The following is a 144179-nucleotide window of genomic DNA, read 5'->3' as shown; positions in this document are numbered from 1 at the left end:
TAATGCACAGTCCATCATCTATTATTTCCAGCATTTGCTTCCTGGAAACTGTATTCTTCTAATGGATGTAGAAATAGAGTAGACGCTGGTGTAATAAGGAAAGAAAGAAAAGTGGAGAGATAGATGTTGGTGTGGCAAAAGAGGACAAGGTGAGGGAAGGACACTGATGTTTATGCGTAGAATGACTTCTGCAGATGTTCCAGATGTTAGATGCTATCTCCAGAGGTCATTCAGAATTTGATCTATCTTCTTTTGGCCAAAAAATCCTTTCTGGCTCAGAATGAAGGGCATACATACTACTAGTTTATAGTTAGAAAAAAAAAAATCCTCAATGAAAATACTGCTAGTAAAAAAATTTACAAGGAGGGTTTATTTTTACTCTTTCTTTTCAAGTGCACATGCAGTGTGTGTGTGTGTGTGTGTGTGTGTGCACGTGTGTGTGTCTTTAAGGACATTCTTACGGAAAGTTGAGGAAAGTGCTACCGTCTCCAAGTCAGCTGTTTAAATTATCTCTGTTCTGTACCCAGGTAGCTAAAGACTGATTGTATATGAATATGAGTCTAGTTTCTGGGTCTAGATCTAAGAGGGTGAAGTATGTCACTGAATCAGCAGAATATAAGGGGCTGTAAGAATATTGCATCTATCTTGCCTGACAACAAATGTAAGACCTGCATAAATCTCTTCTATTTGAAAATGAGTAATAAAGCAATAGAACAGGAATAAACAGTATGGAGCTTTTGCTCCATTGGAAAACAGTTTGCTGCCAAGGGAAAAGAATCACTGAGGAGAAAACACTAACTTTGAAAATGTTTTAACATAAGAAACAGAAGAAGATTTTATAAATATGCTTTGTGTCTTCTGAAACTCAAATAGGTTTCTTCACAATGTACTGTCATCAAGGAACAGTTGAAAGTAAAGGCAGAAATGAAAAGGCATATGCCTGAAGGAGAAGTAATGCAAGGAAATGAGAATGGGTTAACAGAACTAGGCTTGCACTTTAAAAAGTAAAATCATAGACATAAGAAAAATAAATTACTGACATCAGGAGAGGTGAGAGAGACTGATAAAATTGAACAAATGCAAGGAAGCACATTATACATCAAAAAAAAAAGCTAGCAGAATGGGAGAGTGGAGGTGAAATTATGTTTGGCAAGATGGTTCTTGATGCCTACTCTCCCCTTCTTCACAGACACAAATGCTGAAGACCAGATAGCTTCGCCCATAAACAGCTATACCAGATTGACCTGTGTGGTATTGCTCTGTTCACAGCAGCCAACACAGAGGGAAAATGTTTCCTTTTGTTATTGTCCAAACCAGCCTGACACAGTAAGTTTAAGGACTGATAGTACCAAGAGATATCAATTCCCCCCAAAAAAATTCTAAATAAAATATTAGCAAATAAAATTAAAAGAATATGTTTGCCATGATTAAATAGACTCTTGGTGGGAGTGAAAGACGATTTGATATAAAGCAACCTACTAGGATCCACCATTTAGTATGTCCAGATGGGAGGAAAATTATTATCTTCATAGACTAAAAATTATTAGATAAAGTTGAAAACATAAAATTTCCCATTAAAATAAGGATACAGAAAGAGCTACTTATTATGATGAATAAATATACATAGGTATATGTATATAAAATGTAAAACACTAGTGTGTGTATATGCGTGTGTGTGTGTTTGTATATACATCAGTCCAAAAGCTAACATCAAATTGAATGTTTCAACAATAGAAACATTCATATTAAAACCAAAAAGAAGAAACATGCCCATTATTGCTACTGTCTTTAATTTTTTTGGCAAATTTAGACAAAGTAAATAGCAAGAGAAGGAAATATGAAGTATAACATTTAAAAGGAGAATGCAATATTTTTATTCATGCAGATCATTATTATTGTCTACTAAAAACAATATAATAATTTGTCAAGTTATTAGACACAAAGAAATCAGTAAGTATGCCAGATATATAAGGATGTATGATATGTCTATATATAAACAGCAGCCTATTGAAAATATAACAGAAATAAAAGTCAAATTTAAAAGAAACATTCCATGCGAGACACTAAAGAAAAACTTAAAGAGAAAGGTAGTATATTTATACAACAAAAAATTTTAAATGCTACTAAGGGACATTGAAAAAGATCTAAATAAATGCCAAGATTTATTACATTCTTGGATAAGAGGAGACAATATTGTAAATATGGCAGTTCTCTAAATTTTGAAACCAGGCAAGCTAATTCTAAAGGTTATTTAGAAAAACCAAGTTACTGAGAATAGACAGAAACTTTGATAAAAGGAAATAAAGAAACACTAATCCTACCAGACGTTATAAAATTCCACTAATATAAAATATATGCAATAAAGCTGGAAAAAAGGATGGATTAAAATAAACATTGCCACATTCCTTTTATCAGATAATGTTTGAGATATCAGTGATTTAGTAAAACCATAAAATATCTAAAATGAAATATCGGAATATTTTCCCCAATAATCGTAGAATTAGGAATGCTTTATGAGGTATAAACCCCAGACATCATAGGGGAAGGTAGATTAGCTTGATCATATTAAAATTAAAATCTGCATAAAAACATAAACCCTAAAGAAGAAAAGTAAGAAGAAGTGCAATACATTGTGGCTAATTTCTTTTATCTTTGTAGAGATATTTCAAATCAGTATGATAAAAACAGCAATAAAAAAATATGGGCAGAGAACAATTCTCAGAAAATGAAAAATAGTAGGTGTTTAAATACTTTTTAAAAGTTGTTTTATCTTATAAAGATATGCTAAATAAAAGTGATGATATCACTTCTTAATCTATTATTTTAAGAAATGGAAGAGATATTTGAAAACTCATAGTGTTGGAGAGCAGATGGGAGAAAAGGCATTCTCAGACACTACCAGTAGGAGTGTAAATTGCATAAAGTTTTTGGAGATCAATTTTGTAAGGTCTATCAAAATTAGAAATATACACCCTTTTACCTAGTAGTTCAACTTTGAGTAATAGCTGCAATTATACTGGCACAATTGCCAAATGACACACGGACAAGTTTACTGAAGCATTGTGTTTAATAGCAAAAGACCAGATTATATAAATGTCCAGCAGTGGTTTCTTAGTCAAATCAGGCTGCTATAAGCAGAATACCATAGACGAGATGGCTTACATAACAAACATTGATTTTTCACTGTTCTGGAGGCCAGGGGGTCTGAGATCAGGGTTCCAGTGTGGTCAGGTTCTGGTGAGGGCCTCCTGGGTTTACTCATATGTCAAAGAGCAAGAATTTGGGTCTCTTCATCCCTTTAAAAGGGCACCAATGCCATCATAATGGCTATACCTTCATCTCCATGACTTATCCACATTTAATTACTTCCCAAAGTTTCTACCTCCAAATAACATCACTTTGGAGGACAAGGCTCCAACATATGAATGAGGGGGAGGGGCATAAAAATTCAGGTCATAGAAATGGTCAAATAGGTTGTGGTTCACCCATGTAATGATATAATTTGTAGTAATGAAAAAATTTTTTCAACATCTTTATGCAGCATATTCCTTGACTTACAGAATGTAGTATCACTTTTGTGTGAATCTATGAGGAAAGGATTCTTTCAGTTTTTGTTTGTTCAAAAATCTTAAATTAACCTTCATTTTTGAAAAATAATTTCATTGTTTAGCAGCAGGTTTCTTTCAACATTTTAATACTCTGCTTCTGGTTTTGGCTTGTTTGTCTAGAAGCTCTTATTTTCCTATTTCAAAGTATTGAGTCCATTTATTTTTGACAATTTATAATATTTTCTTTGTCTTATATGACTTGATGCCATTTCCCTTGTATTTTCTTGCTTGGTGTTTGTAACAATTCTTAAGTCTATCAGTGATGACTCCAGTCATCAATATGTAAAATTCGTAGCCATTACCTATTTCAAATATTTCTCATTCTCACTAATGATCTCCTTTGCTGTCTTAATCTGCTATTAGGTTTATTAATTTCTTAATTTGAATTATTTTAATTGTGCATTCTAGGATATCTATTTTGCTCGTTTATGGATTTCAGCTATCTACTGAAAGTATATGTTTTACAATATATTTTAAAAGTATGTTAAAATTGTTTTGTGGCTCAGTCAGTTAAGCTTCCTTCTTCGGCTCAGGTAATGATCTCACAGTTCATGGGTTCAAGCCCCACGTTGGGCCCTGTGCTGACAGCTCAGCTCCTAGAGCCTGCTTTGGATTCTGTGTTTCCCCCTCTTTCTTCCCCTCTCCTGCTCTCACTCTGTCTCTCCCTTTCTCAAAACTAAATAAACATTTAAAAAAATAAAAATAAAGTTATTTTAAAGTCTAAATCTAGTTACTCCAACACGTGTGTCACCTATGGGTCTGTTTATACTGCCTATTTCTCTCTTTCTTTCAATTATTTAATACTGTATCCTATCTTACAGCAGTTTCGTTTTATTTTGCTTCTAAAGCCAGACAATTGAGACTCTGGATGATGTCCTCTTTCCTCATAGAAGATTTACATTTCATTTATGACTGTCAACCTGATATAAGAGTAGATAACCTTAATCCAGTGTGGATTGAGCTGTTGAAAAACCAGGTTTCAATCTTTGGGAGAGATCATCTGTTTTCTGTTTATCCTGATTTGCAGGATGTAACCATTCAAGAATCCCAACTGAATATCTAGGGTAACTTCCAGGGACTTCATCTTGGGCAGGTCCTGAGTTGAGTTTTGTCTTCCTCATACCATGAGTCCTGAAAATTCTGCTAGGTTTCTCAGCTTTTTAGTTGCTGCTTCCTGCTTGATTTCTCACTCGTAGCTACAATTTGAAAACAACAAACACTTCAAGGGGAATAGTGACACCAAATGTTAGGCTGAGCTCAATGCATTTTCCTTCTCAGGGATCCTAGTCTGCCAGGATCAGTTCTGAATGCTGTGCATGGCTGTTTCCTAAAGGCTATGAACAGGTTTTCTTTTCTATCTAGAAAGCTTTTACAGTTGTCCATTGTGGGAATATTGGTCTAATGAGAGTTAACTCTTAGCAGGAAGGCTGAATTAGGTACTTCTGAGGTGTGGGCATTTTGAATAACTTTTTATTTACTATTGTCATCACAAAAAAGGTATTAAATTCAGTTTCTTTCACATATGTCCATTACAGAAAATACATTTAATTGTTATACATAGGAATTCATTTGCAGATGAATAAAAATGAATACATAGAAGGACAAAAGTAAAACCAAGCAAACATGAAATAACCAAAGTCGAAGTAGATTATTCAAGACTATATAAGAGAATAATTTGTTGACTGATCTGGGAGGTTGAATAAAAAAGAAAAGGGGACATGTGTAAGGATATCAATGTTGATTCCAGATACTGATACCAAGGCACAAATATTAAAGTGTGGTATGGTGTCAGATATATTAGTTGAATAAAACAAAAAGTCCATAAACAGACAGAAAAATCTACACCACTATAAATGTCATTATTTTATTATAAAAGTGGTGTTTCAAGTCAGTGCAGAAAATTACTAATTAAGTAAATAGCATTGCAACCCCTCGGTACACTTAGTAGAAAAAAAAGTTAGATCCTTTATTCATACCTTATGTCAAAAGAAATTGTAGAGATCAAACACAGAAACCATATAAAATACCATACAGAAATAGATATATATAAGCTTCAATTCTTTTCTCTTTTTCTTTTCTAACAAAGAAAAACAAGTATGTATAAATATTCAGGAAGACACATTATTCTTAAAATGTAAAAAGGCTTTAAGGAAAATATTTTTTAAAAAATAAATTAAGATTTGGACATATATGTAAAAACTAGAAATCATGAAAACATTGGAATTGCCAACTGTGAAACAAGAATATTTGAAAAAACTCAAAAAGAAAATTCTAATTATGAAAAAGGAGAAATTTAAAAGTAATATGAAGGGGTACCTGGTTGGCTCAGTCAGTTAAGCCTCTAACTTCGGCTCAGGTCATGATCTCACAGTCTGTGAGTAGTAGCCCCACGTAGGGCTCATGCTGACAGCTCAGAGCCTGGAGGCTGCTTTGTGTCTCCCTCTCTGCCCCTCCCCCGCTCAAACTCTGTCTCGCTCTCAAAAATAAATAAAGATTTGGGGTGTCTTGGTGGCTCATTCGCCTGGGTGTCTGACTTTGGCTCAGGTAATGATCTTGTGGTCTGTGGATTTGAGCCCTGCATCAGGTTCTGTGCTGACAGCTCAGAGCCTGGAGCCTACTTCAGATTCTGTGTCTCCCTCTCTCTCTGCCCATATCCCACTCATACTCTGTCTCTCTGTCTCAAAAATAAAGAAACCAAAAATAAATAAATAAATAACCATTAATAAATAAATAAAGTAAAAATAATATGAAAAAGCCTGTAAGTTAACAATGGTTGGTTGCTGTTTTAATTTAAAAGAATGTTACATACAAATCCAAGCTAGTGCATCTCAATGAAATAGATATTTTTCTAGAAATTTAAAGATGATCATAATTAACAAAGAAAGATAGCTACTAATTGAACAGACTAAGGAAAATTTGAGGGAAAAGTATTATATACTTATAATTATCACTGTCCAAAGGTTTTGGGCCACATGGCTTTATGGATGTGAGTTTTTAATAGTAAAACTTTGGATTGCAAGTAACTTGTTCTGTGAGCATTCCACAAGACAAGCAAACATTTTTAATAAATTTTAATTTGATAACTAGTGATCCCTTGCAATACGAGTTGTACATAACACCAAATGTCACATGATCACAGCATGTTTCTGGAGCGAATTAAACTCGAAAGCAAGGTTTTATTGTATTTTAAAGATTAGGTTTTTCTGATCCTAGCATAATTTATTCCAGGCTAAGGAAAATGACAAAGAGCTACCCAGTTAATTTGATAGATCTAGGATAATTCTAAACCCAAATCAATAAAGAATGTGGAAAAGAATAATATACACAAATTTATTTACATAAATATTTATACATCTTAAATAAATTATTTAAAAAATATATTCAGTAGTTTGTTTTTAAAATGTTCTATGACCAATAGGTTATGCTTAAACAAGTATTAAATACCACTCAACAGCCACTGCTTATTTTTAAAATGTTTTTGAAATGTATTAAAGAATATATCCTTAACATAAGGAAACTCTTACCCCAATGGTAAAATGGTAATTTGAGTAGTTTCTAGCATTTTTTGAGCATTTATTTCAATTAGTCATTTCAGCACTAGAAATAAAGAAGCTTACTTTTACAGAGAGTATATAGAAAAACTAGGCAAGGAAGCTTCTTAACCATTATAGTGGAGCAATAGAGGCCTTACCATTCATTTTGAATATAAAATAGATTTGCTTTATAAACAATAAAAATGTCACACCAGAGGCCACCAAAGGCAAAAGTTAAAAGTCCCCTGCATTCTGGGAAAAGTACGTCAACTCATCCAATAGAAAATGTGTTTAATGCCATTAATTTAAAATCAGAAAATGTGTTTTTTTAATATAATATATTTTTTGAAGAGCTGTCAACTAAACTCTTCTTTACTTTGAATGTTGTAACTGTGTTCTTCCTGATAACAATTATAGATTTATCTCCTTCTTACCTAAGCTTATTGTCTTTTCTGGAAATGGAGAAAGAATAAGCATTAGTGAAATTCTTCATAAAAATTACTCTGTATTTAACTTCTATTAAAATGCACTATCTTGGATGATTCAATCCACTTTGACTTTAAATATATTCCTGGGCTTCATAGTAAGATACTATCATCTTTGTATTTTTTTGGACTCTTCAAAACAAGTAATTAAATTTTCTCACTTTCTTCTATTGATTTTTATTTTTAGCCTGAATATGTCCTAACTATATATTTCAGGAGATTTCTGTCTTTAGTCATTGAAGAAATTTAATTCCCTTTGATCAGCTAACTAGGTTAAACAACTTCATCAGGAGATAAAATTTTAATTAACAAGGAAATACATTGGAAATAAAAGAAAAGAGTTATTAAAACAAGTATTATAAAACAAATACTTGTTTTAGTATTATATTATCCATTTTTATTCATTCATGACAAAAATATAAGCCAAGCCTTTATGAGGGGTAAGGTAATGACCATATTCTCTCTCTCTCCCTCTTTACTTTTGTCCATGTCTTTTATTTAAGTGTTACAAATGGTTGGCCAGAAAATTAAAATGTATTTAATTTTCAAAAGAGACATTCCTAAAATAATTTTCATTCTAGTTTTCATGGGAATTACCTGTGACACAGCCAAATACAGGCAGATCTATGTATCTATCAGGGTTTTATGGAGCAGTAGATCAATTTAATTTCTCTGTTCTTTCATCTGCTTAAATGGACATCAATGGACATCGGTCTGAGGGATTGTCCCCAGGCTTTACCTGCAGCCCCAACCAAAGTTGGAACCAGTGTCAGAAGAACATTTTCTCATATTCCCTTCCAGTTTTCTCTCTTGTATATTCTTTCTTTTCTGGGCAACAGTGGGTTTCATGTTAACTCACCATCCAGATGTCTGGAAATTGGTCATAGCTATCTTTTAAGCACTTTTGTGTAGAGAAGAATACCTGTTTGTGATTCCACTATGCTTCTTGAGCTGTCACTTCACTAGATATTTAATGGTGAGCTGTAATTCTGTAAATGGTCCTTCATTATTCATTGTTCATCAAGTACTTATTGAGTGTTCACTCTGTGCCTCACATCACACTAATTATTGGGGTTACAGGTGGGAATAAGGCACAATCCATTGCCTATCTCTCCATTCTTATCTCTTCTCATTTCTTAGGTCACGTCTTGTGCTTTGTAATAGTCACATTGCTCCAGCTTTTTACATTTGCATCTCTCCTCATCTTTTAAGATTAAGCTCAATTCCCACTCAAGCATCCCTTTCTTTTTTTTTTTTAAATGTTTTATTTATTTCTGAGAGAGAGAAAGAGAGACAGTGTGAGCAGGGGAAGGTCAGAGAGAGAAGGAGACACAGAATCTGAAGCAGGCTCCAGATTCTGAGCTGTCAGCACAGAGCCCGATGTGGGGCTCGAGCCCACAAACCGTGAGATCATGACCTGAGCCGAAGCCAGACGCTTAACCGACTGAGCCACCAGGCGCCCCTCAAACATCCCTTTTTCCTATCTTTTCATTCCTGTTGGAGGCTTGACTAATTGATCCTCTTTTGGATCTCTTGGTGTATAGGTGATCATTGTGTTTCCTTCATTGTATTGAAAATATCAGTTTATAAGCCAAGATTATAAGAATAGAATTGCATTATATTTATATCACCCTCATTTGTCTGGGTAGAACATAATAGCCACTCTATAAGTGTTCATTTAACTTGTATAAATTGTACTGAACTTAGTATAGTAGGTGAGTAACATACCTAGAGATATAATATGGCAAAACAGAGGTGTTAACAAGAAAGGAACAAAGTGTTGTAGAACTAGAATGTAAAGAAGGAAGAAGGAACCAATTCTGTGTGCAAGTTTCTTAGTTATTACCTCTCAGCTCCACATTCACCCTTTTATACTTTTTCTGTGACTCTGGGACTGCAACTGTGTTTTGCCAAAAGGAAAACAAAAACAAAAAGATTGGAAGGCAAGACGAAGTAGATAAGGGGCTTCTTCCTTTGTGTCCTGTGTGCTGATCACCATGGAGTGATGCCACAGCCAGAAGTAGTTGGTTTTAGATTCCAGCTTCTTTCAACACCCTCTGAACCATCCGTAACTCGGTCCTTCATAGGAACCATCATTAGCAGCCATGACTCCCTCCTTAGAAGGACTTGCTCCCCAGGAGTTCCTCTCTGAGCTTCTACTTCTGATAAACCCCAACCACTTCCCTTTATTACCCAGCCTTTGTGTGCTCGCTGTTTCCTATTTCTTCCTTACTCATGTCCTGTATTTTGATTCGCCAGTCTCCTAACATCTATGTAACTAGTTCTTTTTGCGAAGTCTTTTTTTTATGAAATAGCTTAGTTGGCTGATTTAGAAAGGATTTATTTTTGTTGACTGGCCCCGTGACTAATCTGTACTGCCTGGAGACAGTATGGAAAGACCTTACAGAAAAAGTGCTATTGGAGCTAATTTTTAAAGGATATGTAGGAAAACTAGAGAAAACTTTAGGGACCTTAAAAAGCAAAAATGAGCTAAAACAACCCATTTTAATTAAGTGACTGATGACTTACAGTGATCTACTTCTAACTGTAGTTTTTTAAAAATTCACTTGAACTGGAAACTCTTCAGCCTAAAAGAAGATAAGTTTGAGAAGTAATGCCCTAATCCAAAGATATGAACGAACCTGATGGGGAACATATCTATGACCATTATATCCAACCTTATTAATAATAAAATCCTTTGTGGTTCACATATATGACCCACTTTGATCTTTTCAATGACACTGTAAATTAACCTGTGTAGATATTTTAAATAGTTTGTAAGAGACAAAGTCATCTAGTCATATAGTTTGTAAGAGACGGATTCCATTAACATCTGCATTTCCTGACCTAAAGTCAGTGTATTGTTCATACACCACATGGCCTTTAATAGCAGACAAAAGCTATTTGGAGGCAGAAAGGGTTTGTATCCTTGTCGAATCATAGCATGCTCCCAGAGGACCCTCTACACATAGGCATGACATCCTTTTTCATAGTGAGAACTAATATTCCTTTGGTACCTACTATTTGCAAGGCATTTTACAAAGTGTTTCTTAAGGGCTATTTCATTCAGTTCTCACAACTATTATTCTACTTTAGAGATGAAAAAACTAGGGCTTGAAGGTGTTAAATAATTATCACATAGTTGGTAAGGGACAAAGTCAGAATTTTATAGCAGGCATTCTGAATCCAGAGCCCACATGCTTAATCACTATACTCCAATATCTCCTATAAAGAGGTAGTCTTAAATAATCCTGTGGGGAAGGGCATTTTCAATTTGAATGTATGAATGAATAAACATTTTTATATTATGAGTTGAAATGAATGGAAGTTTCATGGAATGAAACTTGCATGTCACTGTAAGTTTGAAACAAAATGAACTGTTATAATAGAACATCTTAAAGTTGGAAGAAACGATTGCATTATAACACTAAACTGAACCTATTTTTACTGAAGTATTATCAAACTTACTAACAATAGAAAATTGAAATTGCCTACATATTAATTACTGAAGTGGATACATAAACTTTCATAATTTTTTGAATGATATTTTTCTTTTGTAAATTTAAAATATGATCCCATGTTCAAAAGTTACCTTTGTTGAAAAGACTGCTAATATTATTCAAAGACTATGATATTATTATATATTTATCTATGAGAGTCTGTACCACCCTTGTATGCTCCTTCCCCCCCCCATTTATAGGCACTAATGAAAGGCCAAAGCCACTTCACTTTCTCTCACATGATCTGTCCACAATATTTCAATTCCTAAAGAACTAACATTAATTACTTTTTAAAACATGTTCAATTGTCAAAGGCAAATAAAATCAAGGTAGAATATGTCACTGCTTTTGCAGTCTAAATTGATGTTTTGAAACTAATAAAACATTTATAGAAAAGTTCTTTTTGAAATATAAACGTTTGCCTAATAATTGCATTAAGTAACCATGTAAGTCATGAAAATGTTTTTGATAAAGGATTAATAGTCATAATGGAAACTGTCATATTTGGAATATGTTGATGGGAAAAACTTTAAAAATTGGTTTTAAAGGGCATGAGAATAAAATTAGTTCACTTTATCTGTCCAGTATGTTGACCTTTAAATCAAACCCTATCAAGTGATTCTCAGCTACCTTTTCTTCTTCTAAGGTCAATCACAAAGCAGCTGCTCAGCCTAATAATGCTGCCCCACAAACCAGCAGAGATTGGAAATTGCCATCCCTCTTTCTAATCCACAATCTAAATAAAGCTTAAACAACATAATCAAGGCAGTTTCCCACCCAGACTCCTTCAGGACAACTGGGCTATCTCGCAGGCTTCTTTTGCCTGGATCCCTGAGATGTCTCATTTGCCGTCTCTCTCAGGGACTGTAGGAGCTTCCTCAGTCTTCAGGTGTCTGACTTCATTTCCTGCACATGAAGTCTTGTTTTTTTCTTTCCTTAGTATTCTATCTTGACAGAATATTTGGAATGATGACAGCCTAGCCCAGTATCTGACACACTTATAATTTCTATTCACATTTGCAAAGCTGTTTCCATCAACTTCCAATCATTTCTCTGCAAATCACTTTGTCCTTTTAGTTCCTTAAATTCAGTTTCAAACATTTTATGATCATATCCAAATGTTAAGATTAAATGTAAATACATATGCATATAGAAATACAGGTTTTAAAAATCATTCCTTTATAAAATAAATCATATTTTTGTCTGTAGTCATATGTTTACTTAAAGACATAATAATACTTTGGAAAACCCTGCTAAGTCAACATTTATGGCTAGAATTCCTTACTTATATTGGCTGCATGATATTTCAGAATAAATTTCATAATTTATTTACCTAATCATTTATGGATAGATATTCAAATCCTTTCCAGTTTCAGCCACTGTATAACTGCTATAACGAAAAATTGTTATCGACTGATTCTTACTTTTCAGGACTAAGAAGTCAGTTTTTAAAATTTAATATATATTTCTGGGGCACCTGGGTCGCTCAGTTGGTTAAGCAGTCGACTCTTGATTTTGGCTCAGGTCAGGATCTCATAGTTTGTGAGTTCAAGCTTCGCATCAGGCCCTGCGCTGACAGTGCAGAGCCTGTTTGGGATTCTCTGTCTCCCTCTCCCTTTGCCTCTTCTGATCTCTCTCCCTCAAAAATAAATAAATAAACATTAAAAACAAAATAAAATTTAATAGCTATTTAAATAGATATGTTTTATATTTCAGTATATATCATGAGAATGCTTTCAAAAGAGGTGCAATAGTTTATCTATCCTCTGGTATTTAGGAGAGTAGTTTCTACCTGTACCCACAACAGCAGCAAGTCTGATTAATTTCCAGTCTTTTGGGAGGAGTCATCTGGCTCCAGGGCCTGAGAAAAGGATCTGCATATCTTACTGTTCCTTAGCCCACACATTTGCAGTCAAACATACTTGGGGCCTTCAATTCAATAGAAATTAGGTTACATTTCCTACTTTTCCCTCAACTCCCAAAAACTTGTTTTCTTTGGTATGTTAAGTCCAGTCCTGCTCATTTGTTTTCATTTCAGCATCACCTGGCTTCCTGTCTAATCTCTTGTTGTCTGTTGTCTGTTTAAAATTATTCACAAATATAATAAATTTAAAGATTACATACATATGAAGAATGTATTGTGGTTTTAAGTCAAACTTTGTGAACCCAAGTTTTATGTATGACAAATGGCTACCAACAAACCATTTTAACCGATGAAAGCACTCTATATCATGATTTGGTTGTGATTACACTATTATACATAATTGTCAAAATTTGTCAAGTTGTACATTTATATTTGGTGAAATTTGCTGACTACAAATTATACCTCAGTAAAGCTGATTCAAATTTTAAAAAGCTATGGTATCATCTATATCCAGTAATAGTAGATTAGTGTTTCAGATCACTTTTGAATCAGAAAAAATACTGAATTAAATATTCAAAACATGAAATGTGCTTTTTTTCCCCCTTTTTTTACGCTTATTTATTTCTTTTGGAAGAAAGAGAGCACTAGAGGAGAAGGGGCAGGAGAGACAGAATCCCTAGCAGACTCCACGCTGCCAGTACAGAACCCATTGTAGGGCTCAAACTCATGAACCATGAGATCATGATTTGAGCCAAAATCAAGAATCAAATGCCTAACCAACTGAGCCTCCCAAGTGCCCCAAAATGTGCTGTTGTCTCGGATGCATTTGGCAACCCAGAAAAACATAATTTTAGTCTTTCCAGTCTCATAGGAGTAGATAAGAAATCTCATGTCCTATATAATATGGAGTGTTTAACAGGAGCACCCATCTCGTGTAGCTCACATTCCATAATAATTGTGTGGGTAAGAGTAGACTGCACGTAGCCATTTTCAAGTCAACTTGAACTTGGTATTTTTTCAGAATATAGAGAGCTTTGGAATCTAAATCACAAGAGAAAAAGAATGAGTCAAATAACTGAAGCAGTTTGACATCTATTATTACAATCTGAATGTACAACCATGGAATCTTTGATAAGGAACTTCCAAATTTGCTTGATAAAAACTTAATACTGTCATTATGGGTCCAAATATTTTCCCATATCTGTCTTTTAGCTTTATAATGTTGGTATTGTTTTCAGGGTATATCCTCCTTTAGTCCCAAAGTGGGCTCAACATTTCCAGATGTCAAATCCAGACCTGTTAACTTCCAAGGCTTCAATAGTAGGACAAGTATTCCAATGGAAAGGGAAGGCGGATTGCATGTAGGCACAAGTGAGTGAGTCTGTATGTTTGACACTCTATTTTCTTTATAAAGTAAGAGATAAAGTTGCCTGCTGAGAAGGAGGGAGGTTGTGCAAGCAAGATTCAGAGTCTTCTCTGAACTTTTGAGTTCTATCCAATTTTTGAAATAGTTGTCATAGGGAGTAAGAATGGGAGTTGAACAAAGAAACAGTAGAATAACTGGGCCTCGGTGAGGACCCAGATGAGATAGGTCATTATGAAGTTACACTGAGAACAATGTGTCATGTTCAGTAATTCTCACTCAGCTACTCCTGTGTAAATATTGGGAAAATGAATAGCTGTAATTATCCAGGTTGAGGGCATTAGAGGCCCATGCAAAAGAAGAAAACAAGGGTGAGAGGTATAAATACTAGGATGACTGAAATGAAAGAGCCCGAAATCTCAACTGAACGGTGATGTATTAGAGAGGTAGTGAGAACAATGACCTGAGGGCCCAGTGAGACACAAGAATGATCACAGAGGGAACAGTTGAAAGAATAAGGTAGAATAATAGAAGACCGTACTCAGGAAACACAATGCTTGAGCTAGTGTTTTGGCGGCAGAGGAGCTTTTTAAAAATTAAGTCTTCATAAAGCATGGAAACAGGAAGGCATTCATTCCCCTTTAAATTTTAGAGAAAAACCAAAGTTCCTCAACATATTTGGGTAAAAGCTAAAGCCATTTTTGGCTACCCACATCCTCTCTCCCTTTCTGCAAAGGTAAACCACAGTAACAGTTTGATGTGTGTTTCGTGTACAAACATACATATCCACAGAATATATATTATTGGTTTGTGGGTATATATGTCACTATAAGGCTACGTATTTGTTGTATATACACTTCATTCTGCTACTTGTTTTTCATTTAATAATGTTCAACAATCATATCTGAGTTTATTGATACATGGAGCTGTTCATTCCTTCAACTGACATCGATCGCTTCATTATTTGGATATATTATTCTTAATTTTGTCATTTCCTTATTGGAGGTACATCACTCAGTGTTGGGCTTGAGAAGCAAGTAGAGATAACGTATAGGGAATTAAGGCTTACAAAATCACTAGAAAGTCTACAAAGAGAGGGTTCTCAGCAGGCCCTTCAAGAGTATCTTCCAAAACAACATGGAATTGACCAACTAAAGTAGCTATTACCTTCAAGACCACTTCTGAAGCTGTACCCAAATCAAGTTGCCAACACGGCTTCTGTTACTTCCATAACAACCTCCTTTTAACATCCAGGAAGCTGGGAAATGGATCCTGAAATGCTACTGCTCTGGAAACAGTCAATAAACCAACCACAGCAAGAGCAAAATGATTGTACATCTACCTCCTTGCTGAACTTTGGAAATCACCACGTAAAAGCAAGAAGACAGTATCCATCTCACTTCCAAATGCCACATGAATGCATCTAAGCAATTGACCTGATTTGTACACAGAATCTTAGCTGCTGTCATCTCTGGAAAATAAAGTTCTTAGTGTTCCAAATTTGAAGAATAGGTGGTAAAATGAAATTTGAATGAGCAGATTCACAATATTTAACACAGAAAGGTGGCACTGGAATTATTTCCAATTCTTTGCAATTAGAAAAATGTTGTAATGAGCATCCTCCTTTGTGTCTCCAGGTCTTTACCTTGAGAAAAGACCTGTACCTGGAATTTCTGAGTCAAAAGGTATTGTGTTGGTTAGCTCAGGCTACCACAAAAAGACCACAGAGAGAGTCTTAACGGAAATTTATTTTCTCAGCATTCCAGAGGTCAGAAGTCCAAGGTGAAGGTGCTGTAAGGCTTGTGGTTTCTTGTGAGATCTCTCTTCCTGGCTTGTAGATAGATGGCCTGTTTCTCATTATATCCTAAAGAGTCTTTCTTCTGTTCACATGTGGAGATAGAGAATGCTCTAGGGTCTTTTCATACTATTGTAAGGACATCAGTCTTATCAGGGTAGGGCCCCACCCTTCTGACCTCATTTAATCTTTGTTACATCTTGATAGGCCCTATATTCGAATACAGTCACATAGGGGTTAGAGAAAGGACACAATTTAGTGATGAAATCTATGTACAATTTTCACTTAATAAATATCACCAAATTTCTTTGTAAAGAAGCCTTATCAAATTCATCAAATTCTCCAAGCAATAAAATTCGAAAAAGCAAACTTTGAGATCTTGCACAATCATATAGATAAAAAACTGGAACTTACTGTGAATTTTATCTATATCTTCTAGCTTTGGGTTTGGGTGTCTTTTTTTTTTTTTTTAATCCCTAAAATCAAGTTATATAGGGCATCTGGGTGGCTCAGTCAGTTGAGCATCTGACCTTGGCTCAGGTCATGATCTCACAGCTTGTGGGTTCGAACCCCGCATAGGGCTCTGGGCTGACAGCTCAGAGCCTTGAAGCCTGCTTCAGATTCTGTGTCTCCCATTCTCTCTCTGCCCCTTCCACACTCACACTCTGTCTCTCTCTCCTTCAAAAAAATAAACATTAAAAAATTAAGTTAAAAAATCAAGTTATATATATTATATATATAATAAAAATGTAACATATTTTTTTTTCTGACAGTAGATAAGCATAATTGATTCAAAATGGTCAAGAAAACCTTTAGAGTTGAAGAGAAGGAATAGATTTACTCAGGATGAGTGTAGGATTTTGAGTATAAAGAAAGGCAGTGGACCTGATGCCAAAAAGTGTTATATTAAAAGGAGAAATGGAGAAGTAAATAGATGGCATTACCAAGAATAGGGAGAGTATGCTATATCCAAATGGCAAAGGCTTCGATGGAGTTTGATATGCAAGATCACGTGGCTAACAAATACTCTTTAGATTTTTATGAAAGACTATATGCTAGGGTGTCTACCTCAAAATTGTATGGTCAGCTGGTTCTCCCATATTGTCCCAAAGAAATCATGCTTTGGATGTAACCATTTGAAAGAGAGAGAAAGACTTTTGCTTTAGATTTCTAAATATAAAATTATCATTTTTTTTTTTAAAACAAAACAAGACAGCTTTACTTTATAAGATCAGACTTTTATATAACATGTTTGGAGCAATATTCCACCTTATAATAATGACTGCAGCCTTTTCAAAAGGAGATGGTGGAGGTTAAAACTCATGTTTCATACTTGAGAACATTAAACACTGTCGCCTCTGTTCTCAAAGTACATTAAATATTCACTGCACATGTTCTTTTTCCTGAAGATATTAAATGTGGGAGTTTTAATGGCCTTATTTATGTCTTTTTTATATGTTTATTTTGCTGATGCAAAATAAACCCAGTAGGAATTTTAAAGAGTTGATTTTTTTAAACAAGAACACTTTAATTTTCTTAAACTGTATCTAATGTAGATCTTTTAAAATATTTCTCCAGGCCAAAGTGTTGATACTAAGTTCTGATATTAAGGAAATTGCTTACCAAGTTCCTTTTTGAAATGGAAATGCAAGTTTAATTAAGAAAAATCAAAGAAATAGAAGTTTTCCCTGGTATCAGGCCACATTACAAAACTTGTCTTCCAAATAATGAATTCCATCAAAATGAAGAAGAGTGAAAACTGCTCTTGCTCTGAGTGATTTTTTTGACTTTGTGTCATTCAGAGAAAGTAAGCATTAGAGACAACTTGCAGAATAGCTGAGTGAGGAGCTCTACAGGCCTGCTCTCTTAGCTCCCGAGAGAACCATAAATGGTACCTGACCTAAGGGCATGTAGGAAATGCAGAAACATTTATTCAAGACAATCTCCTAAATCTCTGTTGGAACAGGAGAGTCTGTTGTTGAACTTGAGACACAACGTGTTCTCTTTTCTCCCTCCCAGCTCATGGTGATGATGGAAGCTCTACTCTGGGTGAATGTAGCTGAGAAGACAAGGATCCTTCTTTCCCCAGCTACAGTTAAGAGCTCCAGTAACTCCCTGTAAGGTACACGCCACTGGCATTTCCATTCCTCCCCTCCCCTTTCTCATGTTCCAGAGGTTAAATTTGAGGCAAGTGCAACCAATGTACAGGGGTCCTTTCTCAGGAATGAGAACACAAAAGGAATACAGAATGGGTGAAAGAAGAGGGTAGTTATAAATATCAGCTATGACCACATGACCTGCTACAAAAATGAGGACTCTAATTGTCATGAGTATTCTATACTTATCCCTTGTTTTGTGATGATTATATTTGTGTATGTGTGCACATATATATGCATATATAAAAGACACAAAGATGTTTGCCATTTCTTTCCTCTCTTATTCCCTTATCATGTACTATAAGGTGTATTTACTTTATATCACAGTATTTAAGCATTGTTAATTTTAACATTATAGTATTTAGGTTATAGAACATCAAGGAAAAGAGTAAACATCACTCAAGGACTTTACTTCCTCTTCGGGAGGAGAGGCATTTTGATTGTATTGAAGATAGTTTTACCATGCTGGGTGGAATTATGAGCTTGGTATTTCTTCACGTGGATATGAGATATCACTTAAAGAGATATGAATGGATGCTGCATTCATAAGGGGTGAAGTTGTGATGGTTAATTTTACGTGTCAACCTGACTGTGCTATGGGATGTCCAGATATTGGATTAAACATTATTCTGGGTGTTTCTGTGAGGGTGTTTCTAGATTAGATTAACATTTGCATTGGTATACTGGGTAAAGCAGATTGCTTTCCCTAATGGGAGTCTGTCTCATCCAATCAATTGAAGGACCGGGTGGGGGGAGGGGGAATGCTGAGTAAGATGGAACTCCTGCCTGACTGCCTTCAAGTTGGGATATTGGCATTTTCCTGCTTTTGGACTTGAACTGGACTGCTGGCGCTCTCTGGGTCTTGAGTCTGCTGCTCTTCAGGCTGGAGCTACACCATGGTCTCTTACAACTCCGCCTTATTGATTGCAGATCTTAAGACTTGTCAATTTCCATAATTTTGTGAGCCAGTTACTCATTATATAATTGGTTCTGTTTCTCTGGAGAACCCTGACTAATACAGCAAGCAAATGAAATAAAAGGCAACCATATTGGAAAGGAAGATGTGAAACTATCTCTATTTGAGGATTACTTGATTGTGCATATTGAAAATCTTGAAGAATTCACTAAAAAATATTAAACTGAATAATCAAGTTAAGCAAGGTTATAAGGTACAATATCAAAATTAAAAACTCAATCAATTCTACATAATAGTGATAAAATATCTGTAAATAAAATTAAGACTACAATTCCATTTATAGTAGTATAATAAACAATAAAATATCTAGGAGTAAATTTGATGAAAGAAATTCAAAATGTACATGCTAAAAACTATTAAACATTGTTTAAAAAAATTAAAGAAGACTTAAGTAAATGGAGAGAGACTCCATGTTCATGGAAAGAAGATTTAATACTATTATAGGATTCCACTTAGAAAAAATGAGCAGAACTAGGCAAATCTATAGAGATAAAAAATAGATTAGTTGTTGCCATGGGCTAGGGGCTGGGCTAAATGGGAGTGGCTGCTAATGGGGGTAGGGGCTTTTATCCGGGGGTGATGGAAATGTCCTATATGTAAATATATAATGCCCATTGACTTTTTAAATTTATTTTTTTAACATCTGTTTATTTTTGAGAGAGAGAGAGAGACGGAGTGAGATCAGGGGAGGGACAGAGAGAGAGGGAGACACAGAATGTGAAGCAGGCTCCAGATTCTGAGCCGTCAGCACAGTCCAAGACGGGGATCGAACACTCAAACCTCCAGATCATGACCTGAGCTGAAGTCAGATGCTTAACCAACTGAGCCACCCAGGGTCCCCATGGCTTTTTTAATTTAAATGGGTGCATTGTATGGTATGTGAATTATATCTCACTAAAAGTATTAATTTAAAAAAAGAGAAAGAAAATGTCTGAGTCTCACTTTTAATATACGGCTTCTCTATGTTCCATAACGCTTTCATTTAAAAGCATACCAAGTCCATATGACTTATTGGAACATTTTTTTTTCTGAAGTTTCTTTAAAGCAAATATCTTCAAATGAACTTTTTCTTCTAGGATTGAAATGAGCTGGAGATAACTTCCCATGATATTGGGTACCACTTAAATTAAATTCTATGGTAACAGTGATCTGTCTAATGTGTTTGTCCATAGAAAAGGAGTATGGCAGATCTGAGAAACTGAACATTTATTAAAGCATCAACATTTTAAAAACAAATTTGGCAACAATCTGTTTTTAAATCAGTTTATCCATCCAACTAATTAGGTAACAATTATTGAACAATTATCTTACTATGCCTGCCTTACTATGCCTCTTACTTCTGTATTCCTAGTTATGTTAGATAGTAAATTTGCTTTTTGTTTTCAATGAAATCCCACCTTTAATAGTGGGATCATAGCTTTACATTCAAGAGAAAAGCAGCCCATTATTGGTCATGGAATTACATACATATTCCATATCCTTTGGGTTTTCATAAAGATGTTTAAAATCATGTTGTCTTATTATTCCAAAACATGTATTTGTTCCTTTGTCATAATAAATGACAGAGGACTTGAAACTGCCAGTGCTCCTAAATAGTAAGAGAAACCTTAAAAACAAAAACCAAACCCACATATTCTAATCAAACTGCAACACATTACGTTACACTATAGGAGCTAACCCAAAAATTACTACTTGAGTGTCTAAATGAAATTATGGGGAAAATATGGCAATCATATGCTACTGCTTACATTAATAATATTAATAGTAATGAAACAATTAAGATTTGTATATGTTTTTGTTTCACATATATTAGTTTCTTTGATCCTCATAGCCTTTGAAGTATATACTAATTACCCCACTTTGTAGATGAGAAAATTGAAACTAATAATTTAAAATACTTGCTTGAGTTTTTAAGCCACTAAAGAATTCTTTTTAAAGAGCTGTACACTTTCAGAATAAATGGGTTTAATCACAGACTTGGGTTATTGCTTTCCATCATCTTGTCTTTGCCTCATGTTAATTACCTAGAATTAACCACATATAGGCTGTGACTGTCATTTGTGCCATTCATCAAATATCTTTGACCCTCTGCCTATTGAACATATGATTGTACTTCATGACCCCTTGGGGTTAGACGGAGCCATGTGACCAGTTTTGGCTAATTAGTTGTGAGCAAAAGAGACATGAATCACTTTGGGGCCAGAAGAGATGGGATGAAAAACATACAAGTTATGGGGTACATGGTAAGAACAGTTGATTCCAAGTGAATGAGCTTATGATTTCCTTTGCTGTGAAATGTTTTTAAATTTTTATCAGATGGAATGCTATATGGACTGCTATGATGGTGAATGATACTCTATGAATTCATCAATGGTGGTGTTGGCAAAAACATGGCAGGAAAGGAAAACTAATCCAGAATTTTTGTTTCAATGAGGACAAATCTCTACCTACTCCATGATGGCATATATCCAGTATAATCAGCCTGCCACCAGATAGCTGGCTTGCCTTCACATATCCCAAGAATGGTGCCATAGTAAGGATTCAGTATTGGTTTGCACTGTTGGCAAATTTAATATCCAACAGCAAGACTAGTCAGGTCAGCTTTGGTAAAGGAATGTCCATGTTATCAAGTGCATGCATAGATTCCATTCCTGCCACCATAGCCACTAAGTTCACAGGCTCCTTAAGTAAGGAATGTGATGGCTATGGAGAAAGGATAGTTGACATTTCTAGAGTCTATAGTTTTTCCATCTGATCGTTAAGAATCTCCTCTGTAGTAGAGGTCCTTTGGTGGACATTTCACTTTCACTAGTATCATCACAATCTGTGTCCATTATGAAAAATACATTGACTATATACTTCTTCTTAAGCTCCCTTTCATCAGTTTCCCACTTTTGTTCTTTCCAAGTCCTTACCCAGCCAACCAAACCATTTACAAACTACCCATGAATTAATATAGACTTATATTTCTGGACGTTTCTCACTCCAGACATAGTAGATGACCAAATTTCATACCCGAGGTAGGGTATATACCAAGGTAGGTATATTCTCACTAGGAGAATTTTCCTTCAACACTGTCCTTCAGGTTTACCCTTGAGTGGGGATATAGTTCTTTTTTTTTTTTAAGTTTTTTTTAATGTTTTATTTATTTTTGAGAGAGAGAGAGAGAGAGACAGTGTGAAGAGGGGAGGGTCAGAGAGAGAGGGAGACACAGAATGTGAAGCAGGCTCCAGGCTCTGAGCTAGCTGTCAGCACAGAGCCCGACGCGGGGCTCGAACCCACGAACCGTGAGATCATGACCTGAGCCGAAGTCGGACGCTTAACCAACTGAGCCACTCAGGCGCCCCGAGTGGGGATATAGTTCTAACAGCTGCTACGTTGAGGTAGTACTAGCATATCATAAAGACCCATCTGTAGACCAGGCTCAAGGTTTTTTGTGGTTTCTCCCCCCTCATTCAGCTGGTTGTAAGGAGATTCTCAGAAGGCCATTTTTGTAGGTCTATCTCTTAGGAACATTCCCAGTACCAGGTCTATATTGTTCATGGTCCAGGCAGGAGATAGGACTACATGGTCATTTGAAAGGGGAAATTTAACATAAAGCTTTATTTTTTAACTGGGATTGGAGCAAGAAGTGAGTGTTTAAACGAATTCTAAAGAAGTAACTATGGCAGATATAAGTACTCAAGAACAAGTCTTACACTATTGGGGTTAAGATCCATATATCACTGGAAAGAATACTATGTTCGCTTCCTGAATGGGGAAGTCAGCCACATGCTACCTTAGTGGAACCTGCTGGAAATCCATACTCTGGGAAGCTGCTAAGCCTTGGAACTAGTTAGGCCCCAAGAGAAGCTGCTGGACACTGTTGTAGTCTGGAGTTTGAGAGGTCCCTCTCTTGAGGAGTCTAGTGCACTTCCACGCTCAGCTCAGACCGGGGCAGCTCGGGGCTGGCTGTGCAAGATGAAGGTTAGGGGATGGCAGACCTCCAGGTCCCCTGGGCTGTCCATGCCTAGGACTGAGGAGAAGGTATGGGGCTTAGCAACCTGGGCCAGGGGCAGGCTCACGAAATCTGGGTCTCTAGATGATGCCACCACAGCTGTATGAGTTTGATAGTGGGCAAAACGCCATGAAAACTGTGCCCTGCAGGAAACTTAACACTAGAGAAACTTTGTAGGGGGTAAACAAAGGAGGAAAAAGGGCTGTCCACAGGACATTGGTAAGATAGCACACCAGAAAAAGAAAGAGGAAAATCCTTCCTTTTCTGGTGCCCTTCCAAGCCCTCTACTGATAAGGCTTACCATCATGCCAAGTGGCAAAGCAGAAATATTGATAAACCCCATTGCCATTATTCCAGAGCAGGCAATAAGAGATGATTTGAAGTGAAGAGGCAAAAATTTAACCATCAGCACAACGACTATATTTTTCATTTCTCAATTTTTAGTTATTTTTATAGCATCTTATAGTTATTTTTATTCTTTTTATTTATTAAATAATTTCTATTTTTGTGTTCTTTAGGCTCTAATCCTTTTAATAGTTTTATAGAGTGATTCTGGAACAAGGTAGATTGTTTTTTTTAAAGAATGTTTTTAACTTGAATTGTGATCTCATCTGCAGTAACAGCTTTATCTGTAGAAACACTGTCCGAAGCAGTTTGAAAGGAGAGATTTTGTGTTTGTTTACACCATAGGTCCCAGGTATATATCGTCAACCCAGGGACACTTGTAATTTTTTGAATTGTGACTTGCTGAACTATGGTTAGGATTTTGGGGGAGATATCTTTCCCACCTGGAGTTCAGGCCAATGAAGAAAAGTTTTGTTATTGAGTGCATATTTCACAAATTTTCACTTCCATTATTCTTTCATGATGATTCAAATTTTTAGATTATAGAGCTCAGCCCTACCACCCCCCTGGGGGCAGGCAGAGTGTCAGTTCAAATATTTAGTCTCATTCTCTCAAGAACTAAGAATCCCAAAATACCCTTATAATTCCTCTTTTCTTTTTTTTTTTAATTTTTTTTTTAATGTTTTTATTTCTAGGAGAGAGAGAGAGAGAGACAGCGTGAGCAGGGGAGGGTCAGAGAGAGAGGGAATCACAGACTCTGAAACAGGCTCCAGGCTCTGAGCTGGGCAGTCAGCACAGAGCCCGACGCCCGGCTCGAACCCACGAACGCGAGATCATGACCCAAGCGAAAGTCGGAAGCTTAACCGACTAAGCCACCCAGGCGCCCCATAATTCCTCTTTTCTATATTTTTTAAGGCAACATACATAATGCTGTCTTTCAGTGAGAGTAAATTACCACTTACTACTTACCTTGGGTAAGTTACTAAACCTCTCTGGTCATCAATTTCCTTGTCTATAAAATGGGGATGTTAATAATAGCACCTCTTATAAGATGTTTTTGAGAATTAAGTGAACATACATAATGTACTAATAACAGTATCCGACTCAAAAGAGGTACCAATTAACTACTATTAATAGTTTTATTGATGACCCTGTGGAAACAAGGATGCTCTCTGGCACCTGTGATAAGTTCTGAAGGAGAATCAAAAACACTATAAAGTTTTAGGGCAAAATATGCCCTCCTTTTTTTCATGTAGGAAACCAGCCTTTGGCTTGTTGTGGGGTTTTGGGACATTGTGTGACTGTGACCTGAGCAGCTTATCATGAAATAGGTGCTATATTAAACCAAAATATCATAAAATTAGATAAGCCTTCAGCAAACCATACTTTTGCAGAAATGGCATGCATAAAACTAGTCCTAAAAGTATACATTGCATGAGCACTTGGCTCTTGCTCCCAACAGGGATACTGTTAGGATCTCAGAGGGAGTTCCATTTGAACAGTTAACTAGGGGGTAAAAATTACAAATCTGGGTTACAGATGGTTCTTTATCATATTCTGGAATCTGTACTCCTGTGAAAAAGGGCAATGCAATAGAGAAATCCTCTCCATGGTACATAGCAATGGCCAGTGATCTTCAAAGGAGAGAAGCTGGGATAAAGATTCTTTATTGTCTCAAGGACATGGGCTAAAGGGTTGTTGGGTGGGTCTTAAAAAGAACAAGGTAGGAACCAGAAGTCAAGGAGGTTTGAGAAAATGTATATGGATGGACCTCTTAGAATGGTCCCAGAATAAAAGCATGTATATACAGCCCATGGCAATGTCTTTCAAAACTCCCATTTGATGAATTTATATGACCAAACAGTATGTTTGGTAAGAATTCTTGTTCTGTGGATGCTAATGCTATTGCTTTTCCAGGTACTACCATGCTCGTTTCATGGCCTCACATACCAAGTAGCCATGGTGGTAGGGATGTATGCTATGCACCAGCTTACTAGCATGGATTTCCCACCCACTAAAGGAGAGCCTGGCTGCCTGCATGGCTAAGTGTTCACCTCGCCACAGCAGCAACTGCTTCTGGTCTACTCCTCTGCTACCTTTCTAAAACGTACCATGATTCGTCCATAGTGGCAAGGTTACATTGGGTCTGCTTTTCCTGCTCAGTTTCTCCCAACATGATCATCTATGAATTCACTGACTGGTTGCTTTCCCATCAGATTTTGCACAAAGCATTTTTCTTCAAATCAATTAAATCATCTCCCAGCAAAGGAAGCAAAACCACTGGGCAATGCCCTAGGGGTGACTTGTCTTATCATGAATTCCATTATCAGAACCAGCTGACTTTATGGATGGTTGAATGTAATATTAAAGACTCAGGTATGGTGTCAGGAGATTCCACCTGAAGGAGGTGAGAGAGAGAGAGAGAGAGGCAAAGGTTTCTCACAAGATGTACATTCTCAGAACCAAAATTTAATATATGATACGATTTCTCCTATAATCCGAATAAGAGTCCAGGAACCAAGGGACAGAACTGGATAGGCCTCCTCTTAGTATTGTACCTGTACTTAAAGTTTTGAATTATGTTGGTTCAGAGACTTTATTACCCAAATAAGAATTCTTCCATTATAGAGCCCAGTGATGATCCCATTTAATGGGAAGCTTAGACTGTTATGTATCAGTTTAGGATTTATCATGTCATTGAATAAGCAGGCATGGCATGTTGGTAATTAAATTCAAAAGTTTAGTCCATAAGTTGCAAAATATCAACAGGATTGCAGAAGTGCAGGAGGAATAGACATATGAGACTTGGAGCTGCACCAGTAATGAATAGGTTTGGGGAGCTAAGGACTATATTCCTGAGTGCTTGAGACATAGCTGAACTATATTAGAAATCTCTGCGGGACTTGGGCAGGTGAGCCAAGAGGATCCGTCCTCCAGGGTTTTGAAACTAGAACTATTCACACAAGAAAGAGGACTGTGGGGGCATTTTTGTGGCAGGAACAGCGGAGGTACTTCTCAGAGGCAGTTCTGGTACTCGTATTGATGACAGTTCCCAAAGTCTAGGGGTATCAGTGTTCATGGCAGTGTGTGCAGCTGCTGTAGCATCCAGTGATCAGCAATGGTGGCAGCAGTATCTTCACATTAGTTCTGTGGCATGGTTTTGGTTGTAATCCAGGCTGTGTGGTCTTGGTTTGTTCTGCCCATTTTCTGAGCCTGTCACTATGCTTTCTGGCAATTGTGTGAGTCACAGTATCCTTAAGAATTTTCTAATTCAGATTGCAATTAGAAAAACTTGAATCTCTCACTAGCTGGAATGAGCGTAGAGAGGAAAACACAGTCTTTTAATAACTGTATTCCTTTTAGACCTTGGGATAGAGCCTTTTTGAGCATATCTGATACTGTGGTTTATTAATAAACAATGTGATCCCTACCCTTAAAATGTTATCATTTACTAAGGAATATAAGTGAAATAAATACATGAAATAAAGACAGTCTATAAGATGGCATAAACTTAAATGCTAATTCGGGAACAGGCTGTGTTATTTGGAAAGTCTTCCTGAAAGAGATGGGGCTCTAGTTAGTTCCTGAAAGATGAGCAGGAGATGGTATTATGGACATAGGCACCATAAAGTGTAGGAAGAAGACTGTACATTCACAGGGCAGCTGACCAGCCTAACTGAGGAAGTGCAAAGGGAGGTACATTTGAATGGCTGAGGGCACATGTTAAAGCCCTGTCCCCTAATAAGAAGTAGAAAACAATCTCTATTCCCCCCAAATATCTTATATATCTTTCAATTTTATTAAGTTAAAAATTCTAAACATTGGGATAAATATTTTGCCAGGAGTCAAGTCTGACTTAGCCTCCTCCCTGCCTATCTGCAAACTCATTAGACATTCTTTCCAGGGCCATGGAGAAAAGAGCTGGCTGGGACTGAGGGGAGTAAATAATAAAACGTGGAGATAGTCCCAAGATACATCAATTGTTGTTCAATTTTCCGTTATTTTTGAAACTTAGATTTAAAAAATAATCAGCAGTGAACAACTAAATAATCATAGCGTCGCCTTCGCAGTACAAAGATTGAAGATTATTTCTTGGTGGCAAGGTCCAGTCCTGCTCGCTGTCCTCAGCTCTTAGAAACATTCCTGCTCATTAACTTCAGGAAGACTTGCAGAAGTAAAGGCACATTTGAAAGTGACTGAAAATAGTTTTTAAATCCAACTTCCCTGGCTTGACAACGAGATGACCACACAGTCCGGTCACTGGGTCAAAAATCAATTACAAAAATAGAGGTGCTCTTCAGGTCTTTTATTTTTGCATTAGCCTTAGTAGGAAAAACAAAAACAAAAACAAAAACAAAAACAAAAACAAAAAAACCCCCACCAGAATCCAAAAACCACAACCGAGAAGAAGACAACCATTTAAAATACAGGAAATACAGTATGGGCTTTTTCTCTGGGCCGGATGGGTCGGCTGCCTTCCAGCCTCCGTGCGGATTCCCTNCTGGACGAGGACGAGGACGACCTGGAGGTGTTCAGTAAGGTGAGGGCGGCGGCGGCGGCGCGTCCCGGGAAAGTTCCAAGTCAACTCCAGGAGTTGGCACCGTGGTGCGGCGGCCGCCCCGCGAGCTCGCCGGGTCCGGGCGGAGGCTCGGGGCTACGGATGGGTGGGGTCTCCCCCGGCCGCCCAGCCCAGCCGGCAGCTGGCCTCCCCCGGGCTGCCTCCCGGCCGGGCCCCGAACCGCAGCCGCTCCCTCCTCTGCACTTTGACCTTCCCGTCCCCACGGCCTTGGCTTTGTGGAGTCTGCAAAGTTGTGATTTTTTTCCCCCCTTTTCTCTTTTCTTCTCTGATGCGGACAGCTCATCCGGACAGTGTCCGAACCCGGGAAGCAGTGGCCCGAAAAGTACCCCTCCCTAGAAGCTTCTTTTCGGGCGCAACCAGCCCCGAACTCTGAGAGATCACCCTAGTCTAGAGAAATGATTCCTGATTTAGGGCTACTGATTGTGGGTCTCAGGCCGGGGTGATTGACACCCGAGGTCAGTCTCGAGCCCAGGGAGAAGAGGTGGCCTGGGAATCCCGTCTTCAGGAGAAAACGGTTCGTGTGTCCCACAGGAAGCTCCTCTGTTGCGGAGTTGAGCATTTTTAAGCCAGATACAGGCACCCAACCCACCGCCAGCCGCTTTCGTTTTTCCTTTCCCCCGGGGAAATCTAGGACCAAAGGGCCGTCTTAACTTGCAGTGTAGTTGCAGGGAAATTGACTCTGGTTAGTGGTAGGCTTGTGGCTTTTGTAGACCGGTGGTTATAATTTCTTTTAGGAAAAGAAAAATACCTTTCTTGCAGGGCTGTTAGAATGCCAACCCAGTTTCCTAACGTTGCTGCTGGTAGAAGACGTGCGATGACAACAGTGTATTAATTCATAGAAAGTCTGTGCAGTAGTTAAATGTTACCTTGAGGTAGGAGGTAAAGCAGCATTCCTAACCACTGCTATATTCTGGGAGAGTGAACTCAAGTTACCAAATTGAACAAGCAGACTCTGGCCCCAGAGAGGAATATGCAAAACTCCTTTCTCCCCTAAGGATTAAATGCAATGGTAGGCACGATTGTATTCTAGACGTTCAGACAGTATCAGCTTTGTGCTCTTGAGAAAGTTATTTGACCTTTCAATGTGTTTCAATCGTAAAGCAGTGGAATTATTTTATGGTCACTTGTAAAAAAAATATTAACACTGCCTTTTTATATTCCACACATACTTTATGTTCAGATCGAGGACAATTGGCCAGTGCTTTGCATTGCCTTCTAAGAAACTATTAGTCTAGGCGTATTGGTGTAGGGCAGCTGTGTATCAGAATCATCTAGGATTGTTTTTTCCTGTGCTTTCTCTTTCCCCAGATTCTAGGTCTCCCAGCCCCCTCTTAAGAATGCCCCGTTTGTCAGAAGCACATCTAAGGCGAAGCTATTTGGAATTTAAACTTCAGATGTTCCTTTGCTTAGGCCTCTGGAACTGTTGAGAGTTACTGAAAACTGTAGATGTTCTTGGTGGGAAGGGCATGACAGGTTGCAACCAGAAACATTTCTAAGTTAGTATGCCTGGTAAATTGCCTAAAGCTATCTCAGAAGAAAGGAATCTAGATCCCCAAGGCTTCCAAAGAGCTGTTGAGATTTCTTTTCTCTTTCTAGATAAACATTTATGTTTCTATCTAATTTTGTTTTGTAAGTTTGTATTTTTTTAAAAAGGATGTAAGCTTCAGCTCCATACACCTGGACCCACCCTACCTCTTGGTATTGTATAACTACCCGTGTTGAACTCTTAGAAAAAGTTAAGAACCACTTTTGTAGAAACTGACTGGCCACGTAGATCAAGGTAAAGAAAGATACAATGTTTGTTACTGAAAACAATACTTGAAAAAATTTTAAGTTAGCTACCTACTTGTATTTCAGTAAGTTGAATTTTACAACCGTTAACCCCAGTTAGTTAGACAGCAGATTTGGGAAAGTCCTCTCCATTTGGCCTGTTGTCTGTACCACTCCCTTCTTAGAGCCTGCGCCTCCATAGAACTCTTCCACTGACCAGTTTACCCTAGGGTGCTTTCAGCAATTACTTCTGAAGTATACTGTTGTTACCCTTCTGTACTTTGAGATCCACTACTTTCATATTTAGCGTTCATTTCCCTTAGATTATTTGTGAATATATATCACATTCCCCTCCAGAAGCTTTTTAAAGAATAGCGTCTTTGGCTTATTATTAATTCTTTTCTTCCCGCAATGGAAGTATATGACAAATACATGTTAAATATTTGTGTGTGTGTGTGTGTAAGATACTGTGCTAAGTATTTGGAAAAAAGAAATACATGATTCAGTTCTTGCTGTCAATCTTGGAGTCCAGGTGGAAGATATGACAGAAGTTCTAAATGGCAATATAAATCAAGAGAGATGGAAAACAAAACACAGTATTGTTCTGAGTTTTAAAGTAATCCAACAAGGAGAAAATGATACCAAATCTCAAGAGACCATAGGGAATGTGAAGGATGTTGGAAGGCAGGGGAACATGATGAATGATTCAAAAACAGAAAAAGGACAAAAATTATAATAATAGTGTAAGAATAGTGTTAGAGCTGGGCCAAAATGAGTTGCAGCTTGCAAAAAATTTAGAGAAAAGAGTCCAGTTCTATATTTTTTAACAGTTATTTTTTTCAGAAATAACACAATAATAAAATATATAGCCTTTATTTTTATTATATATATTATGTATAGAAGGAGTAACTGAAGCATAGCAAAGGTAACTAGGTCACAGTGAAGCATCAGGTGCTTATCTGGTACTCCGTAAATGATAGATCTTGTTTATTGGTCTTTCTAAAAGTTATTCAGGACTAGAATATGAGATCTATATCATCTAAGATAAATAGGGAATTTACAGATGTAATTATTGTCATCACCACTAGTCATCTTTGAGGGGACACGGATTGTAGGCTGGTGCACCAAAACTAAAAAAAAAAAAAAATTCTTTTTGTAATATAATGGGCAAAAAGGAAGCTCTGGAATGTATAGGTAGGCTTAATCAGTCTTTAGCAAAGCTATGAGAGTGATAGAACTATTTAGTATTTCGTTCATAAACACTTTGAAAAGAGAGAGGTGGTCTGGTTTTAAAAGAAGGATGGAAAATTGTTTTTATGGTAAATCAGAAATACAACAATGAGCATGTTTATTTGAACAATGCATTTGAAAGAATCACTCATTTTTGTGAAAAAGGTTCTTTTTGAAAGAATAATAGAATGTAGTTTTTGAGACAACCAGTTCCTCTGTATATTGGATCTCTGTCAATCCCAACGTAATGATAGAGGGACATAATTATGCTATTCAACAATTCTGTCAGACACATAGAAGAAGATATTGGAAGTTTGGTTATTAATTCTTCATATTTGTTCCCTGAACTGTCTCTGTTTAGTTCCTATTGTGTGTCTGTCTCAGTCACGGCCCTGATAAGAATCGAAATTCTCTCCAGCAACTTAAATGAAGAATGTTTGACACAAGAACGACTTACAGAATTTGGGGCAGGGTTAGGAACAAACTAGGGATACTGAGGTAGATCGAAACTTGTCAAGGCAAAAAACACAAAACAAACAAACAAACAAACAAAAAAACAACCCACAAAACGTTAGCACCTAGTGTTTAATGGGAAGAGGATAGATACAGTGTTGCTGAAATCCAGGGAGAACTGGGCCTGTAGAAAATGGGCCACTTCCACAGGAGCTTATTTACGGAGAGATGTAGCCAGAAGCGCGGCCCTACAGAAACGTGGTGCTAAAGCAAGGAAGAAATAGGCAGTGTACTCCCTGAGCTCCTCCCTCCTGCTCTTGGATCTCCTGCTCCTGACCGTCCCTGGGCAAGCAGCTCAGGCTGTGTTATCCATTGGGGCTGCCTCCCAGGCACAGAGTAGATGCTGGGAGCTGGCAGATTGGGGGTGAAAATAAAGAATAACCAGCATAAGACATAGTACAAAGATGTGGCAAGTAGCTATGGAAAAGGATAGTCACATCTCTGTCTCCTGTCCTATATGCTCTTCTGTAACGTGAGCTGCCGCCTCCTCGCAAGAGGTGGGATCTCTGCCCCTCTCCCTGAATCTGGGTGGGATTGTGACTGCCTGGTCACTAAGCTGTGCTGGAAGTGATCCTGTGCAGCCTCCAAGGCCACATTCAAAAAGGCGGTGCAGGCTGTGCTTTGTCCACTGGGATACTGTGCTTTTTGGATGTGATAGGCAAGAAATGTCTGTAGTCGAAATCCTGCTTCCATTGCTTAATAACTTTGTTTCCTTGGGCAAATTACCTAGCTTCCCAATGCCACAGATTTGTCATCTGTAAAGTGAGGGCTGATAATAAACATGAGAATTAAATGAGTTACTATGTGTAAAGAATTTGTGAATAGTTTCTGCCTTTGGTCAGCACTCTTGACTCTTCATCAGCTATGCACAGGCACCATAGGATTCTGTTGTCCAAAAAGAACTGCAATAATGGGCATATTCTATATCTGCCTGTCTAATGTGGCAGCCGCTAGCCACATGTGGCTTTTAAGCACTTGAAATGTGCCTAGTACATCTAAGGAACCGACCTTTTAATTGTAATTGTAAGTAAAAGTAAATTAAAAGTCATTAAAAATAGAAGGGCACCTAGGGGTGGCTCAGTCGGTTGTCTGACTTCGGCTCAGGTCGCGATCTCACAGTCTGTGAGTTAGAGCCCTGCAATGGGCTCTGTGCTGACAGCTCAGAGCCTGGAGCCTGCTTTGGATTCTGTGTCACCCTCTCTCTCTCTACCCCTCCCCCACTCATGCTCTGTCTCTCTCTCTCTTTCAAAAATAAGTAAACATTTAAAAAAATTTTAAAAATAAAAATAGAAGTTGCTGACTATGGCTAGTGACTATCAGTTTGAGCAGAAGCCTAAACAAATCTTATTTCATTACTGGCTTGACTTATGGTTACTCCAGAAATATGAAGGAGTGAATGAGTAGTTCCTTTGGTGCATACGTATGTGTGTAATGTGTGCATGTAGGAATGTATTTGTATGTATAGGTTATGTGTATGCTTATAACGTCCAAGCATCTATGAATGTATGTGAATATTTGTGTGTATGTGTGTGTACATTCTCAACTGTCCAAAAATCTAGAATGTAGGATTACAGGAGTCATGATGGTCATGTATTCTCCTTTCCTGGCCTACATCCTAGTCCTGCCTTAGTGGGTCTTAGCCATTTTGATGGTTGAAAAAAAGAGGATCCTGTAAACCAAAAGAAAGTAGGACTGATCTGGGACATTTATATCCCGACCACTCCAGGTTCCACCATTTACCGTCATCGCGTTCTTATAAGTTAAGTACTCTTACGTTCTTCCCAGAGGAGGAAGAAAGGTGAGTGAAGCAGAAAGGAGTTTAAAAAAAAAAACAACCTTTAAGTTATGGGGAGCCTGGGCGCTTCAGTCAGTTAAATGCCCAACTGCAGCTCAGGTCATGATCTCATTGCTCATGAGTTTGAGCCCCACATTGGGCTCTGTGCTGACAGCTCAGAGCCTAGAGCCTGCTTCAGATTCTGTGTCTCCCTCTCTCTCTGCCCCTTCCCCCCCTCAAAAATAAATAAACATTAAAAAAAATCCTCAAGTTCTCCTTATGTGTGAGCATAGATGGTCAGCAATAGAATGTAAATAAATAAAGAAATGCCAGAGTAAGTTTAGGGAGACCTTGTATGGGATCATTTTAGGTACAAACCTTCCTAGTGGTTTTCCGTGACTGAAAGAAAGATCATTTTACATAACTGACATGATATTGAATCTAGACACCATGTTTTCAAGGTCATATGGAGTATTAGATGTAATATGTAGTATGAATTGTCTATGCCACTTCTGAAGTCTCATCCCATTCTCTGTATTTTAAAGGGAAATCAATGTGTATATCAGAAATTGGCAGAGGGAGATTATCTAGATGCCAGCGCCCTATTATTGATTCTTTGGAATGCTGTATTGAAACTGAGCCTGAGATCTATCTGGGCTTAGCAGAAAGAGGGCTTGGGTCCATCTACACTGTCTTCTAGTAGCATGAGCAGTGGGGAAGGCTGCCCCAGCAAGAGTCTTGCCACACCCGTGCTATTGTGAAGGAGAATAAACAAAGGGGATTCACTGATGATGTGTTTTGGCATATGAAGAAAGGCTGAGGAAGAACAAAAAGTAGCTTAGATTAGAAAGACTTGGGTTAATTCTTTATGAAGGGTTGTTGTGTTCTACATTGGTTAGATGTTTGTAGTTTTGAAGGATGAAACCAGAACTGCTAGGTCAAAAATATGAGGAGACAATTCATTTATGGGAGAATTTTATTTTTTTAATGTTTCTTTATTATTTTGAGAGAGAGAGCACACAAGTGGGAGAGGGCAAAGTGGGGGGAGAAAGAATTCCAAGCAGGCTATGCACTGACAGCACAGAGCCCAACACAGGGCTCAAACTCAGGAACCATGGGATCATGACCTGAGCCCAAGCTGGATGCTTATCTGTCTGAGCCACTGAGGCACGCCAATGGAAGGATTTTCTAATTGAAGCTTCCAAAATGGGAAAGGATTTCTCAACATGGTCATGAATTCTGTCCTTAAAAAAGTTTCAGCACAAGCTGAATGACTGTCCCAATGGAGAGGAGGGTGTGACAATCAAACTGTCCTTTCCACTATTAAGAGGCTATTACAAGTGGAATTTTAACTTACTAAATTTAACTACAAGAGCAGTGGAAAAGTCTTAATTAGATGAGCCTACTCCTCTCTTCAACCTAATTCCCAAATCAAACTATGTTCTGCCATTACCCAGATTTATATTTCTCTTCCAACATTGGTTATTTTTCCCATTTAATTATCTGCTAATAATGTGACAGTTCTGAAATAGCCCAGATAAAATACTTATGCTTACTTTCTACTTATCCCTTTCATTCATTCTCCATGTTCCTGACACATCTAAAAAGTCCCCATCAGTTTTATCTTTTTGTATCTCTGGAATCTTCTTTCTGTTCACACTGCTACAAGCAGAGGAACTGTTCATATAGTTTTATAAAGTCTGAATCTTCTCATCTTCTGCCTCTAGTCTATCCCACATGCTCACAAACATGCTGATGTTTCCAGAGCACACATTTTGCCATTCGAGGTGCTTGATCAGGCTGCACGCTGGCTCTCCTGCCTGCAGACTCTGTCCTCTCCTGCATAAGGACTCAAGAGTCCACGAATCTATCACATCACCAGGGGGCTCCTTAGAAATGCAGTCTCAGACTCCACTTTCCAGGCCAAATGAATCAATCTATAGATTACCAGGATTCCCTAGTGATTTGTTTGCACCTTACAATTTAAATAGTACTGATCTAGACACGCTAATCGAGGTTGGTTCACTTGCTACTCCATGAGCTTGCTCCGTAGTTTTCTACCTCTGTGTAATTATTGTTGGGTCAACAAAGCAAGTTCCTTTCTGTTTTTTATGGCTTATTGTAAAGTTACCTCTTACCTAAGAGTTTCTTCATTCTCCAGCTAGAATTAATTTTATCACTCTGTGCTTCCCATAATACTGTTTTGAATCTCATCATACTACATTGTCTTATGAATAGGTATTTATTTCTCATCTGTAAAATCTTGATTGCTTGTCTGTCTCCAATAAATTAAACTTCTTGATGGTCGGGGAATAAGAACTTTAAATATTTAAGGGATAAATATGTTAATGAATGATACAGCCTGTGACTTTTTTTCCCCCTGTGTATAGACCAGTTATTACAGTAATTTGTCAATGATCTGTTTTCAGTAAATTCAGTTTGTATTATGTTGGTCTTTCCTATTAGGATACTAAACCAAATAAAATTAAAACAAATTGGCCTTAATAAATGGTGAGTAAATATTATTGCTGGATGATACAGAGCTATGTTAAGTGTCACTACTGGACAAAATATCCTGTTTGGATTGTATTAGAAGAAATAAACACAAAGTAAACAAAACAAAATGAAAAACCCAAGGGAATTATATAGGAACCTTGTTTTACTTGGAAAAATAAATTTTTTAAAGCCAATAGCACCTATCTCAATCAGGAAGCTCACTTGCAAGCAGTGGAAACTAAGTATGGCAGAAAAGGAATGAAATGGTGAATATTAGCTAGCTTACAATCTAGACATTTGAAGGCTGGAAAAGCAGATGCAGAAAGGGATAGTCACTAGCAGAAACTGTAGTCAATGATATATTAGGAAAGGTGATTGGATGTTATATAGCCAAAAGATAAAAGTCCATGGGAACCTTTAGGAAAGGTTTTTATGCAGTCAACTGTATTTATTTATTGATGCATGACAATGGGAATATTCTTAAAAATATTTTGGAAAATGATGTCAAAAGACTCCAGATTTGAATGTAATATACTCTAAAAAGTATACTTTATTGAGTTCTTTTTTTAAAGTTTTTATTTGTACATTTTTAATAAATCTCTACACCCAACATGGGGCTCAATCATGATCCTGAGATCAAGAGTCTCTTGCTATGCCAGCTGAGCCAGCCAGGTTTCCCTGTGTCATTGAGTTTTAAAGGTAGAGTTTTATTTCTGCATCCTTGAGGTTCTGAAAGGGTATTCTAGGGTAACTCTTCACTGATAACCTATTACAGTTTTACAAATGGCAAGTGTGATAAAAAAAAAAGAACCAGATTCAATAGCTTTTGGCTGCAGTGTTCAAAATTTATTTTATTCTTGTATTTATTTGTATCCCACACTTTCCAAAGAGGACATAAGAGGCTGTAAGACTAATTGTGAAGTTAAAATAAACTTTTACAGTTACCCACTTTAGGAATGTATGTTAAAGTTTTCTCGATAACCAAGTGAAAACTTATATGCTTAAGGGATTTTCTGTTTTAAATGGGATATTTTATTAACTCTGGCACTGCATATACCAATCATGCTGGATAACACAATGTTGTTACTTACAGTGTTAATAAAAAAGGATAGAGCCAGGAAATCTAATTTATTAGCAAATACGGACATAATAAAATCAGTAAAATGCACTTATGATAAAATAATAGGTTAAACAAGTAGTTTTAAAAATCAAAACAATTATATAATACACATACATATATAATTATTTGCATACATATATACTATATGTATATATATATGTGTATGTGTGTGTATATGTTTGTTTGACTTTGAGAAATACTTTGGTATAACATACTCTTTGTGATTGTTTTCAAATTAACTTCAGTGAGATATAATTGATATACTTTAAACTTCAGAGGTGAATGATTTTTTTTAAATTAAATTTAATGAATTGTACAACTATCACTATAAACCAGTTTTAGACCATTTTTATATGCCCTCTCCCCCCCCGCCAATCCATCATATCATTTACAGTTAATCTCTATTTTTACTCCTGGTCATGGACAACCACTAATCTACTGTTTTCTAAAGGCAAGTCTCTACAGATTTGCCTTTTCAGGAAATTTCATATAAATTAAATCAGGCAATATGTGGTCTTTTGTCTCTGTTCTCTTTCATTTAGCATAATACTTTTAGGCTCATTTTTCTTGTAATTATTTTTTAGTCATGGCTTTAATTTTTTGGTACAAGAAATACAGTTTCTATTTTAAAATGAAAAAGGTTAATCATTTACATTAAAACCTTAGGAATGGAAATTCTATTTAATATTGATATGAATACCTTATTACATGTGATCAGAAGCAAATGGCAAACTCTTGGTATAAGAACCTTCAGAATTGGGGGGGGGATCCCTAATTTGTTCTTTGGTACTAACTCTGAAAAAGTTAAGTGTGTGTGTATGTACGTACATACATATTATGCATGCGTACATAAATACATTTTTATATATTTAATCAAATTGAACATTGAATGCTTACTTTCATCAGCTTTCACTAGTTACACTGTAGTACAAGCCACAAGATCTTAGTGGCTTGCCTATAATAAAGGCTTATTTCTTTTTCATAAACTTGTCAACTGTAACTGAGCTATGAGACTGTTCCAAATTTTGAGTCTGTTACACATGTCTTCTTCATTCTGGGATGAAGACTGAAGGAGAGACTCCTAACTGGGACATGTCATTCCTCTGGCAGAGGGAACAGAATATGAGCACTGGTAGAAAAAGGCAATGGTTTTCAAACATGCCATTATCCACATAAGTCCCTGATCAAATCCATTGTGGTGGGAAACTGTTTTCCTTCCATAAGGAGGCACTGAAAGGTACCTGGCAGTTGACTAAGATATAATCCTCTCAGAGGAAGACAGAGAGTCACTGGGAACTATCATACCATCTCTCACAGTGGTCTTGCAAGAAAGTTATAGACAGACGACATGTTGGACCTCTCTGAATAAGGAAAACCATTTTTTTCTATAGGGTATTAAAAAAGAAAATTTTCCTCTAGGTAAGAAATTATCTGACTATAATTAGTCCAATCAGCTAATGCTGATAGTTTCAAGACCGTACAGATCCTTAAAATCCTCTAATTGTGCAACAAATTTCTCACTTTTGGATAATGAATGTGGAAAATTCATTTATTGTGGAGTTCTCCTCTCCCATTTTTGAAGACCTATAGAATGAGAATGTTAATACTTAATAATTCTGAGGCAGTACATGTTAAAATGAGTTTTGTTGTTTATACCTTCACCAAAGCCTGTGTTCTAGCCATTTGCCACCTTCCTGGACCTCCCACATTCTGAATTCTTTCTTGTTATAGGTTTCATTGGTTCTCCAAACCGGAATCCTTTTCCCTCAGTGTTTTTCATCATTGGCTCCTTTTCAGCATTACCTCCTTAAAGACACCTTCCCTTGTAGCTCTCTCAAGAGCTACATCCCTCTTGCTCCCTGCCTTCACCCTTTAACCCCAGCAACTCACGCTACTTTTTTGTTCGAATTACTCCCTTATATATAAATACTTATTCATATTTGGAATTTTCTTGTTTTTTTTTCTCTCTTTATGTACTTATTATCTCCAACCCTCCCACTTAATTAAACTGTAAGCTTCATAATAGCCCCAGAAGCATGCCAGGCTTGGCTACTGTTAGAGCCCCAACCCAGTGCCTGACACATGCTTGCCACTCAGTGAACATTTGTAGAATGAAATTAAACTGCTATACTGGGTATTTTTTTTGTGTGTGCATATGGCTGGTGGCAATGGTAGTGATGGTTGAGTCTTGGCTCTGCTAGTTGAGATCAGTGATTTGAGGAGAATTATTATCATCCCTGTACCACAAGTTTATCTGTAAAATGCAGATGATGATAATTGCACTTGCTTTCATCATGTTATTGAGAGGATGAAGCGAAATAGAATAAGTATATGGTACAAAGGCACAGTCCCTGTCCTGTATTTTCTATTTAGAAAATTTCAGTATTTGCTATTATGGTGTATAAGATTAATATTTCTAAGTTTGGTAAGCAACTATTTTGCATTTGTAATGAGATCTTCTTCAGAGACTCACAAACATATTTGTTCTTGTACGTTTTTTAGTTACTATTGAGAGTGCTACCAGAATTCTGATATTGTCTCTTAGATGCTATATTACAGGCTTCCTCATCTTACTGCTCTTTCCTTTCTTGCAGGCTTTGCAAATAGAGCTTTTTTTTTTTTTTTTTTAAACAAATTGAAGGTGTGTAGTAACCCTGTGTCAAGCAAGTCTGTTGGCACCATTTCCCAACACTATTTGCTCACTTTGTGCCTCTGTGTCACATTTTGGAAATTCTTGCAACATTTCAAACTTTTTAGCTATTATTTTATTTGTTATAGTGACTGTGATCAGTGATCTTTGATGTTATTATTGCAGTTTGTTTTGGGGTGCCACAAACTGCAGCCATATGAGATGGCAGACAATATATAAATGCTGTGTGTGTTGTGGCTGCTCCACTGACTAGTCATTACCCTGTTGCTCTCCCCTCTCCTTGAGTCTCCATATTTCCTGAGATACAACAATATTGAAATTAGGCCAACTAATAACCCTATAATAGCCTCTAAGTGTTCAAGTGAAAGGAAGAGGCACATGCCTCTCACTTTAAATGAAAAGCTACAAATGATTAAGCTTAGTGGGGAAGGCATGTTGAAAGTTGAGATATTTGAAAGCTGTGCCTTTGCACAAAATAGCCAAGTAATGAATGCAAAGGAAAAGTTCTTGAAGGAAGTTAAAAGTGCTACTCCAGTGATCACACCAATGATAAGAAAATGAAACAGCTTTATTACCCATATGGAGAAAGTTCTAGTGGTCTGGACAGAAAAGCAAACCAGCTGCAATATTCCCTTATGCCAAATCCGAATCCAGAGCAAAGCTTTAATTCTCTTCAGTTCTGTGAAGGCTGAGAGAGACGAGGAAGCTATAGAAGAAAAGTTTGAAGCTAACAGAGATAAGTTCATGAGGTTTAAGGAAAGAACCGATCTCCCGAACACCAAAGTGCAAGGTGAAGCAACAACTGCTGATGATGAAGCTGCAGCAAAGTATCCAGAAAACCTAGCAAAGATAACGAAGGTGGTGATAGCTTCAATGTATGACAGACAACTTTCTGTTAGAAGATGCCATCTACAACTCTATAGCTAGAGAGGAGAACCCAATGCCTGGCTATAAAGCTTCAAAAGACAAGTTGACTCTCTTGTTAGGGGTTAGTGCTGCTGGTTGAAGTTGAAGCCAGTGCTCATTGACCATTCTGAAAATCCTAGAGCCGTTAAGAATTAGAAATCTACTCTGCCTGTGCTCTATAAACGGAACAACAAAGCCTGGATGATAGCATGTCTGTTTACAACACGGTTTACAGAATATTTTAAGTCCACTGTTGAGACCTCCCACTTAGAAAAAAAAGTCTTTTCAAAACATTGCTGCTCAGTGACAATGCACCTGGTCACTGAAGAGCTCTGATGGAGATAGACAATGAGATTAATATTCTCATGTCTGTTAACACAGCATCCATTATGCAGCCCATGGATCAAGGAATAATTTCAACTCCTTGAGTCTTATCATTTAAGAAATACAATTGCTAAGGCCATAGCTGCCATAGTGATTTTTCTGATGGACCTGGTAGCAAAGTAAATTAAAAACCTTCTGGGAAGGATTCACTGTTCTAGATGCCATTAAGAACACTTGTATTCATGGGAAGAGGTCATGATATCAACATGGGCAGGAGTTTGGGAGAAGCTGATTCCCACCCTCATGGATGACTTGGAGGGTCTCCGGACTTCAATGGAGGAAGGAACTGCAGGTGTGCAGAAAAACAGCAAGAGCACTAGAATGGGAAGTGGAGCCTGAACATGTGACTGAATGGCTGCAATCTCATGATCAAACTTTCAGGGATGAGGAGTTGTTTCTTATGGATGAACAAAGAAAGTGGTTACTTGAGATGGAACCTACTCATGGGGAAGATGCTATGAAGATTGTTGAAATGACAGTAAAGGACTTAGGATGTGACATCAACTTAGTTAATAAAGCAGCAGCAGGGTTTGAGAGGACTGACACCCATTTTGAAAGAAGTTCTACTGTGGGTAAAATGCTATCAAACAGCATCCCGTGCTACAGAGAAATTGTTCATGAAAGGAAGAATCAATTGATGCAGCAAACTTCACTGTTGTCTTATCTTATGAAATTGCCTCAGCCACCCTGGCCTTCAGCAGCCATTAACATCAAGGCAAGACTCTCCACCAGTAAACAGATTATAATTCACTAAAAGCTCTGATGATGGTTAACATGTTTTAGTAAGAAAGGGTTTTGTAATTAAAGTATATACTGCACATTTTCTAGACATAATGCTATTGCACACTTAATAGACTACAGTCTCGTGTAAACGTAACTTTGATATGCTCTGGGAATTCATTTGACTCACTATATTGTGATACTCCCTTTATTGTGGTTGCCTGGAACCAAACCCTCAGTATCTCTGAAGTGTGCCTGTGCGTATATCTCTGCCTTTGAGTAATTCATGATAAGTAGTATTAGTCATGTTATTCTAGGGGATAAGAATATTCTTGGTACAGCTATTTTAACTGTTTGCTAGTTTTCTTGATACATTATAAGAATAGATTAAGTCTCTTCAGGAATGTCCTTGAGGTTGTTGGTGTGGCTAGATATCAAGGCCACTCAGCCTTTTCCCTGGAAACTATAAAGATGGAAACTTGGTTTAGGGGAGTAGTTTTAGTTTAGTGTATTCCAGAATCCTTTTTAGTCATGCCTAGTAAGTGCACAGTCAGTTGGTGGTGCCTTTTAACCACTTTTTTAATTACATTCCTGAGTTGAATCTTCAGTGTTGTCTACCCATACAACACATTTTCAACTTCTTCTGGAGTTCTGGTTAGAATAATTCTTTTTCCTGGCTTGCTCCATTTTTTCTTAGTCATCAATGAATCTATAATAGGTATTTGCCCGATACTGTGTTTAATATGTGTATCCAGTACACCAAACTTATTTTAAGACAAGTTTAGTAGACTCTTGTCATTTGTGGATTTAGCATTAATGGCTTTAAATGGCTTCAGCATGCAGTAATATGACATGTTGGTGGGGCACACATATAGGCTCACCAGTGGTTTGGAGGACACACTTAGTGAGGGAGTCTTGCCTGTCTCTTAGCCTTAACATCTTACATGTTATTTATTTGCCCTTGCCTACATATGCAGTAATCTTTATGAGGTGAATAAAAACAGTAAGTTGTGTGTGTGTCTGAGTATATTAAAAAAAAGGCCCTTAAAAGAATACAGATGCTAAAACTCTGGAACTTACTTACCTTTTACCTACCTATGAATTGTCAAGAGGAGTTTATTTCTACATTTTATGAGAAAACTTTAAAAGAAAATTACTAGACAGGTTTTACTAATCAAGAACACATCCTTATTCTATTTAGACAAACCTTTTATAACTTTTTAAATGAATTTCACTATAGAGTATTTTCATGCATGCAAAAACCTATACAGATCTTCCTTCACTATGATGGTGTTAAATGGAAAACCTATCGTCAACTGAAAATATTCTAAGTCAAAAATGCACTGAGTGAATACATCTAACTACCAAACTAGCCTCACCTACTTTAAACGGCTGAGAATATCTACTTTAGTCTACAGTTGGGCAAAATCATCTAACACAAAGCCTATTTTATAATAAAGTGGTGAGTATCTCATTGCCCTGAGATGATGAATTTGTTGAATACTGTCTTGAAAGTGAAAAACAGATTGATTGTATGGGTACAGCATGGGTATAAGTGTATTGGCTCTTCACCTTTGTGATGCTGTGGCTGACTGGGATGCTGCTGTCCACCACTATGACAGTATCATACTGCACACATATCTCAAGCCCAAGAAAAGAGCAAAATTCAAAACCGAAGTATGGTTTTTACTGAATATGTATCACTTTCTCACCATTGTAAAATTAAAAATCATAAGTATTGCTATCTGGTTAAAAATAGGTGGGGGGTGGTAAGAAATGGAACATACTCTGAAGGATTGTGGTAAGGTTTGCATAAGATAATTCATATACAGCTTTCAAGCAGATGATGTGTACAACACATTTATTCATCTTTTTTTAATCTTCTCCTTAATCCTCTGTGATCCAAGGCGAAATATGACCTTTCTGCCTTACTAGAAACTCTTTCTTTTAATACACATTTTAGGGGAGGTGGACTGATAACAAATAACATCATTTGTTATGTCAAATAAAATGATGTAAAAATTTTCTGTGGTTAGAATATTGCTTTGTAGTGCACAAAACCCGAGGAAGTACAAGTACAAATACATTCAAGGCAACACTGTTAGAAAATAGAAATGCTAGAAACAGAAAAATGGATAAATAAGTTATGATATATGCATACAAGGGTATATATACTACATGGTCCTGGAAATTATGTCAAACAAGATTAGAGTGTTGTATGCCCCTTTATAGAACATGACACAGGCTGGCTTTTCCCCCAGTCTCATTTTCAACAGTGTTCCACAGAAGGCCTTTCTGATTTTTTATTATTATTATAAGCAGGCAGATTGGAAGGAGCTGTAAACCAAAACACAGCTGGTAAGTCTAAATTTAGGCCCATCAGAATGAGTGTCCCTTATAACACAGTTTCTCAAACTCCTTCCACTTTAGGTTGCTTTTTTACCAGATGTCTCTTGGTGTGCGTGTTTCTTGCGCATCAGCAAATTTTATTTGCATGGCCTTTTCATGCCATGATTCTGATTTATCACACTTCTCACATTGATTTTTTTTCCCTCTACTTGTAAAAAGAAAATAGCTGTTTGTGCACAGATGGTGGATACGATTTAGTATTATCAGGGTAATTCATGTTATATTTATGAGACGTTCCCAAGTAGCCTTTTACTGAGAGGTACTCAGAAAGGAGTCCTCTCAGAAAGGTCATATCTCCCATTTTAACCTGTTTCTTTTGGTATTCATCTCCTGAGTACTCAAATATTGACAGGCCATTGTTTATTTTAAATTTCAGTTATGTATTTTATTTATTTCAGTAGTGGAGCTTTGAAACCATCTAAGAGCACTAAAGGAGGGAGGCAAAAACATTTCTCAGTAATTACTGGAGTTGCTTGTTAACTTGTAAGAAAATGAAATACTGTAATCATCACTCCTTTTTTTCTTTTCTACACTTGCTTCCTTCCTTAAATCTTTATTGTGTACAACTCTACACATAGAAATGCCGTCAGTTTGCCAGGGCTACCATAGGTATCTGAAATAAGAGGCGTTTATTTTTTTCACAGTTCTCGAAGCTAGAAGTCTGGAATCAAGATGTCAGGGGGGTTGGTTCCTTCTGAAGGCAGTGAGGAAAGGATCTGATCCAGGCCTCTCAACCTGGCTTGTAGATGGCTGTCTTCTCCTTGTGTTCCTTAGCATTGTCTTCCCTCTGTACACATCTCTGTGTCCAGATTTGTCCTTCTTATAAAGACACTGGTTATATTGCATTAATACCCACCCCAGTGACCATATTTTGACTTGATAACCCTTATAAAGACCCTGTCTCCAAATAAGGTCACATTCTGAGGTATGGGATGCTGGGTCTTTTCAACATATCCATTTTGGAAGGACACAATTTAACCCATGACAAATGCTCATAATAAACCAAAAGTAAGAGGCACCTGGGTGGCTTAGTCAGTTAAGCATCCAGCTCTTGGTTTCAGCTTAAGATCTCACAGTTCATGGGTTGGAAACCCCGTCAGGCTCTTTGCTGACAAGTGCAGAGCCTGCTTGGGATTCTCTCTTTCCTCTCTCTGCCCATCCCCCCACTCACTCCTGGGCATGCACTTCTCTCTCTCCCTGAAAAATAAATAAACTTAAAAATAAATCAGAAGTAACAACAAGGAAAACTTACACTTAATTGGTAAGTGATTGTGTCAATACATTTCAATATCATGTTGACATAACTCTAACTAATGTCCATTTGTTTCAGTAAAGTCATTTAAGTGGTTCCTCTTTGGATGGATGTGTTGGTTTGGAATAAGGTAAAAGATAATGACTTCTTCGCAATGATTTGGCTTCACTATTATACATGTTCACATCTCAGCCTGAAATAATGGCAAGATGTTTGGGGTGTATGTGCATGCACATGTGTGTGTTCTCACTATGCTAGCTATAAGAAAGATACTGAATATTATTTAAGAAGTAGAGAATTCCCACACAGATAACTTTCTTTCTGCTTTTATCTCTTGAGGAAAGAAAGTGAAATGGTGTACTTTCATTGTCCAAAAGATCCTAAGGTAATGGACATCTCTCTAAATGCTAAGAATGGATGAATGTGTAAATAAAGTTCAGGGGTGGGGGTGGGGAGGAAGAAAGAGATAGCTATGAGAAAGGAGCCCACATTATTGTGGGGGTGAGATCTTTGTTTATAAAGAACAAGTTTTAATGATCCATTTCTCTTGAAAAGCATCTGCTACAAAAGGTTAAATAGAGGGCTTTTTTGGTTAATTGCTTCTTTGGATCTTCTCAAACACTTATTTTCTTCTCTTATTCATGTCCAAATGTAAATCTTTTAAGTATTGTCATTATATTTTCTTTCCTTTTTTTTTTTTTGAAGTGAATATAAAACTCTTTGGATAGTCAGTTTTATTGAGGTTTTAAGAATGTTCTTGAGTGATTCATAGTAATTTAAATCCTTCTACTGAAATCTTGGATGTTGCTAAATTTCAGCCTGTAATTTTCTTCCTTTGCTCGATATTGAAGCATATTTTTGACACCACACTATGCTCACTGGAATTGTGAGCCTTTGTAAATTCATGCAGAACTTTCCCACTCTACAAAAGGATGCATTTTAAGCAGAAAGAAATAGAATGCTAAATTATGTAGTAGGTAGAAGAAGTGGGTTGTGGTGAGTTAAGAGGGTGACTGCAAAGAATACCAAAGCACATGGTTGTGTGCAGTGTCAGGGAAATTTAAAGTACGATTGCCCATCACATGAAAATTTGTCAGCTTTAAAAGCTACTACAGCTTCCACCCCCACCCCAACACCCCACTATCTCAAAGTAGAGCATTTCTGTGAAACCTTTTGTTAGCGAAAATGGTATAAAGCAAAGGAGCAATTTCCATTAATCTATTATGGGAAAAATTTTTGAGCATTCCAAGACTCAAAAAACAACCTCTCTTAGTCTTTTCCGACACCTTAGGCTACATTTTGCTAAAGAGGGCACGAAATAAATTGGGATATGGCACAAATGTGCACAGACACGTTCAAGTTATGGAGTTTGATGCCAGGAGGCTGAGTGTAGTTCCTGGGGAAGGAGGTAGGTCATGCCACTCTCACTGCTTGGGGTGCACGCTGCCTCTAAAAGGGCTTGCTGAAGAACAGTTAGCGAACACTATGCTTTCGCCATTTTCCATATGAGCGAAATCCTCTTTGGATTGCAAAAACCTGTACTTAAGTAATGAAGTGGCTATACTGTATACAATATATACTGTATAGAGAGATATTTTTGTGCATGCTGATTGCACATTTATTTGAAACCTCTGAATTATGTTTTTAATGGCTGCTTAGTGTTCCATTGTGTTAGCATTCCATAATTTATTTTGACAAACCCATTTCCATGTGAATCCAGACATTTTTAAATTTCCTATTTAAGTATGCAGCATTGACGAGTTAAGAAAAGAAGTCAAAAGTAATCCAAGGTTTTTTTGCCCAGTGGCCATACACAACTGTTTTAACTTATTCCAGTAGTTCCTACTGCCTTTGAACAGATTATGCACAGTGTTGACACTAGCAATTTTAATATCTTTCTCGATATGTTTATTTTAGAATATTTGGAAATATAGAAACTCATAGAAAAATATTAAGCTCAACAGCTGGAATAACATCTGTTAATTTTTTTGGTATAGCTTGTAAGTTTGTTCTCTCTCTCTCACTTTCTCCTACCCTCTCTGTCACACACATATAAACACACATATACACATAAGAATCTAACCGTACACAAATTTTATAATCTGTTATTTTCTTTAGTAACATTCTATGAATCTTTCTCCAGCATACTATATTCTAAGTTACTTCTAAAACATTACTCTTAATCACTTTATTGTAGTCTTTCACATGGATAGACTTTATTGTAGCCTATCATAGGGATATACCATAATTAATTTTGCTAAACTTTTGTTGCAAAACATTTATTGTCTCTATGTTTTTCTGTCTGATTAATCCAATTATTGTCTTATTTGTCTTCTATTCCTTGGTCTAAGTCATGCCTAAATGTTTTTCCTTTCACAAATCATTTTGTAATCACAATAACCTGAACCTTCAAAAAAAATTTTTAATGCTTATTTATTTTTGAGAGGGAGAGAGAGACAGTGCGAACTGAGGAGGGGCAGAGAGAGAGATACACAGAATCCCAAGCAGGCTCTGGGTTCCAGGCTGTCGGCACAGAGCCCAGTGTGAGGCTGGAAGCCTTGAACCGCGAGATCATGGCCTGAGCTGAAGTCCAAAGCTTAACCAACTGAGCCACCCAAGGGCCCCGAATCTGAACTTCTTAATTTGAACAATCATTGTTCTTATCTCTTCAGCTGGTGTGTCTTACCCTAATATCTCTTGTATTATTGCATTGAGGGGTTAACCAAATGCTGTATTATAGTTCACACAACTAACTTTTTTGCATAGGAAGAGCCTTGAGAAAGTGCTCTGGATGTTACAGATGCTTCCAAAGGATTTCAGTTGGTTTGTTTTGAGGGGAAAAATAAATCCATATTATGATTTCAATCTTTTTTCATCCCTACTACTACAAAAAAGTTCCTTTTCTTAAAATGTCTGGATTTCCTACATTTTCCTATATTAATGCATTTAGAAGTTTTATTATTTTAGGCTTTGAGGTGGGAGAGATTTTGCAGATTTTTAACTCCATCTCCTCAATTTAACCTTGAAAGGCTGAATTAATTGTTCAGAGTTACCTGCTTTCAGTCAGTGGCAGAGAAAGGACTTGAATCCAGTCTTTGACCTCCTTTGTACTATAATGATTTTTTTTTCCAGTTAGGACTGGCCAACTCTGCTGCTAAATTATGATGGGCTTCATTCGTCTCTAAGAGTGTTGGTTAACTTTAGTCTGTTCATAACATAACAACAGACAAAAATTTTGATTCTAACATCTGGATTCTTAATTTGGGGGACAAAGAGTGGTATCTAAAAGAGAAAGTATAGAGTTGGAAACATCATTATTACTGCTGAAGAAATAACTCAAATGTCATATTGATACTGTTAGTTTTATCTTTGCATATGAAAAGATGTATTTAAAATTTACTGTGTGTTACCCTTTGGTTTCACTTAAAAATTTTTATTAAAAAAATAACATGCAGCCTTCCCTTCCCTTTCTTTAAAAATGGTGCCTGAGGAGACAAACAGCATGTCCAAGGAAATAGCCAGTAAGATTAGGGATGAGGAGGGGTCCTGTGTGGTTGTGAGTGATATAGGATGCCCTGGCTTATGTGGTCAGGGCTGAGGAGACAGTTAACTTGGATAGATTAGCTATAAGTAGGAAGATTGAGCATATAAGTAAATATCTTCAGGATAATGGGAGCCAGGCTTCTCTCTGCTGGAGAAGAGTTACAAATATGGAAAGAGGGAAAGCTGGAAAAGTCGAATGGTGTTATATTGTAATTGGAGGTATCAGTGTGAACTGATGGCATTTATATCTATTTGTATTTCTATTGATTTCTATATATCTACATCCAGATGTGTATCTGCGTGCGTGCATGTGTGTGTGTGTGTGTTATATACATTTCCTATCATTCATATCTTGATTTCCAAATTCCAGTTTCCTCTCAAAGAAACCAGAGCTCCTTGGAGAAATGTCTGGGAACAGGGTCAGGGAAAATAGAACGTAAACCTGAAGTATCTAATTTTGCCAAGTTATGTTATTTAAAGTGCTCAAGGAATAATGAAGACATATCAAACACACAGAGGTGCCAGAATTAAAGAGCTCCCAGTAGGCAAGTTTTGAACATTTACAACATCAAAATAAATTATGGGGTTAATGGATTACAACCCATTGAGTAACAGAGGAATCTGTGAGTCTATACTCACATAATTAATTAGTACTAATACTAATACTAATAAATACTTCTTAGTCTCCTTAGTAGGAAACCTACTGATAATGTCAAAATTGAAAAAAAAAAAAGCAGTATGTATGTTATTTTGAAATAAGGAATGTAACAAGGAACAAAAACAGCTAATAGAGTTCTGCATTTGCTTCTGAAAAGAGCAATTCTGGAGCAGAGGAAGCTGCTTTTAATTTTTAGTTTGTCTTGTTTTGTTTTAAGCTTTATAGAATTATTTGACTTTTAAAAACTATAAATATACTTTTTTTATTTTGAAATAATCCCAGCCTGGGAGAAAAGTTGTAAAAAGACCACAAAGAATCTAGATTTCCCAATTATTGCCATTTCACAACTTTTGCTTTATCTGTGTGTAAGTTGAATAAATTGGAGACTTGATGTTTTATTACTCCTAAATAGATCTGTGTGTATTTTTAAAACAAAGCACTCTCCTACCTAATCATAGTATACATACACAAATCAGGAAACCAATTAACACAATACTGCATTCCTATCCACAGACCCTTTCATATTTTTTCAGTTGTCCCAATAAGTTTAGAAAACAAAACAAAACAAAAAAAAACAAAGCTTCTCCTCTTTTGGTACGGAATCCATTTCAAGATCACATGTTGTATTTAGCTATTATGTCTTTGGTCTTCAGTCTGGAACAGTTGCTCATCTTCCTTTTTTCCATCATAGTAATTGCATTTTTGAAGCTATTTTATAGGCAATATCTCTTCCCCTCACATATATACAGTATATATACTTTTTCTTCTGACCATACTTTTTTTTTCTTCTATCACCATTTTTAGTTAAATTCAAGATTAGGAACAATTTATTTTTATTCAAAGTCAAGCCATATAGTGAACTATGATTACATTTTAATTCTTTTTTTTAATGTTTTATTTATTTTTGGGAGAGAGAGAGAGAGAGAGAGAGCACAAGTTGGGGAGGGGCAGAGAGAGAAGAAGACAGAATCTGAAGCAGGCTCCAGGCTCTGAGTTGTCAGCATGGAACCCAATGCAAGGCTCGAACCCACAAACTGTGAGATCATGACCTGACCCGAAGTTGGTCACTCAACTGACTGAGCCACCAAGCACCCCATTTACATTTTAATTCTTACACACCTTTTGTTTTCTTGAGAGTTCACCATTCATTATTCCTTCCTTCCTTCATTTCTTTATTTCTTTATCCATCCCTTTCTTTTGCTTTCCACTTGGCTTTTCCTACACCCATCACAATTCATCTTCCTTCCTTCCTTCCTTCCTTCCTTCCTTCCTTCCTTCCTTCCTTCCTCTCCTCTTCCTTCTTTTCCTCTCTTTTTTTTTTCTTTTCCTTCTTCATTTGCTCACTCCCCTGTCTCTTTCCCTCTTTCCTGCCTCCCTTCCTCCGTCTCTCCCCTTATTCTTTTTCCCTATTCATCTCCCTGCCTCCTTGGTGACTCTGTCTTACTGACCCAGTCTGTATAGGTTGTTCTTTAGTTCTGCTGCAAAGCTGTTAACCTGTAACATTGTTTCATGATCATCCAAAGAATTTCCTGTAGTTCTCTTTTCTGTTGAATCTCCTGTTTTCAGATCCTATTTCCTCTTGTTATATGTCCTCATTTTGGAAAATTAAAGAAACTTCCAAAGAATGGATGCATGGGAGGTCAGTTTTTGAAATCTTTTATATCTGAAATGACTTTACTTGTATACTTGAATGATAATTTATCTGGCTATATGGAGTTCTAGGTAGAAGATATTCTCTCAGAATTTGGAAGATATTTTATTGTGACTTAGTTTCCCATATTACCATTGAGAAATCTGGAGCCATTCAGATTCCTGGGATTTCTGTTGTATTTTACCTGTTTACATTCTCTCTGGAAGCTAACCTCTATTATGCAATGTCATGGTAATTGCAGGAGCACTTTCAATCCCACCACTGCCTCCATTCGTTTTGAGGAGGCAGGAAAGGCGTTACCAACCTGGAAACACTTCAGTTCAAAGCACATTTTCCTCTTCATTTTATGGAATTTGCTTTATTCAGGCACTACCTGCCTGGATCCTTTAATTTTTAAAAACACTTCCTTCTCCTTTTCAATCTTTTGTCCTTTTTAATTCAACTTAGTTCTTGAGTTCTATCTTTCAAACTTCCTGTTGAGTTGTTATCCTATAATCATATTTCAGTTTTCATGAGCCTCCTTTTTTATTGTCTTGCTGCTGTTCTCTGAATTTTTCAAACAATATAATTCCTGTTTTTATTCATGAATTTGATATCATACTTATCTCTGATGATTTCATCCATTTTTTTTTAAGCATTCTGTTCTCTAACTGCTTCCTGTCTTCCGTCTGTGATTCTTTCATATCAGAGGCTTTTCACATATTTAGGTATTTTGTAGTTTCTACATCAGGTAATAAAAAGCAGAGTAGATATTCAACATATACGGTAAGGGCTTCAGAGCAGGGTGATTATGCAGAGACCTGGCTCACTCATCAGGGACTCTACCTGTTAGTTTTTTTCTTGGAATAGTGAGCTAAGAGAGGAAGCCTCTGATCACGGCATGGAATTTTGAGCATTGCTGATGGAATCCTTAGGGCCAGGTGAGGGGAGAGAGCTGGCTATCTTCCCATCTCAAATGTAGGACTTTCCTTTGCCATTTCTTCCTCCATTCTGCCTGGCACGCTTGAGTTCAGAGACATTCCAGAAAGTAAACTTCCACTTTTTTCCAAAACTGGGGAAGAAATGTCACCTGATGGGTTGGGGTAGGTGAGGGAATCTGAGGTACTAACTTTTTTGTTTTATTAGCTTTCTACCAGTCCTCTGGTTTTAGCTCTACCAGCACTCGTGTCCACAGGTTTCTGGTGCCTGAAATTCTTAAGTCTCTCTGGGATTCTGTCTTATAAACGTGCCTTCTAGGCTTACCATTATCTCCTAGGGTTAACTATTCAGCTTTCTCTGCACTGCTATTTCAGTTACCTCTCAACAATCAAAGATTTCCAGTTTCCAAAAAGTAGTTGCTTTTGTTTGCTTCATCTCTCTCTCTCTCTATTTTTACCTCAAGGGCTTATGCCTTTTATGCCTTGTTTTGTTTTAATTTGTTTATTTCTTTGCTGTCATCTTTAAAGTGGAATTTTAAGAGGAAGCAGAGATAAAAATACATGTTCAACATACCATATTTAACCAGGAGCCCAATCATCCTTTTTGTTCTTGACATATTTCATTAGTATTTATTGTGTCTAAGAAAAACAGAATTTTAAACTGTTTCTTCCATAGATGTTAATTTTTGAATGTGTTTTATTTCTTAGGATGCCTCATTGATGGACATGAATTCATTCAGCCCTATGATGCCAACGTCCCCTCTATCAATGATAAACCAAGTTAAGTTTGAAGATGAGCCAGATTTGAAAGATCTTTTCATTACAGTTGATGAACCTGAAAGCCATGTTACTACAATTGAAACTTTCATTACTTATAGGATTATTACTAAGGTAAATCTTTAATGAACACCTTCTTGAATTAGTTGCTCTCTGAACGTTTGGAAGTGTTTTTTGTTCTCTATGACTCTCAACATTAGAGAATCTTAACCGAATTGACTTATGTTTTGTTTTTCAACCATTTTGGTAAGATGTTGCATCTAATCTGTCCTTCACTTGTTCTAGATGAAATCAGTNTTTTTTTTTTTTTTTTTTTAATTTAAATTCAAGTTAGTTAACATATCGTATAGTCTTGGCTTTAGGAGTAGAACCCAGTGATTCATCTCTTAACATATGACAGTGCTCATCCCAAAAAGTGCCTTCCTTAAAGCCTATCACCCATTTAATCCATCCCCCCCCCACCTCCCTTCCAGTAGCTTTCAGTTTGTTCTCTATTTAAGAGTCTCTAATGGTTTGCCTCCGTCTCTGTTTTTATCTCATTTTTTCTTCCCTTCCCCTATGTTCATCTGTTGAGTTTCTCAAATTCCACATATGGTCACTCATTTTTTTTAATGTTTATTCATTTTTAAGAGAGAGTGAGCATGAGTGCACATGAGATCAAGTGGAGTAAGGTAAGGGAGAGGAGGACAGAGGATCAGAAGTGGCCTCTGGGCTGGCAGCTGAGAGCCTGAATTCACAAGCCATGAGATCATGACTTGAGCTAAAGTCGGATGCTCAACCGACTGAGCCACCCAGGTGCCCCAGTCACTCATTGTTTTTAGCAGTGGTGCATCTTGAAACAGGAACATTAGGGGCACCTGGGTGGCTCAGTCGGTTGAACATCCGACTTCAGCTCAGGTCATAATCTCACAGCTCGTGAGTTTGAGCCCCGTGTTGGGCTCTGTGCTGACAACTTGGAGCTTGGAGTCTGCTTCAGATTCTGTGTCTCCCTCTCTCCCCTTGTCCTTCCCGGCTTTGTCTCTGTCTCTGTCTCTCAAAAGTAAATAAGCATTAATTTTTTTTTTTAAACACAGGAACAGTTTGTTTTTAGTTTAAAAAAATATAAAGAAATGTCTTTGGAAGAGCCTCTGTTTGCTAATAAAATAAAACTAGTTAACAGCATGATATAATATCTTATTGTAGCATTTCTTCTGAAAATCACGAAATATAATTTCATTTCCTTTCCAAATAAGAGCCAGTGGCCACTTTATGATACTGTTAGTTGTCCTATAATTCAAATGCAGAGTAAATCTAGAACCCAAATCTCCTTAATCCTAGGACAAGGTTCTGCAAAAAGAGAGTTTATTTCTGCCAGAAAAAAACAATCAAGTCATGTAACTGTTGTTTTTTTTTTAAATCCTTTATGTAATAGCAGCCTTTAGGAATTATATTCTTAAGTTATACTATTCTCTTTTTGAGGTCACACCCTCCATCTCTTTTGTAGTACATCTCTTTTGCAGATGAAAAGGTTTTGGACCATCTTCCTATAATCACTTCTTCCAGTGCAAATTCCACACTGCTTCTAGTTATGTCTCATAAAAATGTATATATCTGATCTCCTCACTCAGAGTCTTAAAGCTCTTCCAGGTTCCTCACTTCATACAGAACAAAGTACAAATTCCTTTGTATGACATGTAAAGAACTTCTCAGTCTGATGCCAACCTACTCTGTAAGACTACTGTCTTTAACTCCCCATTTTTAATACCCCTGCCCCCCACTCATCTAAAACTATTTTTGTTATCTGAATACCATAGAGTATTTCTTTCTGTCATGACTTTGTATATACTTTTCCTTCTCTCTGTTTTGTCCTTCCTCTTCTAAAAAGAAGAACTAATGTTTATTTTTCAAGACACAACTCAAGATGATGCCTGCCCTGGCCCTACTCCTGCATCTGCAGGCTGGAAGCTTCTTTCTTTCTTCTATTTTCTCATGCTATTCTAATTGAATTCTTAAAGGATGTAAAACACTGGAGTCAGTATAGCAAAGAAATTTTAAGCCTATATTTAATCCTTCTAAGCCTCAAGGTTTTTTTTAATCTATAAAATGGAAATGACACGCAAACCTGGTTCTGTTGAGTTGCTGTAAGAATTGATTTAGGATTGCTCATCGACATAAAACACTTAGCAAAACACCTGACACATAATAAATGTTCAGTAATTGCCACCAACCTGTTTGTGAGTAGATAACTATGTGTTTACTTGTATTTATTCCCAAGAAGTCTGTGAGCTTCTCAAGGAAGGTAATTATATCTTAAGTTATCCACATTTCCAAACACAATCCTTAGGATATAGTGAGTAAGCAATTTAACTTTTTGGTCAATGAATGAGTGAAAAAATTTATAGTATCATACTTCTGTCAAGAGGCTATAGAGCAAGATAGCATGGAATTCGATCTTGATTATTCCCCTTCCTTGCTATGTCTTTTGGGCAACTTAATTAACCTCTCTATGCTTAGTTTCCTCGGTTGTAAATAAGATAACAGTACTAAGCTTGAAGGGTTGTTGTGAATATTTAATGTGTTTATACAGACATATTGCTAAAAATAGGACCAGATTTCTCCTGGTATTACTATTTTAATTATAACTATTCATTGTCATCATCCCTCCTAACAAAGAATTTGTGCAACTGAATTATTTCCCCATCATTATTTGTTTCTCTTAGAAAGACACTGTCTTATAAGCTACGGTGTGAATTTTACTCTAATCACAGACATATAATATCCATATTTACATCATATTTTAAATGATGCATGGCTCTTATAGCAGCAACAGCATTAGTAGTAAATATCGATAATATTACAGTGTGTTTAACTAACATTTATTGTGTGATTACTTTGGGCCAGGCAGTGTTCTAACCACTTTATACAGATTGTTTAAAGTTCAACAATGATCCTAGGACCTAGATGTTACAATTTACCCCTATTTTGTGCATGAGGACACTGAAGCTCAGTAACTTGCCAAAGTTTACACACCATAGTGATTACCTGAGCTGGGATTTAAATCCAGACCATTTACTTTCACACTATATGTGTTTTCTGTTATATTTTTGTGTGTCTCTATATGGTTATGGAACACTATCTTTCAGTTTCACTATTGTGAAAAAGTCTCTTTGTTCTAGTTTTGATTATTTTTACTGCATCCGATATATAGAGTATGCCTACATATACTAAAATATGCATTGCAGATAAAAATATGTAAATATTTGGTAGATGTATGTTTTCAAATAGTCTTTTCTTTGTTAATCACTTAAAAATGTTTTTAAAAATATTTATTCATTCTTGAGAGAGACAGGCAGACAGAGCACAAGTGGGAGAGGGGCAGAGAGAGAGGAGGACACAGAATCGAAAGCAGGCTCCAGGCTCTGAGCTCTCAGCACAGAGCCCAGTGTGGGGCTTGAACTCACAGACTGTGAGAACATGACCTGAGCAGGAGTCAGCTGCTTAACCAGCTGAGCCACCCAGGCACCCTGATTTGTTAATCACTTTTTATCATTTATTCACTTTCTCATATATTCAGTGAAGTTTTGTTGAGTGCTAATTATATCCCAGGTCTTGTGCATGTATACTGAGACTACAACAGCAATCAAGACAGATATACTCTCTGCCTTCTTGGAGCTCTCAATCTAGGGGAGTGATGGATATTAAATAATTATGTGCTAAATTATTTAATTATAGTTATAAATGCTGTGAAAGAAAAATAAAGGATTTTATGAGTATGGGCACCCCATCTAATGTGGAGGTTCAGAGGTGGCTTCCCTGAGAAAGTTTTAGTTTTATTAACATTTATAGACATTAATATTATAAGGATAAATGCACATATATGTGTGCACATATGTACACTGACACTCTCCTATTTAGGAATATTCAGAATGACCTGACTGTAAATAATTATGAGTATCAGGAAGCCCACATCCCTAGCATCTGTCCTCTTTATGGGAAATTGCCCTTTATTCTCTAGTTTAGAATATTCAAAGTGACTGTTCTAAAGAAGTACTTTTGCTTTTGGAATCAGAGATGTGCTTTCCTTTACTACATATAGAAACAAGAGCTTTGAGATTTAACGAGGCTCTTCCCTCTCACATCCTCATCATGAAGACAAACTCATAAATGCCTGTCAGTGTGGAGTAGGATTTAAAGTATATTCTTGATTCTAAAATTCATTTTCCCTCAAAAACAGTTTTCTAAAGCCTCAGAGCCTAGAGTAACTGCCCTTGACCAAAGGTCAGTGTTTGTTGAATGAGTGCATTTTGGGTTGTAGATCGCATGAGGCCATTAGTCCAAAACTTCAAGTACCAAGATTTTATGGTCAGACATGAAAAATTAAAGACAATTTGTGATATAGTTTCCATGGAATACTGTATTCTGTATTAGGAGCATTATTTATGCATCTTCTGTTTTATTCCTGTGTTACTGCAGCATGAAAGAGTAGAAAACTTTTAAGTCAATGACAGAGTGATGGGGACAGAATCAACCAATTATTTGACTTGATTTTACATCTTCCTCTTGCTGGAAATGTGATCAGATTGTTCTACTTAAAGTGTTGAAATTTCTTGAGGACATAAATATCTCTGAACTGCCCAATATTTGAGTATTTTAGTATTGGTTATACCAGTTCTTACTTTTGGAAATTGGTACTATACATATGTGGCTGGTACAAGGAGGTGTTGTTCAATAAGTGATTTTTAGTGAGTGACTGTAAACCATGTTTTGTGTACTTATATATGTATGCATGTGTGTGTATTTGCATATATGTGTACACATACCAACTCGTATATATGCTGTTAAACTGTGTTTCTGCTAGATATAGTTTTCCTATTTTTACCATTTCCATAACTTGTACCCATAGTTAACATTTCATAGTGTTTTATGAACATTTAGTTCCTTAGACATCTGCATCTCATTTACCTCAACTTTTTCCCACTAAAAAGGAAATGTTTTGATAAAATACATTGTATGATATTATAAGCATTGATTTTAAAAGAATAAACCTTGGAAAGAATAACTTTTATGAACCTTATTTCATGACAGTTAAGATTACATCTATGACTTGAACTACTTAACTTTACAGTTGCATTCATCTGTGTGGATGATTGATATTTTGGGTGAGAGCAAAATATGCATGTAATGTGTTATTCCATCGTTACTCCTCCAGGAAAATTTCAACCTAAATTCACTCTGTATAATTTTTAATATCCAAAAATTTACTTAATAAGATATTGGTAGGAGTGAGTGTGCATCAGATAATGTGTGTTTTTGTTTTTGTTTTTTTTAAATTTGGCTTGAGATTCAGGCAGTGGAAATGAGGTTGATATTGTACCCATGTTCTTCTTGTCATATGTGTTGGCATAGATTTTTGGTTTGTTGAGAACAGATATTTTAATTTATTTGCTTAATTTTTAGGAGTTAGGCATATAACTCAGAATCCCTTGAGAAATGATTTTCTTTTCACATCAAATCTTCATTAATAACATTTTTTAAACAGTGGTAAAATCACTCTGTAAAATGTTAGAATTTTCATATACTAAAAGCAAATTTTAGCAAAGCAATTCATTTGAGCAGATTCCAGGAAAACATTTTTTCTCAGTTATGTTCAGGTTATTTTCCAAATTACAAAAATAGGACTTTCCTCAAATTCTGAATTCTAATCATCTTGAGAAAAAATATATTTGAAACCTAAATTCAGAACACACTTTCTTGTTAGCAAGAAACTCATGCCAAATATAATAGTAGTTAAAATCTTGTGGAAGGCAGATGGCTGCTCTAAGACAGATTTTTCAGTTTGGATTTTAAATTTGAGCATGATGTTTGCTTTCTTTCTGGAAATACTGGAAAGTTTGCTTTGTTTCATCTGCTGTATGAATTGATGACTGCAAAAAAAGTACAGGCTGACAAACACTGAATAATTAGAATTTGTTAATTTTTCTTAGAGACCCATTTATTTCAGCATGTCTAAAATAACATTAGGCAAATGTCTTCTGTCTTATACTGCATGTGCTGTTATTTTTTCCTACTTTCTTCAGACATCTCGTGGGGAATTTGACTCCAGCGAATTTGAAGTTAGGAGACGTTATCAAGATTTCCTTTGGTTGAAAGGAAAACTTGAAGAAGCACACCCCACTCTGATTATTCCAGTAAGTCTACATTTTTCCCCATAGAGTAGCTACCATTTTGTCTTATGAATCATTAAGATGTCTATAACTAATATCAGACTTTTAAATCAGTGTAATTCATTTATCCAGAAATCTTTGCTTTTAAACTTTCAATCTATGTACAGATTTATTTTTCTTTCTTTTTTCTTTTTTTAATGTTTATTTATTTTGAGAAAGAGTGAGCCGGGGAGGGGCAGAAGAAGAGAGAGGCTCACTCAGCACAGAGCCAGCCGGACATGGGGATCCATCTCATGAACCATAGGTTTATGACCTGAGCCAAAATCAAGAGTGGGATGCTTAACCGACTGAGTCACCTAGGCACCCCCCAGATTTGTTTTTCTAAACTATTCTAATATGTTAAGATTTTGCAGGTTTTTAGTCCTAGCGTTGTGAATTTTGAAACATTATTTTTATAAGAAATGATTGCAAGCTCATATAGTCTCCTAAAAAGGAAAAGTGTAGAATTCATTATAATTCCATGCCACGTAATGCTCAGATCCTTCTTAACACTTTTTTTTGTCTCAGCCATTGCCTGAGAAGTTTATCGTGAAAGGTATGGTAGAACGCTTTAATGATGACTTCATTGAGACACGAAGGAAAGCACTACATAAGTTCCTGAACCGAATTGCTGATCACCCAACTCTAACATTTAATGAAGACTTCAAAGTGTTTCTTACTGCACAAGCTTGGGTAAAGAATTTTGATTTATACTCATATAATTCTTTAGCATCTTTATTTATAGTAGATTGTATGCTTCCTCTTGTTTTCGTTTATGAATCAGGCAGCAATGTCCTTGAATTAAGATGGGGTATCAAACACTGGAGAGATAGTCTTCAGATTTAAAATTTACTCTGTGTCAAATCTACATATAAACATTACAGACATCTATATCTTCCTCACATATACATACTCGTATTTCTCTTGGTAGCTGAATTTTTTTAATGTCAGGGTACTCCTTGCGTATTTAGCCAATACTGAACATATACAATATACTTCTATAATGGGTTAGGGCTATTCAAGATAGGATAAATGGATAGATGGTTGGAAGTTAGGATAAAAATCTTTATTAAATGGATAGATGGTTGGATGGATAGCCAGTAGATAATACAATTTTCGTATTTTTCTTTCAGTTACCTACTGTGTATCTGTTTCTAATGCAGAAACTTTATATGTTCTTCTTCTCTTTTCTTTTCACCTATGAAAATATAACTCACCAAGAAAGAAAATGGATAGGAAACCTGGTCAATATTAAACGATTACTGACCCATATTGAGTTTTGTATCTCTCAGTTGTTGCCAAAGTGATAGAATCTAGAAAGTGGTTCATCTCAATCTTGACAGATAGTACTGCTATTTGGAAGTCCTTTGAGACTTACATGAAATGAATTTGTGGCCTGACTCCAGAACCTTAGAAGCTGCTAGAAACATTCTCTGTAGTCAATTCTCAGTAATAGCTTGCCAGTTGTGACTTATGCTCTCTCTGATAATGTTTACTCTATCAAGTAATGCTGCAGCACCTCCAGATACATGCGTTACTTGGTCAAGGGCAGCATCTGTTACTATACACATAAAATCATGCTGCCTTGGAAATAAACAAGTTTACTTTATATGTATTATTTTGTCTAAGACCTGCAAGAAAGAAAATCTGGAGGAAGATAATATATTATTTAATATTTAGATAAATAATATATCATTTTTTTGTCTGAGGATTTGGAAGTCATCATTATTATTTATAGATCTTTTTTTGGTTTCCTGTGGTAATCTTTTATTTGATTGACTTATTTGATGCCAAATCTATATTTCAATGAGTACTAGAACCATCTCCAGAATCCCGTGGTCTTCTTCTTGNGGTAGTCAGCATTATTATTTATAGATCTTTTTTTGGTTTCCTGTGGTAATCTTTTATTTGATTGACTTATTTGATGCCAAATCTATATTTCAATGAGTACTAGAACCATCTCCAGAATCCCGTGGTCTTCTTCTTGCTGTTCTTTTTTTAACACGCTGTACTTCTAAAGGGTTGCTTTTGTGTGGTGTATCCTTTTATAACCTTTCTTCTTGTTTTGCATGTCTTTACTCCTCCCTCCCAGATTAACTATGAAAGAACTACTTACATATATTGTTAAAAATCTTTCTCTACAGCCAGCTAGACAGGGGAGGTAGTGTCACAGTTTAGCTTCTTCACTTGGTTGGAGAGTTATGGTCAGGGAGTATCATTTACAAACTTTTATAGTGACATCAAGAAGACAAAGGTGGTTAGTGCTTAGCCTCTGGAGTCAGATCAATCCTTGTCCACCACTTTATCTCCCTTGGACTTGGAGCAAGCTTCTTAACCTTAGTGTGCTTGTATTTTCTGCTGTAAAATGAGGATGATAGTAGAACCTACCTCATAGTGCTATGGTGAGTTTATATATATACTCACCATATATATATGGTATATATATATGGTATATATATATGTTTATTTTATATATAAACATCTTCCTCAATATCTCCTTAAGCACAGTTCCCTCTGTTAAACCTTATTCTTTTAAAGATCCATGCTGAGAGGAAACCTGTATACATGTTTTACATGAGTACTTTGTAAAGGAATATTATCAAGGACACAGACTTAGAGGAAGAACTAGACCCCAATAAAACTCATGAAAAATGTCTATGAAACATTTTTATCATCTTTTCCTTCCAATTACATTTCCTATTGTTGGGAATATTGAAATATTTGCTTCACGACAAACATTTCATTGTTTGTTTTTTTGTTTCTAGGAGCTCTCTTCTCACAAGAAGCAAGGGCCTGGATTACTCAGCAGGATGGGACAGACAGTCAGGGCTGTCGCACTGTCAATGAGAGGAGTAAAAAGCCGCCCAGAGGAGTTCATGGAAATGAATAACTTTATTGAAGTGTTTAGCCAGAAAATAAATTTGATAGACAAAATATCTCAGAGAATTTACAAGGAAGAGAGGGGTATGTAGAATCACTGGAATGTGATTACCAAGTTGTTCAATTTCTGACTGATCTTCACATTTGCTGGTGTAGTAAAGCAGTGTTGTCAGCATTTCTTTTTGGCTCTTTCTTAAGGTTTCCATCTCCCTGCTCACAGTCCCTATCTTGTTTTGTGTGATGTTTCCTTTATCCATTAGAGCCCTCAGCATATCAATCATCACTGCTTTAAATTCCTGGTCTGATCATTTCAGTGCCCCTGTCACGTCTGATTCTGATGCTGGCTCTGTCTCTTTAAATGGTCTTTTTTGCCTTTTATTATGCTTTTCTTCTTAATAGCCAGACATGATACTGGGTAAAAGGAACTGCTATAAACAAGCCTGTAGTAATGTGGTAAGGGAAAGGAGAAGGGTTCTATAGTTTCAAATATAGAAAACTTAAGTAGATCTAAATATAGAAAAGAAAAAAAAAGAAACTTTTGTACCTGAAGCACTCTATGGTTTTGTGATCTGGTCTCAGTTTTAGTGAGCTTGTGCCTCTGGACTGTGAACTTCACAAGAGTTTCTCAGTTTTTCTCTCCCTGCTTAGTTGGGACAGAATGACCAGAGTGGACTGGAGTTGAGTATTTCCCTTTCTCTAAGTTAGTTAGGCTCTGATAATACCTGAGCAGGTTAGGCTCTGGTTAACTAGTGTCCTCTGAGGGCAGGCCATTGTTAAGAAGAGCAGAGTGCTCTGGCTATTTCAAAATTTTCCTCTGCAAGAAGCATGAGTAGTTTTTATTCAATATTTACAGTGAACCTAGTTGAGCTCCTGAGGTAAGTCTCACAATATTGACCCCATGACTGGGTCCCCTGGAGCTTTTAACTCTTCACGTTGTCTACACTGCGCCTCCAGCAGTTTCCCAATTGCAGGTCCAGGCTCCCTATCCCAGCAGTGGGTGGTTAGAGGTGGTTTCAGCTTTTTAGTGTGTGCACAGTACCCTGCGATTCCTTCTATTCTCTGCCCTTACAATCTTGAGGACAGTGGTTGGTCCTGTGTTCTCCCCTGTGTTGCAGAGCCAAGAAAAGCTATTCATTTTTCAGTCTATTCAGCATTTTCCTTGTTAAGACAGAGTAGTGATTTGCAAGCTCCTTACATGAGGTATCACATAACATTAAGTTAGAATTTCACCTTCATGTGTGGCTTATGCCCAGACATACTGACAAAATATTTTTGATTTCTCTATGATTTTGAGGTTGGCATGGCCAGCCCCATTTGTTTTAATCAATCACTAGCTGTTCTTGTTCCCATTTATAAGTAATAATGGTAAAGTAAGCCCTGAGCTTAAGATTTTGAATGTAGTTGTATGAAGTTGGTCTCAAATGTACAACATGGATCATAGCTTAAAATCAAAGAAGCAGTGTATCAGAAAATAGGGTTTCCACATTTTCTGTGATTTTTTCGGAACAAGTACTCTATATTAGGCCTGTTCAAGCATGGCACCATTTCCTTTTTCAATTTTTTATTTTTATTTTAGTTTAGAAGTTAGACTGTATTCCATAATGATTTTTTTTCTAATTCCATGATGACTTTCTGCTGATATTCTAATTGCATTTAGCTACATTAAAACTAAGTGGCCAAAGAATATACTTCCTAATATAAATTGGTTTCAGAGATGAACTACTTTGTCTCTGTATTGAGACTTATTTCTTTATTTAGTATGTCTCCCATTAAATAGTAAATTCTATCAGTACAAAAAGGGAGAAGATTTGTTTAATTTCTAGTTTCCAGATAGTGCTTAACACACAGTAAGTGCTCAATGAAAACCTGTTCAATGATTGAAAAAAATGAATGAACATATGAGTTGGTGGTAGGAAAATTTGCTTTATCATTAGTTGATTGGTTATTAAAAGAAATATAGATAAAGCTGTCATCACTGAATTTACTTTTATCTTTTTTTTTTTTCATGCACTGATGCTTGGTGATGTCATTGTGGTGACTGAATATAGTTTAATAATTTCTTTTAGAACTTACTGGTCTGCCCTTGTTATTTATCATTTGTCTTTTTTTTTTTTTTTTTTAAATATCAAGAGACTAATTGTTTTAACTGGGTTCTGTGATTCCAGTTCTGTTAAGAATATTCTTGATGCATGGTTAAGTGGAATAGCAATTCAGAGAAACCCCTAGAAACTTTTAAGACCTATGAGTTTTGTAGAGCATCAGTATTCTGCTTTACATTTTGTGAAATGCTCAGAAGGAAAACTGTATTTTATGATAGACTTTATAAATTTGAGTTCTGATTTTCAGGGAATGATTGCCACTGGCCCAAACTTGAGGGATTTCTTATTCTTTTGAGTGTGAATCCCACTTGTCAGACACCATTCAAGACAATGGAATGTTTCCTTTGGTAGGCTGGGAAGCCTTAAGCTTTATAGGGCATTTCATTCATATTCAAATCATGAAAATTTGGTGATCATAACTAGTGGCTTCTATTTTTTTAAGTTTTTTGTTCAAGGTTTTCCTTTGATCTGGTTTTGTTTTGTGTTTCCCAGTTTATTTGCCACATTTGCACTGACCACAGGCGGTACCTCTTCTCTGTGCTAGAGGTTAAAGGAGGAGTAAGTTGGTATCTGTCCTTGAGCTCAGAGTCTAGCTGGGGAGACAGATATATGAATAGACAAATTACAGTAAAACTCAGTAACTGTTTGTATACAAATATGTTCTGAGTGCTGTGTAAGCACAGTTTAGAATTTTTGAAAAGCTCACTATGGAAGAATAAATATTACAGGGGCACCTAGGTAGCTCAGTTGGTTAAGCATCCAACTCTTGATCTCAGCTCAGGTGAAGATTTCATGATTTCATGATTTCATGAATCAAGCTCCGCATCAAGTTCTGTGCTGACAACATAAAGCCTGCTTGGGATTCTCTGTCTCCCTCTCTCTGTGCCCCTCTCCTGCTTTAACTCTGTCTTAATAAATACATACATACATACATACATACATACATACATACATAAATAAATAAAAACAGAGGATCAGTGGTACACACTGATGTATACACAAATTGAGAAAATGAGATAAAGGAGAACATTTTTCTTTTCTAGAAATGCTAGTGTAGTGTGGCCATTATTTAAAACAAAGGATAGGCCTAGATTAGGAGGGTCCAATTGGAAAGGCTCTAGTGGTCATTAAACCTAATACTTTATTTGGTGACAACTGATATTTCCAATGTTTTATTTTTTTAATCTTTTTCAGTTTATTTGATCATACAAACTTTTGACATTTTAACAGAATAATCTAGGGTAGTATGCCATATTTCAGCTAACTCTAATAGTAGTAAGATGATTAAATATAGAGAAGTTTATTTTATTTGATGGATATTAAACAAAAAAATGTTCACTACTTATACATTCTCTATCATAAAAGGCTATCATTAAAGATGGTAGCATATCAGGGTGCCTTGGTGGCTCAATTGGTTAAGCGTCTGACTCTATTTTGGCTCAGGTCATGATCTCATGGTTTTTGGCATCAAGCCCTGTGTTGGGCTCTGCACTTACCTGTTTGGATTCTTGCCCTCTCTCTGTTCTTCCCCATGCACATAAACGTGCTCGCTCGCTCTCTCTCTCTCAAAATAAATACACTTAAAAAAAAAGAAATATGATACTATAAAATGAAGAATGTAAAAATATTCAGATTTTGAAATGAAATACAAATTTTTGAATTAATGGCTTATCAAACATTGAATAGTCTTTTGTTGTTCTTTCATTCACTCTTATAAAAATATTTATTGAACACATTATGTATCAGGCTTTGAGATAAAAGAAAATAATGAAACTCAGCCCCTGTTTTAAGGAGCATATGGCCTAGGAGAATATGATTTATGCAAGCAATTATAATAGAATAGGATAATACAAGCATAAAATTATGATAGTCTTTAATAGAAGTATAAAATTATGATCAGCTCATTGAGGCCAAAGCATCTACAAATGTTTTGGAACAGAATCAGAAGGAATTTTTTTGAAGGAATCTAATCAGAAGGATTAGAAGTAATTTGTCAAATGGTAGAAATGGTAAAGGGCAAGGCAAAGGGATATGTGTCATGTTTAAATGAGAAATCATGAGATATTCATAAATAAGTAATTATTATAGCCTGAATTAAACTATATTTGGGAAAGAATCTCAAGAGTTGGACCCGGAGAGGCCATGTAGGGACTTTCTAATTCAGCACAGAAATTTCAATGTTATATACCGTGACAAAAATTGAAAGAGGGAGAATAGTTAGGATTCCCTTGCAGAACTATAGGTTACAGATGCTGATGAGCAGATGACAATGGAAGTGAGGATAGATAGGAGGTAGGTAGGTAGATAAAAAGATGGATGAATCGATGGATAGACAATGGGTAGAGAGATAAATATTAAGAAATATTGAAATTGGTAATTGGCTCTGTGCAGGTATGATTATAGAATGATACCCATTGTTGCTTTGAGATCACTGGAAACAATTACTGTTAAGTAGGATATGTAATCAGGAAAAGGGGAGAAAGAAGACAAACTTATAATTTATTTTCCAAGTCAGGATACTTAAGAGAATGAAAAAGGATGTTATTGCTAATTACATGTGGACACTAGTCATTTAAGGACTGACCTGAGTGGATTGGAATGGCTGCCAACTTAATGAAAGATGGTAGCCATCTTCTTATGTTCACTTAGAAGAACATATACACAATGAGAAAAATAAGGTCTCTTCTTACTGTCTATGATACACAGATTTTTAAAACTTCTGTAAATTGAAGAGCTTAATTTTTGTTTTTAGAATATTCTGATGAAATGAAAGAATATGGCCCAATTCACATTCTGTGGTCAGCGTCAGAAGAAGATTTGGTTGATACTCTAAAAGGGATTGCCAGCTGCATTGACAAATGCTGTAAGGCCACTGAAAAACGGATGTCTGGACTCTCAGAGGCCCTACTTCCTGTAGTACATGAGTATGTACTTTATAGTGAAATGTTAATGGTAAGAACACCCCATACTTGTACCTTAGTCTCTGACCTGATTATAAGCTTTATAAAGGCAGTTTCTATTTCTATTTTTTTCACCACTGTTTTCCTATCCTGTAGGAATACTCAATAGCCACATTAAACATCCTCAGTCAAGATTTATATAGACAATATGATTAGTTTTTCCAACCCTTTAAAATTTTACTTAAAAAATTGTGGGGGCACCTGGGTGGCTCAGTTGGTTAAGCGTCCGACTTCAACTCAGGTCATGATCTCATGGTTCGTGGGTTCAAGCCCTGTGTCGGGCTCTGTGCTGACAGCTAGCTCAGAGCTCAGAGCCTGTATCCTGTTTCAGATTCTGTGTCTCCCTCTCTGACTCTCCCCTGTTCATGCTGTCTCTCTCTCTCTCAGAAATAAATAAAAAACATGAAAAAAATTTTAAAAAATAAAATTTTACTTAAAAAACTTTTAGTGCTTTAGAGATTTCTTTTCATGAAAGAGTTCCTTTCTCCCTTCTAGGTACATTTGATTTAGCAATGTATTTAGTATCATTATGTACAAAGTACTTGAGTAGGATTTTTGATGTTTGTTCTGTCTTCTGGATGCTTCTAAAAAGAAATCCTTCAAGTTAAAATGTTTTTCTTTCACTATTTGCAAAGGCTTTTATTCCTTTTACATCAAAGTTTTGTATTTAACCTCCTCAGTTCAAGTTACGGTTTCCAGATATTTGGGATTTAGCAATGCTATCTGCAAAGCTAATGTTTTTCATCCTGTATTATGCTCTGCTCACAGTACCTTGAACAAACTGATACCCTCAGGGCTCTGGTGTTGTAGCGTGGCAGTGGGAGAAGGAGCCCACTTACATTCATATATAGTCCATTTCTTCTGCTGTGTGTAAGTGGAGCTGTGTCTGTTTTTATGTACTCTTGGTTTGGGAGGACTTTTTAAATTTTTTTTTTTTTTAAATTTTGCTTCTGTCTTGGTAAGAAAAGCTCTCTTAGCCTTGCAGCATGAGATCTGTCTCTTTTATCACGCTTAGGTATTTATTTCACAGTCATTAAATATTTTGTAGGTATTTCAGTTTGCTGCTATTACTCAACTTTATTGGGGTCTTCTATAAACAAATGCTTCTTGCTTCCCAAAGGCCTCTAATGTTTCACTGCTGAGGAGTCTCCTCCTAGTCTCCATCAATTTCCTTGGCTACATTTCATTGCTTTACTTCATTATTGATATCTGCTTTGTGTGGTTATTCAAAGAGATTTGATTTGTATAATTAAAAATAGTATATTCTTCTCCCTCAATTAGATGTGTTTTTCTCTTTATTATGCCAAGATGAAAATTATGTAATTTAAGTCATATATCACTAAAGGTGTGGAAAAATTATAATAGCAACCAGAAGAATTATTTTATAGGTTCTCATTTGATTATATTATTTTGTAGACTCCTAGGGTATAATCAGTAGCATTTATATTGCAGTTCTGGTTCTGATTAATATTAGAATGTTTTCTTCAATGTGAGCTAAAATAATAAAGTTTAGACCTTTACAAAATGATTAAATTTGTGTAAGTTTACTAGTTGTCATCTGATGCAAACTCTTAACTTAAAATATTTCTACCTATGTGAAGCATAGTACTTCATAGTTATGAAAACATACCTTAAATAAGTGAGACTAAATTGCAGTATGTGTCATTTGGGTTAGACATAAAAAAGGGTTCCTGATATTAATGGCAATGAAACACTGAAATAAATTAAAAGATGTGTAGTAATTACCTGAATTTTCTATTGATTTCTTTGAAAACAGGAGAAATGTTTATCTCTTTTGAGTGTGTTAAGAGTAATTCCGCCAGACACAAAATTAGACTGAGTAATTTTCAGGATGCTCTTTATCCTTAATGCCTCTCAGTTCCCAAATACTATTTCAAATTATCCTGCCTCCATTTAACTGGTTTATGGGTAGGTTCTTCCCTTCCTCGGAAAACACCTGACAGACTTATGCCTCATTAAGACTCTTCTCGTATATCCTGCACTTCCACTCTTTCTGGTTGAATTTTTTACTTACCTGGAGTTAGCTTAATTTTTTGTTAACCTCTTTGGGCCTCTTGTGTTCATTATCACAATTTTATTATTTAAACTAATATTTTGAAAACCAGTAAAAGATGAGTACAAATAAAAAGAGCCCTTGTGTCTATAAAGCCTAAGTAGCAGGTCTTGGAAGAAAAATGGGCCACAAAGGGAAACACACTGTAAAAGACTGGCAGAAATTATAAAAGATGCAGGTGAATTCTGCACTCAGATTCCTTCATAAGGGTGTTTTAAAGTTTAAGGATACCAAAACATGAAATCAATGGTTATTCAAGAAAACAAGATGGAACTCCTCTCAGTCAGAGAAAAGGCTGTGATTTCTCATCAAAAGCTTGGCTAATTGATTAATACTTATATATGTTAAGCTAAAGTAAAATCTCAAAACGTGAGTTCACACTTCAGTTTTCTGATTCCCCACTGTAATTAACTCTTTAATTAACCATGCCTTTGGATTTGGATAAGTGGGCTGCCAATTATTATAGACATTTTTAGGTGAGTGTCCTGTGTGACCTCTCAACTGCACCAGGTTATATCGTAGCATATATTTTCAGTGCTCCCACTGGTTTTTTTGAATAATTATTTGTTTTTTGCTCTTTTTGAAGAACTGAATATGTCGAGAGTGCTCCGTCAAGAGTTGTACATAAAATACTTACACCAGTAAGATGTTCATTGGGAAAACTAATAAAAGATTTATGAAGAAAATTATCTTAAATACCTGCTTTCAGTTTTAGCTTTTAGAGATTAAACAAATTTAAGTCGTTGTATCCCCAAATGACTGATGACTTGGGGAAGAGAGGCTATTTATATTCTAAAATGTGTATTTTTTATACAAATATTGTTAAACCAAAGTGCAACTTATTCCATCCCTGTGTTTTGATATGAAGGGTGTTATGAAAAGGAGAGACCAAATACAAGCAGAACTGGATTCCAAAGTGGAAGCTTTGACCAATAAAAAGGCAGATACGGATCTGGTAAGTTTTTAAGTTTCTCAGTATAATCATACAGAATTCATTGTCGAAAATTTCTGTTAGCTGTGTAGAGCTCCATTGCATGCTTGCTTTTAAAGATTCGGTAGATGATACTAAACTTTCTTCTAAAAAACCTATTATACATTGAATACCCAGTGAATCTGCAAGCTTAACAATGATGCTTTTCTGCCTTTCTGTCTTATATTGTCTCTTATGATGAGTAAAGCATGAAGTTAATTTAAAAATTTTTTTTAACATTTATTTATTATTGAGAAACAGAGAGAGAGAGACAGAGCATGAGCATGGGAGGGGTGGAGGGGGGAGACACAGAATCTGAAGCAGGCTCCAGCCTCTGAGCCTGACACAGAGTCCAACGTGGGGCTCGAGCTCACAAACTGTGAGATCATGACCTCAACCGAAGCAGACATTTAACCAACTGAGCCACCCAGGCACCCCTGAAGTTAATTGTTTTTAATTAGAGTTAGAAGAAGGTATGGAAAGCACCTAACATTATTCCAGGTTAGTGAGCACTCAGTTAATAAATCCACTTTTGGCCTATTTTATATAAGAAAAAAAAATTTCTTATAAGATTTTTTATACAAAATAGGTCAGTGTTCCTATCCATTTTTTTCTAGTTACTGTAAAATCCTTTAGAGAGGAAGTGTCTTTGCTTTCAAGTTTCATCTTTTCCTTGCAGTGCGTTCTAATGGAGAATTTCAAACATAAAAAGTGCTACGATGGACTTATATACCTATCACTGGGCTTCATTAATTTCCAACGTGTTATCCAACTTTCTTCATCTGTTTCTTTCCTCACCTCTTTTTTCTGAAATGTTCCCATGTAAATTCCAGACATTATATTATGACCCACCATATTTTAGTATTTATATATTTTTTTTGTCTTTGCATGTCTTCAGAGTACTCCTTTCAGCTTGGAATTATTTTTCTCACTTTAAAATTGAGAAAGAGGCTTTCAAGGTGGAGTAACTCACCCAAGCTCATGTAGTTCTTGAAGCAGAAATTAGATTGGAGGTATCACTTAACATCTACTTTGCTGCCTCCCAGAAAACAAGTATAAAAGTGGGGGAAACTGAGTATACTTTGATTAACTTCTATTGAGTTCTCTATGAAGCAGACCTTCTTACTCAATCTTATTTTTAATTTAAGGATTTTTATTAGTAATGAGTACAATATTGAGTGTACTTCTGGCAGGTGAGTGGTGAGTTCTTGACCGCCCTCCCCCCACTAATCTGTAGTATCCCAGCCCCCATCTCAGCCTGACTTGGAACTCAGCCTCCCTCTTCTCTGCTTTAATTTTCTCCCTGACTTTAATCATTTTCTAACAGAAGATAAGATTTTGTACTTACTGGTTTTCTTTGTACTATCTTTCTTTCTCTCTCCCCCAGTCCATTATCTAAGCACCTTAAACCCAGGAATTTTTATTTGTTCCCTGAAGTGTTCTCAGCCCCTAAAACAGTGCCTAATACTTGGTAGTCACTCAATAAATACTTAATGAATAAATGAATAGATGAAAATGGCAGTGACTACTCTGGTTCACAAAAACATACTGAAGGCTTAAAGTAAGAAGTTTCTACAAATTCAGGCTTTGTGTAAAACATTGAGACTTCACTAAGAAGTGAAGAAGTGACTATGAATTATCCTAATTTTTCTGGACTATTTTTGTTTTCCAAACTCAGTTTCATTCTCCTGAGTGGAATGTGACTGGGCAGTGGTGGGCTGTAGTAAACAGAATAGGAAAATGGAATCTGAGAGAAAAAAATAAATAATGGAAAATGTAGAACCAGTGGAACTAGTGCTCGAGGGGAGAATCTTGTTTGCCTTTACCTCAAGGTGAGGAGAAAAAAGAGGAAACCCAAGGTTAACCTTTTCTTCACAATAAGTAACCTTTTCTTCACAATAAGGTGTGTCTTTGTGTGTGTGTGTGTGTGTGTGTGTGTATGTGTGTGTGTGTAAATTTAAAGAGTCACTTGGCAAGTACAAAAAAGAGTGGGCACATGTACAGAAATTATAAGTGTACCTTTTGAACGGTGGATTCTTTGTATTTGTTCAGTAAATTTTAAAGATACTGAAATTAGCAATTAGATAAAATTTATCCTTGACTAAATACTAGAAAAAGTACAGTATTTTAAAGTTTCAGGAGAATAGTTAAATGGTTTAAAAACCAAGCATCTGTTCAGAATGGTTTATATTCACATTTTAAATTGAAAGGAAGAGTAGTTGAGATGGTTCCAACCACAAAAATACAGGAAAAAATAGCTTGGGCCCAAATATGGCTAGGCTTTCCCAACTCCACTAAAAAAACACATTTTTTTTTTCATTTGACTTGCAAATATTTTGTCTTTTGCTCTATAAAAATTTCCTTGATATCTCATTATAACCTAATGGTCCATCTGTATTTATGATTTGATTTTATGTGTATGTGTCATATCCACTATAAAGTATTTTTTACCTAGTTATCCACTACGTTGTAAGATTGGAGAAATTTGAAACTTTGATTATCTGCATTATATTCTGTAAGATACTTTAAATGAAGATTTGAAATAGGCACGTTTAACAGACGTTACAAATTTTTTTTTTTTTTGTTATCCATCAAAACAGATCCTTCCTAAAACATATAAGGACCAATTTAATGATTTATGAATGGTACCATTTACATTTTCAAGCAGTTTATTTGTTTACAGGCCTCACTTCCAAATCCCTGTGTGTTCCGATGGTATCTATGGGAGAGACCTTCCAGGGTGACTCTCAGAATGAACCTGCTGCAATTGGTCACAGAGCAACCAGAGGGAAGTTGCTTAGAAATATGCAGGATAGGGTCACCATGGAAACGCGCCCTTGTGAGGTCCTTCTAAGGAGCCATCCTTTGCAGTCACCATGGCGACCCTGGCAAGAATTGAATATAGCAATCTAGCCTGGTTGTTTACTATGGCAACCCAAGCAGGACCACTTTGGAGACAACCCTGGGGCCATTTCTATGGAGACCTGCTGGAGCTGCCTTTAGAGGCTCCCTCAAAGTCACCTTTGGGTGGGATGCTATATGCAAACCCAGCAAAGCACCTTATAATGAAAAGGTCAGTGAAATGAAGCATTACCAAGCAGGGCGATTGTAATTATTGGGTAGAAATTAGTAGTGATGTAACATTCCAGAGGTCCTTTTGGACATATCAGGTGATCTTTATGTGGGCTTTGTGGGATACAAAAACAAGGTTCTGGTCTTTTACTCTGCCTGTAATTTTATAAATGCTGTAAATTGACAATAATGGTATTATTGTTACTCCTTCTCATCATGAAAATATACCTACAAAAATTATGTGTCTTCTTGTATACTAAAACAATGTTTTAGAGTGAATTCCTTTATTCATTATCTGGGTAGTTGTAAAGTGGCAACTTACAGTTTATGAGGTTTTTTTTTTTTTAAGTTTATTTACTTTGAGAGAGAGTGAGCTAGAGAGGGGCAGAATGAGAGAGAGAGAGAAGGAGAATCCCAAGCAGCATCTACATTGCCACAGTGGATCCTGATGTGAGGCTTGAACTCACAAACCACGAGATCATGACCTGAGCCAAAATCTAGAGTCAGACACTAAACCAATTGAGCCACCCAGGCACCCCAGAGTTTGTAGTTTTACTTCTTTTTTCACACAACAATAAAATTAATGGTTGCAAAATGACTTAAACTCAATAGAGACTTTCAGAATACCTATTTGAAGGTCAATCAGCTGTTTGTTTAGAGTTTTGACATTTAGGCTTTGGAATTAGACCTAGGATCCAATCCTAGCTCATCTGCTTATTAAGTCCGTCACCTACAACGTGTTTCCTACCTTCTTGTAGCCTTATTTTATCATGTGTAATTTGGGGAAATTATCAGTACCTTTCTAATAGATTTGTTTAAGGATTAAATGATATGATGGAAGTAAATTATGTAAATTATAGTAAGCACTCAGTGGGTGTTAGCTGCTGTTATTTTGATGACTTTGTAGAAGTCACATTTGAGGTAGCTCCTGTAAAATGATGTCAGAATTGTTCCTTGGAGAGCAAGGAGCGTATTTCATGTAGAATTGGTATTATGAAAAGTAGTAAAAGCTCAAAAAGCATGCCAAACTGAGAAAACTAGATATGTAGAGAACAGATATAGGGGAGATGAGATGTAGCTGTAAAAGAAGGGCACAGTCAGATAGGAAGAGAGACTTGTTTATGTCAGGAGGAGGAATATGGACTTTATCCTTTGGGCAGTGCGGATCCAACAAGAGCCTGAATGGAAGAGGTAGTAGTGGAGTTGCAGACAAGAATAAATTTGAGAGAGATGTAGGTGAAAGATCGAATTCATAGCACCTAAGGAATGAAGGGAAGCCAATGTTTCAAGTTGTTAGTGACTCTTCACATTTCTAGCTTGCAAGGAGGGCAGAGGTGCCTGGCTGGCTCAGTATGTAGAGAGCATGCAACTCTTGATCTTAAGGTTGTGAGTTTGAGACCCCACACTGCATAGAGAGATTACTTTAATTTCTTTTTTTAAATAAGAAAAGGAGGGCAGATAATGGTGCTATAGATTGAACTATAGCATATAAAAGGGAGAAGGACATTAGAAATGTACAACTTTATGTCATGATAAGATGAACTTTAAGGTAGAGATATTCAATGAAAGCTGTCAGCAAATGTGGTTATCTACTATAAGAGAGACAGCATGCAAGCATTGGGGAAATAGCAGTCATGAAAACAGACCCTCATTCTAGAGGATGGAGACAATATTAAATAACTAATTAATTAAAATTTAAGTTGACTGTCCTATAGTGGTAAGTTGTAGAGAAGAGGGAGTGTTTGGGAGCAGTGCAATTTAATACTGGGGGTCAGGGAATGTCTTACCAAGAAGCTGAGTAAGTAAGACCTGAAAGAGGTGAGGTGTTGAACTGGGAGAAGAGTATTTCAGGCAGAGTCAGTAAGTGCAAAGTATAAATATGCTTCTACTTTTCAGGAAAAGCCTGGAGACTAGTGTTGCTGGAACAGTATGAGCAACTGAAAGAGTTGTAGGAAATGAGGTCAGTGGTTAGATCATGAGGTTTGGTCTCAGTGAAATAGGAAGAGAACAGTTGAACTGAGGAGTAACACAATCAGACATAAGCTATAAAACAATTACTGTGCTTGGGAAAGATAGGAGATGATGTATATGTGATGTGTGCACAGGATAGAACACCCAAGCTGGAGACTAGCTCTTCAAATCCCAGTGAGACATGATAGCTTGGACCAGGGTGCAAGTGGTGTGAAGTCAGATTCCAAGTATACTCTGAAGGTATAGCTCTTTGTTATTTGGAAAACTGTGGCTTGTGAATGCACAAGAGTGATACCAAGGTTTGGGGACTGAGCAATTGGAAGGTAAGAATTGGCATTAATGAAACAAGGAAGACTTTAGAAGGGACGGATTTAATGGGGAAGATGAAGAAATCAGATTTGGACGTTTAAGATTGATGTGCCTAACAGATACCCAAGTGGAGATTATGAATAAGGATTTACATAGAAAAATCTTTATAAAAATCCGGAGGTCAGAGCAGGGATCCAACTGGAGATATGTATTTGGGAGTTGTTAGCAGATAGATAGTAGTTAGAGCATGAGATTTGTTGAAGTCACTAATGGAAGGGGAAAAAGAGGTCCTAGGATTTAAGGGGGTTGAGCCTTGGCGCATTCCAGTATTAAAAACCAGAGAAGGAATAGCTGGTGAGAAGGAAAGGGCATTTATATAGCTTTGGCTGGTGGTAAATGAGGGAGTCAACGAGATGAACTCAACAGATTTATTTAGGGTTATTCAACTTTTTAAACAGCTTCTCCATTTATGAGGCATTAATAAAAACAACCTGATAGAGAATAATTAAGATAAGTGTAGATAATAAAATATTTCAAGAGAAATTGAGAGTTGTATTATGTGATCCAATACAGAAGATACTCAGTGAAATAGATATTGTTCAGTCAAAGTAAGAATTTCTGACTATGGAGATAAAAGTATAACAATAACTGAGATTTGAGGAAAACTCAAATATTTGGCAGAACTTGTGGTTTTTGCAGTTTAGTTATTAAGATTTCAGAGTCAGAGCTTCTGTTTGAAAATGCTTATTCACTTCGCTGCTTAACTGCAAGATAAATAAGGGTTCATCTGTGGTGCTAAATAATGCTGCATTTCCATTTTATTTTTGTTTTTATTTTTGAATGGATGATTTATAGTTTTCCACTCAAAGCAGCATTCAAATATAAATGAATATGAATACATTTGACATTTAGCAATATGTGCATTGAATCTGAAAGTTGGATCTAGATATAATGGCATAGCTGTTTAGCAGTATATTTATGTGAGCAAAAAAATGCATTTTCATAAGATCATTATGATCTGGATTTGCATATAGCCACATTCAGTAGATGCAAACAGATACCAAATGTATTCAAGCTGGTCCTTTCTCTGTATGACTTGCTATTTTTGAGCTGGTATTTCACTCTTATCCCCAAATAGTGGCAATTAATTTTCAGATGTTTTTGATAGTGTACTAAATGCTGTACAGAGCAAGAATGGCTTTCCTCTGAGCTTCTGGGAGGTGACAGTATTGACACAATTTTTTTTTATTGTGGGGGGGACAGAGGTCACCTCTCCCTTTCTCTGATATTTATTGTCTTACCTCTCTCCCCTGACCTTTTTACCAATTTATTCCTTTCTAGATGCCTCATTTCTTAGTGTCTCATTTCCTCTGTCTCCTTTTTTGTCTGTTTGCCTCTGTGTGTGTATCTGTCACATACATGCAGGAACACACATGCACACATACCACACTTCTCCAGTGGTAAAAGACACGACACTGTCCAGTGGAAGGAAATTTCCTTTTATCGTTTATTCTAGAAGGCATCCAACAGACTTTTCCTAATTTCTCACTGGCCAGAGTTGTGAAAAATCCATGATCAAGTTACTTGGAATGTGGCCATCAGAGTCGACTTAGATAAGCAACAATAATTCCTCCTGATGCAAATACCTGAAAAAAACTGGGGCTCTTTTGGGTAGTAAGAAGAGGAGTGCAACATTGATTCTGGATAAACAACCAATAAATATGTGCCACAAATACACAGTGTAGCACATGTTGGAGTAGTGCTCCACAGCTGGGTGGGGGTTAGGGATGGGAGAATAGGTGAGGCTAAATGATCAAGAAGGCCTCAGCAGCCTCTCCTCCCAGAACAAAGAATCAGGCAGTGCCTAGCATCCCTTTCCTTCTGTACCTTCATTGGCAGGCCACTCATTCAGGGCATCATTGGTTTGAGTGGGGTGGGATATCTACCCTATCAATAAGAGTCTGTTGACCTTGGGATCTCCATTTGAAATTCTACTATATTACTTTTCCCCTCTATGATTTCTTTTTATGATTCTGGTACTTTTAAGTAGAGCAGTCTCTGCAAAGTATTTAATACAAGGTCGTCTTAAACCCAGTTGCAGAGTTCCATGTGATTTCAACCACACATTGTGTGTTTTTGTAGTTTTAGGCAAGTTACTTACACTCTCCTTGCTTCGATTTCCTCAATTGTAACAGTTGTGGAGAATATCTTCCCTCAAGTGTTCTTAAATCCACATCTGAAAACTCTCAGCCCAGTGCCTAACAAGTGTTAGACTGTAAATAATTTTATAAGCAATTTTACATTATATTCAAACTTTCTTTGAAGTTTGCATTGTGTGTTTCATTCTTCTAAATCAAAGTGTAAGTAGTAGTTACAATTTTGCTTCTTAGATACATACATATATCTATATATACACATATACATATATATATTTTCTAAAGGGAGTGCCTGGGTGGCTCAGTCGTTAAGTGTCTGACTTCAGCTCAGGTCATGATCTCATGGTTTGAGTTCGAGCTGCACATTGGGCACTGTGATGAAGCTCAGAGCCTGGAGCCTGCTTCAGATTCTGTGTTTCCCTCTCTCTCTCTACCCCTCCCCCTCCCCCACTCAAAAACAAGTAAACATTAAAAAATTTTTTTTAGAAGAGGCAGCAATTAGCTCGGGCTGAAAAGTGACCGCTCCCACTGACCCCACTCTAGGTAATAGAATAGATACTTTAAAATGTATCTAAATTTGTACAGACTATCAATAAGTTGTATTTTGGACTCCATATAATTATTTTAACTAACCTATACTTGGTATTATGCCATTGGTTTATAATGAGGGACATTCTAAGGAGAATCACAAATTTCCTTTATGATAAATGTCAATAGCACTAACTACACTTTATTTTCCATTTATGAGGACTATTGAGAAAAGTTTCATTTATGTCTCAGCATCATCAAAAGAGGATCTAATTTCTCCTGAGCCATTAGCTTGTTTTTAGCATATATACGTCTTGGGTTTTATATCTGATCCCATCCACGTTTTACCATAGGCTATTGACAGCCCCAGTTCAGATCCACTTCTCTCTGGCAAGTAACTGTACCTTTTATTTGTCAACCTCACCCCAGGCTTTACCATGTTTTGTTTTGTTTTTTCCCTTAGTCTTACTGTCCCTTTGCACTAATGCCTTTATCTTACTGTGTTTAAGCTAATTGTAGGGAATAAATTTTGAAGACATCTCAAATCTAATATGGCACCAGTGAGAAGCATATTAATAAATAAGAACTAGAGGTACAATATTTCAAATCACCTCAAAGATCAGAGCATTTGTATAACATATTTGCAACCAAAAAAAAAAACAAAACCATGTTTTAGTCATTTTCAGGGGAATCCACAAACACCAGCATGTCTGTTATCAACAGGCTTGATCACTGACTGACTCACATGAACTGTTACTCAGAAAATTAGGAGATATTTAAAGGTGAAGTGAAAAACTTGTATTACTTCCAGAATTTTTACCTATGAAATTTGCTTAAGTAATACATTGCATATTAATGTTTACTGATTTGAAAAAAGAACACATAAACTTACAGTCTTGATGAATAAGGCTTATGTGTATTTGTGGTGGGTGAGTGTGTAAGGAGGGAGGAGACAATGGAAGACTGTAGAAAAACAGAGGCAGTGTAACATTGTTGCAGATGATTTTCTAAAGGAAGATTGTTAGCTCTGTGTCTTTCCCTGGAAACATTGTTTCCCCCACTGTCTTAACCGCAACTGAAAAAGTAACAAATGGGTTAGTAAAAGAAGTAGTTTAATATTCTAGTCATTTGTTCTCAGGATTTAAGAAATTCTACTTATGGTGCCCTTGTGGATTTGTGGTTTGGTTTGTGGAGTTCTGCCCACCATAGATATAATAGTTTAAACAGCTGTCCCATATAGAAACTCAAAATAGATTCAATTTCCTTTTAATTTACACTTTTTGTTAATAAGAAATGTGTCCTAAGGGTCTGTCTTATGTATCTCTTTCACTCCCGGCCCTGCCAGGGCATTCAATAAATATTTGATTATGCTTAGAGCAATAACACACTGGGAGTCTGAAGCCTGGAGAGGGCTTTGATTCACTTTTACTTAACTTGTGACCTTAATCAGACATTAATTATGCTTTATCCATGAACATGCAGAAATAATGCTTACTTTGAAGAAAAATTTTTTGAAGATGAATAATGTTTATAAATCTAGAGCTTGTGTCAGTAAAAATTTTGATAAGTTAGAGGAAGAAAGTATAAAAGAATAATATGTTAGGGAATATATAATGGTATCATAAAACATATTATTTAAAGTATGAATCATTTAAATAGCACTTCTAAAAATAAAAAAAATATGTTTCCACAAAGAATAGGACCAGTATTTTTTTGTTTTTTGTTTTTTGTTTTCTCTCAGCACAGTACTGTATCACTAAATTAAATGCATTTTGGCTAGGCTTTGAAAAGTAAGCGTTTCTCTCTATTAAATCATAATCAGTACAGCAGTAAATTTAGGGGGAGATACATGTTGAACTTTCAGAGAGGTTCTAGATCCAAACTGGTGTTTTCCCTTGTGTAAGTATATTTCACATCTATATGGTACCTATTATGTGCCAGGCACTGTGTTAATCATTTGCATATATTATCCAATGTACAACACGATAAGGTAGGTAGTAGTTTATTCCCACTTCATAAGAAAAATCAAGAACTAGATTGCCAGTCAGCCAAGAGTCATTAGCTGCCTCTCTGTCCAAATACTTGGCTATGCGGAAATTGCAGTGACAGAGACTGACAAAGCCCCTTATCCTAAGATAATTATGGTCTCGTTGGGGGATACTGAAAATAAAGGAAACAATAATAAATAAATGACTTTAATAATTTAATAAATAAATAAATTTAATTTAATAATAACAAATTTAAATTAAACAACTTAATAAATTATGAAGAGAATAAAACCGGGTGATGTGATAGAGAATACCAGGAAGGGAAGAGAAGGCCTTTCTGAAAGCTAACGTTGAGAGGACAGCTAGATGCTGGAAAGGACCAGTCATTCCAAGATCTGGGCACAAGTGTTCCAAGAAGAAGAGTCTATGCAAAGCTCTGAAGTGGGAATGAACCCTGCATGTTCCAGGAGCACAGTTACAGCTAGTATAGCTGGAACATAGAGGATGGCTGGAAATGAGGACTGAGAAAGCAGGGTAAGAAAACTTAAGTCTTGGGTTTCATTCTAGTTGCCGTGGGAGTCACTGAGAAGTTCCAAGAGAATACTTATAATGTGAAATGCGCTGTGCTCGTAAATTTGGTATTTTTTAAATCTTGATTTGACAGACTTAAAGAAAGGTTGCAAGTACAGCTCAAAGACTTTTTTTTTTCGCATTGAACCATTGAAAAGTACATTGCAGTCCTGATACTCATGACTCGTTGATGGTGTGATGGTGCATCTTTCTTACAAACAAGGAAATTTTTCTACATAGCCATAATACAACTAGCAATATCAGCAAATTATCATTGAAACATGACTCGCATATAATTCTCAGACCCCGTTCATATTTTGCCAGTGTTTTATAATGTTGTTGACAACATTTAGTTACCTGTCTTCTTCAGTCTGGAGCAGATCTTTCATCTTTCCTTGACTTTCATGAGCATTACACTCTAATACCAACTTATTTGAGTTTTCTTTAGGATTAGATTTAAGTTACCAATCTTGGATGGGAATATTGCTCAAGTGATGCTATGACCTTTTCATTGATCTCTGTCAGGTAGCATAGGATTTTTATTTGGCCCAATAATGATGATGTCCTCTTTGATCACTAGATTAAGGTGATGTCTGCCCAGGCTCTGCACTGTAAGATCACTCCTTTCCCTTTGTAAGTAATAAACATTTTGTGCAGAGCCACTTTGAGACTCTATTATTATACTATTCCTTATTATACTGTAAACTTACAATTAATGTGTGTGTGTGTGTGTGTGTGTGTGTGTTGTGCATGTGTTTGTGGGATTCTGTGTTAGTCAGTGGGTCTGTTACTATCACTGTGGATTTTGATATGCAGACTGCCCCCAATTTGGCTAATATGACAATCTTCAAGCTGGTTTTTATTTTTTCCCTTTTGATACATTCCCATCATTCTTTCTCATACAACAAGACATTTCAGACTCTTCATGTACTTTTCTTGCCCCAGCCCTGGAATCAGCCCTTTCTCTAACAAGCTGTGGTTACTTTTAGTGGAAAAAATTATATTTAGAATACAGGATCTTGGCATTAGATATGTTTGTTGCTATTGAGATGTCAATAATTCTAGAGATAGGGAATATATCTTTTTATAAGATAAACGCACGCACATTAAAAAAATTTTTAACATTTATTTTTGAGAAAGAGAGAAAGAGTGTGAGTGGAGGAAGGGCAGAAAGAGAGGAAGACATAGAATCTGAAGCAGGCTCCAGGCTCTGAGCTGTCAGCACAGAGCTCGAACCCATGAACCATGAGATCATGACATGAGTCAAAGTCAGATGCTTAACTGACTGAGCCACCCAAGCATCCCACACGCACACTATTTATCTTTATTAATTTGTCTAATTATGTCTATTAAAAACAGTTCATACCAATGCCTCCAGTTAAAATGCAGTATGATAAAGTTTCACGCTAGTTTTCTTTCTTTCCTATTTGTATTTCCCTTTCTGACAATGAGAAACAGGTTCCCATTATCCTTCAGATATCTACTTATTTGATCAATCCCTTGTTGGTAACCGATCTCACACAGCATCTTTTTTCCTAAGTGTGTCACTCCCCTTGGGTTTTTGCACCCTATGCTGGGCCACACCCATGCAAGAGCATCTTTTTTTTTTCTTTTTTTAAAATATTTTATTTATTTTTGAGAGAGAGATAGAGACAGCATGAGCAGGGGAGGATCAGAGAGAGAGGGAGGCACAGAATCTGAAACAGGCTCCAGGCTCTGAGCTATCAGCACAGAGCCCAATGTGGGGCTCGAACCCATGAACCGTGAGACCATGACCTGAGCCGAAGTTGGATGCTCAACCGACTGAGCCACCCACGCGCCCCGCAAGAGCATCTTTACACTCTAGGATTCTGTTTCCTCATGCCAGCCCTCCTCTTCCCCCACAATAAGGCACACTCCTCAACCTGCCTGGGCTGTTACTTTCCATTCCAGGCTGCTTTTTGCAGGGACTACTTCATCATCTTGCAAATGCTTTGATATCCTGCTCTGGGCCATCATGACTTTGCCTCCCTTCCTTCACCAGCATGGACACCAGCTCTGCTCTACCCCCTCCCATCCCACCCCTCAAGAAGGACAGAATTGTTCAGGAAGAGAAAGGGAAAAAGGAAGAACTTGTAGGTGCTTTCAAATGCTCACTCTGTTTCCTGCATGGGAAACAAAAAGACCTGCTGAGCCCAGTACAGTAGGAAGACGATGATGTCCTAAACTAAGCTGGTAGTAGTGGAGATTGAGTAAGAAAGGTTAAGTGATTTGTTCAGTTATATAGCTAGTTAAATAGCAGAGCCAGACTTATAACTTGGCATCACACACCCTGGTCTCTTCTAAATACTATTTTTTGGGGGGTGCCTGGGTGGCTCAGTCGGTTAAGCATCCGACTTCAGCTCAAGTCATGATCTCATGTTTCGTGGGTCCGAGCCCCACATTGGGCTCTGTGCTGACAGCTAGCTGAGAGCCTGGAGCCTGCTTCAGATTCCGTATCTCCATCTCTCTGACCCTCCTCTGCTCACACACTCTCTCTCTCTCAGAAATAAATACAAGATTAAACAAATTTTTTAAAAAAATAATAATAAATACTATTTTTTTCTTTCTGATGGGTGGGCCAGAAGCCCAGAAAATTTAAAGACGAATAACAATCATTTTCTACTAAAATAAAAACAGAAAGGTATTTTAAGTTTAGTGCTTTGTCCTTTTATCTCATCCAAAAAAGCATATTTAGAGTTCATAATACATTGAAAATTGCAACTTCAAAACACTTTGGAACATAGAGAGTTGTGATGGTCTCTGAAAGTTGAAATTCTTTCTTTTCTTTTTTGAAGGAATTATTATATAGAATTTTATTTCAGCCAGGTCAGTATGTTATACTAAGACATCATGATGATGATGATGATGATAGTTAACATTTTTAAGCACTCACTGTGCTTCTAAGTGCTGTAGATGTATTATCTCACTTAAGTTTCACATAGTACAGTGAGGTAGGTACTATTACTTCCTCATTTTACAAATTTGAAAACTGAGGCACAGAGAGGTAGAGTTACTGGCTCAATATTGCACTTGTTGGAGTTGACAAAGCAGCAATCCAGAATGTATGCTAGAAGCTGTATTCCAGTTAGATTATATTAGATATAAAACTGTATTCCAGGGCAACATTTGAAAAGATGCTTATCAACATGCTTTAGATAACTAATATCAATCAGTTAGAGTTGGCATGTGTGATAAGTTTTATTTGCCATTCCTGCTGCAAAATGTTAACGGAGATTTGAAATATTCTGTCACAGTGAACTGGCAGTTTTCATGGTGTTAATTTTAGAGTAAATTGACTTGCTTTGCTTATCTCTCAGTAAAAAGAGGGTATGAAATGAATTAAGGAGGCACAATTTCTTCTAAAATGAGTAAGAAAGAGGACAGAGAAATTCATTCAAAACAAATCTTTAAGGGGCGCCTGGGTGGCTCAGTTGGTTAAGCGTCCAACTTCAGCTCAGGTGATGATCTCACAGTTTGTGGGTTCAAGCCCCGCATCGAGCTCTGTGCTGACAGCTAGCTCAGATCCTGGAGCCTGTTTCAGATTATGTGTCTCCCTCTCTCTCTGACCCTCCCCTGCTCACGCTGTCTCTCTCTCTCTCAGAAATAAATAAAACATTAAAAAAAATTTTAAACAAATTTTTAATGTATTAAAAGAGCCTTTCGCAGGGAAAATGCTGGACACATTATGAGCAGTCCATAAATGAGGATACAAATGGGCGTGCACACACACCAGCTACGATCATCGCTAACACGTGTAGAAATGCAAATGTAAGGCTACCCTGACACAAGTTTCCCAATGAAGACCACTCACTAAAAGGCAAGGTTTTTGTCCAATGTCAAATTTGTAGTTTTAACGTTTAAATTAACTTATTTATACACATTTAAGATCACATACGTATATGAATGTGTGGTTTTCTAATATTACATAATATTGGAATTAATAAATTAACTAGTATATTAATATAGAAATATCACCTTTTTCCACTCTCACATGCATCTTTAACATTTCTTTTGCATCATCTAGCATTCCTTTTCATTGAGAGGTGGTTGGATATTGATACAGTCCAACGATTAGGAAAAAGAAGCTCAGAGTCTCTATTTCTGTGCCTTACTTTTGAATCCTTATGTGATATGTCCCTACCAGTATTGTCTCCAACTGTCTACAATACGCAAGGAACTTCAACATTACATTTTTCCCAAACATGTATGTTTTTATCTCTAAACATAAGAAATTAGCATGTTGTTTAAAAAAAAAAACTAAAAGGATTTATTTGAATAGGTAATACTTCACATGGTTCAAAGTTATTAAGTCTTAAAACACACATTTAATGAAATGCCTTCTTCCCATCCTCATATCCTATGACTCCCAACTCTTGCCACACATGTTACAAGTACCTACTATACTTGTTAGCCACTTTTCTAACCTTCCATGTTTCTTCATGGATGTACAACAAATACAAAAATGAATTCTGATGTCCCTTTTCTTAATGAATGCAGTGATATGCTATAAAGTTTGCAGCACGTTGCTTTCTTAATATATCTTGGACATCATTACAAGTGCTGACCTTTTACAGCGACATTATATTCTATTGTATGGAATTATCAGCATTTATTTAATCTGACTCCTACTGGTGACCCTGTACTTCTAATCTTTTGCTGCTGTAAACAATGCTTCTGTGAATAACCTTGTACAAATACTATTTTGTAAGTGTACCAGTAGATCTGTGGAATAAATACCTAGAAGTTAAATTGCTGAATCAGAGGCTAGTCAATACTGATACTTCATTACTAAGTGTGGAGTCTTAGACAAGTTAGTCAACTTCTTTTCCTTGATTTAGTTTCTTAGTTTGTAGAATAGAAAGAAAAGTACTTAATTCTGAAGGCCAAATGCATTAATGTATATAATAAGGTGTTTAAAATAGTGTCTGGTACACAGGAAGGGTTAAAAGAATTTGTTATTGTTGTTGATGTTATTATTATTACTAGCAACTCCTTTCCACTGGGAGAACTATTTACATTCTCTCCAGGTTATTTTTTTTTTAAGTTTATTTATTTATTTTGAGAGAGACAGAGATAGCATGAGTGACAGAGGGGCAGAGAGGGAGATAGAAAATCCCAAGCAGGCTCTGCACCATCAGCACAGAGCCTGACATGGCTCAACCCCATGAAACCATGAGATCATGACCTGAGCCAAAACCAAGAATGCAATACTTAATCAACCAAGCCTCACAGATGCCCCTCTCCAAGATGTTTTTGATTGCTTGTTTACTCCTGTACCCTCCACCCTGGGCTTGTCATCGGTAAATGACAATGTTCCATTTGACAAATGGAAAGTACTAGTTTCAATTTGCATTTCTTTTTTTTTTTGTTTTTATTTATTTCTAGGAGAGAGAGAGAGAGACAGCGTGAGCAGGGGAGGGTCAGAGAGAGAGGGAGTCACAGACTGAAACAGGCTCCAGGCTCTGAGCTGGCAGTCAGCACAGAGCCCGACGCGGGGCCCGAACCCACGAACCGCGAGATCATGACCCAAGCGAAAGTCGGACGCTTACCCGACTAAGCCACCCAGGCGCCCCTCAATTTGCATTTCTATGATAATGAGTGGGAGTAAGCATTTTTATGTTTATTTTTATTTCTTTTTTGTGATTGTCTATTTTTGATCATTAGATTTTCTCTATTCTTGGCCTTTCTCAGATTTTTAGAAGATTCTTATTAGGAAATCTTCTTAATCCTTTTTTGTCATTTATATTTTAATTTTCTTTATAGTGATTTCTGTTATGCAGAAATGTTTAGATTTTGTAAAGTCAAATTTATCTGTCTTTTTCTAAAGAACTTTAGTTTTAAGAATGAGACAAAGTCCTCCCCTACTTCAGGATAATAAAAGAATTGTCTTATGTTTCTTCTATTAATTTTTCTGGTTTTCATTTTTTTTTTTAATATTTGAATCTATCAGCCATTGGAATTGATTCTGGTTATGAATGTGAAGTGTGGATTCAACTATGTATTTTTCCTAAATAACTATCCAGTTGTGCCAGAACTATTGAATAATAATGTTTTTCCCAGTAATTTGTGATGCTTCCTGTGAAATATACTACCTCTGGAAGTTTTTGTTTTCATATGCACCTATTTTAATACTTTTTTGTATGTTCCTTTGATCTGCCTGTTGGTTAAGCTCCAGACCCGCACTGTCTCAATAATAAGGGGTTTTAGAATATATTTTATATATGATGGGAATTGTCTGTCTTCACTCGTTGCTCTTTTTGTTTGTTTGCAGTGTTTTTAAAATTAGACTTTAAAATACTTACTTATGATGATAACCACAAACACTTGAATTATGAATCATTTTTTAGAAATAATTATTGTGTTGTCACCTTTGAAAAAAAATGTGGGGTGCCTGGGTAGCTCAGTTGGTTAAGTGTATAGCTCTTGATTTCAGCTCAGGTCATGATCTCACAGTTTGTGAGTTTGAGCCCCACATCTGGCTCTGTGCTGACAGTGCAGAGCCTGCTTGGGATTCTGTCTCCCTTTCTCTGCCCCTCCTCTGCTCACACTCTCTCTCTTTTTCAAAATAAATAAATAGAATTTTTAAAAAGAATGAAGTAATACAATAAATATTAAATAATATGAGAGGCTTTTTGTAAAAACCTTATTAAAGGATACCTTTTGGGGAGAGAACCTCTAACTTTACTTGAGCATAAATGCCATTCCAGCTATATTAATCACAGCTTTCTAGAGGTGTTGTGTACAATATAGCATCCAGTCACATGTGGCTCTTTACATTTACAGTGGAATTACTTAAAATCAAATACAATTTAAAATTCTTCAGTTGAACTGGCTGTACTTCAGTAGTTATGTATGGCTATTGCTACTATTCTGGACACTCCAGAACAGAACATTTCTATCATCACAGAAAACTCTGTTGGCTAGCTCAGTTTTAGAATATGTTGCAATTATGAGAGCTGTTTTTTATGTATGGTAGTTTTGTTGATTGGGTCAAGGAGGAAAGGTCATATCTAATGGAAGTTTTAGCTTTGGTAGGAATTCAGATAGAAAAGAGATGAATGTCTCCAAGAAATATCAGGAGAATTCACTTGAGTAGAAGCATAATTAATGTACCCAGTACTTCAGCAAAGATAACTTCTAGTTACCAGACATTTTGATCACATGCTTCATCACTTAAATTTTTCTGAGCTCACCACCCACTATATATACATTTTAAATTCACAGATTATCAACTTGTACTACTAAATATATCTATATACTAGATATATTTATTTATATTATAAACTATGCACATAACTTAAAAACATTGAATAAGAGTTAAATATAAGGTTGTCAAATGTACAAACTTTCAGTTATAAAATAAATAAGTCATGGGGATATGATGTGCAGGACAGTAGCTTAGTTAATGATTTTGTAGAGTATGTTTGAAAGTTGCTAAGAGAGTAGATCTTAAAAGTTCTCATTATAAGAAAAAAATGTTAACTATGTAAATATATAACTATGAATGATGATGGACTTTAACCAGATTTATTATTGTGGTGATCATTTCTCCATATGCACAAATATTGAATCATTATGTTGTACACTTGAAACTAAAGTAATGTTACAGATCAATTAAAAAAAAAAAAAGAGTTATGTATAAACGGAAGTTCCTGTGTGTAGGTAGCTCTGTAAGCTAGTTTTACATGCTCTGAAGTTCATGAGCATGTAAACTCCAAAATGGAATTTAGTAGTATGTTGGGGGCTGGAGTTAGAGAACCCAGGTAGAAGTTACAAAAAAGTCACCAAAACCTCAAAAGCATTACTTTTGCTTGTTAATGAGATAATATGTGAGATACTGTTAGGTTAAGCAGTGAATAAAGTAAAAGTATTTCTTGACAGAAATTTGGGGAGTCTGTGAAGGTCTGTAAAAGACATAAGCTTAGATTTTGGTATTGAAATAGCATTTAACTTCAGTAAAATCTAATGATAATATAGCAAATTACTTTTCTTATTTTTTTAAGTTTATTTATTTATTTTGAGAGGGTATAGAGGCAGAGAGAGAATCCCAAGCAGGCTCTGTGCTATCAGTGCAGAGCCCAACGTGGGGATTGATCCCACACATCGGAGATCATGACCTGAGAAGAAATCAAGAGTTGGACACTTAACTGACTGATGCACACAAGCATCCCTAGCATATTGCTTATCTAAGCTTACATTATGTTTTTCAGAAACAAATTACAAGAAATTATTAGATCTAAAGAGGCAAAGACCTTGACCTCCTTTTTAATTTTTAAGGATACATGTCGTTCCTTTTTAAAAGATTTATATTAACAAGACTCATGGAAGCACCTCGAAATAAATCTTCCTCAGTCCAACCTGTATTTACTATGCCTCTACTGTGCAGAAGATTCAAAGGAGATCACTACATTTTTAAAAATAAGAATATTTAAATAAGTGGCTTTGTTTGCCTCTAATGTTACAGGAATCATATTCTTTATTTGAAGGATATTAGTGGTCCTGGAGATGCTGACTTGAAAGGTGATGTGTCAACTACATTTGTGGGTGTTTGTGACTCAAATTGTCATTTTTAGAAAATGCACTGTATCTTCCTGAACATGTTACATTTGTGTAACAAAATTGGCAATGGGTTTCAGGGAGAAAGGTTTCTACTTTTTAAAAAATGTGTATATTGTAAAATATATAAAAAAGGTACTACTTAGTAATCACATGTATGCCTGAGCAGCATTATATAATCAAGCATCTAATTTCTCCAGACACATCTTACCTCTCTCACGAATCAGAAAATAATATAATTTTATTGTTAAGAGCCCTCTTCTCTCTCCCCTGCAATTTAATTAACACTTGTTAAGAAGACATAGCTGTCAGATTAGAATTAGATTTTTGAATTTTCTATTGTCTTGTGATGGAGTGGCAATCTAAATCTTTTTATTTAGGTATATTATTTTCAAGAACTTTTGGAAATGATAATTTCCCAGCTTTTCTGATGATGAAGAGAAATTTTTAGCATTTGAATAAATAGATTGAATGGTTGATTTTTTCCCCATAAAAGGAAATAATAGAGAAGCCATTTTAAAAGGAAAACAATGAAGATATTTTTAAGAAAGAATAGCTATTATTCTCAAATTGTATTTTTTTGTTCAAAATTTTGGTGATAATATGACATTGGGGTTTGGTATGGGCACATTTTAGCTTTGTGTAGTATTTAAAAGTATAAAGAAATGATCATTGGAAAGGCAGTAAGGACACAAGCCTATATTCATTGCTAATATTTCACTTTTCTAAAATCACTCATCTATTCTGCAAATAGTTATCAAATTCCCACATAGTGTAAGTACCGGGGGGTGTAATGGTCAAAAGATAGACACATGGCTTTCATGGTACAACTTACATTTTAACATAGGCAAATAAAAATAATTGCCAGTTCTAACGAATGTTAAGGAAATGAACAGTGGACTGAATTAGAGAATAGCAAGAGAACCTACTTTGTACTAATGCTCTTCTGAAAAGGATTATCTGAGAAACATATTTAAACTGAAATGAAAGGAAAGAGAACTAACTAGAAGATGTAAAACAGAGAGAATGATATTTTAAATGCTCACCATTTATTTAGTCTTCTTGGATATCGCTCAGTAAAGTTCAAAAATGTCTTTTCCAAAAAGTTCTTCTACATTTTTTGATAAACTTGTTCCCAAGAACTTTATTTTTTGTTTGTATTTATCATAAATTATAAATCAAAAAATTTATTTTGTATACCTTTTTTCAGCATGCGTGTATAGAAATATAATTCACTTGAGCATATTTATCTTATATCCAGCAATCTTCTAAATTTGTTTTAATTTTTAATAACTTGTAGACTCTGGGATTTACTATGTAGAAAATCCTGTCATGGGTGGATATTGATAGTTTTGTTTATATATTTGATATTTATTCATTCATTATACTTTATATTTCTTTTTTTCATTTCTTACTGAGCAGGCTAAAAAATGCACTATAATGTTATTAGTGATGGGACATCCTTGTATTATTCCTGATTTTAAAATAAATGCTTTCAAAGTTTTTTCATTATTAATGCTGTTTGCTGTAACTTTTCCCCCTGCTATATTTTTAATCAGGTTAAGACAGTTCTTATCCTCTGTGATGGGAGGTTGACTCAAAAGTGGGTGGTCAATTTATTAAAGAGTTGCCTATTACCTACTCACATAATTCTATGATATTTCTCCAGTATGTACTTAATACAGTGATTTATACTAAGTGATTTTCTCATCAGAAGCATCCTTGGATCCCTGGGAAAATTCAGCCTGGCCATTCCTGGATTTGGGGTGCTCAGTGTTTTAGGACTTTTGTATCAATATTTCTGAATAAGAACGATTCATTCTTGTACACTTCAAACACACACAATTTTATTTGTCAATTATATCTCAGTAAAGCTGGAGAAAAAAAGAATGATTTGTAATACTATTGCTTATACCAGGAATATCAGTTTCTATATCAGGGTCTTGCTAATCTCATAAAATTTTCCAGATTGGACTAAATTCTGTGAGATTGCCATTATTTGTTAATGAAGAAAAAATTATTCTAACAGTGCTTTTGGAGTAGACCCTCACTAGCTGTTTCGATGTTAGGGGCTTAGTCATGTACTGGAGATTCTAAATTTTAATTGTGCTGTATGTATGTCCTTACTAGTGTACTTGCACGTGGAGACAGTGAGGGGGTGAGGAAAAGGATGCTTACTTGCCACTAGTGCTAGATTATAATGTAAGGCATAAGTGATGAAAGATGGATGGCTGAATAGTCAGTGAGGGTGATTCTTAGAGACGTAAGTGAAATCTCCCCTAGACTGCTCCTTAGCAGTGATAGATCACAGTGATTGAGGAAAGTTGGACTGGCAGTTTCTTCCATCATCCTGGCAGCTATTCCTGGAGAAATAGGCTGTGAGGAAGCTGCTTTCTCAATCTGTAATTTTTATAAATGATACTTTGACAAAATTGTTGGTAATCATGGCAATTAACTCCCCTAGAATTATCATGCCAAAGTATATTAATTATTTATTAAATATATAGTTCAACAGTCAAGCAGATTTGCTTCTAACATGCATTTTAATGTAGTATGTAATTCAAACATTTTTACCAAAAGAGTTACTTTCTTTGATGTAGGAAAGGTGGAACATATACCCCAGTCATCTGAGAGAGACCCATTAATGAGCAAAGTAAGCTCAAATTTTTTTAAGCTCTTCTGATTTGAAGTTTTATTTGCATATCACTACTCCATGTTATGTTTGTGTTAATTTAAGAATGTCTTTATATGATCTCCATAAAATAACTATCCACGTAAAATATCATAAAAGATTATGCCGTGTTTATTCATGACTATTCAGAGAAGCAATTCCCTGGACCATCCTTGAGTGTTAATGTGGATATAGGAATCCCAATTTGAGAAACATAGATTAAGGCATTCCATATCGGTCTCATCATGAAACTGTATCAGAATTGAGAGAATTTTCTGATTTTAGGTAGATTGTCTCTATGAAATCAGTATGTCAAAAAATGAGTGAGAAAAGAAGGAAAATAGTTCTCACAGGGGCACTAGACCTAACATAGTAGTTGGTATATAGTAAGTGTTCAACAAATAGCTGTTGACTGGAGTAATACGGTTCCTAAAAACTAATAACCACTATCTGATAGATAAGAAAAACTAAAGGCCTAAGAAAATGTTTGGGGTATGGAGGGAGGGGGAGGGAAGAAAATGTTTGGAAATATGATGGATCCTCTTAAGTTGCTGAAAAGGTATTTTTAGTTACTAGGAAGTATACTCTAAAGTGTCTTCAGGGTCAGGGGAGAAAAAGGTCTGTTTGCATCTTTTGTTTTAGGGTTTTACCATTTCATAATTACCAAGATACTAATATTCCTTGGTTAAAGTGGGATAATTTATTAATGGGACATGGCAACCTATTTCCTTAAAATGTAGGTAATTTTTGGATGCTTCTTGGCCCCACCCATCTGATTTGGAGGAGGGCCTGATAGAATGGCCTTACTTAGAATTTTTGGCCTGCTACGTTGTACATTCTGGCCATGGCACTCTCAGATATATTGGGTTTTGGAATGAGCTTTCTGAGCCATTAACAGAGTGCCTCTTTGTTTTTCTTATGATTGTTGTTTCTTTTTTTATGCAGGTTCTCAGTAAATATTCTCTAATACAGTACACGTGAGTGAGCCCAGCAGATTCATTCATCATATTTCTGAAACACTGAGACTAATCCTTTCAGAGTGCCACTCTAACCCTAACATGTGCTAAATGCTTAGGTCCCAGGTTCTTTGCTAACATAGTATTTAAAAAAATCCTATTAGGTAGGTATTCTCTTCCTCCTCATATTACAGATGAGCAAACTGCAGACTTATTATTAAGGAGCCTATTATACATGTGTGTGATTATGAAGTTTTTAAAATTCAGGACAAGAAAATGGGAAGAGCCCAAACCAATGTATTAATACCCTGAGGCAACCAAGAAAGATGAAATGTTACTTCTTCAGAGTGAAACTGCCTAAATAGACAGTACATGTGGCATCCAGGTCAATCTAGATGCAAAAGCGTATCTTGTTGTTAGGAAGCAGGGAACTTGTCACTAAGGCAGGTCGCTCTCCCTTGTAGCAAGTACCTGTCTTGCCTCCCACATGCAGCAGAGGACTGGACATACAGAAATGTTCTGGAAATGAGGTTATTACCCTATCTGGGTTGATAACAATTTGATAGTTTACTTCTCTATATCAATGCTTAGCTTAATTCCATCAAGTGGATATTTAGTACAGTAAGGATAGTTACTGGATGTAAAGACATTTCATTTTTTAAAGGAATTTTTGAATTTAGATGTCCTTGATTTCTTAAACTTTAGTTTGGAAAGTACTTTCTTATTTTATAAAATAGAACAAACTTATTGATAGGCTGTAAGACAATTGGTAAAATAAAATAAGAGGGGATGCCTAGTGCATTGTGGGTCTTAAACCCCTACTATATCATAAACTCCCAATGACAGGGACCTTCCGTCTTGTATTCATGCCTGTGCTGAGCCAATGGCTGCCACATAGTAAGCACTTAAACATTTTTTGAATGAATGTTTACTTTAATACTTTATTTGTCCTTCTATCTTATTGAGGACAATAAAAAACTGCATTTTATAAGAGAATAAAAGTTTAAGGAGCACAGATAAATAAAATTTAGGGGACAGGAATATTAAAAAAAAAAAAACCACAACTTAGATTGAGTTTGCCAAACAATTCAGGAGGAAAAAAAAATTATTGAGAATTGGTCCAAGGCTATTGAGAGTATAGTGTTTCAAGGATCCACATTATATACAAATTCTATTTTTGTTAAATTACCAGAAACTTAGGCCAGCTAGATTTGGGCTAAAGAAAGCTACCCCTAACACTTATAGAGAAAATGAAATGAGGTGCCGTATGTCAGCACAGGACCTGATGGGAGTAGGTACTCAGAAATGTTAAGTTAGACGGCACATACTAGGAATCTGCTATGTGCTAGGTACATGCAAGTACACAGCTCCCTTTCCTAACTGCACTCTTCATTGTGACTTGAAGACACCTCTCGTGAATTCGCCTCCTTTTCTTACTACCAGGCCATCCTTGATCGTGTTTGAGACAAAGAGAAGAAAGATGGTCTAAAGGCTTTCACTACTGTAAAGGAGTTAGGACTCTGTCATCTCCTTGATAACAATGGTGATTTCACTCAGCTTGCTGGGGAGATAGTCTCCATTTTTTGTGTCCATCCCTCTAAAAGCTAATTGCTCTTTTTCATAGCCCTTGCCAAACCCAGAGCTATTCTAAAGTAATTCCTAAATAGCTGTACTTTCCTGCTAGAAAGTCCAAAGAAGCTCTCAAAATCCATTTGTGGGAGAACATAGGCTAGCTAAGCAAATTCAATGGAATAATGGTTATTTCTGTTAGTAAACTTAAAAGTTCTTGCCTCAGTAATGGAAATGTATTGAGAGAAACAGCATCAAGAGATCAAATTTAAGTCTTAAGAGCAAAAAGCCTACCCAGTCATCTTTAAATACACTTTAATTTCTAAAAAGAAAAGCCCACTTATTTTCAAATGTTTATATTTGATGAGTATACAAGTAATGCCATTTTATAAATTTATTTCCAGATTTTGTTTATTGTAAAATATTTATGGGGTATGTTATGTTCAACAACTTATTTTTTAAAGCTATATAGCTTTTTAAAATTTAAAAATTTATTTATTTTTGGAGAGAGAGAGAACACAAGCGAGAGAGGAGCAGAGAAAGAGGGAGAGAGAGGATCTCAAGCAGGCTCTGTGCTGTCTATGTAGAGCCCAATTCAGGGCTCAACTCACAAACTGTGAGATCATGACCTGAGCCAAAACCAAGAGTTTTATCAACTCTTAGAGCTTAACCAACTGAGGTGCCCCAACATTATTTTTATATTTTTAATATCTTATTTGCTACCCTAACTTTGTGAGAATACATTCCACATCTGTAATACTTTCTTTATAAAGAAATATTTCTTTATATTAAAATATAATTTCCACGATCACATTTTGTTACAAGGAAAAAATTATTACAGAATTCTAAAACGTACCCAGTTGTATTTTTTATAAAGTTACCAAAATACTATTTTATAGAATTAATTTTTTTCCTTTCCTATTTCACTCAATAATTTGGTTAAAAAATTGCTAATAGACCTTATTTCATGGATTTCTATAACTTCTCTAATGGTAGATCCATTTCTGATGGTTGTAATTAATGGTATTTACTTGCAAATTTAAATTTATAAAAGCAATAGAAAATTAAAATCTATAACATCTATAAATGTAAATATTTATTAATATANGGGTTTCTGGATTGGTTTCACCTGAAGTCAGCTATGAAGGAATGAGGAAAGAAACCTCCAATGTCGTTAAGTGAGTTTGAGGAATTGAGTGCACCTATGGTTGCATTAGCAGATATATGTGTCAGAAATTGAGTAACTTAAAAATAGTATAATAGTCTACAGTTGTAAAAATGGTCCATAGGCCTATGTCAGTAAAATGTAGGTTTTCTTTTCTATCATAATGAATGATCCACATAGATTCATCCAGATTATTTTACCTACTTTCCCATATGCCCTGTGACAAACACTCACAATATGATGACCAGGGTTCAAGCTGTAGCTGGTGTTGATGGAACCCAGTGCATCCATTCATGGTTGTTTTTACCATTAGACTAGTCTCTAGATAACCTTGAACAACATCAAAGAAACAGAACAAGGCCAACCTAACAGAAGAAAGCTCCCTTCAGCTGAATCTAGAATACCTCCAAGTTGATGGGATATGATATGAACCTTATGCATCTTTTATTCTTCTACTTGACACAGACTGTACTTTTCATGAAAAAGAATTAAATATTGAAAGAGTAATTAAATATCACTTTAACACACAATATGTTGATGTTAATGGTAGACTTACTATTTTTACTGTGATTACTATATTTTTTTCTTTTTCTTCTTTGTTATTCCCTTTAATTTTTTCCTCTGTGACTTTGTCTCAGGGATCAGCACATTTTTCTTTCACTTTGTAAGAATTCTTAGTGAAACATGTCACAAAGTTGCCAATGTTTGGTCATGTTCCCCTTTCAGGAAAAATAGTTTTTAACTAGAAAACAATTAAAGATTTAATTTTAACTTCTTTCTAGAACAAAGGAAAAGTCCAAATGTAGGAATCCTGCTTTTTGTAAAATTTCTTTAGCTGCAAGTACCTCAAGAAAGTATGTGCTCAGTAGATGGTTTCTACTCTTCAAACATCTACCATGTGCCTTAACCATAGTAGGCAAGAAACAAACAATTATGAACTTAGTAAATAAAGACTGTCATCTTTTCAGTATGTAACTCTCAGAAGGTGTTTCTTGATGTTGAACCACTTCTGAACGACCTTCCTTTCCTAACGGGAATCTTTTGCTATTTTTCATATCAAATGTCTCATAGTTCAGTCACTATACATGTGACATTTCCTGAAGACTTGATTCTTTTTCTTTTTTAAGTTTACTTATTGATTTTGAGAAAGAGAGAGAGAGAGAGAGAGCAAGCAAGCAAAGAAGGGGCAGATAGAGGAGAGAGAGAATCCCGAGGAGGCTCCATATTGTCAGTGTGGAGCCGGATGTGGGACTCAAACTCACAAACCATGAGATCATGACCTGAGCTGAGAACAAGAGTCAGATGCTTAACCGACTGAGCCACCCAGGTGCCCCGAAACTTGATTCTTCTATAGGTACACTAACCTAAAGTTTCTATTTAATTCAGTTTCAGTGACATTTGAATTACTTACTTTAAACCAGTAAAATGTTTTATGGTTTTCTGAAAATCTTGAAAGCATAGTGCTATAAAACAATTGATTTTATCAAAGGAGGATATGGGGGAAAAATAGAACCAGGTTTATATATTTATGTGTTTTAATGAGTAAGATTAGGCACTTATTTTGCAGGAGCAATAATTTTTAGCAGTTTTCAAATGAACCACATCACTATTTTTTGTTCTAGAATTCTAAGGCAATGTAAGCATCATTAAAATATAAAGCCAAAACCTTTGCTAATAAAGGTCTTGCCCAAAAGATAGGGAATATACATCAGCTGCACTTAGATGCAGAGCACTTCTCTGGGTATTTTTCTTATAGTTTTATTTCTCCTCCACAAACATATAGTTCTAAGTTTTCATTATTGAAAGTAGTTAGCTGTGTTTGTATATAATTGGTGTGTCCTTCTCCCCGCCCTGCTTGCCCAAATTACCCAAATTACTAGAGCAAAGTCACTTTGGAAGTTTCAGAGCTTAAGTGTGATACCCCACCTGTTCTTCCAGTTAATTGTAGCAAAACAGACTTTTCTCCCCGTGCCCACATATTGTCATTTGAGAAACCCTGCTGATTCTCTCTCCCAGCATTTACATTTTCTCCTGAAGGACCCCTGTATCAGAAATCTGACTTTGTTACTACTGTCCCCAGGTCCTTTCCTTTCCTAAGCCCTCCTCAGTTATTTCACTTGTCTTTTTTAAAGGAATAGAATGAATAAAATGATACAGTATGCAGTTTTGTCTTGTTTCTGATATTAGAGGAAAAGCCTTCAATTTTTCACCACTCAGTGTGATGTTAACTGTGGGTTTGTCATATATGGCATTTATTATGTTGAGGTACATTCCTTCCATATCTACTTTGTTGAGAGTTTTTATCATAAATAGATGTTGGATTTTGTCTAATGCTTTTTCTGCATCTATTGAGATCATTACATGATTTTTAATCCTTTGTCTTTTTAATGTAGTATATCATATTGATTGATGCAACCATTCTTTCATCTCTGGAGTAAACCCCACCTGATCATGGGATATGATCCTTTTTTTAATGTGTTTTTGAATTTCTTTTACTAATATTTTGTGAAGGATTTTACATCTATATTCATCAGGGATATTGGCCTGTAATTTTCTTTTTTTCTGGTATTTTTGCCCAGCTGCTCAGTCAGCTGTCAGTTCCTCAGGAGGAACTGCTCTGTATATAGATACAGACTCAGTGTGTCTGTAGGAGGAGACGAGTTCATGGTCCGCCTGCACTGCCTGTTATCTTAGTTCCTAACACAACCTAGATGGATGCTAAGTGAATGCTGCTGGATGAGTGAAGGAGTAGGGATGAACCAGGTCCTCCTTAGTATTTTTCATTGTGTCTTCATGATGCCAGTGCAGATTAACTGGTTTCCTTTTGCCTCTCCTCCTTCCTTTCTCTTTTAGCCATCCCTGTATATTTCTGACTTAGGAAATATGGCTCTGTTCTGGTCAAAAACTTTTAGTGACTTACCATTCATTTCCTGCAGAACCCATTTCATGCTCAATATCATTTAAGCCCTGTAAGCAGTGAATGTTCAATCAGCCTGCCCTGCAGTATTTCTTGTTTCTGCTTGCCCACCTTCAGACTCCAAACCTACCTCTTATCCATTCTGTTGTCGCAGTCCATAGCATGCCACCTCTGTGGTTTTGTTTATGCCTTACCTTCATCCAGGCATTTCTTCCCCAGCCCCTGCCTACTAAATTGGCATTCAAAATGTCCCCTATCCCAATCAGAATTAATCCTTCATTCTGTATCTTTCTATACCACTTTAATTTTTCCTCCATTGTGGTATATATCACGTTCTGCTTTGTATTATAGCTTTAGTTTTTATTTCATTTTTGCATATGTGTATTCTTTATTTTTTTAAGTTTATTTATTTATTTTGAGAGAGAGAGAGAGCTAAAGAGAGTGCATGAGTGAGAGAGGGACAAAGAGGGAGAGAGAGAGAAAGCAAATCCCAAGTAGGCTCTGCACCATCAGTTTGAGGAGCCCAATGTGGGGCTTGAACTCACCAACCATGAGATCATGACCTGAGGCAAAATCAAGAGTTGGACACTCAGCCTATTGGGCCACCCAGGTGCCCCTGCATGTGTGTATTCTAATAGATTATAGACTCCTTGAGTTAAATGTGAATCATTTCAACCTTGAAATACAAAGGCAAACTAGCTTGGTGCTATTTAATCAGTGTGGAAAACACATGGGCTTTGACTTAGGCTGACTTTTGTTTGAATCTCTGTTATGCCACAAAAAGCTATGAGATCTCTCATTTTTTTCTTCTACTTTCCTAACTTGTAAAAGGAAGATAATACTACCAAATTTGCAACACTATTATGCAGATTAAATGAAATAATACATGTAAAGTATATAGCTTAATGCAATGGCCCATGGCAGAAATGGAGTAAATGGTTATTATTGTTGTTGTTGTTACTGGTACTATAGTAGGAAGTCACTTTTGGAGAAAGATTTTGTTTTGTTTGCCTGAGCTCTTAGTATTAATGGTTTTCATTTAATTGCATGGCTAATTTCTAGCTGAATATAACTGAAGCTAGAAATTACCCATTAGCCTTGNTTATTACTTATTTTGCTATTACAGCATTTTCCTGGCAAAAAGGGTTGCTTGCTTCTTGAGCTTTTCCACTAACAGAGGGCCACATCGCTTCTAGGATTTGTAAAAACAATTATTTAAGCTTTAATCCTTTTTAATTCAATCTTTTCTGTGCTATTTTATAGTAGAGAAAGTGAATTGAATTTCTTGCTTCTTGAGTTATTGGAACCTGCTGTGGGGCTAGAGAGACAACGAGGTGCTAGAGGGGCTTCTTTGGCCTGCGGGGTTCTAACACATCTTACCCTCCCACTTGGGTTAACTTTCATTGACTGTATAAGTCCAAAGCCTGGATGACACCATCTGAATCCGTAGTTCCTTATACCAAGAAACTAGCTAAAATTGAAGTCAACTAGGAGAAAGGATATATTATGCTTTTGTAAATTATTAGGAGAGATATAGTCCAGCTCATTCTCCATTTGAATTAGATGTTTTGTGTTTATTATTAATTAGAGTTTCCTAGAATTGAAATTATGGGAAGATGATTCAGTGTGGGGAAATACCTAATGTCTCTTTTCTCCTTTTTCAACTAAAGTAATGATGAAATAATCAAAGAAAGAAAAATTACTCATATATAGTTATGAAAAATGATAAGAATTGATCATATTTATTTAAAGCATATGCATCATCTTCCATAATGGTAAGAAAAGATTGAGAACTAGCACTAGAAATTAACCTAAGACCTAGACCCTGGCAGAGGAAACAATACTTCCAGAGATTAAAATGCTGGAATAGGAGAGGGAATCAACTTCATTTTCACCAGTTGATGATGATGGTGGTGGTGATGGTGGTGGTCATAGTGGTGGTGGTGATGGTGGTGATGGTAATACATGACATTTAATAGGCAAATTGTCAGGCACTGTGTAAGTCAATTAGTGTTCAATATTCCATGGATCTAAAATCCCTATGTCATAGGTATTTTCATATTCATTTTACAGTTGAAGAAACTAGGGCTTCAAGAGCTAGTCTTATCCAAGGGCACATAGCGTGTAAAGACGGAAGTGGAACTTAAACTGAATTCTGTCTGACCTATCATCAGTCTTCTTAATCCCAGTGCTGTGCTGATAAGGCTACAACTGTTTCTGTAGGTGAGAGTGAGGTCAGAGAACAGGACAGAACTTCTCTACTAGCTTTCAGTCACAGCAGAAGCACCAGCCAGCCAGACCACCACTTCCATGGGTTTTTATGAGGGGGAGTTGCAGATTCACAAACGGAAAACTATGTTGTAAACCCCTTATGGCAGGGACATCATGTTAAACTGTTAGGAAGGGAAGACAGATATAATATATGATTCAGATACTCTGTTTCCTAAAGCCAATTTTAGTAGAGCAGTCTGCCAGCAATCCCATTCCAGTGCATAACAATTTTAGACTGCAAAAGCTAAGTAGAGGAGAATAATAGTGCACTCACAGTTGGTGTAGGTACCTCCTGATCCTATGTAAGAGAGACATTATGCTACTAATTTTTATCTGATTATGAAAATGACATGATTCCATCCAACAACGCAGAGGAGTGAAGTTCTCTAACCAGCCCCTAAGTTTTTTCCAGCAGACCAAGATCGCGTTTGGGTTTGGCCTTTCAGTAGTTTTACTCTTTGCTTATCCCCTAACATCCACCATCAGACATCATGTTAACATCCCGTTAACAACTCATTAGGTAGATTCTTTAAGATTTAACAAAATAATCACCCCAAAGAATACACATGCTTACAAAGTAATAAATGGCCTCCTTGGGATAGTTTACAAACAAAACAATGTAAAATAATATCGCACTCCCCCTCCAAAAAAAACCCACAGAAGTCAACCTTACTACTGAAATAGATCTCCCATAATCAAAGATTTATATAATACCAAATATCTATTCTTAGGAAATAAAAACAAATATGGCTGCAATGAAATAAAGGCAGAAAAGTGAAATTCCATAGCAATAATAATAATGATGATGATGATATTAGAGTAATAATTCACATAAGCATTAGAAGCAAAATAACATTTTTATTCTAAGACATTTTTTGATTTCAACATCTCTGAAATGTGGGTCTTCTTTAATAATGGTCTCTTTCAAATACTTTCAGTCACACCACAACGGTAATGATGATGCCCCTTTTAAGACTTGAGAGAGATGGCATCATTTCTGCATGAAATTTCCTGGCTTTAGATCTCACTCAGTAAAATCCAAGAACCCTCACCAAAAACTACATGGCTCAGTAAGACCTGGTCACCTGTTCCTTATGTGACTTCATCTCTTAGACCCTTCTCTTTTTTGTTCACTCCACTGTATGCTACAGCCATGCGAGTCTCCATGTTATTCTTGGACCATCCAGGCATGCTTCCACCTCCCGTCTGTTGCCCTTGTTATTTCTTCTGCCAGGAATGATTTTTCTACTGAGAACCCCTATGGTTCACTCTCTTGTTGACTGAAGATATTTAATCAAATGATACTTTCTTATTTAGGCTTTCGCCTGTCATCTTGTGAAATTGCATCGTCATGTTTCCCTGTCTACCTTTCTGCTTCATTTTTATTTTTAGCCTAAATTTTCAATTGATTGTCCCTATTTCATTTATCTTGCTTTTTGTTTGTCTTTCCCCATTTGAGTATAAGCTCTGGTAAAAGCAGGGATTTTTGTCTGTTGTCTTCCTACTGTATCTCCAAGTCCTAGAAAAATGCCTGGTGCAGAGAAGGCACTTAATAAATATATGCTGAATATATGAATAAATATATATGTAAATATGTATAAATATATAATTTATAAATACACAAAATACAAAACAATAAATTGATGAATTACATGCTCGAAGGTTGGTGGGTGAGGCGGTGAGGAGGTGTAACTATCACGCTAAGCCTGTCTAATGACGTATGGACTAGGTGTTAAGCATCTTGAAATCCAAACCTGCTTCTGTTATTACTTTGGTGAAATTTGTCAAGTTAATCCCCTGGGCCTCCAGGTTGGACTGCATAATCTGAATGAATTTAGTAACCGGTCAGTTAATTGATCTTTCTAGTAAAAACAATTGAAAAATGAAGCCCAGGAATAGGAAGTGGGTGAATGAAACCATACCTTTTAACAAAAATATTATCACCGTAAACAGTAGTGGTAGTGAGAGTTAGTGCAAAAGAATTTTAAGGTAACTTATAGTTCAAGTTCCTCTGTTTTATAAATAGTGACATCTAAGCCCAAGGTTTGACGGACTTAGCCAAGGTCAAATGCTAATTGCTGGTTGATCTTAGAACTCCACTCAGCATCTCTGGCTGAATCCAGTCTTCTTTTTACTATAACTGATTATTACACATGGTAAGTGCTAGTGACTTTCCAAAGAATTATTCTTAAGATGTTTTAATATAATGTTCAGCTTAGATTTGATGAATTCATTTAGTAACAGGAATACATAGATCAATTTATCTCTCTTTGTGATCTAATTCAGCTTACAGAAGAGATTGGAAAACTTGAAGATAAAGTGGAATGCGCTAATAATGCCCTGAAAGCAGATTGGGAAAGATGGAGACATAATATGCAAAATGATATCAAGTCAGCATTTACGGATATGGCTGAGGAGAACATCCACTATTATGAACAGGTAATTAGTGATATGTAATATTGCTTCATTTTATGAAAGTTATCCTCTCTTTTACTTTCTATCTGTCCTTTGTTGAAAGTCTAGTAAAGAACCACGTATCACATTCAAAAGCCTCCTTGGTGGCTCAGTGCCAATGGAGTTGCCAGTTAATTGAGTAATGCTGAACCCCCCCACTGAAACAAATGTGTTTATGTGGAGGAAGGATGGAGAGTCTCCTTCTTACACAGCATGCCCCAGGTGCCTAATTTGAGCCTTGATGTGGGGAAGAATTATGCTACCATTTTGTTTTGTTTGTTTTCCCCACAGTTTCTTATTTTGGAAGGATTTGAATTTTTTAAAGCATCTTACAATGCTTGCCACTGAATCACCTATCTTCCCTCGTCCTCTCCCTTTCTTATGTTATAAAGTATTTACAACGTGAGAAAAGTACCAGAGGTTTAAGTGAGCAGAAAATCAAATCAGGTCCTGTACATTACTAATTTCCCTGCCATTTCCACCTTGACTTCTATAGCTGTTCAAACCTCAACAAAGAGCATGCTATTCTCCTTTATTTTTAAGTTCAAAATAGAACCTAGTCATCCTTTTGCTTTTCAAATGATTGTTTTTTATCTTTTTTTTTTTTTCACAACTAACAGTTCCCCAATGTAGTTGTCATTTTAAATGAATTTTATACTATCCTTTTTTTTTTTTTTTTAAATCTAGCTTATTCTAAACATACTTTTCCTAGCAGGTACATTTTCAACATCTTTAACTTTATCTCTGGCTAAATTAATGACTGTATGAAATTGATACATTTATGCTCAATAGTCTATAGTGCATGCCAGTTTAATGCTATAAAATATTGTATATTTTGAAAAGATTAACTATTTTCATTAAGTAAGAGTTACTTAAGCCTCTGCTTCCAACAGACACTGTGCTGGGCCCTGCAGAGACCATAGCATGCAGGATAATCACAGTGCCTTTCCTATGTAGGCAGAGTCACCAAGGGAAACAGCCAGTTAATACAAAAGATTATAATAAGGTTTAATACATTCTAGCACAGAAAGACATTACAAGGGCATCTAACCTAATCTAAAAGGAATGAGGAAAGTTCTGCAGAGGATGTGGTTGAGACCTGAATGATGAGTAAGAAGTAGGTAGATAAAAATGTGAGAAAGAGTTCCAGTCAGAAAAAATACATGCAGAAAATCCTAGAAGTGTGAGAACATGTTCAAATAACTGAGGCTCTTTTCTGGAGGTTGGAGAAGCAGAGGTCATGTTGAGTTGAAAAATGAGGTTTGTAGAGGAGGAAAATGTTTTCCTGAACCCTCTGAGGGTCCCTACCTGGGTCTGAAATTAAAGTGACAGAGATAAATTGACAGGAGAAAAGCATACAAACTGATTTAATGTGAGTTCTTTGTGACACAGAAGCCTTCCTGAGGACATAGAGTCTAAGAAGCAGACGTGAGTATTTTATGCTAGGTCTGCTGCAGAGTGGGCAGTCATGTAGAAACATGGTAGATTAAGGAGTATGAAGTGTGTATAATAAACTGGGGGAAACTTGACAAGAGCTGTTTGTTAGGTGTCTTCTCTATGTTCCTTTCCTTTGATAAGGACCTTCCTTTCTTCTAGCTATAAGGAGAGCACCTCTCATATGAGGGTTTTATCACCTGCACCAGGGGATAAGGGTTATGGAAGATCAAAGTGACCTTCCTGCCTCTGCCATAGTCTCTGACTCCTTCAGCCTAAAATATCCAAACACCAAGGTGCCCTATTTTGCTGCCGTTTGACCTGAACCACACTATGCTGAAGAGGGTGTCGTAGTACAAGTCTTTTATTTTTCATTCTAAGGGAAATAGGAAAGGCCACTGAATTTTCATCAGGGAAGTGACAATATTTATCAGATTTGCCTTTTAGAAAGGTCACTTTGGCTTTTATGGCTCAGAGTGAAACAAAACTGGATGCGAGGAGACTTAAGAGAGAGTGTTGCAGTACTGGACAGAGATGAGCACTGACATCGGGATTTCATGGTGCTGGCCTAGAGACTCAAGTGATTGCAAAGATCATTTTCTCTCCTTAATTCTTTTATTCTGCATTAACAACCTTAAGTAAATTCAAGTATCTCAAAGGAATTTCCCATGAGTCTCAGATTTTGAAATGATTTAAACTCTTTTGTTGAGGGGCCCCTGGGTGGCTCATTTGGTTAAGCGTCCAACTCTTGATTTCAGCTCAGGACATGATCTCTCAGTTCATGAGATTGAGCCCCATGTTGGGCTCTGTGCTAGCAGTGCAGAGCCTGCTTGGGATTCTCTTTTTCCCTCTTTCTGCTCCTCTCTCCCTCGCATGCACATTCTTTCTCACTCTCTCTCAAAATAAATAAATAAGCTTAAAAAAATAAAAATAGAAAACAAAAATGAATAAATTTTTTTTGTTGAATGATTTATTACCACTTAACTATTTAAATCCACAAAAATAACTTTCTCTCTACGTTACAACCTGTCCATTCTGATGTCACAGAATTGTTATGACAGTCAACCAAAATAATTTATGGAAAATGCCTCAAAAATTAAAATATGCAATATACTATAGGTAATTATAGTTGTAAAACATAAGTATATTTTAGAGTGTAAAAATCACATGACAGATACACTGACTATATTTTCCTTTAAATGATAGGATCTGCAAGCTTTTTTTCTAAGTTTGAAAATGTTCGTGGCAATTCCACTGAACTCCAACTAAAATGTTTGGGTTTTGACTCTACCTGTCACATAAATTCATACTTTTGTCAGTCTCATAGACTGATTTCAAATTATATAAAATATTGTTTTGTTAGAAACCGTTAAATTAGCATCACTGTGTCATATTGCTAGTTTTGTTCTTCACAGCAGTTTAATATCAGTATGTTTTTAACTCTTCCTCCAAGTGAATTATATTTATAAATGTTACGAAAAATGTATCAAGTGTACTGCATTCTTAGATGTATAACTTTGAGGGAATTTTTCTTTAAATTCAAAAAACCCCTGCAGCGTCAATTATTTGTTTTTTTTTTTTCCTGAGTGAATAACTTTTAACTGATTTGCTATATCAGTCCAAGCATAATTAGGAAGTTGGAGCCCTTAAATAATCAAGGCTTTCTAATTAGCACACAGACTGTGTGTCCTGAAACAGTAACAGTCTGCTGTTATCTGTTAACTTCAGAATCTCTTAGTTATACAGAGAAGTGAAATGTTCCAGAATCTTTCCATTTCCTTTTTAATTTAATCACATTCTTGCGGAAATACCTCCTTTTTCATCAACGTTTGCAAATATAAATTCCAAAAGGGGTTTGTTCCTAGTATGATAGATGAATTGGGGTATAAACATTTGCCTTTGGACTTGTTTTATGAAGTAAAATGGTCACAGCTTATTTATAACTTAAAATTTAAATAGCTAAGTGACAGGAAAATCAGATTATGGAGACATGGGTCTGTATTAGAAGATAGCTATTGTCATAATGAAATGTAGTCCTTAGATGTGTGAATTTATCTGGAGATGGCACCAAATATAAAACAGGCATTTCCACATAAACTCTAAGTAAGTAAAATAAAGTTATTTTCATTTTGTCCTATAAGACCAATAACTAAGAATAAATATGAGTTATTTTAAAAAACAAGAATTAATAAGACACTACAGCAAAAAATCCAGTTGAACATGGGTGAATAATTTCAAAGTGTATGGGTACCCAAATAACCAACGAAAATTATTTCCTGATAAAAAGTGAGGGGATGCTAAAACCATAAAACATGACATGCTGCATTAAGTACATGGACATATTCTAATTGCTCTCTATTAGGTACAAAAGAGTATCTGTTTATATGGTTGTTTACGCTGATGGTAATGATGATGATTATGATGATGGAGATTTGAAAGGAAGTGATGCTTGGTAGATATTACAGACTAAAGAATCTACTTTTTGAGGGGCGCCTGGGTGGCTTAGTCGGTTGAGCGTCCGACTTTCGCTTAGGTCATGATCTCGCGGTTCGTGGGTTCGAGCCCCGCGTCGGGCTCTGTGCTGACTGCCAGCTCAGAGCCTGGAGCCTGTTTCAGTCTGTAACTCCCTCTCTCTCTGACCCTCCCCTGCTCACGCTGTCTCTCTCTCTCTCTCCTAGAAATAAATAAAAACATTTTAAAAAATCTTTAAAAAAAAAAAAAAGAATCTACTTTTTGAAATTTTAATATCATAATGAAAAGATCACATAATGTTAATTTTTGCCAAATAAAGCAGTTTAATAGTTAAGTGACTATAATACTTAAGTGACTATAATACCTAAAGTCATATAGTTTACTACTTTGCACAGTTTACTTTACAGTATTAATGTACGGAAGTCCTTGTTTCATAGCCTCCTTTTTGTGGTTATAAAATTAATGTACATGCACACTAAAAACAAACAAAAACAATAACAAAAGCTAGGCACACTAACATAAGTAAAGAATGCTCATAACCTTTTCTCCTAGAGAGAGTGGTATACTTAAATATAATTATAGACAAATTTACTATATTCAAATCAAAATACTTTAAAATTTCTACTGACCCCTTCTGAATGTGTCAGCATAAAAACATATGATTACTTATCTATTTTGTGTCAGGATGATGACAGTGGATATGTGTTATTTTGAGCTCCATATTTCTCATTTGTTTACTTTCCCATATAATATAATTTTAATATAATACATGTTGGTAGTATATTTCTATTAGCAAAGGTAACAGCTAACAGTTGAGGCTTTATGCTATTTTTTTGCTCTCACAAATAATACTACTAAAAATAATTATGAACATTAGATCTTTAAAACTTTCTAGATAAGAATTTTAAGAAATAACCAGATCAGAGTTCAGTTCATTTCAAATTATATCAATTTTATTTAAAAGTGTCAGCTGTCTCATGTGAAATCATTCATTTAAAATTCTGTTAACATCAAAATTCTTGCTAAGCACTTGGGAGCATCCAGATTCAAACTTTTAACTCTTGCCATTTGGGACTTTACAGTTTACTGGGGAAGAATAAAAAGTATATATATTTATCACTTGATTACTACAGCTTTACTATGTACTAATTTTTTTTAAGGAACAACATTTAAATTAGTTTTATTTACTTGTAATGAACAGATTTAATCAAAAGGTTCTATCACTACTGAATAATACAAATACATATATCAACGTGGAAGTCTAGGAAGCAAAAAAAATGATTATAGTGTAGGACATTTTCTGGAAAATAAAGGAAGAAAGAAATAAAATTATTTTAAGAGTATATATAGCCATATGAATAATGCACCTAATACTTTCCTAAAATCCAAGTCCAATTATTTATGGACCATTTAAAAATTAGAGAAATTAAAAAATATATGCATATCTGTCCAAAATTTCATTCTTCTTGTAAAAACTGGGAATCAGAGGAGTTATAGACTCTGTGCTCATCTACATGAATTAAAAGAAACAGTGAGGGGGAATGGCTTTCCTAGACTTAATTCAATTCAGCATAGAGGAACTGTTAGGTGACATGAGAGAAACCTGGGAAGAAAGTACCGTTTTCAAAATCTGGGACGTAAGAGCAAAGGAAGGAAACTCTGGCCATTCTCAGTCATATTCCCTAGAACTTAATAAAGTGATTTAAAAAGTTACAGAAATTTAGTTGTCATTTTAAAGTCACAGACTCAAAGAGAGAATCTGACGTACAAGGAATGAACAATTTTTTAAAAGTGAAGCAGTTAAAAAATTAGGTATGATTATACCTGTGGATCATAGACTATGAAAGGCAAAGATACAAAAAGAGGGATTTGGTCAAAGATGAAGACACAATAAACAGTGTCAGAAGGCACATTTCAAAATGAACGAAGTGGGGTTTCTGGAAAAACAAAAGTGAATGACTTCCAAGTAATATCAGCCACATGGAATTGGATGTAAGGAACTTCTCTGGATGCACGAAAACTAGGATTTAATAAGCTTTAATAAAATTATTAAAGTGAATGTCTAATGGAAACCATGTTAAGGAAGCTGAAAATACAGGACTACTTCAATTCTATTTCATTCTTGTTTTCTCCATCCAGGAGAATGAAAGTGTAAGTTGAAAGGTTTAGGCAAATATACATAAAAGGTAACTATAATCCAGTATATATGAAGAGATAATAAAAAAAAAAAACAGCTATCCATTGCCACAAAAAGAGAATTCTAGGTATATTCTCTTTTTTAACGAACAAAGCAAAACCTCTTCCTTCACCAGCCCCAAAGCAGTGCTTACAGAGCCTTAGTTGTAGCCCTTAACTCTAAACTGACTTATGTTGGGAAGATTGACAGACTTCTGCTCACCCAGGAGACCTGCAGACTAATTTCCATTCCTAGATAAATACTAAAATTAGATACAGAGGAAATTGGGGGGAATACTGGAAAAATGACACCTGTTTCCAAAATATGTAACCCCTGTAATTTCTGATATATACCATATCCAATTCCAAAATAAAGCCTTTGTGAATAGCCTTTCTTGTAGAGAAAATGATGAGAGTGCTAGATGATCTACACAGATAGTTATTTAATATACTTTTGATGCCAAGGAATGACAAGTAGTTTTTGAATTTTTTTTTTTTGAAATGTTGGGTCCGAGACATAATAAATGGTCTATATGGAACCATTTAAGTTATATTTTATATTGATAATCTCTTAGGAGAAAACTGAGTAAATAGCTGTTCTCTTTAAAGTTAATGTGCCTCAACTCCCTAATCATAAGAACAGCTGGGAATAATTCAGTTATCTCAGAAAGGGATTTTCTGGAAGGTATTCAAGTCAGGGGACGTTTCTTTTTATATTCATGCCCAATTCCATTTACTAAAGCTGGTCCCTGACCTGATCTCTGGGACCCAAGAAGACAGATTTCTTGATGGTGCTAAAACAGCCCTTCAGAAGGGGGTATATCTTTGAAACTCTTTGGAGAATATTTCAGAACTACATTATAGACCCACAGATTGAATAGATTCCCAATGTGTAGACTAGACTTCCTGGAAAGCAAACACACCAGCTTGAGAAGCTAAGATGCTTAGATTTTTAATCAGCCTAACCATTTTTATACCAGTTAAAATTTGCAATCCATTACATTCTTGTGCCCACATTATCTACTTATTTACTGGAAGGCGTTCACTGGTTGAGTCTAGTGTCTGGATTAGCAAATTCAGGCTATATCCCACCACTTTTCTTTGGACCATCCAATCAGTTCATTTAGTGATGCTCATTGTCATCGAAAAGAAAACACCAAGTTTTTCTCTTACTGCCATCAGTGGCAATCCACTGAATACCTAGGAGCTTTCCCTTCCTATTTTTAATATAGAGACCAACACTACTGATTAATTAATGATTAATCTTGTCTTTTTACTATCTATGCCATGGAAATCATTTTTCAGTGAGCATTCAGTTCCTATTTCAAATAGAATGTAAAGCTACACAGTAATAATGATCAGAGCAAGGAAAACAGAGACAAATAACTCTGTGTTATCCTAAGATTTTAAAACTTTATATTCTTACTGTTTGATGAGAGGCTTCATCATTGATTAAGGAAATAAATCATCAGTGAAAACCTGCTTAGAATGTTCATGAGAGACTATTCTAGTTCTCTAATGGTTGATTGGGGGGAGGGACATCTTTGGAGATTAGCTACCACGGAGGCCAGAAAACTGCCTTCTCAGCTTGATAGATTATACCAGGAATCTTAGATAAGTGAAGAGGTGAGAATCTGAACTGAGGAAAACCACATTAAAGATAAAGTTTAGTTTATAAATAGGGGCGCCTGGGTGGCTTAGTCGATTAAGCGTCCGACTTTCACTTAGGTCATGATCTCGCAGTTCGTGGGTTCGAGCCCCGCATCGGGCTCTGTGCTGACTGTCAGCTCAGAGCCTGGAGCCTATTTCAGAGTCTGTGTCTCCCTCTCTCTCTGACCCTCCCCTGCTCATGCTGTCTCTCTCTCTCTCTCCTAGAAATAAATAAAAATATTAAAATAAATAAAGATAGTTTATAAATAATTTTTTAAAATCAACTATTGCAAATATCAGAGGAAGTTCCTGGGTATATAGCTCTTTTGGGTCTATAACTCTTGTATATTTGGGAGCATAGTTGATCACACAGTCATTTACTTCCATTGATTTTACTTTGGCTATTATTAGGTATGACGGCTTAAGTGCCTTTCATCTAGTTCAACTGTTTCACTTTATTGTAGAAGGTTGGCAATGTACCTTAGCACATTTACATTTCCAAGAAACTCTTTAGGGGAAAAAAAAAACCTGTTCACTTTTGTTTAATGTCTCAGATTTATTTGCTCGCAGAAGCCGTTTATGGAATAAACAAATATTTTTTAGAAAAGACTATGGAACTAATAGAAATGTAAGATTTATAATGTTCATTAGAGCCTTTATTGTAAAACCATCTGAAGTTTAGGTAACTATGAGCTCTTAGAGTAAATCTCAATTCTACTTGGCTTGAAAGACTGGTCTATTGTAGTCACCTACCTTTTGAATTTATACCTTAGTAATTTGATACAGGTTTTTGATGATACAGATGGATGTTCCCCTACCACTGTAGTGAAAAGGTAAATATTATCCTCTACCTTGATGACACGGTCCTGCTTTCATATTCCAAGTCATAAATCTACCTCTAACTATTTTTTTTCCAAAGGAATTTTATACTCAAGCAACAATTATTTTGCAATAAAACTCTCTTCACTGTGTGAAATGATAGTATACTTTGCAGAAATCAACTTATTTAATTCACTAGGTCTTTATCTTGGTGACCACATTGAAATATGGTCTCTTCAAAAAATAATAAGCTTTATGAGAGTCATATTAAGGTCTTGTTAGGCTAGAAGACACTTATGACTATAAAAGAAAAGAGCAAAGTAATTATCTACATCTTTCACTATTCAAAATACTGAATTCAGTTCTAATGATGCATTTTGAAAGATACATTGACAAATAAGATGTAATCAGAATAAGGTTATGATGATAATGGTCTTAGAAATGCTTCTTCATCCAAAAAGTATGTGGAGGACAGTCATGAAAGAAGGATTACAGATTTTGTCATTGCTCCAGATAATATGTCTAAAACCATACAACTCTTAGAAATTATATAATTTGAACTCACATAAAAAATTATTTCCTATGTGCTAAAATTTTCTAAATTATATTAAATTGTATTATAGAGAAATGAGTTTAAAAACTGGGAGTTTTTAAACAGTTGTTGAATAATGTAAATCAGTAATTCTGTCTATGCTAGAATCTCGCAATGCATTTTATAGAAAATTAGTTTTTGTAATGGTAATGAGTGTTACTCTTGAAAGAAGGATTCTGTAGTCAAGTAGGTTTGGATTAAATAAAGTTGAACAGGTTTATTTCCTAAAGAAGTTCTTAGGTATTTTATGTGCTTATATGGTTTGTGAATTTGAGGACATAATTTCCTTGACTAGATCAGCGTTTCTTCTTGCAGGATTAGCATATCATGGAACACAATTTGGGAAAACTTGCATAATTATGTTGATCTCCGAAGTAATGTTTCTTGAAATGTAGACCAATGCCCAGTCCATAAGTTGCTTATTACAGATTCATAACAAGATAAATCAGAAATTACAAGTAATCAATTAAAATCTTCTAGAGCAATTAGACATCACCATGACATCCAAGTAGATGATTAAGACTTGTTATGTTGATTAAATATTGACCAATTTGGGTATGACTTGGCTTTTGTGGTGATTCATGTGAAATGAACTGCAAATGAGTCACGCTCAGTAGGATCACTCAGTGGTCCTTGGAGATTGAAAGAAAAAGTTGTGTTCTTCACCATAGATGGTTTGAGAAGCACTGCTCTGAAGTTCCGTTTCCTAAGAGTCTGTTCCTCTCTTAACAATTAATATAGTGTCCTTTCTCACTTAAAAGTTTATAATTTATTTATTTTTTAAAAATGTGTACTTATTTTTGAAAGAGAGAGAAACAAGAGGGAGATGGGCAGAGAGAGAGAGAGAGAGAGAGAGAGAGAGAGAATCACAAGCAGGCTTTGTGCCGTCACCACAGAGCCTGATGTGAGGCTTGAACTCATAAACTGTGAGATCATGACCTGAGCCGAAGTCAAGAGTCGGATGCTTAACTGACTAAGCCACCAGGTGCCACAAAAGTTTATAATCTATTTAATATTCAACTGTTATATAAAGTATATAAAATAGTCAATTATAGAATTAAGGTTAGATGCAGCCAGGTGTGATTTTTATTTACTCCTCAGGAAACCTTAAAATCAAGCATTTATCATTTTTAGAATTCCAAAGTAATTATTAATTAACTACAGTTGACTCTTGAACAACATGGGGGTTAGGAATAATGACTCCTCGTGCTGTCAAAAATCTGCGTATAACTTTTGACTCTCCAAAAACTTAATTGCTAATAGCCTACTGTTGACAGAAACTTTACTGGTGACATAGTCAATTAACACACACTTTGCATGTTATACTCTGTTTCTACACTAAAGTAAGCTAGAGGAAAAATAATGATACTAAGAAAAGCATAAGGAAGGGTGCCTGGGTGGCTCAGTTGGTTATGCATCTGACTCTTAATCTTAACTCAAGTATTGATGTCAGTCATGAGTTCAAGCCCTGCATTGGGCTCTGCCCTGGGTGAGGAGCCTACTTAAAAAAAAAGAAAAGGAAAAAAATCATAATGAAGAAAAAATATATTTACAGTACTGTAACTGGAAAAAATCTGCATATAAGTGGACTTATGTAGTCATCTATATTCTGTTGTTTTATTAAGTGATAATTTCTGTATGAATTGCACATTCAAAAGCCATAGCTACAGCACATGTTTTCACATAACCATGGACATCGTTTATTATGTTTGATAGAAGTCTTGAAGATTTTTGTTATTTTTAGATATCTGATTTCTTAAAAATTTCTCTTAAAATATTCTCATTAATCTCATTCTGCAATGTTATTTCTCTTTTATATAAATGAAGTTGAGTTTAGCTGTGAGATGAACAGTTATATGGACTATATAGCATAGTCATTCTGTGCCTCTTTCCCATCCTTTGGGTTAGATAAATTTTTTAGCTATTATGGTAGTCAAATATTTGAATAGAAGATTACATATTTATAATTTCTGGAAATATCAAGTTTCTGAATCAAAGACTTTCATTTTATGCCTCACAAATGACAGACTATATTATATTCTATGGGCCAATAATTATAGCAGTTTCTGTAAAGAAATGGAACTAAGGATTTAAAACACATATATACACATGTAAGCACTGTTATGATAGAACATCATGAAGAAAAGAGGTGGATTTACTAATGAAACAAATTAAAGTTGGATACTAGGATGCTTACCACTAGCTGATTGTAAAATCTCAGTCATGTCTTCTCTAAACCCAATTTTCTAATCTGTCAGTAGAGGTGTTGATAATCCTCCACTTCCCAACACTACCACACACTGCCCTCATAAATCTTAAGGAGAATAAAATTTAAAAACACTTGTGGAATGCTTTAAAATAATGCAAAACATCATTGCTGTGCCTTGATAATTTTCCAGTAAATCAAAGGTAAATGTGGTCTTCCTTATAGTTTGCTGTACTTTCAAGGTATGGTTAAACGACCACAGATAAACTTGGTGTTTAAAGTATCTGGGAGACCTTGAAGACTCACTAAAATGTGATTAACTGGACAGACTTCATGTAATTGGCTTGTTATTAGTCAAAAACAATGATGTGGTATAGAAAAAGTATGAGTTGAAAAGATTTTAATTCAAATTTTGGCTCTTGTATTAATTCTTCCTCTGAACATTTTAAATTTATTAGACCTTTTGGAGCTCCAGTTGTTCCATGTGTAAAAATGAGAGAAAGGGACTAAATTATATCCAAGTTTCTTTCTATCTTTAGCAGATTTTGAGTTATAAATTCACTTACTACAAAATAATAAAAACATGGACCACAAGATGGCGTTTGTTGCTAATGAGTCCTTTTGCATTAACTCTGTAATAGTCTTTGAAGTATTTGCAGGATTTACAAATTGAGCTTATTACTTATATTCTTGACAGATATGTAAACGTTTTAGAAAAAAAGGAAAAATCTGTTATTTTTAAGTGTTGATAGTTCTAAAATTATAAACTGACAGATGATTCCAAAAACTGAATTTAGACTTTTCCTAAAATGAAATATAATGAGTAGCGTTAAACTATTACAAAATAATAGAAGTTGCTTTTCTCTAGCAACAGCGTCTCTGATTTCTTTTTGTACTCATCACATCCACGATATAAAATATACATACAGTTCCCGCAAGTTTTCATTCCTGTTGTGAGTCTTAAGTTTAGGAGGTAAAAAAAAAGAAAAAAAAGCTGTTACTGAAATGTTACACATACAAGTGGCCTCATACATCTATGTTTACATATTTGAGCTTCCATGTTTCCTCAAATGTAAGCAATGTCATTTGTGTCCAAGATCATTTGATACAGCATTAATATACTTAGAGGACACTCAGCCATTTTTCTCATTTTTAGCTTATTAAAAGATGTACAATTCTCGTGGTACTGTCTAAAATGTATTTTTAGATTAGTGGGGAAAAAACTAGAAGCACAACAACTTTTGGCTTAATGTGTATATTTCTGGTTTTAAAAAATATATGGCAAGGTTTGACTTTTATCACATTTCATAAAGATAGCTTTCATTGTTATTATTTTAGGCAAATTTATGGTTATTTTACTGTATTATTATAGAAATATATAATGTTTTCTTCATTTGACTTATGTGATAATTTGGATGAAACTAAATTTTCTATTAGCTGTTCCACAAACACGGTGGTAGAATTGTGGATGGAGACATCAAACTATGTTGACATTGTTGCATATTGGCTAAGTGCGGCTTTGGACAGGCACAACTTGTAACTTCACTGGGAGACCTTGAAGACTCACTAAAATTTGAGCCTTAGTATCCTTCTCTATAACATGCTGAATTTAATAGTACCTACATCACAGATTTGTTCNGGAATAAAGAAAGATGAAAGAAAATTCCCAGAAACAAAATTTAATGTTCCCTGTAAGTCACTAAAAATATGTGATTTTGAAGCTTTTATACTCATAAACATCCTTCAAGGAGTCTCACTTAGCTTATCCCTTAAGCCACAACTTACTCTACTTTAGCCTGAAATTTCCGATATAGAAAAAGTAAGTTTCAAAACTGATAGATAGTTAGATGATTGATAGATAGATAGATAGATAGATAGATGATAGATAGGTAGATAGATAAGGATGAATGAATTAATTAAAAATATATATGATGTCAACTTGGTGCCTATGACATAATAAGGAAAGTGTTAATAAATGTAGACTACCGATAGTAACAGAAATAGTAGTAATTGAAAGTATTTCTTATTAACTTATGAAGCATCTCTTTGGAAATGAGTTATAATGGTAATTATCTTATAAATGTCAAATGCTGAGGAAAGAGGTAAAATTTTGTTTGATGCATTTCCACAATGTGTCAAGCCACGGGGACCAAGACAGAGTTATAAACTGTATGTAATCTCATTTCCCAACTTCTTCTTGACTACAGTTAGCCCCTGGAAGCATTCTTTTTTAGTTCTAGAATGACACTTAATGGACACACCTAGGCGAAGCCCCTTATTTTATGAAAGAGTAAACAAGCCCAGAGCAGTGAAGATACTTGCCTGAAGTCACACTGTAGGACAGAATCCCTTCATACCCCACCAGCTTGAGAAAATACTGATTCTTAAATAATACATGCTTTCATTGGAAGCTATATTGTAGTTATAGAAACACCATTCATTCTCTGGAAAGCGATGGAAACATCGCTTATAGGATTGCTACCCACTTACGAGAACTGAAGAATCAATGATCTTTATTAAGGGCATAGTGTCATCACCATCTTTGCTGAAGTAGCAACAGATTTGCTTTCAAAACTAGCTTTGGAATTAAAACTTATTTTCTAAATATTCTGTCTGTGTATTTGAGAAGTTTTTAAGAAAGTGTGCAGGAACAAAAAGGCTTTTGTTTACATGTTGGATGTGTAGCCAGGCTCTGGCTCACCTTCCCTAACTGTACAGCTTTGTTTTCCATTCGTGCCCTTCAAAGACAATCTAAGGTTTTTGGCCTTTGGCTACACACTGGGGCCACCTGGGGAAAACGTGCCCTGGATTCTCGATTAATGAGGATTTGTGATAAACTTTCTTTTTGGTCACCCAACATCCTACCTAGTAGCATCATGTGCAGCATATTTATTGGCTCACTTTTACTGCAGTGATGAACATGAGGCAGTAGAAACAGGTACTGAAATCTATAGACACAGGTTTCTTAACTATAAGATGCAATGACTTGATTTTATCCAAGTATTGTTATATCAAATAAAATAATACATGTGGAAGATTATGACACAGTATTCAACTAATGGTGGAATTCCTGTTGTTGATTCTCTGATGATAATATGAGAATCTAAAGCTAGAATGAGCTGCTGAGTAGTGCTAAAGGTCAGGCCAACAGCGATGCTGGTGAGTGTATTCGATTGTTACTGATTGTTACTCTAATTGTGATAGACATGTGCTTGCTTCACTAATTGTAATGATTTGAAAGTGGGAAAAATCAATTCCTCAGTAGAAAGCAATGAGAATCCAGATAACAGAAATATCTGTTTTTAATGCATTTCTTTTTTTAAAAGGGTTTTATTTATTTATTTTGATAGAGAGAAAGAGAGAGAACAAGCAGGGGAGGGGCAGAGAAAAAGGGAGAGAGAGAGAATCCCAAGCAGGCTCCACACTGATCAGCACAGAGTCCACCATGGGGCTTAAACCCATGAACCATGAGATCATGATCTGAGCCGAAACCAATAGTCAGACGCTCAATGGACTGAGCCACCTAGGTTAGCCCCCAGAAATATCTTTTTTTTTAATTTATATTTTTTTTTTACATTTATTTATTTTTGAGAGACAGAGACAGACAGAGCCCAAGTGAGGGAAAGGCAGAAAGAGAGAGGGAGACATAGAACCTGAAGCAGGCTCCAGATTCTGAGCTGTCAGCACAGAGCCCAGCGTAGGGCTTGAATTCACCAACTGTGAGATTATGCCTTGAGCCCGTCAGATGCTTAACTGACTGAGGCACCCAGGTGCCCCAATATCTTTTAAAGAACATGATTTACAGTTATAAGCCAGTTTCATGATAATTTTTGAGATTGTTTTGTTGCCATTTTGATGACTCTGTCTCCTCCAATTATCACAGTCCTGGACACGGTAGATACTGAATTAAAGTGTTTAACTATGTGGTATAAACAGTCCATTTCTTGAGTCTTTACTTGGTTTTTCATACAAAAAAAAAAAGCAAGAAAGAGTAAAGAGCTTTTTAAAAGAGATTTAGGGGTTATCTTTTATTATTTTTATTTAAAAAAAAAAATTTTAATGTTTCATTTATTTTTGCGACAGAGACAGCGTGAGCAGGGAAGGGTCAGAGAGAGAGGGAGACACAGAATCGGAAACAGGCTCCAGGCTCCGAGCTGGCTGTCAGCACAGAGCTCAACATGGGGCTTGAACCCACAAACCGTGAGATCGTGACCTGAGCCGAAGTCGGACATTTAACCAACTGAGCCCCCCAGGCACCCCAGTCTTTTATTATTTTTAGATAGATTTGTGTACAGTAATTGGATAAGTATATAAATATCAGGGTCGGTCCTTCCTGAGAAGCCTGACTAGTCAACAGCCTGAGTGGGAATTAGACTTTTATGGCAAAACAACTTTAGAGAGCAATAGAAGCCAGGATGTCAATTATTAATATTCAGATTGAAAAATGAAGCTTTTATGACAACCAGCATACTTGAACATAGTTCTATACATTTCTTTCTCTATAATCATCTGCATCTACTGAGTATTTACTGTATGTCTGGTGTTGTTAATTAAGTCATCTTCAAAGGCTATGTGTGTTCCTCAAGCTATCTAGACTTTCCAAGAGGTATGTAGGAAATCAGTTTCCACACATTCAACCTGCATATATACATTTTCCTAAAATGTGATCAGTCTGATGCCTCCCTGCAAGCATGCGTTTTCTTACCCACCTCTTCTTCCAAAATTATCCTCTTTCCACTATGTAAAAGAAAGATATCTTGTGATGGCCCAGTGACTTAGTAAATGTACCCTGGTGGTCATTCAAGAAATTGGTTACTTTCCATTTATTAATGAATAAATAGTAACTATACTACTTATCAGATTTGTAATATCACAAATGCACTTAACCATTTGTGCCTCAGCTTTCTCATTTGTGATATAATATACATAACAGTCTTTGTAAGGTAGTAATATGAAGGTACTATATAATAAAGCAACCATTACAATGCCTGAGCAAGTATTCATATAGAGCAGGTATCATGTTATTTCTATTGTTTTTCTATGCTAATGTTCTATAATCCATATTTCTACATACATAAATTGTTTTTCTGCCTCTAGTATGGTAGATGGTAAGGAGATAGTTCAGTGGCTAATTTGCTTTTTTTACTAAGTTTTGCTGTCTCATTAGGACTTAATTTAGAAATGAAAATGGGGGCTTCTGGGTGGGTCAGTCGTTTGTGTGTCTAACTCTTGATTTCAGCTCAGGTCAAGATCCCAGGGTTGTGGGACAGAGCCCCACAGGGGGCTCTGCACTCACTATGGAAACTGCGTGAGATTCTCTCTCTCTCTCTCTCTCTCTCTCTCCCCGTCTCTCTCTCTCTCTGCCCCTCTCTACCATTTGCACACTCTCTCTCTCAAATAAGAAAAAAGAAATTAAAATGTTAATTCACAGTGCTAATCAGCATGGATGTCTACTGAATATCTTCCTTAGGTATTTATTAAGGATAGTTGAAGTAGAGTATGACAGTAGAAGTTTCTTCACATGAGATATAATGCCATTTTTGGTACAATTTGGATCATTTATTTGACAGGAAATCTAAATAGAGCAGACTGCTCATAATTACATTTTGAATTTTTCCTTGAAGACTTCAGAAGTTTATTCAAATGATAGTTTGGCAGAGTTATCAAAAAGATATGGTATCTCCTGAAAGTAGTAATGGCTTTGGGCTGCCATGCAGGGTTACCATGTAGTAGAATTGTATGTGGATTTGCAGAGGACGCCAGAGGGCTCTAGCAGAAATGAAGCTCACAGAGGAAACGGGGCTCTCCCCAAACACAAAGTATGGTCTGCTCTCTACCAGACCTTCAGTCCCAGTTAGTAACTTTCCTCATTTTGTAGATACTGTGGATAGAGCTTTTTTTATACTTAAAATTTGGTGAAGGAGGTTTTTGAGTATCTATAAAACTTTTAATTTCTTTTTTTGCATTAAAAAGAAAATATTAATAACAGCTAATGTTTAATGCATGTCTGCTTATGATGTTAACTTTAGGGTTTTTTTTGTAAATGTCCTCCTGAGGTTGTAGAAGTTCTCTTCAATTCCTGATTTGCTGAGAACTTTTTAAAATCAGAAATGGACATTATAATTTGACAAATGCCTTTTCTGTGTCTATTGAGATGATCTTACATTTAATAGTCAATTACATTTTGATTGATATTTGAATGTTAATCCAATCTTACATTCCTGGGGTAAATCCCATTGGTCATGATGTATAATTCTTTCTATAGATTGCTGGATTTGCCAAAATTTTGTTTTGAATTTTTATATCTATGTTTATGAAGGATATTGGTTTGTAGTTTTCTTCTCTTACAGTGTCTTTGGTTGTGGTAAATCAAAAAGCATTCCTATGTCTTCAGTTTTCCAGTAGAGTTTGTATAGAATTAATATGATTTCTTTCCTAAATATTTTATAGAATTTTCCAGTGATGGGAATAAGCCTAGTTTTCTTTTGTGGGAAGATACTTAACAACAGATTCAAATTCATTGGGTTATCTATTTCTTGTAGAGTGAGTTTATGTAGTTTTTGTCTTTCATGGAATTGGTCCATTTCTTGTAATTGTCAGTGTATAGGTGTAAAGTTTTCAATAATATTCCTTTATTTCCTTCTGTAGAATCTGGAGTGATGTCACCTTTCTCATTCCTAAGAGCTAATAATTTGTGTCGTCTCTCTTCTTTTAGATCAGTCCGGTTAATGATTATCAGTTGTTTTTTTTTTGGTTTTGGTTTTGTTTTTTTTTTAACGTTTTTATTTCTTTCTAGGAGAGAGAGAGAGACAGCGTGAGCAGGGGAGGGTCAGAGAGAGAGGGAGTCACAGACTGAAACAGGCTCCAGGCTCTGAGCTGTCAGCACAGAGCCCGACGCAGGGCTCGAACCCACGAACCACGAGATCATGACCTAAGCGAAAGTCGGACGCTTAACCGACTAAGCCACCCAGGAGCCCCAATGATTATCAGTTTTATTAATCATCTTAAAGAGCCAACATTTGGTTTCATAGATTTTTAAATTATTTTTTCTCTCTTTTTTTCAAGTCACACTCTGTTCTGTTTAGTTTCTTTCTTCCTTCCTTTCTTTCTTTCTTTCTTTCTTTCTTTCTTTCTTTCTTTCTTTCTTTCTTTCTTTCTTTCTTTCTTTCTTCCTTTCTTTCTTTCTTTTCTTTCTTGACCCCTAGTTTGAGTTTAATTTATTTTATCTATAAATCTGTTAGTTTTTAGGGTAGGAACTGAAATCATTTATTTAAGATCTTCTTTTTTTTCTTTTTAAGTTTATTTATTTATAATCTCTACATCTGATATAGGGCTCAAACTCATGACCAGAGATCAAAAGTTATATGCTGTACTGACTGAGCTAGTCAGGAGCTCCTTTTCTTTCCTTTTTTAAAGCTTTTATTTTAATTAGAATTAGTTAATTTATGGCATTATATTTGTTTCAGGTGTACAAAATAGTTATTCAACACGTTCATATATCATCCATTGCTCATTGTGAACCTTTCTTCTTTTCTGATAGACATTAAGTTTTATAAATTTCTCTCTATGTACTGCTTTAGTGACATCCCAGAACTTATTTTATGTTTTTATTTTCATTCAGTTCAAAATACTTAAATTTTCTTCTGAGTTTTTCCTTGACACAGAGTTTTCTTTGACACGCACATATATATGTACAATTTCCTGCTTAAATTTCAAATATTTGGGGATTTTTCAGATATCTCTCTATTACTGATTTCTAATTTAACTCCATTTATGTTCAAAGAGCAAACTTCATGTGACTTAAGTCTGTTTGAATTTATTGAGACTTCTTTTATAGCCTGGAATGTGGTTTGTTTTGGTAAATGTATGTGCACATGAATAAATATGCATTTTCCTTTCTGTAGATATCAGTTAGGTCAACTTGATTGATAATGGTGATTCAGTTTTCTACGTCACTGCTGATTTTCTGCCCATATATTCTGTCAATTCTTGTGAGAGAAGTATACCAAAATCAGTTGTAATTGTGGGTTTGTCTTTCTCTTTGCATTTCTCTCAGTTTTTGTTTCATGTGTTTTTAAACTGTCTCATATATATTTTTTTAAGTTATGCCCTTTAGATAAATTGATGCCTTTATCTCTCATAATAATATTTGTTCTAAAATCTATTTTATTTAATATAGCCCCTCTAACTTTCTTTTGACATGTATTACATAGTATATATTTTTTCACCTTTTTTATTTTAAGATATTTGTGTCTTTATGTTTAAAATATATTTCTTATAAGCAGAATATAGGTAGGATTTTAAAAGAAAACTAGTGCAATTTGCATCCTATTGGAATATTTAGCTTATTGACATTGAAATTGATTTTTGATATGGTTTGGTTGGGTTTGTTATTTTGCTATTTGTTTTTTATTTGTTCCATCTATTCTTTGCTCCCATTTTATTCTTTATGCCTTCTTTTGGATAATAGAAAATTTTGTATGATTTCATGTTAGTTCTTTTGTTATGTTAGATATGTCTTTTATTTTTTAGTGGTTATTTTCAGGCTTATTGTATGTATCTTAATCTTTAAAAAAAATTAATGTTTATTTATTTTTGAGAGGGAGAGGAACACAGAGCTCAAGTAGGGGAGAGGCAGAGAGAGAGGGAGACACAGAATCTGAAGCAGGCTCCAGGTTCCATGCTGTCAGCACAGAACCCAACATGGGGCTCAAACCCATGAACCATGAAATCATGACCTGGGCTGAACTCGGATGCTCAACCAACTGAGCCACCCAGGAACCCCATCTTAATCTTATCACAGTCTGCCTTCAAGTAATATTATACCACTTCACCTATTATTTAAGAACTGATAGTCATATTCTTCTATTCTCTTTCCTCTGGTCCTTATGCTCTTTCCTCATATATTTTATTTGTATATATATTCTAAGCCTCACCAGGTCTTATTATTAATTATTTGTCAATTATATTTCAAATAAAGTTAAATAATAAGAAAAATATATATGTTTCCATATCATTGACATGTCCTGTGCTCTTCATTCCTTTGAATAGATTCATATTTTTGTCTGGTTTTATTTCTTTTTGGCTGATTGAATTTTTCTTTTTTTAAAAACGTATCTTGTGGTGTGATCTGTTAGTGATAAATTCTGTAGCTTTTGTTTGTCAAAAATATCTTTATTTCGCCTTTGTTTTTGAGGGATAATTTTGCTGGGCATAGAAAGAATTCTATCCTGACAGTGCTGTTTCTTACACTAATTTAAAAATGTTACTCTCTTGTTTTCTCACTTAAATTATTTTGGGTGAGAAATCTCAATGTTTCCTTCTTTTGTATTATGATTTTTCTCTGTCTTCTTTAGAGATTGTCTTTATCTCTGACTTTGAACAGTTTGATCATCAAGTGGCTTTATGTATTCTTCCTCATATTTCTGATGTTTAGAGTTTATTGAGTTTCTTGGATTTGCGAGTTTATGATTTTTTTATTAAATTTGGAAAAATTTTGGCCTTTATGTTTTCAAAAAGTTTTTTGGCCCTCCACCTTTTGAGGTGATTAATATGTATTATACTACTGCAAGCTATGCCCTATGGCTTGTGTATGCTCTCCTTTTTTCCACTGATCTTTTTTTTTTCTATCTGTGTTTCCTTTTAGATACTTTCCATTGCTGTGCCTTCATGTTCACTAACTTTTTCTTCCTCATTTTCTTATATATTATTAATTCCATTCCTTATATTTTTCATCACCCACATGGTAATTTTCTTCTCTGGAAGTCCAATTTGTGTCTATTTTTCATATATTCTATGCCTCTACTTAACTCTTTGAACATCTAGGACACTTTTATAGTTTAATGTCCTTGTCTGCTAATATCTTTGTCAATTCTGGGTCAGTTTCTTTTCTTTTCTTTTCCTTTTTTTCTCCAAGTTCTTGTTTAAATTCCAATTAGTTGGGGTGCCTGTGTGGCTCAGTCAGTTCAGCTTCTGGCTTTGGCTCAGGTCATGATCTCACAATTCGTGGGTTCGAGCCCCACATCGGGCTCTGTACTGACAGCTAGCTCAGAGCTTGGAGCTTGTTTTGGATTCTGTGTCTCCCTCTTTCTCTGACCCTCCCCTGCTCACGCTGTCTCTCTCTCTCTCAAAAATTTAAAAAAAAAAAAAATTTTTAAATTTTTTTAAATTTCAGTAAGTTAACATGTAGTGTAATACTGGTTTCTGGTATAGAATTTAGTAATTCATCACTTATATACAACACCTAATGTTCATCACAACAAGTGCTCTCCTTATTCCCATCACCTATTTAACCCATTGCCCCCTACCCACCTCCCCTCTGGTAAACATCATTTTGTTTGTATAGTTAAGTCTATTTTATGATTTGCCTTTTTCTCCCCCCTGTGTTCATTTGTTTTGTTTCTTAAATTACACATAGAAATGAGATCATATGGTATTTGTCTTTCTCTGACTGTCTTATTTCACTTAGCATAATACTCTCTAGCTCCATCTGTGTCGTTGCAAATGACAAAATTTCATGCTTTTTATGGCTGAGTAATATTCCATTGTGTGTAAGTTTCCGCTGGTTGAATTTTCTCCACATTATGGATTGTGTTTTTATGCTTCTTTACATCCTGGTAATCTTAATTGGATACCAAATATCATGAATTTTGTTGTATGCTGAATACTTTTTATCACTATAGCCCTTAGTGAAGTTGTTTGGACACACTTTGATCCTTTGAGGTCTCACTTTAAGATTTGTTAGATTGTACTTGACCAGATTTTATGGCAAATTATTTCCCAGTCTTGAGGCAAGACCCGTCTTTGTATTCTACCCAGTATTTCATGAAGTATTTGATTTTCCAGTCTCTTTAGTGGAATCCTGTACTATTCCAGGCCCTGTGAGAACATGGACATGGTCACTCTAATCCTCACTGATGACTTCTTTTCCTGGCCTCAGGTAGCTTTCTCACATGCTTGTACTGATCAGTACTCCACTGAATACCTGAAGGAGACTGTCCACAGAACTCCAGAGTGCTCTGTCTATTCTCTCTCTTCTCTGGTACTCTGCTCTACAAACTACTCTTGCATTACTTTTCTATAGACTCTTAGCTTCATCTCTTCAACTTAGGGAGTCTGCCTGGCTATACCTAAGTTCACCCTCCTCCCTCCATGGCCTGGAAATTCTCTTAAGGCATTAGGTGGTGTATTGGTTTGCTAGGGCTACCATAACAAAATACCACAGCCTTGAGTGGCTTAAATAACAAAAAAAAATTATTTTCTTACAGTTTTGGAGGGTAGTGTCCAAGATCAGGGTGTTGACAAGCTTGGTTTCTTGGTTTCTTGTGAGACCTTTCTTCTTGACTTTGCAGATGGCAGCCTTCTCCCTGGTCTTCATGTCATCTTTTCTCTCTGCTGTCATTCCTGTATTCTCCTTGAATGACCAATCTCCTCTTATAAGGAGGCTAGTCATATTGGATTAGGGTCCATCTTAATCTCATTTAAACTGAATCATCTCTTTAAAGGCCTTCTATCCAAATGCTTTTACATTCTATAGTACTTCAACAAATGAATTTTGAAGTATTGCACAATGTGCGTCAACAAATGAGTTTGGAGGGGACATAATTCTGCCTATAGCATAAGGTTAATCATAGAGCTCATCTTGTTTTTATCTTGTCTCTCAGGGATCACTGTCCTATGTTGCCTGATGGTCTTGAAAACTGTTGTTTCAAATATATTTTTTGTGATCTATCATCTATCTATCTATCATCTATCTATCTATCTATCTATCTATCTATCTATCTATCTATCTATCTTTTAGCAGAAGAGTAAATCTAGCCCTTATTATACCATCTTGGCCAGCAGCAGAAGTTTGAGCCCAGTTTCTTAACCACTATTCAATGCAGTATTCCTCACGTTGCCCTGCCACAAACATGCACAGAAATTTATAGGCTTCCTCCTACTAGGAAACATTAGTTAACTTACTGTAGTCTGATTGAGATCCCGCTACTATTTATTTTCATCATATGCTGCAACTTCGTAGACCCTGTAGTTGGTTATATTATTGTAGTTGGTTATACAGACCCTATAAGTTGGCTGACTTGTGTGTTTTGCTAAATCATAAGTTCCATGAGGTCAGGGATGTACCCCAGAACCTACATAATGCCTTACATAGTAAGAACCCAAAAATACTTGTTGAGTGAATGGATATTTTATGTCAACCCCCCACCTTCCAAATCATATATAGTTTGGACAATGATAAAAGATTTAAAGTCTAAAAGTTGAAACATATCAAATGTGAGATATTTATCTTTAATGCCCTTTCATGAGTATAAACATTTAGATGTAAAGACATCTGGCTTCTTCTCCAGTATCATGTCAGAGGAGGCCACTCTTATGTGGAAGGTCCCTGTCATAACCTGGCCTTCCCTTTATTCCCCTGTCCTCTCCTTCCTTACCCCTTATCCTGTTATTTTTCATCCCTGTGAGACAGGTATTATTATTGTACATCTAAGGAAGCAGAAAATCAGAGAGTTAGTAACTTACTAAAGAATAAAGGCAGATTCCAGAACTGATTGATCCAAAGAGATTAAAATCATGTTTCTTGGCTTACGTGGCTTCCAGTACTCTCTAAAGTTTTCAAATCAAAAATATCCCTTAAAGTCCTAATGGAATTGATTCTTCTTATGAGACTTGTATTATTCCAAGCCTGACTTTCAAATACTCAGTATTTTACCCAGTAATTTACTCAGTATTTTTTTTAGGCGATTAAGTTTTCAACAATATTTTCTGTTGTTCTCATGCAAATATACAGTTTTCTAGGCATTCATTTCCTAGGCTCTTGAGACTGTCTCAGAATCAAATTGCTGGATATAACCTTTATAAAAACCTAATTTGGCAAAATGCTACCCATATTCTAAATCTTAAGCTTGAAAAAATATTGTATAAACACACATATATGTATATACATACATAAGTCCCGACATACACTTTTTGGAGTGCAGCACCTTTATAATTTGGGAGCTTTAAAATTTTGAGTTTGTATGGTGTTTGGGAAATCACTGGTCTGTCATTTGGTACTTGTCAGAAATGCACACAGTAAAGCTGCAAAGGGATTAGAGGATAAAGAAATGACATGAAAGTAGTTTAGGCAAGTAAATCAGTGCTAATCAATCCAACTTTGGAGTTTATTGTATCAAAAATACATACATATGTATTTGTATATAGCAGTCTATCCCATATATATATATTTTTGAAAAAACATGATTTCTTTCCTAGTTAATTTTACCTCTGGCTGAATATATGTTACAGTAAGTGTACTTTAGAAGAATCCTAAATAATTGCAAACTATTAACATTATGCTATAGATAAACTTCATGCAGATAACTGAGACTAGGCTAGTAGGCAAGTCAGTCCTAGGCAACATCACAAAGGTGGCCACATTCCTGTTTGTGTGTCCCCACCACCTTTCATTGTCTGGTGCTTTTTCATTTCCTGTGGCACATTAGTGAGCAGGTTTCACCACCTAGTCACAACAGACCATCATAATATAATAATTGCTCATTTTTTTGAGCACTTACTTTGGACAAGGCATTCTGTACAGAGATTTATACAGATTATAGAAATTTAATTTTCACCATTGCCCTAGTGGTAAGTACTATTATTAACCTAAGTTATAGCTGGAGAAACTACAGTAAAGATTCATCAACTTGCCCAAACTCAATGTTTGCTCTAGTGGGATTCACATCTGATGGAGGCACATTTGCATCTAACTCCTCTGTCTAGATGCTTAACACCTGCCTCCTCGGATCCAAATGGTCCATCTTTTCCTCCATAATTGAGAGCAGTTTTCTTTCCTGACAGTGGGGTAATACTGGATTATTTCAGGAAACTAATCCATACTCATCTTTAAAACTTTTATGTTTTCCTCTTATTTAGCAGTAGTATCCCACACTAGGAATTAAAATATGTAAAAAAAAAAAAAAAAAACCCACAAGGATTCTGGCATGCTGGGGGAAAGAGGTGCAGGGCAAATTGCTCTAGGGACAGATACGTAAGATCTGTATATCCATTCACCGCTGAAAGTTCACGACGGCTGATTTCCTCCTGGTATATTTCCATTATTCAGTGCCTTGCTACATGGGAATCCTTCCTTGCATCACAGACTGACCTCCACATGGAAGAACCTTCTGAAGATAAACCTGAATCCCATTGAGGACTTCTGTGTGATCTTTGGGAGACAGCATCTATTAACCAAAGTTGTTCTTTCTGGATGGACTGTGTCCTTCATAAAGTGGATGAAAACGTTTAGCACTATCTGGAAAACCAACAGCTTGAAACTCAGGTATTCCAGATCATTGACATGAATTTGGATATATATATGTATACACACACACACATAGAATATATATATACACATACATAAAAATATATATGTATGTGTATATAAAATTATATATGTGTGTGTATATATATATATATATTTAGCTTAGTTTTTATTTTAAATTTATGTGCCAATAATTACATATAGAAATTTTTTGCCCAAATATTTGTTTGTGAAATATCTCATTTTAAATAGATCATGAAGACTCAGTTTTAATAAAAAGTTTAATATAAAATGACTGGCTATGGTGTGTTCTTTTTGTACTAGTAGTTCAAGCCTCTGAAACAGATTCTGACAAGAATTCAACCTATGTGGAGTGCCTGGCTGGCTCAGTCAGTTAAGTGTCCAACTCTTGGTTTCTGCTCAGGTCATGATCTCACAGTTCCTGAGTTTGAGCCCTGCGTTGGCTTCGTGCTGCCTGCTGGAATTCTCTCTCTCTCTCTCTCTCTCTGTCCCTCCTCTGCTCATGTGTTTTCTCCCTCTCTCTGTCTCTCTCTCTCTCAAATAAATTCTAAAAAAAAAAAGAATTAAGCCCGTGTTACCAAGCATATTATGCATTCACCTTTATTTCATCATGATTTCTCTAAAGTACTATTCTCTCTGACATTAGGAACTTGAAGTAAATATACAAAAATTATCTAGTGGTATAAAACATTAACAATAACTGTTCATATGTTGGTTTGATAAGAGTTAAGTAATTGTTTTCCACAATTAAAAAAAGTTACCAAGTTATACTAATTTGGATTTAAATTTTAAAAAATTAAAAATAAACACAGTCAAGCATCTCAAAAAAAAAGTTACCAAGATAGATTGATACTAGTATTTGAGTTATTAGTAATCCTATACAATCTAGTAATATTGACCATACAAAGTGATTTTGTGTTTATTTTATGGATATATTTAGAAACTGAACATGTTATTTAATATTTGCTAAGTTTTTGAAATAGATATTTTTCAAGACTGAGGTTTGAGGATTTGGTCATACATGTTACTCTACATGCATGACTTCAAGTATCATTTGGGTATTAGCACTTAAATCCGTGTCACAAAAAGAACCTAGACCTTTAAATTATTTTCATCAAAAGAGATACACAAATGCAGATATAAAGCTAAATGTTTTTCATAAATGCTGGCATGTATAATTATTAAACCATTTGTAATAAAGACTCTGGCTCCATTTTTTTTTTTTATGTTACAGCACTGGTAGCTTTTAAGCACATGTCCCCTTTCCCCTCCTGCCCACATCTGGGAAGCCTGCTAAGAAAGCCCCAGTGTTTCCCCTTTGGCCCTGATGTGAAGTTCAAACCATATAACCTCCTCCCTGCAAGAACCCGCCCCCAGAAACACCACAAGAACCCCAAGCCATTCTCCTTCCTCAGCTCTCTCAAACCATTTTCAGAACAGCCTGAGAGGCCTGCCCTACTATCCCCAGAAGGCCTCATTATGTAACTAATAAACCTTTTCATACCATCTTAGTGTGTTTGTGGCATCACTAAACTTGATGTCTAACAAATTTTGGGTGAGAATCCTTCCTATTTATCAGGATGGCCCCAACCATATTGTTTTGCACGCTATCTTACTACTCCAAACTGTGTTTTCCCCATCTAGAGATAATGGAGATACTAATCTCTAACTCACAGGTTGTTAAAATGATATAGTAAACTTAGAACACCTACCATTGGGAAGTAGGGTGTAGGGAAATTGGGTGGAGGTGGTTGCAAGGTACAAACTTGCATTGCATCCTGGGGATACAATACACAACATATTAACTAGAGGCTAACAATACTGTATTGTGTATTTTTAAGTTACTAAGAGAATATATCTTAAAAGTTCTCATCACAAAGGAAAAAAGTTGTAACTGTGCTTGTGTGATAGATGTTAATTAATCTTATTTTGGTAATCATTTTGCAGTAAGTTATAGTATCAAATCATTATACACCTTAAACTCATAAATATTAGATGTCAATTATATCTCAGTAAAACTAGGGAAAGAAGGAACACCTGCCAGAGAATTGGTAGCCAGTAAGGCCGTTAATTATTTAAATGGAAATCACATAAAAATGCTTTATTTTTAGGTACAGTGCCTTTCTTTTTCCTCTTTAGTTTTGCATGTCTTTCCACCCTCTTTTCCTTTCTATCAACATGACTGCAGTCCCCCATCCACATCATGCATACCCTCGCAGGTGCATCCTCTTAACTAGTATATATCCTTCCTTCCATTTTTCTATGCTCATAGTATTTGGTAAAGACTTACACACACACATACACACACACACACAGTTTTAAAACTCATTTTATAAAAATGAGGTCCTAATATACATGCTATTTTACCACTTGTTTGGTCATTCCACAATATCTTGTGGAAATGTTCAAAGTCAAAAATAGCTCTAAAACATTTCCTAAATGGCTCTACAACATACCATGTTGTGAATATGTAGTAATTTATACAGAAATTTTCTTGTTTATAGTTATTTACATTGCTTCTAGGTTTTCACCACCTCAAAAAGAAACCCCATGCCTTGTGGCTATCACTTTCTAACCACCACCACCTCCCATATCCCCAGGCCTAAGGAACCACACTAGTCTGCTATTCCTTTTATTTCTTATCAATGGAATCCTAATAGTATGTCATCTTTTTTGACTGGCTTCTTTCATTTAACATGTTTTCTACAAATATTTTAGCATTTGTCAGTACTTTAATCTTTTTTAAAAAAATGTCAGAAATATTCCATTTTATGGATATGCCACATTTTGTATATCCATTATATTTGTTTATTCTTTCATTGAAAGACATATTATTTTTAATTTTGTCTGTTATGAATTATGACGCCATAAAGCTGGTGGATTCATTTTGTGAGAACATATATTTTCATTTCTCTTGGGCCTATACATAGGAGTGGAATTACTGGGTCATATCACAACTATATTTAACCATATAAGGAGTTGCCAGGTTGTTTTCCAAAGTGGCTACTCAGTTTTGCATTTCAGCCAGCAGTTTATGAGGACTCTGATTTCTCCACATGCTCATGAATGCTTGTTAATTTCTGTCTTTGTTTGTTTGTTGTTGTATTATACCCACCCTACTGGGTGAAATTGTATCTCATACTTTGAATTTGCATTTCCTGTGGCATCTTTTCATGTGTTTATTGGCCATTTGTATATATTCTTTGGAGAAATGTCTTTTCAGATCTTTTGCCAATTTTTAAAGTGAGGTTGTTGTTTTATTGTTGAGTTGTAGGAATTATTTATATGTTCTAGATAAAAATCCCTTATCAGATCATGATTTGCAAATACTTCTTTTCACTTCTTGGTAATCCACTTTGAAGCATAGAAGTTTTTCATTTTGATGAAGTTCATCACTTATGTTTATTTTTCTTTCGTTGCTTATGCTTTTGGTGTCATTTTTAAGAATCCATTCTCAAATCTGGGGTTATTGAAATTCACCCCTATGTTTTCTTCTAAGAGTGTTAACTTTTAGGTTTAGGTCTTTGATCCATATTGAGTTAATTTTTGCATACGATGGGAGGGAGAGGCCCAGTTTCATTCAGTTGTCCAACACTGTTTGCTAAAGGGACCATCTTACAATTTTCACCACTGGGGAATGAGTCCCTTCAACTCCTGACATTGTCATCCTAGAAATGGAACTCATGGTGCAGCTTTTTACTGATTGTTGTGATGTGTGTTATGATGGTGGTTGTTGTTAATATGGAAATTGACTACCTGATACCCCATCACAAAAAATTCCTTAACAACAGCAAAATGACTCATTTGATTTTTAGTTAAAAGAAAGATTTACCCTGAAGTTTACATGTACTTTTCATTCAACACATGCCGTCTTTCAATAACTGCTTCCCAAAACACAGATTTCCTTTTTTCAGTTAATTTTCTCTGAGCCATATAGCCTTTCAGAAAAGACCAAGAAGGAATTTAAGTTTATGTGCCAGTAGCTGTTATATAGAATTGGTAATAGACTTAGTGTGTTTTGAAAATAGTTTAAGTCCATCTTGTAATATTGCTTGTAGCCAGGTATTACTATTTTTTATTCTGAGGATTCCACCCCTCTCCCCTTTCATTCCAGTTACCTAGAGGGAAATTAAAAGTCTTTCTTACCTCAACTGGCTATTCAAAGCAGAAACATCAATGCTGAATTTCTCTGCAGTTTTGACTTGAAATCCTAGGGGAGGGGGCAACTAATTTCCTGTGTTCATGGGAAAGGAGGCTGAACTTGGATGAAAGTCATCATTATGGAGGATGACTCATGTGAGCTTTGGTGTCAGTGGGCTCAGGTATAAGATCCAATTTGGGGATATTACTTATCTGGTCCAGTTTGTGCTTTTGTTGTTGTATTACTAGCAGTTGATTGACTAGAAAACATATATGCTCCATTTTTAGAGAATTACAAACACATACACACACACATACACTTTAAATAGGAAATCATCATTGGACATGTTTTAGTTCAAAGAGGGCACAAGTAAAAGTCTGGATTTGTTTTCTTCTTTTTTTCCAAGACTACCTTGAAGATAAGAGGCTCTAAAATGAAGATAAGTCCATGTATGCTATTTATCATCTATTTCATAATTTCTTTATCTTAGCTTTGCTTTAAATAGGTTTGTAACTTACTATATTTGTTTCAAAACTCAACACTTGAATCTATCCTTGATCAAACCCTATAATGGATTGATTTTTTTTATTGTGCGTTAGCTCTGTTCCTCCACTTGTCTTTTCCTGTTACTGTTTCAGAATTTTTATCATCCCACTTGACAAAACAAATCAAAACTACTTTAGATCACAGGGAATTGATGCACTAAGATAACCAAAAAGGAAAAGGGTATATTTCAGTATAATTGGTCCTGAACAGGTATATTTCTATTTCTGTCTATATTTCTTATTTCTGTTGAAAGAGTTGACCTCTTTTCCTCCTCTTCTACCTTTCTGGGAGGCTTATTTTGTGGTTCTCAACTGGGGGATATGTAGCAGAATCTAATAACACAGTATGGTATAATATATAATAAATAATATATCTCAAGATATTTTTGCATGCTGCACTATCGGAGGAGGTTACTACTGACATCTAGTTGGTAAAAGTCAGGGATTCTGTCAAACATCCTACAATGAATAGGACAACCTCCACAACAAGAAGTTATCTGACCCAAAATGTCAGGACTGCTGAGGTTGAGAATGCTGGGCTAGATTATGTCTACTAGTAGCTCCTGGATCACAAGTTCCCAACTATCTACTCAGAAAGAAAGAGCTCTTCCCTTCCAATTTTAATTCAGTTGAAAGTTCCTAGGGAAGGCCTGGCTTGGGATACAGCCAACGCTTCCCTACCCCTACCTCAGCCCTGCCCCAGGCCAGTCTTTGTGGCTAGGAGCCAAAATATTATTATCAACACAGCCTAGGTCAGGTTCTCACTGTTAGACACATTACAGCAGGCAGGGGTTATGACCAAAGGAAGATGGCAGCTTTCACTTAGACCACATGTTAGGTGTTCACCTGCCAAAAGAAAAGGGCTACTTTATGCAGAAGAAAGAAGAATATGGAGAAGATAAAACATTTTGTCCACACTTTCATTTTCAAATGAAGATATAATTTTATTCATTTGAAATTGTTCAAATTCTATACCTTTATATAATTAACAGTATTCTGTTCTTATGCCTAAAATTCTTCAACAAGAAAGGACTGAAGTAAAAAGCTCTTCAAAGAACATGAATTAGAGATTACAAGTGTAAATCAACCATTAGTCCAGGACATATAATTACATAGGAAGTCAATCGTAATTTTATTGGCTAAGAAATAGCACAAGATTGTGAAATTGAGTCATTAGTGCACTCATCTGTATTGAAAATACAACCTTTAGATTAGGTTTGATTGAGCCCAGTGAATAAAGTATATTCATAAGCTGAAATAAGGCATTGAGACAAAGTACATCAAAGTACACTGATGTGAAGAATATATTGAATAACAAAGCTGTGATGCTTTCTTGTACAAATATGTTCAAATACATGATCATCTTACATGAATGGAGTATTGAGGGACTAATACACCCAATTTCACTAAAGATCAATTCAATATTCTCACTGTTTCATACAGATTTGAAATTTAAGAATAATGAAATGAATCTGTTGTATGGAGATAAACAGATCTTTTAAACCACGTTAGCACCTAAAAAAATGGCACCTAAGCACCTTTAATTTAAATGTAAGTGACTATGTTTATACTTGATCTTGTAATTAATCAGTCTGTTCCTGGACTCTTCTATCATGTTATGTTTTACCCCTTTAGCAGTGCACCACTTTATTCTGGCAACTTGTGACAGAGAATGAATGATTGTCCTTTTGAAAAGCAACTAATTTTTTCATTATATCTCAAATGACACTTGCACAAACTTACAGGACCTAAAAAGTACTTTTCCAGCTAAAGCAGTAGTATTGTGCCCATATATTTCCTTCTCTAGAGATACTTTGCAAAGAACTTAGTCTGCTGTTTTATTTCATTTTGCTTTTTTTAACCATTTTTTAATGTTCATTTATTTTTGAGAGAGACAGACAGAGCATGAGTAGGGGAGGAGCAGAGAGAGAGGGAGACACAGTATCTGAAATAGGCTCCAGGCTCCAAGTTGTCAGCAGTGATCTTGACTCAGGGCTCAAACTCACAAACCACAAGATCATGATCTGAGCTGAAGTCAAACGCTTAACTAACTGAGCCACACAGGCAGCCTTATTTTATTTTGCTTCTTAAAAATAAGATTAAGCCCTATTTTCTTTCTCTTCTGAAAATATAGGGAACAGATCATGGGTTTCTTACAACTGCATAATGACTAGCGCCACCTCATATAGTATGACTTCCAAAATTCTTGTCCATAGCCCCATCATTCATCAGGTCCTTAAGCTTAAGCTTTTGACAAGTTGTTTCATTTTTGTCATCTCACAGATGTGGTTATTTTGATCTTCTAGAATTATGACATTTGACTAGATCTTAATAATATTTCAGTCAACCTTTCTCATATGAGAAAAGCAAAGCTCAAAGGAGTATAATGACTCTCAGTTGCTTGTCCTCGGCATTTGGTAAAAATTAATAAAAGGAAACCTCATTTAAGATGAAATCTGGAGGCCAGAAAGGGTAGCTTTCATGCCCTACAACCTGTCATCAATTGTAGACCCAACAGGAAGTGACTTACCTTGCGAATACATTGTGCTTTAGCTACTACTGTACTGTTCCGGCCAGAGAAAGAGGGTTTTTCTTCACCCTGCAACAGCCCAGCCAATGAGAGACTGTCACAACTCAGCCAATGAAAAGCCACTATACTTTCAATTCTGTTTCCTTCAGTGGCCTTTCTGTTTATAACAGCCTTTCCAACTTCTCCCTTTTCCTCTATAAAATAGTAGTCCTCTCCATTATTCTCCAGACTTCCCCTATGGTTTTACTATAGCTTGCTTGTCCCAGATTGTAATTCTCTGCTATTCCTGAATAAATCCTTTTTTGTTTGTCTGTTTGTTTTTTGCTGGTAAAATACTGGCACTTTTATTTTTAAGGTAACAATTTCACCACTCTCCCATACTCTCACTAACAGAAAATCAGGTCTTTGTCACAGCATCCCTGGAGGATTCCCCTAAATATTTTACTCCCTTGCAGGCTCTCTCTCAGACGTCTCCAAACCACAGTTTTCTGACTCCTTTCATCCTGGCAGAGTTTTTTCTTTGGTTCACATTAAAATCAGAAAATTAAGAACAATGTACTATAGTTTTCATAAAGCCAAACTTAATTTAAGAGTTGTTTAAAAATTGGTTCTTTGTTAAAGTCATAAATTTGCCTCTTTTCTGAGGTGTTGATAATTGCAATGTCCTTCATTTTGTAAAATAAAAATTTAACTCTATAATCATTTATTTATTTGTCAACTGGACTTGACCACAGGGTGTCCAGGTGGTTGGTCAAACATTATTCTAGGTGCCTCCATGAAAGTGTTTTTGATGAGGTTAACACATAAATCCATGGACTTAGTTAAGCAGATGGCTCTCCTTAAAGTAAGTTCGGCTTCTAATCAGCTGAAGGCCTACATGGAACAACAAATTTAAGAGAAGAACTCCCACTGCCTGACTGCTGTCAGACTGGAATATTGGCTTTTTTCATGCCTTTGTACCAAACTGAAACACTGGGTCTTCCTGGGTCTCCAGCTTGCCAACTGCAGATCTTGGGACTTGTCAGCTTCCATAATGTAGGAGCCAGTTCCTTATAATAACTCTCTCTCTCTCAGCCTCTCTCTCTCTCTCTTACACTCTCTCTCTCTCCACACACACACACACACACACACACACACACCATATTGATACTGTTTCTCTGAAGAACACCATTATTTTTTCTTCTCTTATTTTTGAAAAAATTGCACTAGTTGAGAAAATCCAAAAGCCTAGAATTTGTGCTCTGCTCTACCATGCTTGATCAATCTGACTCTATTCCTGTAAGTTTTCAGGCCCTAAACTTGTGCACTCAGAGTTTTCTCTGCTGGCTATTCATTGGTGCAGAAGTCTGAATGAAACTGAGAAAAGGTTAAATACTCTACAATGGAAGGAGATATTTTAATAGGTATTCCAATATACTATCCCACTATATGATTAATTATTTTAAAAGAAGAAGTATAATCTTTTCAGATTCAAATTCCAAGCCTACCAGAAGCATAAATTAAGGGCACTCTTAAGAAAGAGTTAATAATATATATCCGTTATTAAGTCCCTTTTATGTGTCAGCCACGCTTGGTTATGATTTCTTTGTGTTTTCTCATTTAAACTTTCTGCCAATTCAGACTCAGAGGCACTATGATGTCTGTTGTTCAAGAGCGGACTGGATCTTAGAAAAATTAGTTTATCCATTATGATCACATTGGGAAATAATGAAGCAAGAATGGCCCAGGTCTCCTCTCCATGTCCTTGTGTCCTATACCACCGCTTCTCAAACTTTAATGTGCATTAGAATCACCTGGGGATCTTGTTAACACGCAGATTCTGATTCAGTGGGTCTGAATGGGGTCTGGGGTTCTGCATTTCTAATAAGCTCCCAGAGGATGTTGACGCTTCCAGTCCAAAGTCTGCATTTTGAATTCTCAAGGTTACATCATTATTGGGAAGGTGCACACTGTGGGAATATATTACATGATGTATATAAAATACTCTGTATACTTGAGCCTTAGAGACTACTGTCTCTTTGGTCTAGCTCTACCACTTATAGTTCTATGACCTTAGGAAAATTACTTAATTTCCATTATCTATTCTATAGAAAGACTAATAATAATACGTAATTAATATCGTACTGCATAAGCATTTGTATGCAAATAAAGGTCTGTATATATTCAGGCTGCAAGTTAAGCATAAAAAAATAAAAGGATCTTAGGATTGATATTACAGCATAGGCTTCTTCCTAAATGAGAAAATCAATTTGACTGCTACATAATCTAAAATAGAAACATGCAACTATTAGGCACTGACAAACCCACAGGTATTAGACTAATCAAGAAAACGTTCCCAATTTCTAGCTTTTTGTTTTTTAACCAGACATAAGTAGGGTTATAGCAATGTGATCCATGAGCAACCTAAATTCAGAGAGAAATAAAAGTTACCTGGGAACACATTCTTTCTGGCAACCCAATTCTGACATCTAGCTTACAAATGTAGAAATAATGTTCCTGTGTGTTTAATAATGGCTTTAGATAAACTCTTAAGATTGTTAGAGGTAGAATTAAATTCTGAGCATACTGTAAAAAAGAAAAAAAAAGCATTTTAGCATTTAAAATTCTGAGCTTGTTAGTTAAGTATTCTAGGCCCCAATTTCCCATCTGTGGAAAGGGGAAATTAATCTGCCAAGATCTACATTGCTGGGAAGTGCAAGAATAAATTATATACAGCTGACTTTGACTACTTTATTTTAAAAACGTCTAAAATTTTATAATCAGCTTCCTCTTGTTACCCCCAAATACCTGAAACTTACAGTCCATCCATGAATTTGGGATATCCTGAGATAAGGTAGAGTAATGCTTTAGTGACTAAGGTATGTTACAGTAGGAAAGATCAGAACATGACGCATATGTATGAATATAAATAGATATAGACACATATTTAAGTTCATATTAATGTACAAATGTGTGTATGTGTGTGCGCGTGCAGGCTCATGTGGTGTGTGAATGTGTATAGTAATTAGTGGAAAGACATACGAATTAAAAATCATTGGAGCAGGAAGCCAACTGCATGCATGCTATTGCTTATCTTCCTCCCTTTTTTTCATGTATTACAATTCCCCAGATTGGAAAATATATTTATGTTCATAAGGTTATTGAGCAATGAGATCCTTTAAAATAGGACAGCTATTTGTGGGTCTTGCCACCACTTTAGCATGTGTAATTCTTTTCTTCTTTCTACCTTTTTTTGATGTTTTATTTATTTTTGAGAGAGAGAGTATGAGCCGGAGAGGGGCAGAGAAAGAGGGGGACACCAAAGCAGGCTCCGTGCTGACAGCAGTGAGCTGGATGCGGGGCTCGAACTCACAAACCACAAGATCATGACCTGAGTTGAAGTCCGCTGCTCAACTGATTGAGCCACCCAGGTGCCCCAGCATGTGTAATTATGTAAGGCTATAACTGCATATGTTCAAGAGAGGAAAATTGAACTTCCACAGTTCCTGTTTATATTTCTCTTAAAGTAAGTCATGAAGATTGAAGAGATGGTTTGTATTTTTTTCTAAAACATGACAGGGTAATCTTTTGGTAAGATCAGAAGAACAATGCTTTCTCATTTTAAGAGAAATCACCCCAGAACATGCAATTTAAATAGCTAATCAGAGCTGGTTAAATGAGGCATTTGATAATTATGCATGAAAGATTTTCTCTTCCTACTTGAAGTATTATGATTACTGATATTAAAATTAAATTATTTTTGCCTTTAAGTGGTTTATTTGAACAGTCTGAGGTTCTAAAATCTTTTCAAACATTTTGCCCTCAAATATCATCTATACATCCTTCCAGTAATTCACCAATTCCATACATATCCCACTGCTAATAGGTGCCAGACACCCTCATCTGCACTGCTGTAAGCAATAACAGTCAATAAAATTAACATAACCTGCCCTCAGTAAGCTAAAAGTCTAATGAGGAGACAGGCACCAAATATAAATAATGAATAAATCTCAACTAATGTGTGCATCGGTGCATTGGCAGATGGGGCTTATAGAGGCTGGAGACAGAGATGTAGCTGGGAAAATGAACTCTGTAGCAGAAAATCCAGCAATCACCAAGTTGAACTTGATTCAGGAGATATCCACATCCAAATTGGTCCCATTCCACAGAGGAAGTATTAGAAGCTGGAGGCTTCCCGCAGAGGAAAAACTGCATGCCGATTCCAGGAGAGCAGCCAAGGTGTGAAGGAAAAGGATGCACTCTGTGCAGGAGAGAACCGTCCCAAGCTGGATGCAGGACAGGTTCCCACATAAGGAGAGGAATGGAAAGCCAATATGGACAAGGACATAGGATCTATTTGGCTATAATAAGTAGGAAACCAACTTTACTGGATTTAAACAAGGAAGAGATGTATTCTCACTGAACTAGGAAGTCCAGAAGGAGAGGGCGCTTTAGGATCAGCTTAATCAGGTCTCCCCGCCTTTGCCTCTCTGCAGACCCTCCTTCCTGAGCACTTGGCTTGTTGGCCTGTCTTTTGCCTGCTTTCCTCACAGAATGAAAATGATGGCTTTGGTTTATATGCACATACACAATATCCGGAGGAAGCTAGACACTATCTTCCCGTGGTTACCTGTTTTTAAGTCTAAGAAATTTCTTTTCCAGAGTAACCAATAAACTTTTCCTTGTGTCTCATTTCTGCAAATTGAAACATATGCGCATCTGGAACCAATCCCTGTGAGAATTTTGTTGTACAACAATTTGCCTGAGTTCCTGGGCCATTTGATTAGATCCTTCTCAACCATTTTGTAATAAAAAAATCAGTTAGGATTTCATACCCTAATATTAGAGAGTATCAGATAAGGAGGCAAATTCTGCAAGACAAAATTAGAAATGTCGAAGATTCAGGTGGGATACACCTATAAGAGGTAAAGGGGAGAGGAACAGAGAAAAGATGGGCTTCAGCCTGCAGTGCGCATCTGAACCTGAGAAAGGAGAGGTAGAAGGAAAGGAAACTGGTCTTGGTTGGAAGGGACTCAGAATGTAGCATGCCCGTGAGAAATCCTAGGCCAGGAAGAAGCCCTAGAGCAAAGATGACTGTCAGGAGTCTTGCGTTGGCAGAAATGGCCTGTCTGTACTCCTCTGCCAGGTCCAGTCATAGGCTGGTGAGCAGCCTGGGGAAAGCGTCCTCATGAACATCAGAAGGACTCCCATTATATGGCAGCTGGAGGCTGCCTGCTGACTATGCTCGTCACAAAGGGTTTTCTCTTCTAGGTGACATACTTGACCACTGTCTATATATTGTTTTCATACAGTCTTTCTTCACTTTCCGGCTTCTGAGAAGTATAGAAAGATTTTACCTAAACTTATTTAATGACAGTTACTACTTCTTTTACTCTTTCACATAGAGGCACCTTGTTCTACAGAAGGGTTTTGGAAATTTTTAATATTGCTAATTTTAGTTAACCTTTACCATAAAAATGGTTTTGATAAAGTACTTAATCTTAGGTATTTTAAATACATTTTTTCGTCACGGTTCCTGGGTGGCTCAGTCAGTTTAGCTCCCAGCTCTTGAGGTCAGTTCATATCATGATCTCACAGGGAGGCTGAGCCCCAAGACGGGCTCTGTGCTGACAGAGACTGACCTTAATATTACTCAATCTTTGATTAACCTCTTATCTCTGAGTCATTTTTCTTTGCATCCTCCATGGCAATTTATAGTTAGGTTTGTTTAAATTAAAAAAAAAATCTTTATTAAGGTCTGATTGACAAAATCATAAGATATTTGAAGTGCACAACATGATGACTTGCTATTTGTATACATTGTGCAAGTTCCTTCTTTGAGCTAATTAACACATCCATCACCTCACATAGTAACTCCTAACTTTTTCCTTTGATGAGAAGGTGTAAGTTCTCTCTTAGGGAATTTCAAGTATGCAATACAATGTTATTAACTAGCTACCACTTATACATTATATTCTCAGATCTTATCCATCTTAGAACTGAGCATTTATATCCTTTTACCAACCTCTCCTTATCTCCCCCACTTCCCCTGGTAACACTGTTGTACTATTTCTGTAAGTTTGATCTTTTAAAAAAATTTTTTTTTTTTTTTTTTAGATTCCACATATAAGTGATACAATGCAGTATTTGTCTTTCTCTACCAGGTTCATCCATATTATCACAAAGGTCAGGATTTCCTTCTTTTGTAAGGCTGAACAATATTCCATTGTTTATCTGTCTATAATCACTTTTTACATTGTTGTCTGGCAAGGAAACTTAGTCTCAGCACACAGGACAGCTTGGGCTACTAGATCACTGGAAGTTTTCAAAATTTTCCTTATAAAAAACAATTCTCAAGAATGTTCTCCATACTAACATCACTTAAGAAATAAATGCCCATACACTTTTTTTTTTCTCTTTGAACTTACAGCAATTATTTCTCTCTACAGCCTGGTACAACCTAGATATTAATTTCCTTGATAATCCAAAAGAGATTGATCAACAAATTTATCACCAACTATTAAGTATTGATCACCTGGTGGACTGAATATGATCAAAACCTTAGGAATCCTTACCATCTAGTCATGCAGAACCAAATGCTCTCTTAATTAATGGTTTAGAGCGAGGACTCTGAGATTAAGACATAGATTTGAATCAATCATTTATTACCTGTGTGACTTTGGGGACGTATCTATTAACTTTTCTGAGTGTCAACATTTTGTGTTTGTTTTTTCTGTAAGAATAGTGTATTAGTTTGCTAGGGCTACAATAACAGAATAACAAAGACCAGGTAGTTTATCAAACAACAGAAATTTATTTTCTCACAATTCTGGAAGTGAGAAGCCTGAGATCAAGGTTCTTATCCTCACAATCATCATGAGAGCACATATCATGTGTGTATGACTTTGCAAAGATAAAAGGTACATAAAGCAGTCTGGAACATCAAGATGACTCCGAACAGTGTAGCTATTATTTTATTTACAATATACATCAATATCTGTGTTCCACAGTTTCTGATTTATGTGCTGTTTCATTCAAAAATAAACAAGTGTCTTTTGAGTATCTGTTTGTGAAGTTAATGGCAAAAAAGATAATCTCATCTCTGCTCACAAGCATTCATCAGACTACATATTTCTACAGAGTATGAACACAGGAATGTTAACGTTAAACTACCACATAAAGGAAAACTTAGGTAAAAGATCATTAAATCTGATAAATTTAAATTAAAGTGTTATATTTGATTTTGCATTCTTGATTTATGTTTACATGACAGTAGAAAAGATTTACTCCAATAGCTATTTAACAGTTTGCTGTTGGATACTATTATAATATTTAGCCTATATCAAATATGGCTACATAGCTTCCCAAAGAAAACATATGCCATGTAACTTTCAGGGTCCTCATTTTAGGGTTAGGTAAATACCTTGCCCTGGATGAGGATTAACTGTACAGTCATGGAAATACTATTAACAGTCAGAGAAAGAAACTTTATCACATATTTAGCAACGTTAATTTATTCTACTTTTAGCTTTCAGAAATCTTTCATAAAAGTAGATAACAAAGAATCTAATGTATAATCTTATTGTGAGTGGGTGGTTATACATTGAGATATCTGACACCCAGTTGTTAGAAGATCAGAAAAATGCAAGGCCCAACTGAAAGGCTCATTGTGTTTTGTGTCACATGTGGCACAGCAGTAAGAGAGGCACACTGTGTGGGAAGAACACTCACTCTGAAGGCTGCGAGCCATTCACTTTGCAGAATGTCCAAACAAAACCTATAGAGAAGAATAGATTTGTTCCCCTTTCCTTACCTACATTCATTAGCCTAATAGTTCATTCATCAAAAGATCCTTTAAAACAAATAAGAGGAACATAATTTATTTATATACTATTTCAACATACATTTCTCTGGTTCTAGTTCAAGGAGCAAAGAGACACTCGACATTGAATTGATTCAGTGATTCTCAAACTTTCCTCTAACTACTTCATCTTCCCTGA

At 35.9% G+C, this 144179-nt stretch overlaps 1 protein-coding gene across 1 annotated transcript; it reads left to right on the top strand.

Moving 5' to 3' along the window:
* Window positions 1–28129: 28129 nt before the first annotated feature.
* SNX7 (sorting nexin 7) lies at window positions 28130–129223 on the top strand. Its single transcript, XM_077746099.1, has 9 exons — window positions 28130–28162; window positions 52903–53085; window positions 59028–59138; window positions 59682–59846; window positions 61919–62117; window positions 66885–67084; window positions 70035–70121; window positions 103143–103295; window positions 128766–129223. The coding sequence occupies exons 2-9, from the start codon at window positions 52915–52917 to the stop codon at window positions 128850–128852; spliced, it is 1173 nt and encodes a 390-aa protein (XP_077602225.1). The 5' UTR covers window positions 28130–28162; window positions 52903–52914; the 3' UTR covers window positions 128853–129223.
* Window positions 129224–144179: the final 14956 nt, after the last annotated feature.

The sequence above is a fragment of the Crocuta crocuta genome, unplaced genomic scaffold, assembly GCF_008692635.1.
Source record: "Crocuta crocuta isolate KB4526 unplaced genomic scaffold, BGI_CrCroc_1.0 scaffold48, whole genome shotgun sequence".
Lineage (NCBI taxonomy): Eukaryota > Metazoa > Chordata > Mammalia > Carnivora > Hyaenidae > Crocuta > Crocuta crocuta.
This window is presented reverse-complemented; position numbering and strand designations above follow the sequence as displayed.

Excerpts from the sequence above, each read along its gene's own strand:
- SNX7 (XM_077746099.1), top strand. The coding sequence starts at position 52,915 with ATGGACATGAATTCATTCAGCCCTATGATGCCAACGTCCCCTCTATCA. Across the intron at positions 62,118-66,884 it reads AATTTACAAGGAAGAGAGGG|AATATTCTGATGAAATGAAA; the intron begins GTATGTAGAATC and ends TTTTGTTTTTAG. Across the intron at positions 103,296-128,765 it reads ACATCCACTATTATGAACAG|TGCCTTGCTACATGGGAATC; the intron begins GTAATTAGTGAT and ends TCCATTATTCAG.